We start from the raw sequence: 121,896 nt of genomic DNA on the forward strand, positions 1-121,896 counted from the left end.
AAAATAAAATTAAGGGCTGGAGATGTACCAGGTGGTAGAGCAACTGCCTAGCAATCTTCAGTACCACAAAAACAAAAAGACAAAAAACTCTAATAACAAAAGATCATAAAATGGTTACTGTTTTAAGCTACTAAGTTTTGGGGTGATTTACAACATAGCAATAGTGACTTTCTGGGGCTTTTTCTGATGTCCTATTCTGGGAAGAATTTGTTACCCTTCTTAGGGATACCATGACAACTTTGTTTTTACCACTAGTTCAGTAAAGCACTTTTCACAACTTTTATAGACATTAGCATTTCCTGCCCGACCAAAAAGTCCCATTTTGAAGCCCTAACCCTCAATGTGACTGTACCTGGAAGGAAGTAATGAAGGTTAAATGAGGTCAGGACCGGTGTCCACATAAAAGGCAGAGACACAGGAGGCGCATGTGCACAGACTGAAGGCCACAGTGAGAAGCTGGCCATCTGCAAGCTAGAAAAAAGGCCTTGACCAAACACACCAGCCGGGCATGGCGGTACAGGCCTCTCATCCTAGCACTTGGGAGGCTAGGGCAGGAGGACTGCTGTGAGCTCAAGGGCAGCCTGGGCTACACAGTGAGTAAAACAAAACAAAAAAGCAAAACCCCCAAACACATTAGCACCTTAATTTTGGATTATCAGCTCTGGAACCAAGAGAAAATAAATTTCTATTGTTGAAGTCATCAGTCTATGATTTTGTCCTGTCAGGCCAAGACAATTACTTCAGTAATGTATATACAGTATCAATTTCCTAGTAAATGAAGCAGAGACTTTGCTTTACCATATTTGAGTCCTCAGAAGCTAGAGTGAATCATGTAGCTGATGGGTATTTGTTGAATGAACATGCATAATGCCAGGGAGGGCAACTAATCTAATAAAGTGAGTGAAAAGAGCCCAAACTTGAAAGAGGTAAAAGCAGACACATCTTAACCAACACATGTGCTGATTAGCTAACATTTGAGTGCTTTCAAAGGCTGATGCCGTACTAGAGAACATGGCTTATTTCATTCAGTCTTCAGAATAACTTTACTCTATCTGACCCCTCTTGGTCCCAACATTTACACAAAATCGCAGGGTACTTGAGAGATTTGTTTGTTTTTTGTACCAGGGATCGAACTGGGGACCAAACTCAGGATGTTGCACTTGCGAGGCAGGTGTAGTGTCACTAAGCTAAATCCCTGGCCCTTGAGAGGTCTGCTTTTGCACAATGCCTTTTAAGTTAGGCATGAAAGGCAAGTGGAACCAAGACAGGGACTAAAGTTAATGTAACGGTAATAATTACATTCCTGGGAGGAGCACAAAGAAAGGAGGCACTGTGATTTGCCAGAACCTTAAATATGCAATGTCACCGAAGTCAGAGGAAGAAAAGCTTCAAGAAGGGCGTGTTAAACGCGTGGAAGGCTGCAGAGGGCAGATCGTGCAGACTAAAATAAAAGGCTGAATTTGAAAATCAGGAGTTTCGGCAGAGTGGTGGTCTCCAAACTAGATAGCGTTATGAAACTGAAACCAAAACATGAAGAAAGTCGGTAGATAAAGGCAGAGACCATTCATCTTCAGCAAGTTCAGAAGCAAGAGGAAGAATGCGTCAAAATGAGGAAGTTGAAGCATCTCTGCCAAATAACAGTCGCCGAGGGGCAGGGGCTGAAAGCTGGGGGTGGGAGGATCGAGCAGGAAGGTCACATGAAGGGGGTCACAAGAGGTTTTGCGCGCTGATCCCATAAGGATGAGGAGCCGGGCCCAAGGGAGTGGGCAAGCGCTCTGCTGAGTCCCTGCAGCAGGGTCGATAGCGCCTCGGCCCAGACGACCGGCGCCCCCCCCCACGCCCCCCGGGACTCCGGAACCCCGTGGGCCTGGACCTCCCAGCCGCCCAGCCGCCCAACCTGCAAAGCGGACCTCGGAGGCCTGGGACGCCCACACTGTCCGGGGAGGCCCAGAGATCCAGGCCCCCTGGGCACTCAACCCACGGCCACGCGGTGCCAGCGCTGGGCCGGCTGCATGATGAGTGTGTCCCAGGCGGCTGCCAGGCGGCCCTCGGGGAATAGAGGTCCCAGTGGCGCGGGTCCCAGCTGCAGCGAGCTCCAGAGCGAACGCAGCACCTAGCCTGGCAGCTCCGGCTCCAGCAGAAAGACCACCCCACGGCCAGCTCGAGGAAGCCCGAGCAGGCGGAGCCGCGCCACAGCGCCATGGGAACAGAGGCGCTGAACCTATAACTATCAATGTTAATGCCCTCAATTCACCAATCAAAAGAAATAGACTGACAGAATGGATTAAGAAGCAAAATCCAACAATATGCTGTATACAAGAAACACACCTAACTCAAAAAGAAATTCATACACTGAAAGTAAAAGATGGAAAACAGCTCTCCACGTGACAGGAACCCAGAAAAAAGCAGGGGTAGCAATCTTATTTGCAGACAAAGTAGATTTCAAACCAAAACTAATTAAGAGAGACAAAGATGGTCATTACATCCTTGTGAAGGGAACAATCCAAGAGGAAGAGATGACAATCCTAAATACATATGCACCAAATACGAATGCCCCCAACTATACAAAACAAATATTAATGGACATGAAAAACCAAATAAGCTCTAATACAATTGTAGTGGGGGATCTCAATACCCCATTATCACAGTTAGGCAGATCATCTAGACAAAAAATTAACAACGAAATTCTAGAATTGAACCAAGCTATTGAACAAATGGACTTAATAGATGTTTGCATAGTGTTCCACCCCACAAACTCAGAATACACATTCTTTTCAGCTGCACACGGGTCATTCTCCAAAATAGACCACATGCTAGCTCATAGGACATGTCTAAGTAAATGTAAAAGAATTGAAGTTACTCCCTGTACATTATCAGACCATAGTGCAATAAAATTGGAGATCAATAACATAAGAAACTGCAAAACAGGGGGCTAGGGATTTAGCTCAGTGGTTTTGCTGTCTGCTGTGCAAGCGCAAGGACCCAAGTTCGATCCCCAGTACCAAAAAAATAAAAAAGAAAGAAACTGCAAAACTCCTACAAACACATGGAAATTAAATAACACCCTCCTGAACAACCAATGGGTCACAGAGGAATTTAAAGAAGAAATTACGGCTGGGGATTTAGCTCAGTGGTTTCAACGCCTGCTACGCAAGCGCAAGGACCCGAGTTCAATCCCTGGTACCAAAAAAATATTAAAAATTAAAAATTAAAAAAAAATATATATATATATATATATCACTAAAGAAGAAATTAGACAGTTTCTACAAGTAAATGATAATGCCAGTACAACATACAGGAATCTATGGAACACAATGAAAGCAGTTCTACACGGGAAATTCATAGCAGTCAATGCCCATATTAGGAAAACAGAGAGAACTCAAATAACCTAATGCAGAACCTTCAGCTCCTAGAAAAAGAAGAGCATAACAAACCCAAAGCTCGTACAAGAGTGGAAATTATAAAGATCAGAGCAGAAATCAACGCAATGGAGACTAAGAGAACAATACAAAAAAATTAATGAATCAAAGAGTTGGTTTTCTGAAACAATAAATAAAATCAATAAACCTTTAGCCAACCTTATCAAAACAAGGAAAGAGGGCTGGGGATTTAGCTCAGTGGTTTCGCTGCCTGCTGCGCAAGCACAAGGACCCAAGTTTGATCCCTGGTACCAAAACAAAAGCAAAAACAAAACAAAACAGAATGAAAAGGGTGAAGTCAAAACGGATCCAGCAGAAATCCAAAGCATCATCAATACCTACTTCAAGAACCTGTACTCTAGGGCCTGGGATTTAGCTCAGTGGTTTTGCTGCCTGCTGTGCAAGCGCAAAGACCGGTGTTCGATCCCTGGTACAAAAAAAAAGGAATCTGTACTCTAATAAAATGGAAAACACAGAAGAAATGGGCAGATTCCTAGATACATATGCATTACCAAAGTTAAACAAAGAAGATACAGAAATTCTAAACACTCCAATTACAAGGAGTGAAATTAAAAATTAATAAAAAATTTACCAACAAAGAAAAGCCCAGGTCCTGATGGCTTCACTGCTGAATTCTACAAGACATTTAAAGAAGAACTATTGCCATTACTCTTTAAACTCATCAAGGAAATTGAAAGGGAAGCAAAGCTTCCAAACTCATTACTGAAAGCAAGTATTACTTTCATTCCAAAACCAGGGAAAGACCCAACCCAAAAAGAGAACTACAGGCCAATCTCCCTAATGAATACTGATGCAAAAATGTTCAACAAGATACTGGCAAACAGAACACAAAGAGTCATCAAGAAGATCATACACCCTGACCAAGTCAGATTTATCTCAGGGATGCAAGGATGGTTCAACATTCATAAATCAATAAATGTAATACACTATATTAACAGAGCCAAGGACAAAAACAATATGATCATCTCAATAGATGCAGAAAAGCCATTCGACAAAATCCAACACCCATTTATCATTAAAACCCTACAGAAAATTGGAATAGAAGGTCTTTATCTCAACTTGATTAAGGCTATCTATGAAAAACCAACAGCCAACATCATACTAAATGGTCAAAAACTGAAAACTTTCACGCTAAAATCAGGAACAAGACAAGGATGCCCATTATCACCACTCCTGTTTAATATTGTTCTCAAAACACTAGCCACAGCAATTAGAAAAGAGAAAGAAATAAAAGGAATAAAAATAGGAAAGGAAGGGCCGAGGATTTAGCTCAGTGGTTTCGTTGCCTGCTGAGCAAGTGCAAGGACCCAAGTTCAATCTCTGGTACCAAAAAAAAAAAAAAAATAGGGAAGGAAGAAGTTAAACTGTCATTATTTGCTGATGATATGATACTTTACATAGAAGACCCAAAATACTCTGCCAAAAGACTTCTAGACTTAATTGAAAGATTCAGTAGAGTAGCTGGAGATAAGGTCAACACTCAAAAAACAATAGCTCTTTTATATACAGATAATAGACTCACTGAGAGAGAAATTAGGGAAAAAATTCCTTTTACAATAACATCCAAATAAATAAAATATCTAGGAGTCAATCTAACAAATGAAGCAAAAGATCTCCACACTGAAAACTATAGCACTTTGAAAAAGGAGATTGAGGAGGATATAAGAAAATGGAAAGACATCCCTTGTTCCTGGAGAGGAAAAACCAATATAGTGAAAATGGCCATACTTCCAAAACTACTATATAGGTTTAATGCAATGCCAATTGAAATTCCAACAATATACTTCACAGAACTAGAGAAAACAATCCAAAAATTCATTTGGAACCAGAAGAGACCTAGAATAGCAAAAGAAATTTTAGACAACAGAGATATGGCTGGGGGTATCACAATCCCCAACTTGAAACTATAATACAAAGCTACTGTGATTAAAACAGCATGGTACTGGCAAAGAAACAGACCTGAGGATCAGTGGAATAGATTAGAAGATGTAGAAACAACTACAAATATGATCAGCCACCTCATCTTTGACAAAGGAGCCAACCATCCTCATTGGAGGAAAGATAGCCTATTTAATAAATGGTGTTGGAAAACTGGATTTCAACCTGCCAAAGATTAAAACTAGACCCATACCTATCACCATGCACTAAACTAAGATTGAAGTGGATTAAAGATTTAAATATTAAGACAGAAACACTAAATTTGCTGGAAGGTAAGTTAGATAGAACTCTTGAAGACATTGGTATAGGTAAAGACTTTATAAACAAAATGTCAGTGGCACGGGAACTTGCACAAAGAATCAACAACTGGGATCTCATCTTATTAAAAAGCTTCTGCACTACAAGAGAAACCACCAACAGAGCTAAGAGACAACCTACAATGTGGGAAAAAATTTTCAGCAACTGTACCTTAGACAAAGGACTATTATCTAGAATATATAAAGAAGTCGCACAGACATTTTTCAGACAAAGAAAAGCAGCAAATAAATATACGAAAAAATGTTCAACACCACTACTTATTCGAGAGATGCAGATGAAAATAACACTGAGATTCCACCTCACCCCAGAAAGAATGGCTGCTATTAAGAAATCAACCAATAACAAATGCTGGCCGGGGATTTAGCTCAGTGGTTTTGCCGCCTGCTGTGCAGGCTCAAGGACCTGAGTTCAATCCCCGGTACCAAAAAATAAAAAATAACAAATGCTGGTGGGGGTGTGGGGAGTGCAGACTGGTGCATCCACTGTGGAAATCAGTATGGAGATAGCTCAAAGAATTAAGCTTAGAGGTCCCATTCGACCCAGCTATCCCCCTGCTGGGTATCTTCCCAAAAGAATTAAAAGAACCATACCACAGCAATATATGTGCACCCATGTTTATAGTGGCACAGTTCGTAATAGCGAAAGCATGGAAACAACCCAAGTGCCCATCAACTGTAAACTGGATAAAGAAGATGTGGTTTTTTTAATAAAATGGAGTACTACTCAGCCATAAAGAATGAGAAACTAAAGACATTTATAGCTAAATGGATGCATATTGAGGCAATACTCATAAGTGAAATAAATAGGACACATGTGTAAATACCGAATAGTTTCTCTAGTGTGAGAAACTGAAAGTGTAATTAAGGGTACACACGGATGAAATGGCCTAATAACATATTTCTCGGATTGTATTTCCATCGCGTGTCATATGACTGTATCAAAATTTAAATTAGGGAGAAGTTTGGCTTATGTGGAGTCTGCTAGCTAACTGGAGTTTTTTTCCAGACCACTATTTGTTCAGTGTTGGTTTGGGGGATCTTTCTGAAACAAATCACATCCTCTGGTGTCTTGTTGGTGCTTGAGATGCTTTTTTAAGTTATATGGAAAAAATGTTTAAGTGCTTTTCAATTTTGTTTTGGTTGAGTTTTACTGTATTTGAGTATTACTGTAGTTTTTTTCACCTTGCACTGTTCTTCTTTGAATGGTTTTAATTTTTGTATGTGTGAGTGTTTGATAATAAAGTTTTTAAAAAATTTTTTTAAATATGCTTTGCTGGCCATGTAATCAAGCTATACAGGTGGCTGAGACAGAAGGATTGCAAGTTTAGGCCCAGCCTAGACAATTTAGAAAGACCCTATCCCAAAATAGAGGAAAAATTGTCACTTTAAACATTCTATTAACAGATAAAGTAAATGAAAACAGATTGTATATTTCACTCAAAAGATTAAAAATAATCATAAACTTAATTAACAAAATCAAAGTTGAACATTAATAACCCTAAAATTATAAAAACAGAATCTGTGCAAGCGCAAGGACCTGAGTTCAATCCCTGGTACCCCAAAAAACCAAAAACCAGAATCTAAAACTGATCAAATCAAAAGAATTTAAACCAGGGGCTGGGGATTTAGCTCAGTGGCTTTGCCACCTGCTGCTCAAGCACAAGGACCAGAGTTCGATTCCCCTGTACCAAAAAAAAAAAAAGAAGAATTTAAACCAATGGATAACTTGCAAAATAAGAATGAACAAATATACAAAACTAGTAATAGAAGAAGAACAGGAGCTGGGCAAGTCGTGCATGTCTGTAGTCTCAGCTGGTGGGAGGGGAAGGCAGGAGGATGGCTTGAGCCTAGGAGTTTGAGGCCAGGCTAGGCAACACAGCAAGACTACATCTCAAAATTAATTACTTAAAATAGAGACTGATTAATATTTTTGTTTTATTATATATTATATATGTTATATGCTATAGAATAGTTATTCTCCCTAAATTAATCTATAAATTCAATGCAATCCTAATAAATTTTGATGCTTAATTGACAAAATAATTCTGACATTCATATGGAATAATACCATAGGATAGTGTCGGGTGCGGTGGCACAGGCCTACAATCTCAGCACTTGGGAGGCTGAGGCAGGAGCATTGCCATGAGTCCAAGGCCAGCCTGGGCTACACAGTGAGTTCAAGTTCAGCCTGAACTATATAGTGAGACCTGATCTCAAAAAAAAAAGAAAACACACACACACAAAAACAAAAACCCATAGAGTAATAGCCAAGAAATTCCAGGGGGAAAAAAGCATATAAGAAGATGCTAAGGCCAGGGATTTAGCTCAGTGGCACTGCACCTGCCTTGCAAGCTCATGGTCCTGAGTTCGATCGCTGGTACCAAAAACCAAAACAACAACAACAAAGAGAAGATGCTAGATCTCTCAGACACTAAAATGTGCCGTCCAGCTTCAGCATAGATTCAGGACAGTCAGACAGACAGGCAAACACAAACACACGGAGGGTCTGGAGATGGATCCACACTGCTCACAGGATGGCAGGGTGGAGGAACAGTGAGTATCCACTGACTTCCCCAGGTTGCTGGGTCCACAGTAGAGTTAAGGCACCAGGCCCCTCAGTGCCCAGCCACCTGACGCAGGTGCACCTGTCCTGTGTGGGGTTGAGAAATCCTGGGCCAGTGTCTCTCTAAGGATACTGAGATCTTCCTGGAAGAAAATGTGGCCTAAAACTATACAGGAAAGAGACTTATAAGCCTGTTCAAAGGAGCCCAAGCCTTCAATTGATGCTGTAGCTGATGACACTGTCACTATAGCATTAGACTTGCAGGTAGACAGTGGTGATGGTGAGGAACTGGCGGAGGAAGGCTCAGAGGAACTGTTGTCAGGAAATTCAGCAACTTCTGGCTGACCAAGAGAATGGCAGCTGAGGAGCCTTTGAAGAGGAGGGGGAGTATCAACAATCAGTACAGCAAAGTTCTTCTTAAATTAAGGAAATCCTGAAAAACTGGACAGAGCTACTGCAAACATTTGTACAGAAAACCCACCCAGACAGAGAAAAGCCAATTGTTGAATTCGCTTGCTTAATGACAATGTCATGTCATATTATAGAATAATGTTAAAGAAAAGACAGAAACAGACAACTTTAGACCAGTTTTTATTTCTGAAAAGTTGAGACCTAGTGAGCCAGAAGCAGATCCTAGTGGGCTACAGACTCCCAAGGAGAGAAAGGACACCAGAAAGCCAGATTTCCAATGTTCTTATGGAAGGGGACTCTCCTTCCAAACAATAGCTACCTTCCATTTCATCCTCCCTTCCTACAAGCCAAAGATGTCAACTTGAATGGTGAGTACAGTGTGAAATTGTTGTGTCTGGTAAATGGACACATTTTATAACTTTTTGGTGAATACAGTAGGAAAATTATTGGTGTTTCTGGTTTTTATTGTGAAAAGGTTAGTTAAGGGGTGCTTTGGGAGGTTCAGAATGCATGCTAGGTATTTCCATTATTTCTTATGGGAAAAATAGTCATGACTTACAATCAACTTGAGTTACAACCAGCCTTCATAAGTCAAGGGTCCACTGAAGATCCTTGACTTCACCAATAATGAAGGAAACACCAAGTAATAACACAAAAGCTGGGTTGGGTGTGGTGGCACACACCTGTGATCCCACCTACTTGGAAGGCTGAGGCAGGAGGATTGCAAGTTTGAGGTCAGCCTGGACAACTTAGTGAGACTTTGTCTCAAAATAAAAAATAAAATGGGGGCCAAGGATTTAGCTCAATGGCACCACGCCTGCCTCGCAAGCACAAGGTCCTGAGTTCGAGCCCCGGTACCAAAAAATAAATAAATTAAATAAAATAAAATGGGCTGGAGATGTAGTTCAGCATAGTCTGGTTTTGATCCCTAGCACTAGAGGGGGAAAAGTAATATTGGGCATAAATGGTAAGTCCCAGAAGTCCACACATAGAATGATACTATTTTTATAACACTCAGGACAAGCCAAACCAAGGCATATGCTGTTCAGAGATATCTACATACATAGGGGGAAAAATCTATGAAACCAAAAGAAACACACAAATGAGGCTGGCAGGCACTTGTAGAGAGTTGGCTGAGCTGGTTGTACTCGGGTCATTCTTGGCTGAATAGTTAGTTCACAGGTATTCCTTAGTCAGGTAGATGTTAAGTAATACTGTACTCTGTGTATTGTCACATGTTACTGTAAATACTTAATAAAGAGAATAATTAATCACCTCATAGCTTTCTCATTTGGAGACAGGAGAGTGAAGAGGAAAGACCTTGATCAGGTGTTGGTTCCTAGGGTATATCCAAATGTGTGTGGTGGCCTAGTTCAGATCCTGTTCATCTCCAAGGTGAAAGGACCCCAAGGAGCACCAAAGGGTGAGCAGGAATGGCAAGATCTTCATCCCTGCCACTGCTCCCCACACCCCATTTGTGCTCCTCACCCCATATGTGTGCTCCTTGCCTCCCCACTGACCCTGCACTCTGTGCCCCTGTGCGCCCTCCTCCCCAGCCCAGAGGCAGAGGAAGAGTTTCGTGCAGCCTCCTGCCTTGGCCAGGACCCTGCCTGTCTAAGGCTGCCCCTCAGGCAAGGGCCTTGGAGACAGAGCCAACCAGGCCCAAATACAACCCCACTTCAACCCAGAAATTAGGTAGCAGCACCTACCGAGCGCCTATTGAATGCCAGGCCCCTTCAAGACATCTTCATTTACTGACAGTGAACAAGTACTTATGATTGCCTGCTTTGAGCTGGGTACTCTTCCAGGTGTTGAGGACATGGGGAGGTCCCATTCTTGGTAGAAATCAAATCCAAAGTGGTACAGATGAGGGGCCCCACACGCCAGGAAGAATTACAAAAAGGAGTGAGTGCCAGGTAGAAAGACACAGGGACAAAAAAGAAAAAAGAAAAAGAAAGACACAGTCAGTTAGCCTAGAGAAGGGCAGGAAAAAGGGAAGGCCCTGGGGTTTGGGGTAAAACTGTGACTGGAGGCTGAACCAGAGGAGCCCATAGGTTCAGCCTCATAGACAGATAGGTCCAGAGTGGAACTTTGCTGGAATGTGGGCAAGACAGTGTCACTGAGGAGCACAGCAAAGGGCATAGACAGGCTGACCTAGCACGTGGCCTCCTTTACTAGGATGACAGAAAAGTTCTATCTTCAGATCTGGTGGTCCTGACAGTGACCTTGACATGGAGACCTCAGGCCACCAGGCCAGGAAGGGAGCCCCAGTGGCTGGGCATGTCATTCTGATCTGGACCTCCACACTGCTCCCCAGCAGCCCTACACAGGCCCTCTTTTGTCCCCATGGTTAAAGAAAAACTGATTCAGGGCCAGGGATTTAGCTCAGTGGTTTCGCTGCCTGCTGCGCAAGCGCAAGGACCTGAGTTCGATCCCCGGTACCAAAAAAATTAAAAAATTTTTAAAAAAAAGAAAAACCGATTCAGTGGCTTGTTAAAGCATGGTAAGAAAGACTTTTTTCAGGACCATTGTGGCTGTACAGGAACCACAGCAATGGAATTTTGCCGTGGAGGAGGGAGATTGGGCTCAACTCTGAATACAGTGTGGATAAGTGGGAATTTACGGCCAAGAGACAGGGTGGGGATAAGTAGGTGAAAAATTACTAAGAGAAAAGAGGGCTAAGGGGAATTCCAGCTGAACTGAGTCCTTTGTAGGATTCTTGCTGAAGACAGGCCAGGTGATCAGACACCACCTGGAACATGGCAAGGAACCTGAGGAACCTGATCAGATACTGGGGGTGAGCAGAGTGGGGAGGAGGACTGTTCTTGCTAAACTGACTTAGCAGAGTCCAAATGAAATTTAGGGCTGGGGATTTAGCTCAGTGACGCTGCGCCTGCCTCACAAGCACAAGGTCATGAGTCTGATCCCTGGTATCTCAAAAAATAAAAAAATAAAATGAAATCTATAAGGAAGTATACAGATGGGCCTAGGAGAAGGTTCAGGAGTCTGAATAAAATCTGGCCAAGGAAAGGATCTTTGTCACCATCTGTGGTGAGAGAGTGAGGCATAAAGTGGGTGTAAGGGCCTCAACTGTCCAGTCAGGAACCCAGAACTGTCCCACATGGAACTGAGGCTGAGCCCTCACAGATGCAGGTGGGTCTGGCATCCCATCCCTGTCCAGGGCAGACTGGGGGACTGAGGCCCAACTCAGACTGGTCAGAGCCATCCTAGGCCAAACACTCCAGGGGGCAGGAGTGAGGTTGCTGACGCTAGAACCCGGTAAACAAAATCATTACCAAGTAAATGAACCCATTAGGAGGTCAGACAAGGTCATTACTGGGTGATGAATTGCACCCCTGCAGAGCCATCTGCCTCAGGACTATTCCTAGAGAACACCTGGGTAGATGGTACCATGAGGAGGCCAGAGCATGGTTCCAGGACTTTGGGCAGGGGTCTTTAGGGGCAAGTTGTGCCCTAGTTCACCCCACAGGAAGCTCCAGACCACGCAGTAGGATGTGGCATGGAGCAAGTCACTTCTCTCTGATCTCTTCTTTGAACTAGGGGCCACCTACAGCTCAAGGGTCTGGGAGGCAAGGTCTCCCAGAGTCCCCCAACCTGGCTGCTGCTGTGGCCATCCGCACCCTCCCAGCCTCTCATTTCTGCTTTCCTCATCATGTCTTGGCCAGTATAGACTCATCCTGGGCTGACAGGTAGGGAAACTGAGGTGGGGCAACAGGGGCCACCAGAGGTTTGTGTGAAGTTGCCAAACCCTGATGGTGACCAGGTCCCTCCCTCATGGCGTATCAGACACACACGGTCCTTCTTCCCCACTGGAGTTCTCCACCATCTTGGGGCTCCCTATCACTTTCTGAAAGTACTTCCCAGACCCTGTGGCCCACACTGTTCCTACAGGCCCTCAGACCTTGGCCTGGTGCACTCCCTCTCCACAGAGACCCTTGGAGCCAGCCCTGTCCTCAGCTAGCTTCAGGACCCTCTGCTTGCTCCTCACTTCTGGCTTCACCCAAACTGCTGGCCTGAACTTGTTGGTCAGACACCAAAAGACAAGGACAGAGCTCTACTTTACGGGGTCTGGAGGGATGACTGTACCTGGGAGTCTGTGTATTCCAGTTACTCCCCTGAGGACTGTGAAGCCAGTCACACCCACTGCTCCCCTCTCCCTCTCTGAAGATGCCCTCCCCTCAGAGGTCACCGGTGCCTCCTCCCCATAGTTGAATGCTCTCCAGGATCCCAGCTGCCCTTGGGGTTTGGGAAATAAATCTTCCTGTGCTGCTGGCTGCCAGGGTTCCAAAGCAACAGAGGGCAATAGAGAGGACAGTTGGTTCAAAGGGAGAGATTGCCCCATCCAGACCCAGCCCTAGAGCCCCAGGGCTTTCTCTCCTTCCCCTCCCCCTGAACTGTTAATGAGTTAATAAATGGCAAGGTCACTAATCCCCCACTACCACCTTTGAGGGAGGCCTCCCCACCCTCACAGTGCCTGGCCCTCCCCTGGTCCTTGTCAGCCCCTCCCTGCAGGGAGCTCTGGGGGCAGGGGCCGGGCAGGCTGTGAGAGCTTCCAGGAGTAACCAGAAAGCAGCCCTGCTCTCTCCCTTTTCTACCCCATAATGTCCCCTCCAGCTCTGCCCTGCTTGCTGACCCATCCCGTCCCCTCTGTCTAGCCTGGCTGTGGGCTAGCTGCTCTCCCCAAACCCTCTCCTCACCTCCAGAGCTCAGCATCCACAGCAGCTCAGCCACCACAGAGGAAGCCTGGGCCAGGGCCCCCACTACTCACTCCTTGGTCCTCACTGCCCTTGACCTCAGAGCTCAGGGTCTTGTGATCACACACCTGCCTGTCCAGCCCTCACCAACACCTGTGCAGCTCTCATCAGGACCTGAGCAGGTCCCTGGGACCTAACTCTTACTCTACCCTGGCTCCTGTCTGTACAATCCATGGCTTTGGGACCTCCTACCACAAGCAGGGGGCCCCATACCTGCAGCCCCAACAAGCCCCAATCTGAACTCATACAAAGGCTCAGCTTGTATCTAGCCTGTCCATAAAGTCCACCGTCAGAGACAACCTAACTGAACTGGCCACCTCTCGAATCCACACCTGCTGGTCTGCAAGCCCAGAGACCCTCCTGGCCTGTGTCTCAGACAGGGCAGAACCCCTGGGTCACACAGCCCGTCTCCAGCAAGGCTGTGGAAGGAATCTAGGGCTCTCTTGTCACAGTATTTTAATTACTGGGCATGGGGGTGGGGGTATGGTTAATGAGGCTCTAGGGATCCACCCAGCCCAGCCAGATGCTAGAGGTCCCAGAAGGTAGGTGACTCAGCAGGAAGGGGGGTGTGTCTGAGGGGTCAAAGAGTGCCAAATTCTCACCTCTCCCTGCACCTTCCAGAGAGATGGGCTACAGTGAATGAATAAGGGAACAAACGAGTGAACAGAAGGGATCCAGGTGGCTACCCCAAAATAGGATCTCACACACACACACACACACACACACACACACACACACACACACACACAGAGCTGTAGAGGCCAGTTTCTATGCACCCTGAGGATACATGCTCCAGCAGCTGTCTTGTCATTTCCCTTCCAGGCCAGGCTCCTTCCTTGCCAACCTTACCCAACCCTCAATTTGCTGGGGAAGGCCCTCGGGGCCCAGAGCACCCAGCGTACTAACTAGCCCCTGGGGTGCAGTAAGAACAACATGGGGTGGGGTGATGCTGCCCTCTAGAGCACTGAGAGCCCTCTGGGCCTGACACAGACAGCAGGCACAGGCAAAGGCATCAGGGTGCTTTGAAGAGGGTCTCCACTGAAGCCAAGAAGGCTGCAGGGGCAGCAAAACCAGCAGAGATAGCCACAAGGCCTCACATGCCAGGCTGAGGAGGGGGGTGGGCTGGCCAGGGCAGGTGGAGAGGCTGGCATGGCTCCTTCCCTCACCCTCTATTATGAAGTAGGGAGAGGAACCCAGCCCCAGCCAGTATTCATTTTCTCTTTTATCCAACAGTCAGCATGTTTAGCAACACAGAGAACCTGCTCTGGGCTAGACTCAGCCTAGAAACTGAAGCAGCCCTGGGCTCAGGAACTGGATGGAGTCATTTAAAATCAGTTGTGAGTCAGGTTCAATGACATGCACCCATAGTCCCAGCTACTGGGGAGGCTGAGACAGATGGGTCATTTGAGCCCAGGAATTAAGACCAGTCTGGATAACACAGCTACATAGAGATTCCTGTGGTTCAAACAAACAAACACCATTGTGAAAGGTCCTGAGGGGAATGGGTTTGAGTTACCTGATGCGGAACAGAGTGGTCAAGGATGGTTTCCCTGCTAAAGTGGGATAAGCTGAAACTGCCAGGCAAATGGGGGGTAGGGGGCTGTACAAGGATCAGGGGTTGCTGGGTTAGAAGAGGTTAAGAGGATGTGGCCCTAGTATGGTGAGATATGGGCTGGGAACCCCTGGGCCTCTGCAAGGACTGGGGCTCATCTGAGAGCAAAGGAAACCCTAAAGATTTGGGGGAGGGGGCATGGAGTTGGAGATGCCACTGAAGGATGCGATTCTGCAGTTGTGAGGACTGAGTCAGTGGGAGACCTGTGGGGTCACCAGGCTTCTGCCTATGATAAAGGCAGTAGCTTCCGCTAGAAGTGAAGTCTATGGGTGACTGACTCCAGTCTTGGGCCCCCTGGGCTTCTGCAGCCACTGCTCCACATCTTGTCAACTCTGCACAAAGTCAGCCCAAGTGCCAAACAGGTATTCACGGACAACAGAGTCCCCACAGGCAAGGCTGGTAAACCTATGCCTGCTGGCATTGACTCTCCAGGGTCCCCTGGAACCCTGGCCACCCTGGGCCCAGCCCTGCCGGGGTTCTCCCAGCCCCGGTGGATCCCCTGAGACCTTGGTCCTTCCCACAGGCATCCCACGGCACGTCGCTCGGGGCCCCGTGGTCGCTAGGCTGCAGGCTGGGGCTCCCAGGCAGGCTCGGCGCTGGTGGCAGTGGTGCCGACTGCAGCTCAGATGGCAGCGGAGACCGGGCGCTCTTGGGCTCAGGCGCGAAGTGCTTATGCAGCGAGTGAGGCGCTGCGGCGTGGCGCGGGACGCCGGCGGGACCCGGAATTGCAGCCCAACGGGCCGGTCCCGGAAGAACTCCGCGCCCCAGGCCGCCTGGCTCGCCTGCGGGGCCAGCTCCGCGCCGAGGCAGCCGCGAGGGCAGAGGCGCCGCGACTCCTGAAGCTTGTGGAGCGCACGGGGGCCGGAGCCGGTGTGGCGGCGGCGACCAGCGACAGGACCGACGCGAGCAGTGGCGGATCGGTGTGCTCCGTGTGCGGGGAGCCACGCAGCGGTGCCACTTATCCCGCGGGAGTCCTGGAAGAGAGCGAGCGGCGTCTACAGGAGGGCCTGGCGGCTGTGCGCGCCGAGCTGGGCGCAGGGTTAGAGGCGCTGCGCGCTGAACTGCGTGAGGAGCTGGACGCCCTGCGCGCGCTGCTGCCTCCTCCTGCGTTGCCACCACTCGCCCGCCGCGAGCCTCGTGCTGTCCCCCGCCCCTTGCCCCGAGGTCCAGCTCTGCTGCGGGCACTCAGCACTGTGAACGCCTTGGTTGGTCCATCGAAGCCCGCCGCGGACGCCCCTGATGACCCTGCCGATATCAGTGCGAACCGAGCCCCGGTCCGGAAGAACCACAAAAAAACTCCCCTGCCACCGGGGGCCCCGAAAGGAGATTGAGAGCAGCCACACCGAGGGCGGCTGAGGGTGAGGTACCGTGAAGTCACCGCTAGCCTGAGGGGTTTTGGTGTCCCTGACGGGGCGACTGGGAAGATTTACCCTCCTCATGGTTCGAAGCAAGAAAAGTCCCAGACTGTATTTGGAGAGACTGTCCAGGATCAGTCTGCACAAGGAGGATGCCTCTGCACTTGTGATCAGCACTGGAGACCTTGTTCTGGCTGGCGAGAATGGGAGGAACCTCTGGTCTTAAGAGTGGGTAAGAATCTGGGCCAGGGATGTCAGTCTCTAGGAAGGCGGCCAGCAGAATCCAGAGGTCTGCAGCCCACCTCCCCTACCTCTGGGGAGGTGAGTGCAAATTCGTTTTCTTTCAAGTCGCCAGGGGAAGGCAAGGCCTCCATGCACTGGAATAGTGTCACCCACACACTGTGCAACAGACTCCAGGGACACATGAATGGCTGAGACATTGGAACCTGGACACAGTGTCACTGAGGACAGTGCCACCCCAAAATACAATCACATTCCCCACATGGGTCACCTACACAGCAGCCTGACTGGCCAGCTTCACTCACAGGACAGTCTCATCCAGTGTCCCTTGGATCAGTTTTACTTTGAACAGTGACACCAAGGATACTTATGCTTTCACTTAGCCTTACCACAGACTCCTGGAAACCAACATCTCTCTAGAAAGTATCACTCTGGAATTAGACTCTACAGCTTCCACCTGTGTGTGGCTTCGCCAGGGCCAGGCAGCCCTTCAACAGCTGCCTGTGCCACCTGGACCCACCAGTCCAGCCCAGTCTACAACAGAGACTGGAACCAGCAACTTCTCACTCCCTGACCAGGGGAACTTCGGCTGGGGTCACCACACAAATGAACAGTGTCCTGGGTTGATCACTCAGCTTAGGTTTTAAATAAAATGTGTAATTGTGGGCTAAAGGTAACTTTTTTTTAATTTTTATTTTTTTTGTACCAGGGATCGAACTCAGGACCTTGTGCTTTTAAGGCAGGTGGCAGAACCACTGAGCTAAATCCCTGGCCCTAAAGGTGACATTTTTAAGACATGCAAGCCTTTCTCCTTCCATCTGACCAGGGCTTCAGACATTATGTGTAGTAGGCTAGGGATGGGGAGCCCTTCTCTCTCTGAGAAGGATCTGGGGATGGGTCTGGGGCTTCTGGAAGAGGATCCTAAAACTGGTGGTTTAGGGCAGAGTCACTCAGGGATCTGTTTCCCAGTTGTTTGGACAGGCACTTGAAGTGGGAGATAGCTCAACCTAGGCCCCACCCTACTCCAGCTGCATTAGGCCAAGGTCACCCTGTGCATCACATATTTATTTTTATTTTTATTTTGGAGACAGGCTCTCTCTTGCTGTGTAGTTCAGGCTGGCCTTGAGCTCACTATGTAGCCATCCTCCTGCCTCTGCCTCCCTAGTGCTGGGATCACAGGCATGTGCCAATATCCCTGGATGTGCATCATTTATTATGAGAGGAGAGTCACACCTGGATCCTAGGTCTCTGCCACAGCCACACGAAGAACCCCAGGCCCAGCAGAGTCTGATGTGCAACAGCCAAGGTGGGGGTGGGGGGCTGTGCCCTTCTGGAGGCTGCTGGGGGTAAAAATTATCCATGAGCAGTGTGAGACCAGCTCGAGGCAAGGTCTGGAACTGGGCCACCTGAGAGCATGGGCAAAGATGAATCAAGATGGGATGGGGAGGGTATGGGGGAAGGAAGGCTGAAGCTGCAGGAAGGAGGGTAGCCTGGCCCAGGGGCAGGGGTCCCACCTGCGCATGCCCAATGGGTACAGTGCTCTCAAAGATGGTCCAGAGAACCCTGGGTGCACAGCCTGGCGTGGTCAGCGACCCTGAGTAGGGACAGTAGCACAAGAGCCCAGAGGAGCCAGACAGCAGAGAAGCCAGCAGAAAGGTGGATGTCAGATCCACGAAGACCCCTGGGGTGGGGAGGAGATAAGAACTCACATCCCTGTGCCCTGCTGCCCTTCGTCCCCTGAAACCCCCAGCTTAGAAGCGACCCCCACTGCTCCTCACCAGGTGAAGAAGTATTCTTTGGGACTGACACAATAGCAGAGAAGTTGGAATTGTCTTGGCCCTGCTCCTGGGGAGTTCAATTCCAGGGAGAGGGACTCTAGAGTTGGGAGTCTCCAACAGTGGGACTCTGAGAGTAGGGGCCAGAGTCTAGTGGGAAGCTCCCAGGAGTGATAGGGATCTGGCAGATGGTTTGGGGGAGGATCACCCCCACTGACCCCCAAGATCCACCACTTCCCAAAGGCTCCATCCTCCCAGAGAATCCTTTAAATCCTACAGGAGCCCAAACCATGCCTCACTACCCTATAGATTCCAAAGGCCCACCCACCCCCTCCACACAGCACGAGAGCCCTTTCTGGAAGGCACAGGGATCACACAGCCCCTCTCTCACCGCCAACAGCACAGCCAGCACTGTGAGCCCATCAGGGTGATATTGTGCCCCCCCCATGCTCTGGTACTTTGTGCTCATGTGGACCACATACATCTGGGGAGGTACAGATGTTCGGAGTTACCTGCGGCCCCATCCCCCCACACTCCCTCATCTTTGTGGTGGACCCTCCCACACCTATCTCCATGGAGCTTTGCTGCCCATCCAGGCTGTGCTCCGAGCCTGTGCGTCCCGGGCTCCCCCAGTGGAAGTGCAGCTGCAGTGCTCGGTAGGCAGGTGATGGCAGCCCAGCCCCCTGGATTTCCAGGCAGCTCTGTGGACCAGCATCCACATGGAGTAGCACTGAGGGTGAGGGGACACATGACAGTCCCCCTCCCCTACTGATCCACCACATCCAGCATGGCAGGGAGAGGGCAGCCCTCTACTCTCCAGGCACCCTAATCCTGGGGCACCCTGACTTCTGGGTCTGTTTTGATTTTTTGTCCTTCCTCAGGGAACATAGCTGGTTACTGTCTGTAAGGAGGGTCCTGACTCCTATGGGTCGCATCTTGGCCACTGTGTGTGTAGGTTCTTCTGCTTTGTTTGTGAGGATTCTGACTCCTATTAAGGGGTGGGGGACCTCCCATTCTTGTATATAGCTTCTTGGCCCATGTGTGGGTGTTGTTTTTGTTTTTATAGTGCTGGGATGGAACGCAGGGCCTCACATATTCTCAGCAAGCACTCTAGCACTGAGCTACAGCCCCAGCCCTGTCGGCAACTCTTGACCTCTGTATGGTATTTCAGCTCCTGTGTGTGTGAGTCCTGATGCCCATATGCCTATAGGAGTTCTCATCCCCTGTGTGGGGTTCCTGCCCCTGTCTGTGGGGAGTCCTGACCCTAGGGTGCTGACCTGTATGGCCATAATTCTTGAGGTCCATGGGCCTAGAGGGGCTGAGTCATAGCCTTGAAAGATGAAGGGCCCAAGAGTGGAGTCCAGCTGGACCAGGTGGAGGGCGATGTTGATGGGAGACTGGGTTGGGCCCCACAGGCAGGTGCTAGCTCCTTTCAGTGAGTGGGCCCTGAGGGAACAAGGTCTGGGATCTCTGAGGAGGGGGTCAAGAAAGCAGCCTAGGGCTAGAGGACTCCACACACTCAAGAGAATAGCCTAGCCTCAGGAAACTACTCCATGCTCCCTCCACACAACAGGACAGGACACAGCCTTGCTCCCCTGCCCCCAGCACCTGACTTAGCCACCAAGTCTGAGGACAGGCTTCCCCATAGACAGACAAGGTAGATCTCTCTGGCCCAGGATCAAAGACCCACACTGGAGACCTCTACCACATGCATGCACTAACAGGCCCACAGACCCACAGACCCAGCTAGGAGCAGGACTGGGGACCCCAGCAGACCTGAACACAGATACAGAGGGACATTCATACCCATGCTGCCTGGTGCTCAGTCACTTGGGCACAAGAACTCAGGAGCCTGCAGAGACCACCAAGGAGCAGTGTGCGGTCTGCCTCTTGGCCATATTTGCACCATTCTAGTGGCTCCCGAACACAGGCCAATCCCATACAGCCTTGTTTGACACCGTGTCCTCACCACACATTGGGTCCTGGGAGTCATAGCACCAGCTGCCAGAAGATAGTGGGCAGGGGACTGAGCTGAGAGACCAGCCCTCTCCAAGTCCCCATCCCAGCCAGCATCCTGGAATGGGGAGCATGGCTTAGGTCAGGAGAGACCAGTGTAGAGCCTGTTCACCTGTCACCCCAACCACAGTATCTCCTCCTTCCAGGCTCCCACCTCCCCAGTGGTAGGACCAAAGAGGTGAGAGAAATTGAAAAGTAGGGGAATTGGGTCGATTCAAGAACAGAAAGGCAGAGTGCTGGGCTGGGGATTTAGCTTAGTGGTTCCAGCACCTGCCTTACAAGTGCAAGGTCCGAGTTCGATTCCCGGTAAACCCCCCCCCCCCAAAAGAAAGCCAGAGTCCTAGTGCTTACCCTCTGAGTCCACCTGCACCACCAGTTGCACTGCTAAGAGGAGTGGGCAGTCCAGGGGCCTCATGGCACAGCGGCCCAACTCTGGAGAACTAGGAAGTGGCTCAAGATCTAGGAGCGAGATTGCTGACAAGGCAGCTACATATTTATTAGTAGGGTGGGCCAGAGCTGTGACTAAACTCTCCAGCCTCTTGGACCAGGTCACCGCTGAGGGGCCTAGAGGGGGCAGTGCCTAGGGAGGGAGGGCTCCCAACTCACCAGTCCCCGCCCTTATCCCCCAGGGCTACCAGCACGATCTCTGGCAGAAATCCTGAGGGTGGCAGGTGTGTCCTAGTATTTATTATTCCCATTTACAGTCAGTCCATCACTGCCGCCGCCCCCCACCCCCAACCAGGATCAAACTCAGGACCTTGCCCTTGAGAAGCAGGCGCACTGACACAGCTAAATTCCTGGCCAAGGATGTTAGTTGTTTTTTTGTGGGGTTTTTTGGTACCAGGGATCAAACTCAGGTCCTTTCGCTTGCAAGGCAAGCGGCGGAACCACTGAGCTAAATCCCTGGTCCTTTTTGTTTTGTTTTTTCCCCCCAAGGATGTTAGTTTTAAGGGTAAAAACACCTTGGATCTCAGCTCCTCTGACTCGTGGGGCAGGACTGAAGGGCGTTCGAGGACATCTTTTGGGCCACTGCGGGTGTGGGATTCCCCTTCCTGACCCCAGAACACAGCCACTTTTCTACTGACATTCCTCTTTCCACGGACCACCCTACCAAAGTTCTGGGGATGTTGCTGCCTTTCCCCTCCGCCGCACCCAGCTCCGGTGGGAATTCAGGCTAATCCAATAGCTTCTGGGAAGCAGGCTCTGATTCCTCCTTTTCAGCGGGGCAGGAGAGATGATGCCGGTAAGGAGCTCAGCGGCCGGGCGCACAGCAGGTGGGTTCACTGTGCCTCTTGCCAGTCGCCCCAGGCTCTTGCCGTGGGGGGAGCTGTCCACGGTGCTAACGGACACTCAGGCGCCCAGAGGCTGGGTTAGGAAGTTTGGCTAGACTTCTTTCGGGCGCCGTCACCAGGGTGCCCTCGAGTCCCTTCAAAACAAGTTGGGAGTTTATTGTTTAGACAACTGTAGAACAGAAGGGGCAATAGTGCTTGGAGTCCTGGAGCCGACCCCTGGTTCCCACAGATGGTCCAACTCAAATCACCCTCCCACATCTCACTGCTTTCAAGGACTCAATTCGGCTACCACTCCTCGCCACCCTCACCCTTGCACTCGCGGAGTTCCCTCCACCCATGCAGGCTGGAGCGCTTCAGGATCCCACTCCTTCACTGTTGGGGGCGGAGTTGCTTTCTTGTCAAGACCCAGAGGGGTGCCCAGCCCAAGCCCACCAACCCTGCTCCAGTACTTAGGCCCTCAGGATGCACTTGAAAAGGTACCCAGGTTGCCAGCCCATTTTACAGGTAATAGTCCCCCAGAGAGGGCCTGAGCCCCCTTCACACCCAACACACACTCAGGAGGTAGGGGTTAAGTCCCAGCCCAGCCCTTTCTGGGTAAGGTATCGAGTAGCCTACTCCTCATTCCCTAGCTGGACTTCAGGACAGATCTCAAGAGGCCTGAGGGGCCCGGGATGCTTTACTTTTTACATTTTTTTTGGTACCTGGGATCGAACTCAGGACCTTGCACTTGCAAGGCAGGCAACAGCGCCACTGAGCTAAATTCCCGGTGGGCCAGGGCTCCTTTAGAAAACCAGGTGGACTTCTGGGTGTGTCTGCTTATATATACAGCTACCTGCATGGTCAGGGGAGAAAGGACCGAAGTTCCAGGCCCTCCTTTGTGCCCACCCCAGCTCTCCATGACTAGGGCGGCAGCTCTGCTGCCTATGTGGCCTCCATACAAGTCACCAGCACTCTCCAGGGCAGCAGCTGATGCCCAGAGATGCCAGCCCCTCACTGCACAGCTCAGCTCCCTCTGGTCCTCTGCCAAGGAGCACTGGGGCCTGGGAACTGCCCCCCGTAAGGGCTGTGCTGCAGGAAGGCAGGTGCCTCAGCCATTCTCATCCAAACCTGTGGCAGCTACAGGGGTTGGGCTACACCAAGAACTGACCATGCCTCTTCTAGAACACAAATTTATTTGGCATTTGGATGAAATGGTTCTCACAGCATCTTAAGAAATGGATTAGTGTTAATCCGACAAAAAACATACCCAAACTAAAACCCTTAGTGAAAGGAAAAGTAAAAACAGGCATTGAGACAATGTACAGTATCAAATTCCATCTCCACAAGGCAGGTCAGACGGCACCTGGTTTCAGAACAGTATCAAGGTAGTCCTGGGGGAGGGGGTCCTGCCCAGGAGCTTGGACTGTTCTTTTGGGTCCTATTTGTGGGGTGAGTGGGGTTATGTCTCTCACAGGAACACAGCTCAGCAAAGGCCAGCCTTGAGATTCTTCATCGGACCTCAGAGAACAATCAGATCTCGAGGTGGTGGCGGAGAACAGGTGAGAACAGATGGGCAGACCCCAGCTCTCCTTGCTTCCCTCACAACTGACCCCAGCAGAGCACAGCTCCTGGAGCCAGTGGTCTGAGCAGCCCTGTACACAGGCTTTCTGTCAGCCTCAGGATGGCAGTGGGCTAAGCATCCGATGTTTCCCCAACAGAAAAGAGCCACTGGCAACCCTGAGAGCGCCCTTGCCAGTCCTGAAGCAAGCACACCTCTGCAGTCCCCACAGCCCACTTTGGGTCACTCTCTTCCTCACTGCATCCCCTACCTGCCTTCCTGGCCCCAACAGTCCTTCAGTCCTCAGAGCAAGCTTCTCAGCCCCTCACACACTGTGCCAGCTGCCCTGCCCTGTATACTTCTGAGGCCTGGAAGGGCCCCTCAGTTACTGGAGGTAGGGGCTTTGCTGGAGTGGTCCTCAGGACTCTCATGGGTCTCCCAGAACCAGCATATAGAGGCCTGCTTGTCCTCTGGTGGGCATGAGGCCCTCGTGGCCATAATGTCATTCTAAGCAGCAGCCCTTTGGCAAGGGAAGCACAGACTGTAGCATCTGGTTCCTGTGGGCTAAGCCCAGGGATAGGTTGTTCAATGACAAAAACATACCTCCAGTCAACTCTGGGTCATAGCCCATGTCTGAGCAACTCGAGATCCCCCTTTTAAAAGTGCCTACAATTGGGCTGAGCTCCACAAAACCAAATGTATCAATCACTTCTGCCCACTGATGTTCCTTAGTGGCATAAGGCCCTCACATTCAAGGTCCATGGGTTAAGGGCAGGGTCTTAGGCACAGCTCCACCACAGGACAGCCCAAGACGATTATGTCAGACCCGGGGCAGCAGGGCCCTGCCCTACCCCGAATTCCTATGAACCACTGCCTGCAAACATTTGGCCATATACAGACACATACAGACACACACACAGAGAAAAGATCCAGACATTCAACGTAGAAAAGATATGGATGTGCTAAAAATCGCACAGAACCCGCTTAATCTCCAAACCTCAGAAATAGTAAAGGCCTGTGTCAGGAGACAAGACCACTGTCCTGATCAGGCCCCTGGGACCCTCAAGCAAAAGGCCCCCAAGCACCCAGCGCTGCTGAGGGAGGGAGGCGTGCATGCAGCCACCAAGTACTGGGCTCTAGTGGTGGCAGTGGTGCAAGAAGTGGACTTTTCAGGAGATGGACACAGCCTTGGATGTTAGGTTCCCTGAAGGAAACAACCCTTTATGACACAAAGGTAGGGTGGGGGCAGACCAGACCCAGGGGCCATTCAACAGGAAGGGGGGCCCAAGAGGTGGAGAAAGGTACCAGTTTAGTCCCACACCCTCAATGGAGGTCCAGAGCCTACTCCTGGGGGAGCCATGCACAACAATGTTTGGAAGAGATGGGAGGGATGGAGTTCAACCCCCTCAGGGCCTCGGACTTCAATGTTCACAGCTGGACCTGGAGGGGCCACTCCCAGAACAGCCAATGCAGCAGCCTCCAAGGCTGTGTCCCTGGAAGGAGGCCCACTCCCTCAACAATACTGACTGTTCAGATGGCCCCATCCCTACTCCCAGAGCCTTCTGTTCCCATAGTGCCTACTGTTCCTTCTTCCTGAAATGTGTGGTGTGGACACACACCATCATTCTTTTGCCATTAAAAAAGAGACACTGACCCAAAGCTATGCATATCTGTGAAGCCCTCAAGGAAACTTGGTGCGGGTGGTTGCCCCTTGGAGAGAGGCAGCTGGGGTCTCTCTATATACACGCACACCACCTGGTGGGTATGCGGCAGTGGATCAGGGTCCAGGCTGTGCCAGGACCCCTTCAAGTGTCCCACGGGGACTGGTGTCTTCTCGACAGCAAACAGGTACTTCCAGCCTATTGGAGCCATGTGCTGGGATGTCTATACCACAGTATTTAGGGAGCCGCGGCTAGGGCGGCCACCTCCTGGTGGTGCTTCTGCAGCTGGGGTGCTCCTGCTCTGGGTGGGGTCAGGAGGTACGAGCAGGGCACTGCTGCTGTCTGCAGAGTCTTCCAGGTCTGCCAGGGAGGCCCCCGCAGGGGGCAGAGGCTGTTCCAGGCACTGAGGCAATGCACCTTCACTGCTACCATCCCCTGGGGTCGGTGGGGTAGCCTCTGCAGGATCAAAGGCATCATCATCTGCAGGAGAAAGGGGTGTCAGATGTAAGTGAGGGCCAGGCACAGGGAATGCAGCAGGGCCGGGCACACTGGGGACACTTCTGTCTGAACACTCCTGCCCCTGGTGTGTGCTGAGCATGCCCTTGGACCTCAGATTCTGGAGGAGAGCCCTCCCCATGTGGGCTTTGCTATGCACACCACTTCCTGTGGCCTGCTAATCTCCAGGTTTGCATCTGGTATGTGCAAGATGAGGGCAGTCTGAATAAAGCAGACATGGGTCTGTCTAGCCACTACAGGGTGGTAAGGTGAGATGCAATGACAGAGTCACCAGAACAAAGAGAGGCTAAAGGGAAATCACTTGAGACTCAGCAAGAAGATAGCAGCATGTGATGCCAAGGAGTTACTGGGCCCTGGTGGATGGAAAGACATTCAGGGCTGCACAGGAAACATGGGCAGAGCACAGGAGACTGGGTTGTAGCAGGCAGCATGGGTGTGTGAAGAATGCTCTGAGAAGCCTAGAAGAGGCAGCTGCTTCCTTCATCCAGCGGGCTTATTACATGGGGCATCTTCTGCAAGGTGGCAAGAGCCCTCAGCAATGTCCCCCTCCCCTGACCAAGTTGTCACAGCCTCCCTGTCGTGCAGCCTGGGCCTGCAACAACCCTTGCAAGAAGCGTGTCCTACCTTGGTCCATCTGTGACAGGGCTCACATCAACTCTACTGCACCCTAAACCATACAGCAGGGCCAGGCTCAGTATACCCAGTCTGCTGAATGTGAACCTGTAAGAAGCTGGCTGCCTTAGGGTGGGCACTGCCCACAAGGCTACTGCAAAGGTGTGTCAGAGGGTATAAGGCACAGGAAAATGGGATGGGACACCTGTACTGCATACCTGGGACAGGGACTTGCAGTAGGGTGGGAAGACCTGATACTCCTTCTTAGCTGCAGTCCTGGGAGGAGCAACTTCCAGGGTCTGATGGGATGGGGCTCCAGCAACTGGTCCACAACACAAGAACCAGTGCTTTCTTCCTTCCACCCAGAGCTGCTTCCTGTCACGTCATGACACCGTTTCTCAACCCACCACTTGTGCACGTGTGTCTTTATAGGCAAGTGACTGGCTCCTGAGTCTGGGTCATGGTGTCCCAAAACCACCAATGACTGGTTTCCCATCCTTTCACAAAGACAAATTGACAGGGCCCCAAGGGCTGCTCAGGAAGGGAGGGAGAAAGGGATATAGGAGGAAGAGGATCTCAGACCTCCCCAGGGATCTTGGTGCGAACATGGACGAAGGAAGCAATCAGGATAGGTGACCAAGCCTTTCTGTAAGGGCAATCCTGGGAAGAACGTAAAGCAAAAGCCAAAGAGAAGGGCAGAAAGAAGTAGGGGCCCCTCAGGCCGGGGATTTAGCTTAGTGGCGCCGTGCCTGCCTTGCAAGTGCAAGGTCCTGAGTTCAATCCTTGTACCAAAAAAAAAAAAAAAAAAAGAGGACCCAAGCCTCCCAACCTGGGGAAGACCTGTGCTCTGATGACTCCATGTTCCCTTTCCCTGGGGTAGGCAGGCACCTGCAGGATCGTAGAACACACTGTCCGGGTTGATGGAGGCCTCATAGGGTGGTGGTGGGTCATCGGGCTGGTCGATATCTGGGTACTTGTAAGCTGTGTAGGGAGGCGGAGGGTCGTGGAAGTGGAAAGTCCCACCTTCCCCATCATCAGAAAGATGCAGTGGAGTGAGGCCTGTGCCGAACCTGTCTGGGCCATAGTCAAAGCCAGGGATTCTCCGGCCAAGGTTGAAGTGGTGCACTGGGCCGTCGAAAGTGAGAAACATAAGCACAGCCATGTCACTTGAAGGCAGCCTGGCTTTTGACCCCTGCTCCTGAAGTTGAGCCTGCCATCTCAAGGGTCACACACCTATAGCAGGCTGCCCACTGTTGGCCACATGCAGCAAGTGACACAAGAACTCTGACTAAGCTTGAATCTCTCACCCCCAGGTCCCTCTACCAGTGTCCCAACCTGATCCCATTGGCAACCTGTCCTGCCACTTGTACTGCCACTCTCCAGCTCTAATGTGGTTCTGTGTGTCTAACCCAGAAGGACCTTCAGGTTCTGCCCACTCTGGAGCTCAGTGAGCATTAAGGACAGTCAGGGGGAACACTTCCATTCATGGACAGAAAACCAGTGCCCTAGTCATGTCAGGCCTTCAAACCCAACCTTGTTGTCCTGGGAGCACCAGGGGCCCCTTATAGCAACTGGAAAGATTCCCCTCTCACTGCTACCACCTGCCCCTCCCTCCCACATGGGGACAGGCCTTCTAGCTGAGCTTGGTGCATTACTGATAAACTCAGGCTAAGGAGGGTAGGACATACTAAGCTGCCTAATGGCCATGATATCTGGGGCTCCTACTCTGGCAGGCCCATACTCACAGCTCAGGTCATCAAAAAGGTGATATCACTACCTGAATGAACAGTGCTGCCCTTAGAGGTGGGATGTTTGGAGGGTGGAAGACCTAACTTCAGGCTCTGGACAGCTCCTCTTCTTCCCCAGGCATGGGCTCAGCCTGGGAGCAGGTGTGTGGCTGGAGGGGCTGCTACTGCTCCCCCACATTTGGGAGAGAGCCCAATCCCTCCTCATCCCTAATTCTCACATAGGAACTGCTGGCACCTCACCTTACATTAGACTTTACCTTGAAGGGACACAACCGAGGACAGAGGAGAGAGATCTAGCGATCTGGGACAGGTGGGCACTGTGCCCCTCAGTGGGCACTTACAGTTTGCTCCAATCAGGGACTCGATGCGCTCCCGGCGTCTCTGGCGCAGACGGTGAACCATGAAAAGCAGCAGTGAGAGGATGAGGAAGGAAGAGATGCAGCTGACCACCAAGCGCATACCACTGGCCATAGAGTCAAACAGGTTGTTGCCATCTGTGAGGTGAGGAGAAAGGAAAGCCACTACTCAGAAAAGGAGCTTGTAAGGCAGGGGTGCAGCTCAGTGGTGGAGCACCTGCCAAGCATGAGTGAGGCCCTGGATTCCATTCCCAGTCAGAGGGGTGCTGCACTAGAGGACACCACTGTACTTAAGACAGAAGGCAAAATAAAACCACTCAAAATCAAGAAAGGGAGCATGGTTGTTCAGGAGGGCACTTCCAAATGACAGTCCATTGCGGGGTACCCTCCCCCTGCTCTGGGACGGTGCTGCCTCAAGCTGGCTCATGCTTACTGGGTAACAAGCACCCATTTGGGGAGCTTTTCTTTGAGACACTTTTCTTTGAGGAGCTGCAGGCCTTGATGGCTGCTGTGTGGAACTCCATTCAACTGTCACTGTCCAAGAAGTGGCAACTTCTGTCTCAGGACTAGCATTCTAGAAGGCTGAGCATGAGCAGCTCTGTGTGCCCAGGTGTAAGGCTGCACACAAGGTCATTGCCTTTGGCTGTGCTCAATAGGACACAATGTTGCCATCCTTGCCTACCTGACCTTATACATGTGTAAGAGTCAGGCAGGACCTAAAGTAAAATTCATAACCCAAATGTGAGTGGGTGGGCTCCCAGACCCCTCAAACCATTCTTGCAGGCCTAGCTTGCTCCATACTAACACAGAAGGCTAGCACTTGCTCTTGCCCTCTTTACAGGGGTTCAGAAAGCATCTCCAAAAGCTCTATTTGCTGGTGACACTTGTGCTATGGACATGTGAAAAAGACACATCCTTTCCCCAGTGAGCTGTTTTGCTGGATGTTTTTCAGATACCCATCCAAAAACATTTCATCCCTGTCAGTGGGAGGACATCCATTAGCCCAAGGAGCTGGTGACACCATCTGCTTATTGACAGCCAGCTCAGAATTCCCTGGGAACCACCTATGGAAGTAGCCCTCTGAAATGACTAAATCCTAATCAGTTCCAAAATAAACCCAAGGACATGGTCAAGGTCCCAGACCTGCCCTCCATGATGCAGACCTTGTGCTTCTGAGGCAGGCACGGCGCCACTGAGCTAAATCCCCAACCCAGTACCACACTGTTTTTTTGTTTTTGTTTTTTGGGTACTGGGGATCAAACTCGGGACCTTGTACTTGCAAGGCAGGTGGCAGAACACTGAGCTAAATCCCCGGCCTACCACATTGTTTTGATGGCTATAAGTTATAAATCAGGTATTGTGAATCCTCCAACTTTGTAAAAACTGTTTTAGCTATTCTAATTTTTTCCTTTTCCACATAAATTTTAGAATCAAAAAAAGTCTGCTGGAATACTGGTTGGGACTGTATTGCATCTATAGATAATTTGGGGAGAATTAATCTACTAATGATTAACTAATGAGTCTTCTGATATTGTTTCTATTCATGAGCATGGGTATAGCTTTCCTTTTACTTAAGCCTTTGATTTCTTTTCTCAGTGTTTTATGTTTAGAGCACACAGAATGCAGATTTTATAATTTACAACAAAGTATGTCATGTTTTTTAGTGCTATTAGAAATGATAGTTTTGCCAGGTGAGGTGGTGCACATCTGCAGTCCCAGCACTTGGGAGGCTGAGGCAAGAGGATTGCCATGAGTTTAAGGTCAGTCTGGGCTACATAGTGAGCTCAAGGCCAACTTGAACTACACAGTAAGACCCTGTCTCAAAACTAAACAAAACAAAACAAAAATGGTAGTTTTCTTTAAAATTTCAATTTTCAATGGTTACAGGCAGTATATATTAATACAATGGGTTTCAGTATTGTGACCATATCTGAAGACCTTACTAAACATACTTATTTGTTCTGATAATTTTCCTGTGGATTCTCTCTCTCTCTCTCTCTCTCTCTCTCTCTCTCTCTCTCTCTCTCTCTCTCTCTCTCTCTATATATATATATATATATTTTTTTTTTTTTTTTGGTACTGGACTCAGGACTTTGTGTCTGCCAGGTAGGTGCCATGCCACTGAGCTGCATCCCCAGCCCAAATGGATGCATCACACTCTTTTTTTTTTTTTTGAGATAGGGTCTCACTGTGCAGTTCAGGCTAGCCTTGAATTCACTATGTAGCCCAGGTTGCCCTCAAATTTACGGCGATTCTCCTGCCTCAGCCTCCCAAGTGCTGGGATTTAAGGCGTGCACCACCAGCCTGGCCTGTCTGGCCATCTTTATAAGGCCCAGACAGACTTGCAGGATAACACTGAGAGACTCCTATGGAACCAGGAGTCCAGATGACATGGCCTGCAATAAAAAATAAGAACTCGACCCCAAGGTAACTTAGCTGGAGATGTGGAGTCATTTGTCTAGGGGCACAAGAACTTGCTAAGTACTCAGTCAGTGCTTCTTATGATCTGGTAGGGATAAACTTTTTCCAAGTAGAAAACTGCTTTTCTGTGAGACAGTGATCAGTACCGTCTTCACTGATGTCAAGGTCCCTGTTACCTGGTGGTTGGCTGTAATCATGACCTCTGCAAATACTATAGTCAGCTGCACACATCTGATGGCACATGTGACATGTGTCAGAGTGCCCAATTTTGCCCAGCATCAGACACAGCCTCTGAAGGATGGCTCTACTCTCCCACCTAGCAGCCTCCTGGTGTGAGGAACCCTGACGACACTCCACTCAGGGACAGCTCTGTGTTGTGGCCTCACACTCCAGCAGAGATAGCCCTCCAAGCTTGCTATTCTGCAGGGTCCATATACCCAAGAGCTCCCACAAATCTCTACTTTGTGGCATCCAAGAAACAACTATACTTCTCATGAGACCTGAACTCAACAAGGAGTTGTGGCAGCACTTGTGTATGGTAATGAATCATTCCGTGCAGTGTTCAATGTGTCCTAATGAGCCTAGGGAGCAGGACACCTTGGGCTGCTCTCTTGTGGTAAGTAGAAGGTCATTTCAAACTAGACTATATCTGCCTTAAAGCACCACCTAATGGTGAGGAGTTTCACCTTAAAACTGAGGGTAATATTTACTCTTTCTTTTAAAGATTCTACCAGTAAAAACTGATGACGGTAAGCAAGGGCCTGCTGTAATAGAAAGAAGAAGAGCTCAAATGTTTACACATATTAGAAGTCTAGCTCTAGTCTTAAAAAGAAAGGAGAAAGGTTTGAAGGTGCCAAGTCCAGCTAATTTGTAAACAATGAGCCACGCTCAAATTCAAGTTCATTTGTGAATATCTGTTACTTGAGAGAAGGGAATGAGGCAATGTGAAGGGTGGCAGTTACAGGGGTCAGGATGCATAAGACACACTAGGTAGAAAAGTCAGCCATCCAAGTTTCTATGACAGCTCTGTGAACAAACACGGTCACCACTGCTGCACCACATGTTATGAGATCCAAATCCCCACAACTGAGGAAGCAAAAGGACATCTGGGCGGGGAATGGTGGCTTATAATCTTGTAATGCCTATAATCCCAGGTATTCAAGAGGCTGAGGCAGGAGGATGGCAAGTTCAGCCAGTTCAAATATGCAATACCCAGAATCAAAATAAAAAGGATGTAGCTCAGCACGGGAGGGCTTGCTGAGCATGCAATAGGCCCTGGGTTCAATCCCCAGTACCACATACACACAGGACACATCTAGCTTCTGATGTGAAAGGGAAACACTGCTCACCGTCCACTATCAAGAGTCTCACCTGGGTCCAGACACATGAATTTGCAGCACTCCTTAGGCTCCTTTCGGTACTGTTGACAGCCCTGGGGACCTTCGCAGAGGGCGGCCACACACATCTCAGGCTCTCCTCCATGGCAGGTGCAGCTCAAACATGGATCATCCCCTTTAGGGGTGAAGTAGAAGCCTTCATCCACCACATTGTCCTTGATGTCAACACACGTTTGACCTGCAACGAGCACATATGTGCACAGATGTATACATCCCCAGGAAAGGGAACCCTGGAACATGCCACTGGGCCTTAGGGACTAGAGCATGTAAAAAGTTGGGCAGATTATGTCTAGAGTCTTCCTTACGCTGCACACTGTGAATCCCCACAGCATAGGGGTGGCTGCCTAACAGCACTGGTGGTCTAAGAGGTATGTCTACAATACTGTTACAACAAACCATAGCCAGCCAGGGTAAATAGTTCATGGAACTCGGACAGCCAAAACAAAGAAGAATCCCAGACTCCAAGGTGAAGGTCCCTACAGAAGCTTTTGCTTTTAATTTAATTCCAAGATGCAGTACGGCACATGCCTGTAAGCACAGGACTCTAGGGGACTAAGGCAGGAAGTTTACAAATTCAAACCCAGCCTGGGCAACTCAGTGACTCAGCAAGATCCTATTTCAGAATAATAAGAAAAAAAAACAAGGGGCTGGGATGTAGCTCAATGCAAAGGCCCTAGGTTCAATCCTCAGTACCAGAAAAAAAAAAAAAGAAAAATGCAGCTTCTGCAGACATTAACTATTTTAAAATCAGAATGGGTCTCAAATGAGTCTCCAAAGAAGCTACTGGTTATACTTGAGATGGTTGGCTGGACCTGAGACATATGTGGAAAACTATGTGCAGGGCTAACCTAGGGCTACAGGAGGGCAAAGAACTATAGCAAGACTTTCATACTGGCAGAAAGACCTAACAGAGGCCCTGAGGAAGCAGGGAGGGGATGAGAGATTAGACAGGACACACCTTCAGTGAAAGGCAAAGGGGCATAAGAAGGACGTTTGTCCTGTCTCCAAATGGGGTGAGGATGTCTAGAAAAAGACTTCAGAATTTTCACAACAGGTCAGTGCCTCAGTTAAGACGGGTTAAATGTACAACCCTCACGTGGTCAGGGGCACTAGGAGAAGAAACATAAAATTATTCTCAGCTGAAACAGAAAGAAGAAAAACAAATGAAAAGCCCTCAGAGAAATGTAGAACCCCATTAAGCATGCCAACATATGTGAAATGGGAGTAATAAGAAGAGGGAGGGGAGGTAGACAGGGAGGGAGAGAGAAGCAAAAAAAACCCAAAACAAAACAAAACTGAAGAATGGCTGAAAACTACCCTAATTAATTAAAAACAAAAACCTATACATCTCAGAAGTATAATAAACTCCAAGTAAGATAAATGCAAAAGGCCTACAATCTGACACACAGTAAAAATGCTACAAGTCTAATAAAACAAGGTGAAAATCTTAAAAGGACCAAACAGAAAATGACTTGTTACTGATAAAGGACTCCAATAAGATGAACAACTGACTTAGCAGAAACAACAGAGGCCAGTAGATAATATATTCAAAAGGCTCAAAGGAAACATCTGTGATGGCACAGCTTGAAAGCAAATCAAATTTCCAAAACACACACACACATACACACACACACGCGCGCGCGCGCGCGCACAGAATTTGTTGCTTGCAGACCTGCTTCTCAAGAAATAACACAAGCAGTTCTAGTTCTTTTGGGTAAAAGCAAGTGACCCCTAGATAATAATTTGAATCCACATACAAAAAAAGACAAAGAGGGGCCAGGGATTTAGCTCAGTGGTTCCGGTGCCTGCCTCGCAAGTACAAGGTCCTGAGTTCGATCCTCAGTACCAAAAAAAAAAAAAACCACATGAAAAAATCTGTACATCTAGCTTTCCCCCACCAGGGGGCTCCTTGGCTGGTAGTAGCACACAGCTGCAAACCACGGCAAGTCTTTTGCTTTACTGATCAAAGAGGGCTAGGCAAGAAAAAGGCTCGAATTAAGACACCTCATCCTCTCTAAAACAATACTGGGATAAAAACAAATCCACATACGCATGCACAGACTAAAACTTTGCTTGCATGTTGACAGCTATTTCCTGAGCCCAGGCTGCACCCCAATTCTGGCTAGCTTCCAGACAGTTCTCTTAGGTGACTGGATTTGAAATCCGGATCACTCAAGCCAGACTAAATCAGACCATTAGTCACTTCTTGCTGCCAACAGGATAAAAATTTCAAGAGGGTCAGTGTGGACCTGAAAACTGGCATACAGTGGCTTGCTGACTTGCCTGGTTAAAAACAAAACAAAACAACAACAAAAAACCCACAACAAAACAAAACACCTCTCTCACCCAAGTGTGAACATGTGATAACCCTGGGACACCCTGAATGCCTTTTATCTTTCAAAGGAAACTATATCAAGAACCTTTTTCTACATTCAAGAAATGGACATATACGTGACCTTAGCTTGTGTAATTCAACTCAACCAAAATGGGCAGTCTGCAGTCTCTTCCAACCACCAGCTCTAAATGAAGTCTAATCTTCATGTATTGATGCTCAACAACAATCTGACAAGTGGCTCAGAAGCCTGCCTATGCCTTCAAATTCTGTCCCAACTTAGTAATAATAAAAAAACCAAATCACCTCTACTTCTCTCCAGATAAGGCAGCTAAAATAATAGGGATAAATGGCAATTTTACTGCTTGTTGGACTTTTTCTTATAATAGGATAACATGATAAATAAAACATATTTCAGAAATATGTACATGTTACATCCCAAGAAAGGACCCTGGTTTTCTTGTAAAAAAAACAAGGTGAAATCATACTTGAGGAAAAAAAACCAAACCTACAAACAAAATGAGAAAAAACAAATAATAGAGTGATAAAATCACAAATGCACAACTAACTACAGCTCTGTACCTACACTGTTAGCCATGTTTAACATGGGTCCCTTCTCCCCCAAAACTGAATGAAAAACCAAGTTAGCATTTTTAAGCCAGTGGCCACATAGTAAAAATTGTACATTGCTGTCCATTCATTTAAAAAGCAAAGTCACTAGGACGGTATAAAAGTGATAATAGGTTTTAACTTTCTGATGAACATTTTTTCTCAAAACCTTGAGAATTGCCAGGGATTTAGCTCAGTGGCACCATGCCTGCCTTATAAGCACAAGGTCCTGAGTTCGATCCCTGGTACTAAAAAAAAAAAAAAAAGCTTGAAAATTATCTATACTCTCTCTGCATAACAAGATGCACAGGAACAAGATACAGAAGACAGCAAGGAGGTAGGGCTGTGTTGCACCATGGGAGCCAGCACTGTCGACTTTGTCATTGGCACTCTTCCCAGTGTGGTCAGTGGCACTATACTCACACCTACTTCCGTTTCCTTCTCCACTACTTTCATCACTGATATCAAAGAAGCCCAGGGCCGGGGATTTAGCTCAGTGGTTCCACCACCTGCCTCGCAAGTGCAAGGTCCCGAGTTTGATCCCCAGTACCAAAAAAAAAGTTCATGTCATTCCCATCATAAGCATTCTTCAGTTTACTAGTCATAACCTGAAGAACCATGATTTGACAAAGGATCAGTATATCTGATTTGTCAGTGTTGACCTGGAGCTCAGGGTTATTGCCCTGGTTGGCTAATCCATTTCCTGTTACTACAAATAGGTACCTGCTCTTGCCCTACCCATTCCAGCAGTCATCCTCATTGCCATTTCCTGCAGCCATCCTCTTGCTGTTGCAAACATTGCTAGGGAGCAAGAACCAGAACTTCTTGGCCTGGTTCAGTTTCTCCTTGACATCAGTAACCAGTTGGTCCAAGCTCATGCCAGCCACTGTGGTTGGGCAATGCATCCAGCTGGGAGAGGCTCAGGGGGCCATATCCCTGGAAAGCCTTCTGGGCGACTTGCACACTGTTCTCTTGCATATTCATAATCATATCGGAAATCTTCACGTCGATGGGATCCATGACAGACTCAATGCTGAAAGGACCCTCTAACCTCTCTGCCACCATCAGCATGGCAAGTATGAAATTGTTCCACTAGAAATCGAGATCCCCCTTGTTGGCTAAACAGCTTCTCATGATGTTGGAGCAGTAGTTATAACATAGCTTCACTGTCATGAGACCCCGGCAGTGGAAACAGTAGATCATCTTCAACAAGGCATGGGTACCCTGGGCTGTGGGGTTTACCACAGAGACTTTGCTCATTACATCTCTTGCAATGGTCAAGTTTTGAGCGAAAGTATGGGCTGCTAAGAAGATGCAAGTAACCTGCAGCTTCAGTTTCCAAGGGATGTCTCCGAAAGGCTTCAGCTGCTCGGTATACTTACACATTCCAGATACTCATCTGTAAAGTGGTACTGGGAGTTCACCAGGTGGAACATCCACTCCAGAAGGCAAGCCCAGAAGTCATTAAGCATTTCTTCCAGGTTCACATTTCCCACCACATAGGTGCCCTTCAACTCTACAAAGAGATCTTTAAACAGCTCTGAATTTTGCATGTATAAGAGGCCATGTTTTCATGAACATATCATTCAGGGATTTCTCTGCATTCTCTAATAGTTTTTTGAAGAATTCATCAAACTTAAGTAACAGGAAGTGAAGACGGCTTGCAAATGATTGCACTGTTCAGTGACCACACTTTTGAAATCATCATTTCTTTGCAGGCTATACTTCTCCTCCATCTCTTATAACCCTAGGGACAGATCTTCAAATGATCACAAGTTAAAGGAAGAGAGATTCATTTTGGCTCACAATTTGTAGAGGTTTCAGCATATAGTCAGTTGGCTCCAAGGCAGGGGTGGCATGGCAGAGGAAAAATAGTTCATGGGATGGCAGGCAGGAAGCAGAGGACCAAAATGTTCTACTGTATAAAAAAGTTAAGCCAGGCCGGGTGCCACATGCCTGAAATCTCAGCACTCTGGGAGGCTGAGGTAAAATATTTGCTGTTCAGAACATTAAGGCTATAAGCAAAGAGTACATAACTTGTCTACAAAAGAAAGATACATGTCGCCGTGGTGGTGCACACCAGTTAAGGGGAGGCTAAGGCAGAAGGATATCCTCGAGTTGAGGGCAGCCTGGGCTACATAATGAGTTCAGGGCTAGCCTGAACTATATAGTGAGATCCTGTCTCCAAAAAATAATTTTAAAATCCTATTGAAAGATACAGACAAAATGAACCAGAAAGTTGAAGAACACCTCCCATGGGTTCATAAGTACACCTGACACAGTTATAGAAAGAATTAGTAAACCTGAAGACAGGACAATAGAAATTACTCAAAGTGAAGGACAGGACTGGGGATTTAGCTCAGTGCTGCCGCCGCCTGCCTCACAAGTGCAAGGTCCTGAGTTGGATGCCCGGTACCAAAAAAAAAGAGGACTTCAAAGTGAAGGACAAAAAGCAGACTACAGAGACATGGCAACTAGATATACTGCAAGAGTCTGGACTGATCCTAGGTTGGGAAAAAATAGGCTATAAAAGGTCATTATTGAAACCACTGACAAAACTGAATGATGGGTTGTGAATTACTGGAAGGTATTATATTCATGGTATGTGTCCTGATTTTTATCAATAAGAGGGTACTTTTTTTTTTTTTTTTTTCAGGAAATTCACATTGAAGTACTTAGGGTTAAGGGTACACAGTATCTCTACTTTACTCTCAAGTGGTTTAGAAAAAGATATGCAGAGAATAAATGGTAAAGCAAATATAACAAAATGCAAATACCTAATGAGTCTGTACAGAAGGTACATGAGAAGGAATTTCCTGCAAGTCTGAAATTATATCTAACTACCAAATTACTCAAGTTTCCCCACACTGCCCCAGATAGTCCTAGAAGGTTAATCTACTAAGCACTTAAGGACAGTTATCTCCAACTTATACAAACAGATTTAGAGAATGGTAGAATGTGTCCCAACCTACTTCATAAAACTAACAGAAACATGATGTGAAAATAAGTCAAGTGAGTATAGAAAAGGAATGTACAGTACCAGGGCAAACTCACTTCTTACTGAGTTCTTTAACTCTGAATAAAGTATCAGCAAACCAAATCCTGAATATAATATATATAAAAACCATAAGGTTCTTCCTGTAAAGGACGAGAGGTGACTTGTGAAAATGGTTCACTACTCTCTCAACCCAGAAAATGCCACAAAATCATGCAAATCAAGAGGCTCAAATCTTCACGTTCACTTTAAGAACACCCATGAAACTGCCCAGGCCATCAAGGGTATGCATACCCAAAAGGCCACCAAGTATCTGAAGGATGTCACATTAAAGAAGCAATGTGTGCCATTCAGAGGTTACAATGGTGGAGTTGGTAGATGTGCCTAGGCCATACAGTGGGGCTGAACACAGGGCTGGTGGCCCAAAAAGAGTGCTAAATTTTTGCTGCACATGCTTAAAAATGCACAGAGTAATGCTGAGCTTAAGGGTTTAGATGTAGATTCTCTGGTCATTGAACATATTCAGGTGAACAAAGCACCCAAGATGCGCTGCTGGACTTACAGAGCTCATGGCCGGAATAACCCTTACATGAGCTCCCGCTGCCACAATGAGATGATCCTTATTGAAAAGGAACAAATTGTTCCTAAAGCAGAAGAGGAAGTTGGACAGAAAAAAAGATATCCCAGAAGAAACTGAAGAAACAAAAACTTATGGCATGGGGGCAGAGAAGCTCAGCCAGTCCAAGAACCCAGAAGGAAGCTCCCCCGCTGCCATCCCAGGCTCCTAGGGCAGAGAAGGTGAGCCGGTCCCAGCACCCGGAAGGAGGCTCCCTCACTGCCATCCCAAGCTCCTTCAGCAGAGAAGCTGAGCCAGTCCCAGAACCTGGAAGGAAGCTCCCCCACTGCCATCCCAGGCTCCTAGGGCAGAGAAGGTGGGCCTTGTGGGTGCCAGAAGCAGCCCTCCTGCCGTGGAAATGAGAAGACACATAAACAAGCCTCAAAAACAGACTTCTGGATCACCTACAGCAACCCCAAAGGGAAACGAGATGGAACACTCTGATACTCAACCACCTAGACTCTCTGAACTGGCACCAAAAGAGGATCTGGGAAAAATGAAATCAGAAATAATTACTCAGATAACAGCAAAGATTTTGCTCATGGAGCAAGACATGATTAATAAATCTAGAGAGGACACAGATAAAAAAATAGAGCATCTGAGGAACATGATGGAATCCCAACATAGGAAACCAATGGAATCCATAAAACAGATGCAAACAGATTTCCAAGAGATTAAAAACTCCATCGAGAGTCTGCGCAGCAGAATGAACCAATGTGAGGATAGAATTTCACATATAGAAGATAAGATTGCAACTAGTGAGGAGGAAAAGAAAAATTGCTTTAAAATTGTAAAGGAACACGAGAAATCAATCCAGCAGCTGCTAGACGATGCAAAGAAGAATAACATAAGACTGATTGGAGTCAATGAAGAAAGAGGAGAGAGTGCAGATGACATAAAAAACTGTGCACAGAAGTGATGGCAGAAAACTTCCCAAGCAGGGGAAAAGAATTTGACATACAGATAAGCGAGGCCTATAGGACTCCAGCTAGCCTTAATCAAAAAAAATCTACACATACGCATATAATAGTTAGGATTCCAGAAATTCAACAGAAGAACAAAATTCTACAAGCAGTGAGAGAAAAGAAACAAATCACATACAAAGGAAAGCCCATCAGAATCACAGCAGACTTCTCAATGCAAACCCTCAAGGCAAGAAGAGCTTGGAGTGATGTATTTCAAGCCCTAAAGGAAAACAGCCTCCAACCCATATTGATGTACCCTGCAAAACTATCTTTCAAAATTGATAGAGAAATAAGATACTTTCATGATAAAGAGCACCTCAGGAACTTCATGAATACCAAACTGGCACTCCAAAAAATTTTAGACAATACCCTAGGAAAAGACAATGAGGATCAGAACCCCAGGAAACCCAGCAGAATGAATCCACTGGGCGTGAAAAATTAAACGCAAAGAGGGAGAATTCAACAAAAAGAAAAAGTCATGACAAGGCTTTTAAAACTTTTAAATTCATCTCCCTAATGAGTGTATAATTCAATCTTATTATTGTACTGATTAGTATTTTTCTGATTCTAGAGTTGCATACCATTCTTTGTGCTATACTGGCTATTTATCATCTTCTTATGTCTACATTTTAATTGGGTTGTCTATTAATGAGCTCTAAGAATTCTTTATATATTCTGCTCATAGGTTATATGCATTGTAAATATGGTCTGTTTAAGGACTACTTTTCATTTTAATGATGTCATTTAAAGTTCTAAATTTTGATGGAATCTCATTTATCAATTTTTTTCTTCTATACATCATGTTTTTTGTATGCTAGGTAGTTCTTGCCTACCCTGAATTCATAAATATTTTCCCTTATAATTTCTTCTTACAGTTTTATACTTTTAGGCTTTCTTACTTAGGTTCATAGATCCCTTCAAGTTATTTTCATGTATGGAAAAAAACGGTTGAGGTTAATTTTTTATATACGGATATTAGGTGTTCTAGTGCCATTCGCTGAAAACACTATCTCTTCCTTGGCTCTTAAATCGAGTTTATATTCCATAAAATGCTAATGTCAAATAATCTTTCAAAACTCAGTGGACCATATATGTGTGGTTCTATTTCTAGATTCTCTGTTTTATTCCAATGATCTATATGTCTTTCCTTACACCAACACTGCCTTGATTACTGTAGCTTTAGAAGATGTCTTAAAATTAGGTACTAAATGTCTTCCAACGCTGTTTTTGTTTTTAATTTTTTAGGTCCTTTGTAGTCCTACATAACTTTTAAATTTCAATATCCAGTTCTTCATTTATAACAAGTATACACAGACCTGAATTTTTATATATACCTTGTGTTTTCTAATCCTGCTAAATTCAAGTACAAGTTCTAGGGGCTCCTAGAGATTTCTTAGTATTTTCTCTGTAGATGATGATTTCATCTACATATAAAGATTTTGCTTCTACCTTGCCAATCCTATCCTAGTTTTGTCATTTTATTGCCAGACTATTTTGGTGGGGACTAGGTTTCAAAGTTTAATGAACAGATGAAGAGTAAGCATATCTGCCCTTGTTACCCACCTTAAGGAGAAAATATTGTATCTTCTCCATTTATATAAGGCGTTCTCACTGGAAGTATAGAGTACATGTCTTTAATCTGTTGAGAAGGTTCTGTTCTACTTCTAGTCTCCTGATAGCTTTTACCATGAACAGCTGTAGAATTTAGTCCAATACTTTTTCTCCAACTAGTGACAAGGATCATAGGCTTTTTCCTTTCCTCTGTTTAAATGATGACTTTTGGGGGTGGATCTTCCAATGCTGAACCAACACTGCCATCCCTATAACAAAACCACTTTCGACATCCTGCCAGATCTGACTTCCAATAGTTTGTTTTGTTAAACAAATTTCTATCTATGTTCATATTTTTTTCTTCTATTATCTTTATCCAGTTTTAGGATTACCACAATGTTGAGTTCCTAAAATGAGGGGAGAAGTGTTCCTTCTTTTTTCTGCTTTAATTGTTTTATATTATTTATCAGTTAAAATGTTTATGAGCCTGCTGTTGTCATATAGGTAGGTTTTCAAGCTAGGAATATACTTTTTTTTTTTTTGGTACCAGGGATCGAACTCGGGACCTTTCACTTGCAAGGCAGGTGCCAGAACCATTGAGCTAAATCCCCGGCCCAGGAATATACTTTCTTTAATAGGTGCTATTCAAATTTTGTATTTCCTCCAGAGTTAGTTTCATTAATTTGTCTTCCAAGGTATGTCTTAGAAGTTGTCAAATTTATTTCAGAAAAGATTTTTGTAATATGCTTTCTATATCCTTTCAAATTCTATAAAATCTGTAGTAATGTCTCCTAGATCTTAATATTGTAATTTAAAAAATGTATAACTGATATTGTGTAACAGGAAGAAAAGTCTAAAAGAGCAGGGGAATTGGGAAGGGTAGGGGAAGGGAAAAAAGGGAAAGGAAAAAATATGAGAAGAAGAAAAGAAATGGAAACAAGGTCTTTGCAAATAGGGAAGGGTGGAGGGGGTGAAGGGAGGGCAAGGGAAGGGGAAAAAAAAGAAAAAAAACCTTATGGCACGGGAATAAATTAGGCATAAAATAAATGCAAATAAAAGTAATGCTGCTTGTCAACAGAAAAAAAAACAACGTGAGGGTTGAGGTGTAGTGGTAGAGCACTTGCACAAGGCCCTGTGTTCCATCTCCAGTACCAGCAAAAGATTAAACTAATTAATAATTTTTAAAAAATGGATCTTAAAGATTTGGAGTAGTGGTACCGAGAGTCTGAACCCAAGGCCTTCACACTGAGCTACATCTCCACACATTTTAAATTTTTTTATTTTGAGACCGGCTCTCAGATAACCAGGCTGGGACTGAATCTGTAATCCTCCTGCCTCAGCCTCCTAGAGTGCTGAGATTACAGGCAAGCACCATCATCCCCTGGCTTCAAGGATGGTTTAACATCAGAAAATCTATTAATGTAAAATAATAAATTAACTGATTATAGAAACTGTGTAACTGCAACAAACACAAAACATATAGCCCCTAATAAAAATATAGCCAGAGGGCTGGGGATTTAGTTCAGTGGTTCCGCCACCTGCCCTGCAAGCTCGAGGACCTGAGTTTGATCACTGGTACTAAAAAAAAAACAAACAATACAGCCAGCGGGGCCCAGGATTTAGTTCAGTGGTACTGTGCCTGCCTTTTGAGCACAAGGTCCTGAGTTCGATCCTTGGTACTGCAAAAAAAAGAAAAAATACAGCCAGCGTAGTGGCACATGCTTATAATCCCAGCACTTGGGAGGCTGAGGCAGGAGGATTGCTGTGAGTTCAAGGCCAACCTGAACTACACAGTGAGACCCTGTTTAAAAAAAAAAAAGTAATGTAAATTAGCACAGAAGGGTAAATTACTTAACTTCATAAAGATATATTCTAAAATCCTACAGAAAGGATTAATTTAATGCTAACAGATGAAGATCACTGTCTTAAGTTGAGAAAGTAAGAATGCTCACCATCACACTTCTGATCAATACTGTACTGGAGACTTTGGCAAAAGTTAACAGCACTAAAAAATAAATGTCAAAGATCTGAAAGAAGAAACAAGAGGGGAGTGATGGTACATTCCTATAATCCTAGCACTATGGGAGGCAGAGGTCAGAGGAACACAAGAGTTCAGTCCTAGCCTGGGCAACCTAGTGTGACTCTGTCTCAAAAAAAAAAGGTGAACTGTGCATCTGGGCTTCTTCAGAGGGTCTCCTGTGGATGTAGGAACATGGTGCCCTGCTCTCACAGCAATCTCTTCTGTTGGCAAGTAGCAGCCGAATGGAATGAACCAGACTGTGAGGAATGCAGGGATGTTGGGAGTGCTGCTTGGATGCTTATTTCTGCCAGGGGTGGAGGGTAGGATACAAAGCCCAGGAAGATTCGTCAATGGTTACCATGACATCTCCTTGGAAGCCACACCTCAAATCCTGTTGTGAAGGCAAAGGCAGCCCAGGACTCGGGGTGTTCCATCTTCTGAGACACCCTGTCCAGGAGAGCTCACATAACTTACTGGAACCTGACAGGGTTTTTTGCACCAAGCACCCATCAGGACTTGCTGCCAGCGTGTAATAGTGCAGCCCGATGGGGGCCTGTTACCTGGCATGCCAGAGGTTTCTGCTCTTTCTTGCATTATGTAAAGTCAATTTTCATCTGGTTGGTGATTAATTCACTGAATTCAGGCAGAGACATCTGACAACTCGAAAAATAAGGAGACAGGTACTAAATGTAAATATGCATAATTCGCTAAAATACTTTCAAAGAAACATCTATCTTTGGTCTCAATGAAAACTGCTTTTTCTGATTTTCTACTGGCATAAGTTTTCATTCAGAAGAAGCCATCACAGACACTGAAGTTCACTCATCCACAGTCAAATTCCACTTACTTCTTTTCATAGTAGCTAAAAGGTCTAGACTTTTATCCAGCCTTTTTTTTTTTTTTTTTTTTGAGACAGGGACTTGCTATGTATTTCAGGCTGGCCTTGAACTCACTAAGTAGCTCAGGCTGATCTTGAACCCAAAGCAATCCTCCTGTCTCAGCCTCCCTGTGTGCCACCACTCCTGGCTTATCCAGCTATTGATATTTAGCCTTCACAGAAGATCTGCACAGTAGTGGGACGAAGTAAGTCCTTATGGATCTGGCAATGACTATTAGACGAAGCAGGTGAAGTTCAGATCTTCATGGGCCTCAGTTGATGAGCATAGGCGGCCGAGAACCTCCCAGGACAGGTCCTCACCCTTGTGTCCTCACCCTTTTAGTCCCCAAGCTGAAGAGGGCACAGACCTCCAGGCTGAAGGTGTCGATTTCCCTTTGTCTGTGTCAGAGGCCTTTGGATCTTGTTAAGCTGACAACCTGCCCACCATGGTCCTCTCAGGGACTGAGTGTCTTGGCCTAGGGATAGCTGCATTGTCAAGGACAGAGTGTGGTGTGCACAGCTGCGAGAGATTATGGCCTTCTGTGCAGTGCTATAGTCAATGAGGTTGTGACAGAAGGTGGACTTGCAGTTTAGGGCAGGAAGAGCATTGTGGTTTTCTTTTCAAATTATATTATCAAAGGGCCGGGGATTTAGCTCAGTGACGCCTTGCCTACCTCAAAAGTGCAAGGTTTTGAGTTCAATTCCCAGTACCAAAAAAAAAAAAGCAAACCAAATTATGTTGTCAAAATATATTAGCTAGTTTTTCTTCCTCTTCCTCCACTCTCCATAACCTACCACTGAAACAAAGCCAGAACCTTCTAGGAAGCCTCTGGTTAAGCTTCTGCCTTTGCTTTTATAATAATTTTTCAAAGATGTTGAATTTCTTGGTTCCGGGTTTTCAAAGCCTTGGTATACATTACCAGTTTTTTTCTCTTGGCAAGAACCTTCTTAATGTCAGCTCCAAATTTTCCCAACATATTCTGTATTTAACCCTCACCCCATGTCTTATGGTTATTTCTGCAGGAGTACATACTTTTCTTCCCATGCTTATCAATTACTGAAGTCTTTCTTTTGAGTATATCATCCTCTGAACTGCTCAATCTTTATCTTCTTTTTCAAAGTCACATGCTTTTATAAGCTGTGTTCTATGGATGGTTTCACAGATTTCTCAGAAGGCTTTCTACCAGAGGGCAACATACTTAGATATTCACTGACAGGTCTACTTTTCTGACGCTATGACTTCCCTATTCTTTATTTTTTGACATTATCTGGATTTTACATAAGAGATTGTGTCAAATGTGTGTGCTGTACTTATGTCCTGTTGGATTGAAAGGCTGATTGGACCCTCCAGCAGACATTTTTTCTGGTCCTCTGTTTGCTCTATGACTCAGGACCCTAGCCAAAGCAACTTGGCTTCACCTAGTCACCTAATCATATGTGAACTAGTGTTTGTCCTATTAAATTTTTATTTTTAAAATAGACTGCATGATTGAATATTTGCCTGCTGCCTTTGATATCCTGCTTTTGTTTTGTTTTTCCTTGAATGTCTTTTTTTGGGGGGGGGGGTACTGGGGATCAAACTCAGGACCTTGTGCTTGCAAGGCAGGAGAAGGAACCACTGAGCTAAATCCCCTGCCTATTCCTTGAATGTCTTTAGCCAGCCAGCTCTTGACTTTTTCTGACCAACTCCCATTTTGTTGCCTAAGAAGTGAGTTTGGTGATCTGGTCTGGGATTTTATAAAATAAATGTGTCCTTTGAATAAAATTTGTTTGCTGGAGCCAAAACAAAATTAAAAAAAAAAAAACAACATTAAAAAAATGAAAAGTCTGAGGCAATGGAAAGGCTATGGGTTCAATCCCCTGTATTCCCCCAAAAAAGAAAAGACAGAAAGAAAACTATCTAAATAAAAAATCTAGGACAATCTACAACTAATCAACTAATAAGGAAGTTCAGAAATATCATAAAATTGATATGGAAGAGAAAAATGCTAAGAACAGACAACACAGTATCAAGATCAAGGAATAGGGCCGGGGACTTAGCTCAGTGGTTCCGCCACCTGCCTCGCAAGTGTAAAGCCCCAAGTTCAATCCCCAGTACAAAAAAAAAAAAAGGACAAGGAATAGATAAGTCACAATAGCAGCTATCAAGATATATCACAAAGCTACTGAGACAGGATTGACAGAGTCAGAATGTGTGAAACCGGGGTCTGTGATGTATTGGTGGGAAGGGAGGGATTGATCCCCAAGAACAAACTGAGATCATTACCTGAACTGGACTTACACTAGTGGCTCTCTGTAGTTGCCAAGGCTGAATACATCCTTCACTTCATCACAGAAGACAGGGAAGAGGCAGGGCATCCTGTCCTTTGTTGGGCAGGGTCCCAAAATTCAGAGACCTCAATTTGGCATTTGGGTGTGTTGGTAGAGGGACAGAGAAAGACCCATAACACCAAAGACTGGGCAAGAGGAACTGTCTAGTAATGCAGAAAAGGCAAGGAGAAAGAAGGACCCACAAAGAGCCAGACAGGCTACAGTGTGGCAAGTTCTTGGGTCACTACTGCCATTTAACTCCCTAATACCAACAAAGCAGGTAGCGCAGGAATTATGGTCTTTACCACAGGAAAGAGAACCAGCAGCTCAGAGGCCAGCTGTAGGCCCTGATGGTAGCCAAGATGCAGACTGCAGGGGACCTACTTCTTTTACACAGAAATGAGGACTTCTCATAGCAGCTCTCGGCGTGCCAGCTGTGGAGGTCATGGTGCCGCAGCGTCGGGAAGTGGAAGCACTGCAGCTGGGCGCAGAACACATTGTCGTTCTCAGACATGGCCGATGCAAAGATGGGGTCTGGGGGCAGTAACACCTTCGAGGAGCCTGTTGGAGGAGACAGAAGTTGAGGATGGTCAGATGCCCATGCATAGTGCTCAAGGGACCATGGTGTCAATAAGACCATCAACCAAAGAGCTTACAGCCTGTGAGTACTGGAGTCAGCTCCAGGCATCAGGCCTGTCAGGGCCCTGACAAACACATGAACAAATATCACCCAAAGAAGATAGTGCTGCATGGTGATTCACCGGACATCCTTAAAGTTAGAACAGCATGAGTAATGAAGCAATGGATGGTAACACACTGGAATAAAACATAGAAACTCATACTGATATATCAAATGAATAAACAAATGGGGAAATGTGTAGGGGAAGTTCTCTTCAACAGAAAACCCGGTAAGCAAAAGAGCACTCAGAAAAAGTCTCTGCACTGCACCTGTAAGCCACATGCTATTCTGGGGATTGTCAGCTTCAGTCCCACACTGGCATCCCTGGCACCTGGACACAGTGTACACCTGGAAAGCACTGGTTCTCTGGAGCCCTCAACCAGCTCAGGGGAAACTGCCACTCTCCCAGCTGCTTCCCTCCAAACTGAGAAAAGGCAATCAAAAACCATAATACTCTCCCTGCTAAGGATGGGAACTTGAAACGTGTTAGGGGAGGGGCTATTAACCTCCAACTTCTCTCCTGTCCCAGGAAGAAGGTGGTACAGCCAGTCTCCAGGGCCCATCCTATTTTGTACACAACCCTCCAAGGACGGGTCACCACCAAGAAATTCCTTTGCCAATATGGATCACTGAAAAAACAAAAGCAATCTTTCCTGAAAGCATAATACCAGCACCTCAAGCTCTAGTTCCCTAGGATAGTAATATACTATGCCCCTTTCACACGACACCAGGCATTCCCACCCATACTTTCTAGAAGTGTTTCCTCCCAGCACTAATATGAATATTGGTTTGAAAAAGCACACCTCAAGGCAGCCTTGTGCTCTGGCACATGGACATGTGCCTCCCTGGCAAGGGTGGGAGGTCTGGCTTTCAGGAAGCACTGAAATAGCTGCATTGCCTTTTTAGGGACAGCCAGGCTCCAGTGTCCTGCCTGCTGCAAATGTGTGCAACAGACTGGCAGGAGGGCAGGGGACTACCCCAGCTCCCTAAAGATATCCTTATACATCATCTGGAGGGTTCATTCCCACTGCTTAGAGTAGGAGCTGCCACCAGCACAATGTACCCTGCCACAGACCCTTCTTCCAGCCTCCCTGCTTCCTGAAGAGGCTCCTGCTGCACTTGGGGAGCTCCTCTCCTTTAAAACACTGTCTTTCTTCCTTATTTGGTCTTTTTTAAATTTGTTGTTCGAGGTTAATGCTGTTCTTTTAATTTTTTTTTTGTACCAGGGATCAAACTCAGGATCTTGAGCTTGTGAGGCAGGAGCTAGAACCACTCAGCTAAATTCCCAGCCCCTGTTCTTTTAATTTTTATTAGTACATGTTTGCAGTACGTAGTGATCACATTCATGGCAGGTGGTCGGTAGGTGTACATAACACACCTGAGCTCTCTTTTGTTTTTTTTTGGTACCGATCGAACTCGGGACCTTGTGCAAGGCAGGTGCTGGAACCACTGAGCTAAATCCCCGGCCCACCTGAGCTCTCTTTATGTCCCCTTTGTGTCTCAGTCCCCTTCCCTTTGATTCTGGAAGGTTAATGTTTCTAGAGGAAGAGCAAACCCATGGGCCAAAATGATGGTGGGAAGTGAGTGTCCCCTTGGGAAGTGTGAACTTCTTGCAGGATCTCATTTCTATGGCAAGGAAAATTTGGTATATTCATTTTTCTTTTTTTTGTACCAGGGATAGAACTCAGGACCTTCTGCTTGCAAGGCAGGTGTGGTGCCACTGAGATAAATCCAAAGACCTAGTGTATTCAGAGATTGGTCTCTTATCTCATGGGTTGAAAAATGAACAAGCTCCTCCTCACCTTTCAAAAGCAAGTCCTCAAGGCTGAGTCTGGTTGCCAGCCCCAGAGCTCCTGGGCACAACTGTGATACACAACACCAGTGCTCAAACCAAGGGCACAAATGGCCCTCACGGCAGAGTCCTATGACCTGGGCCCACCACCAAAAACTGCCTGGATGGAGGCAGAGGCAAATGGTAGGGTGGCTCAGGCTATCAACCAAGCTAGGTTTCAGCAAGACTCCAGGCCAAGGCCCCACTGAGTCACCAGCAGATGCTGTGTCCTGCCAGCCAAAAGCCGTGCCAACATGTGTACAGTACATATGCCCATGGAAGCTGAAGATTAGTCCATGGTGCTGACTGTGGGCTGGTCATAGGCACCTCCTGTCCACCCCAAGTGCTGGATGGCAGAGAGAAGCAGATGTTCATGCCAAGGTTTGCGCAACTGAGGTAGGTACTAATGAGTTGCTCCCAGGTTTCCAGACAACAGCCAATGCCTGAGCTGGGGGCAAGCCCCAAGACCCTGGGAAGAAGCACCCCAGCAAGGGCTCACAGTAGAAGCAAAGACCGATTTGGGTCAATTATGGGGCTGGAGTAGAGGGCACAGTGGTGGGGGTTGCAGGCAGAGAGGGAAGGGGCTGCTGCTGGCTTTAGTGAGAACTGTGACTGTAAGAAACAAAACCATGAGGAGCATGAGCCCAGGAGAAAAGGGCCCTCTGGTAGATGTGTAAAGGAGAGACAGTGGGAGAAGGTGGACTGGCCAGAGGTCACTGTGGTAATTAGGTGAGTGAAAATCAAGGTATCAGGTCTGGGCGAGGGCTTTAAGACTGGTAAGAAATGATGAGATCCTGATGTACCTGAAAGGATATGAGAGGAGCCAAGGACTCCTGAGCTCCACTAGAAATAACTCCCACACATTTTCCCTCCAGGGCCTGCTTCCTGGATGTACACCAACCACCCTACTCTTCCTGAAGGACCCTGATCTGCTTGGAGAAAGGATCCCAAGCAAAGCACTCCTTGAGCTGAAACTGGGAGCCACTGTAGCAATGATCCACCCTTCCAACCTTCCCTCCAGGACCACCCTACTACTACCCACTCCCACAATAGGAGATTCAGCCTTTGGCACTCCAAGGTGGTGGCAATTTCTAGACTGCCCCCATGCTGTCTGCATGTGAGGTGTGCAGTTCTTCAGGCCAGCATACAAGGCCCTCTAAATGCTCCCTAACTGCTTCTGCTGCCAAGCCTCCACTGTTCCTGCTGCAAAGGGTTCTTCACTTGCTATTCTCATGGTGAATGCCTCTCCAAGAACTTTCCCTTCCTGTCTTACTACCTCAGCACCCACAGAACCATCCTGCACAGACCCAAAGGGCTGTCTGGGCCCCCATAGAGGCCTCAGGATGGAGGCAGCTGCCCCACTGGGCAGTCTGTGGTCACCTTGTCCAGAAAGCAGGGTCTCTGCACTGTGCCTTCCAGCAGCTGCTAGATCGGTCTTGTCCCTCCCTCCCTGCTGACCAAGGATTCTAGATACAGGTCCACGACCAACTCTCTGTCTGCTGACCTCACTGTCAGGACCTTACAACAGTCACACCCTTTCCTATATAGCCCCAGGACAGAGAAGAAGACCACAAAGGACCAGTCACATCTTAAAAGATGGCTGAAAGAGAATGAGGCTCCTTCTAAGTTAAGCACCTCTTGATCTCAGTCCATCTGTGAAATGACTGAGCCCCAGGATATGTGCAGGTTTGGAGATACGGTGGGGTACACCTGGGGCAAAAGCACCAACAATCTTAAATTCACAAAATATGTGGACACATTACACAATGTTTCCACTTCAATGCCTTAAAAATTAACATCAAGTGGTCTGGGGATTTAGCTCAGTGGTTCTGCCGCCTGCCTCGAAAGCACAAGGTCCCGCGTTCGATCCCCAGTACAAAAAAAAAAAATTAACATCAAGTATGAACAACCAGAAACTGAAGTGCACTGCTAGGGATATGGATGGGGGCCCTAGTGCTGGCGTGGGAAAACGTGGGGGATTCTAACAGGGATCCACATTTTTTCACACTTTCCATAGAAGTTAGCCCCATATCTGCTGGTAGCACAGCTTTCAATCTCCAGGGCACACCAAAGCCTGGTGTGCCAAACCTATAGTGCCTCAGCAGCCCTGAACAGGTGCATGGGCTTATGGAGACATGAGCTGGAAGCAGCAGAGCCAGCCTCCTGGGGAGTTGTTGGGGAATTCACCACCCAAGGCCTTCAGGAGTCTAAGGGGAATGAATGAGCTCCAAACCTAAATGTACAAGGGGGTACAATATAGACCTATTGTAAACATGCATGTGTATAATACGCATGCACCACTGTGCCATTATAGAACACGCTACCAAAAACACAAATTGTACAAGATGTAGATGAAATAAACATTTTAAAACATCTTATTGTAAGGCCTTCCCATCATAATATTCTTAGGCACAGTACATTCTTGGAGAGGGGTTCATCATTAAAAACAAAATTTAAGTATACTGTGTCCTGAATATGACAGACCCCAAAACCCTCCTCTGCTTTGCATCATGGCAAAGAGCTCCTTTGAGGACCAGGAAGGGGCTCTATGCCCGTTTGTTTGTATTTTTAGTCTTCTTTTCACTCTACAGTTTCTTAGCAGAAAACTTAAAATGATGTGGAAATTTAAAAAATATACAAAAGTAGAAAGAAGATGCAACCCTGTGTAGCTTCAATGCTGAGCTGCATCCTGCTGTTTGGTTTATCCCCCACTGTGTGCACTCCTCCCCGAGCACACTGTGGCATCTGACACTTGAAAATCAGGACATGTCCCCTAAAATAACACAACCACAATGCTACTACACAACTAAGAAAATGAACAGTCAATATCCATTCTAAGTCTACACTTTCCTTAATTTTAGCTGCCTGAGAGTTTTTATAATTACCTCTTGTAACTCTTGTAATTCAGAGAACCATTAAAAAGAAAAAAACAAACAAACTAACTTGCTTTTGGTTTTATGATTAATTCCTTAGACTTCAGAACAACTCATGATATTGAGCTATGTCAAGTGGGCCACTTCACTGGGTAGCAGAAGAATCTTTTTTTAACCATGTGTACGTTTTGTGACCACCACTACTTAAATCCACTAACAAAATCTCCAAATCCACAGACAACAGAGCACAGCTCCCATGCAGAGCTGCTGAATGCTCAGGGCACCCTGCAGGAGCATTCCTTCTTGCCCAGGGGCTTTTGCTAAATTGTAGATTCACTCTTCTCATGTCCCACAGTGCCACTAAAACAAGCATGGTCAGTAGAGCCCACCTGGGCCCAATGAAGACATCTCATGCAAGAGTTGAGGGTCTGAGCCCACAGCTCAGATACGCTGTCATGCCACACAGATGGATGTCTCTTCTCTTTCTTTCTCTCATCCTCTATCTCCTCTCTCTTTCTCCAGAGGTACTGGGGATTAAAACCTAGGCCTTCCTACTGAGCTAAATCCCCAGCCCATTTATTTTTTATAAGGTCCCCCTAAACTGCCTAGGCTGAGCTTGAACTTGCAATCCTCCTGCCTTAGGGCCCCCAGAGTGCTGGGATTACAGGCATGCCTCAGCATGCCTCGCTTGGATGTCTCCTTTTTAACTATCAGTATCCAGAAGACAACCATACTCATAAGTGTTGACACTGTTCTAAGCTAGCCTGGACTATAGAGTTGCAAAGATTCACACCCAACAATGTGTGATGACAGCAAGTGAAAAACAATCCTTTATAAGACACATTGTGACAGTGGGGCCCAGAGAATCAAAAACCATCTATTTGACAGCTAATCCTGAGGGAAATCTATACAACATACATACAAAGTCTGAGAATGCAAATGTAGGTGGCAATTTCAGTAAGGAACTGAGAGGGTAAAGAACAGTGGCTCAGTGGCACCGTGCACGCCTGGCAAGCACAAGGTCCCTAGTTTAATTTCCGGTACTGGAAAAGAAAAAAAAAGAATGGAGCTGGATGTGATGGCACTTGCTTATAATCCCAGCAGTCAGGAGGCTAAGGCAGGAGGATTACTGTGAATTTGAGGCCAGCCTGGGCTACACAGTGAGTTCAAGGTCAGCCTGGACTACACAGTGAGACCCTGTCTCAAACAAACAAAAAGAATAGAATGATCCTCTCTGTAGGAGTGGGGACTGGTGGGCATGGCCTTCTCTGCTGGGCTCTACAGAACCCACCTCTGCTCACTCCCCGGCCCAGCTGCTAGGTGTGGCCCTGCTTCTATAGAGCCCTGGCTCTCTCCAGGAAGCTGGTTGCCTATTGTCCTAAACTCTCTAAACCTGTTCCCAGGCCCAAAACTCCGACTGGTCTTTATCAGAGACACTGAAGATATTAGTTGTGTGGCTAGGATGTGTTTAGGGAATGGGGACCCAGATCTAAGCTCAAACCAGAGGTCCAAGGAGCAGCCCAAATAGCGAGGCCTGATGATGGAAAGGGTGGGACAATGTGGCAAGCAGAGTGCACAGTAGGGGCACCTGGGCCAAAGTTGCTATTATCAGGGTATTAGGACAGGAGGGAAGGGACAGGCCAGGACCTTAGCTGCCCACAAAAGCTGTTTCCTTTCCATTTCTCAGTATTTCCAAGCAACTCAGCATAAAATCTTTGAATCAACACACACGCACAATCTGCCTGTTCCTTCAACTTTTGGACAGTAACCCTAAACTTCCCTGCCCTAGAAAGTTTCTCCTTCCTTCTCTGGCCCACGCTGTGTGTTCATTTGTATGCCCCCACAGTCTTTACCTTTAAATATAATCTTTACTCTTTTTATCAGGAGCTGGACATCAAACTCCAGATCTTTACTTTCTAAGCAAGTGCTCTATCATTGAGCTATGCTCCAAATGTCTCCCTTTTTAAAAACAATTACTTTTTAAACTGATACATAAAACTGTACATATCTGTGATGTTTTAATATATGTATACAAAGTGTTATATTTAAATCAATCTCTTTAAACATTTATCATTTCTTGGCGAAGACAAAATTCTTCTCTGTTGGAAATGTATGGCACAGTACATACTGTTTATAGAGCCACTCACTGTGCCATAGCACACCAGAGCTCTTTACTCCTATTTTTTGTTTTGTTTCGTTTTTGCAGTACTGGGGATCGAACTCAGGACCTGGTGCTTTCAAGGCAGGCATGGCACCACTGAGCTAAATCCCGGCCCTCTTACTCTTATTTAACTATAACTTAGTACCCACTTATCAATCTTCCCCCAACACTCCTTCCCTCACTCTCCCTAGGTAGAGTCGCTAACTTTAAAGGGAAGATGGGGAGTCTAGAAATCTGGCCACATCAAGAACAGTGAGTTCCAGAGAAGGCCCCTCCACAAGGGACTGAATGTTGTGTACGATGGCTGTGCACTTGGCGCCACCTCCTCTCTATATTCCCTGTATCAGGTGGCCCTAGAAGCCAAGCTCCACTGGAAGAGGGGAGGGGAGACCCCAGAAATATTCTGAGTCATGACAACTTCTCCCAATTTGAAATTTAACAACCAGAGAAACTTACCTTTGAATGCCACCTCCCAGTGACCCTCTAAGGAACGATTCCGGCCAGTGACAACATACTGATAGCCAACCCACAGCCTGCAGGGGTCAGAAACAGAGATCATGTCACCAGAAGGAAGCAACCATCAATGACTTTGCAGGTGTATATATGTATGTATGTATGTATTTATGCAATGCTGAGGATTGAATCCAGGGCCTTGTGCATGCTAGGCAAATGCACTACCACTGACCATTTGTTTTAATAATAATACTGACTTCTAAAACACGGAACTACAACATAAGCGATTTATGTTTTAATACTTAATTTTAACAAAATGCATTAAAGTTCTAAAAATAAATTTGTAGGTCATAAAAGGTGACCCCTCATGGGGCTCCAACCAAGCTCATTCTTACCAGCTGATCCAATAAAGCTTTCACATTTGAAGCCAGATTAATCTTATTCCTGGTGGAAATAAAGCTCCAGAAATACACACTGTGGGTATTAAATCCATAAACCAATATGTTCTGAAGTATTATGGCATGTGAGTTACATCTCAATAAAGAAACACAGCCCTGCGAACATATGTACTGTGAAACTGGATACAGACATGTGCACAGCTTCCCTCAGAGCCTGTCTTGCCTAAGGTGTGTACCCAGGGGCACCTAGTCCAGCACCAAAGAGACCTTCCACAGAGACCTAGCCAACTGCTACAAGCAACTGCCAAATTTGTGCCCCCTGCCTCAGATCCCCAGCCCCAGTACTAGAGATGTCCATCAGCTCATGCATCTGCCATGGCGGTAGCCTTAGAGCTTGCTGCTCTCCTGAGGTGGGGCTGAGGTGTACGCATATTGCTGCCCGGGGAGATGCTTTCCCCACCCTCCAGCTGATGCCCTTTTCTCTTTTGCTGGGCTCCCAGGCATTTCCTTTGTGGGGGTAGTAAGAGTGAAGTTATTTCTTGTCTCTACAAAAAGGACAGCTTAGTCTTATGATTTGCCAGTGTCATATGGAACATAATTATGGAGCTGAAACCCACCTCCAGTATTAAAATGAAAGCCCTGTGTCCACCTATATCAGGTCATCATGCCCTGATGGCGGCATGGCACCTGTGCCATCATGAAGAGCAGATGACCCACATGGAGCACCAGCCATCTTTGGGACTCTATGTTCCCCTCCAGAAAAGGCTGCCCTTTTTTTGTTGAGACAAGGTCTCACTGTGTAGTTCAGGTTGAACTTAAACTCACTATGTAGCCCAGGCTACTCATGGCAATCCTCCTGTTTCAGCCTCCCAAGTGCTGGGATTATAGGCTTGCGCCACTATGCCCAGCCAAGACTGCCATTTTCTATTTCATACCCCTAACAGTGTGGATTGGATAGTGTGATATAACCAGAGGCAGCACATCACAGGTCTCTGCACATACCTGTTCCCAAACAAAAACTCCTCAGATATAGGGCCTAAGAAATATGTGATCAGTTGCCATTTATACACTTCTTTGACACGCAGAGCCAGCAGGTCAGTAGGCAAATTTGGGGCAGGCTGCCCAGGCCAAATCCTAGTATGTGCCTAGTGGTGTATATTCATAGTCACTTGTGTCCGGCACACAAGTTTTAGGAGGACTGGGTGAGCAGGCTCACAGAAAGCACTGAGCATGGAGCTGGCAGGGTCTCTTTCTCACAAGGAATCCCTGTCTAGCTGTGCACCCCTCACACCAGGCCCATGAAGCCCCACAACAAGCAGCTCCTGGGGACACAGGCTAGCACATCCTGGCTACACTCATCAACTGCCATGTGCCCACAGTGGGGAGCAATTTCCGAAGTCCCACAAGGCAGCGACAGGGCCCACCTGCTCCTTCCCCCATCACAAGCTCCCAGCTCCATCTCAATGCACATAGTAAGTCCCTGGCTCTCCTTCTGCTTCTAGTAGGGCAAGGATCTGCTTTACCCAATGCTGGCTGGCACCTATGCCTTGCTTAGGGGTGGCCATGGCCTCAGCAGTCATCAGACCCTTACCCCCACAACTCACTTGCGCTGGTCCTTCCAACCAAATGGGACCACTTCGGGCTGATCCCATTCCTGGGCCAGGACAAAGCGCAGCTCCTCCTCGGTAGAGAAAGTGGCGAGGGAGCCGTTCACACGCTGGCAGGTCTGTGCAGCGTCCCAGTAGTTCTCCCCACTCAGGTACACCCGGTAGCAGCTGGCTGTGCCTTCATAGTGGTGCCATCCTGTCGGGCACTTCCCTAGGAAACATAAAGGATGGAAGGGGAGATGTCCCCCAAGTTAGGATCTGAACTCCAAAACCAAAATTCTATGTGCTGCATAGGGCACAGGCATACCTCAGAAATCACCAGGGTGCTGGGCATTGTAGTACTTTTTTGTTGTTGTTGTTTGGTACCAGGGATCAAACTCGGGTCCTTGTGCTTGCACAGCAGGCGGCAAAACCACTGAGCTAAATCCCTGGCCCAATTGTAGTACTTTTAAGCTGAGGTAGGAGGATCACAAGTTTGAGATCAGCCTGGGCTACATAGTGAGACCCTGTCTCAAAGAAACCAAAACAGAAATCATCTCAGAGACACAAAAACTGAAACTCAAAAGAACATGCACCTGGGCCAGGGATTTAGCACAGTGGCACTGCACCTGCCTTGCAGGTACAAGGTCCTGAGTTTAATCCCTGGTACCATTTTTAAAAAAAAGAACAAGCTCCTGCTTCTCAGATCACACACACTTTGTACAATTAAGTTTTCTCTAAAATCCAAATTTAATCTATGATATAAGTATATTTAGTGATTTCTCCCATCTCTAAAAGGCCTTTTAATTTTTGCAGTTGTCAAGAGTAGCTTAGCTGCTGAATGAATTTCTGTAGGACAGATCTCATTCTCTGATTCTAGTCTGTTAATAAGATAATGGGCTGTGAGACTCTGGTGGAGGCGAACAAGGAGAATCTCTGATGCCTAGTTGTCCCAGCTTCTGCTGCCAGCAAAGCCACTGGTTCCTGAGCCAAGTCCCGGTCCGTCTTTTGTTTACATGGATGCTGCCCAGCTCTCCTCTAAAAAAGCAGCTCCATAGAGCACACCTCAGAGGACTAACTATGAAGTTGTGGGACCAAGTTTGGCCTTCCGCAGATAAGAAAAGGATGCCTAGGCACTGCCACAGCTCATAAACCCAAGAAACCGGTCAAGAGTCCTGCCTCCCTGAAACCAACCAGTATCTTCTTACTTCATCAACCTGTCAATCTGCCCCTCAAGCATGGAAAGGCCTGGCACTTTAAAACTTACTCAAAATGCTTTATAGAATCTATAATCTTCAAATGTTAAACAGTTTTGTTTGTTTTTTGGTTTTTTTCTTGGTACGGGGGATCAAACTCGGGACCTTGTGCTTGTGAGACAGGCACTGGAACCACTGAGCTAAATCCCCAGCCCTAAAGAGTATTTTTTACCAGTACAATGAAGTGTAGCAATTTCGAAAACTCCATTGTAAAATTACATTTATGATGGAATTCTTCTCTTTTGGTTCTGAATTCATGTCTTGCATGGGTTAAGCAGGTGCTCTAGCCATCAAGCTACACTTCCAGCCCAAGAGTAACAATTTTTATTGAAGCTAAATATTATAGGAAGGAAGTGATATGTTTCGCCTCTAACCCACTGAGACATGGCAACAGCACTGTTTGCAAGGGCAGAAAGCTGGACAGCATGACCTCCCCATTGTTGGGGTCTGGGTTAGTATATCTTAGAGCAAAGGAACAAACAAGGAGCCTGAGCACACTCCCAGCAAGCAGCTCCACTATCTCCACGTCACAGGCCAGGACACCAAGGCATGGAGATGTGGAGAAGCTCAGGAGCCAGGAGCAGAAGGACCAGCCAGGCTTCCCTCCCAGAGATGGGGTCAAGAGCACACTCTGAGGAGGAAAAACAACTGGCTAGGGCAATGGAGGGAGGAAGGGTTCCTTTTTTAGAAAAGACTCATCTTTCTTATATACTGAATTTTGCAGAATTATAGGAAGTCACTGAAAATTACAGTGAATATTTAAATTTTTAAAAATTTATTACAGCAAAAGACACATTGCCATTAATCCTCAAGATACTCCCCCTTGCCACCACTTATTCTATCTTGCCACTTTCTGAAGCAGTTCTAGAAGTCTTCTTTCATGAATGTCTTTACAAGGTGTGATAAAAAGATACAGTGAATGCAGCTGTCAAGTGCCATCCAACGAAAAGACTGACTTGTAAAAACATCATGGGCCAGGGATTTAGCTCAGTGGTTCCACCGCCTGCCTTGCAAGTGCAATGCATGGTACCAAAAAAACCCACCAAAAACCAAAAACCAAACAAACATTATGATGTGTCTTCATCCACCTTACTCACCTGATCTGGGACCATTCAACTTCTAGCTCTTCCTCAAAGTCAAAATGACCACGAAAAATAAACATTTTGAATTGATCCAGGACATCAAAATAGCCACAATAGCTCAATTAAAGATAAAAAAAAAGAACTAGAACTTCTAAAAATGGCAAGATCAAAAGGATAAGTATAGGGCCAGGGATTCAGTGGTGCCGCTGCGTGCCTCACAAGTGCAAGGTCCTCAGTTCGATCCCCCAATACCCCCCCCAAAAGGGGGGGTAAGTATAGTCAAAGTGAGAGTCACCAGGAGGGTCACGCCTTATTACCTAGGGGGAAGTACTACCTGCTCAAAAGAAAGTCTAAGGACTAGAAGAGCATGAAGCTAAGCAAGAGGATCCCATGGGGCTGCATCCTGGAAGTTCCCCTTCAGCTGTGTGACCCTGAACAAGCTGACCCTTCAGAATCTCCATTTGCTCTCATGCCAAGTGTGTGTAACACCTGTGAACCATAAGAATCCCTGAGGGGTTCACTGCTACTGTGTGAATAAACTGGGGAGAGTGTTAGGGCTTAGAGGATGGCTGGTCCACTGCTTCCTCAGTCCTCATCAGAGAACTTCATCAGAGACTTCAGCCACATGTGAGGCTCTGAAAGTCACTGGAGGCCCTGCAGGACAGGTGACCTCCCAAGGTTTCCTCATCACCAACAGTGGGCTTGGGCAAAGCCAGTGCAGTTCGGGGTCACAGCCCCTGTCTCAGGTCTGTTGGCAGTCATCACAGACTGGTACTGTGAGGTGTCACTAAAGCACTCCCTAGTGCTGAGTGTGAACAGCAAACAGACCCTATGCTCTGCAGCAGGCACATCAAGTGTTACTTCTTCCTGCCCTGGCTGCAGCTGCTCATCATACCTAATGCAAAATCACCTGAGCATGTCTATGGGACAGGGTCCTTCAGCTATGGCTTTCCTTGTCCCAACCTTCCTTCACATTACGTTTAAGTACATGATGTTATGGGTATGTATATGTATGTGTGTGTACGTATGTGTGTGTTTGTGTATGTATATGTATATATATATATATGTCATACTACTCAGGGTAGAAGGGCCAGACACAGGACATGGCAGCAGAGTCCATGTAGAGCTTTTCCTTGGAATTCCAGAATAAACATTGCCATACATTTCAAACAGGTCAAGTGTGCTTGCTAGAATTACATCTTGGCAGTCTTCGTTCTTATATTGCTATTATGAAAAGGGGCTTCAAATGCCCATCAACTAGTGAGTGATTAGATAAAGATGTGGGGTTTTTATAATTAAAATGGAGTACTACTCAGCCATAAAGAAAGGTAAACTATGGTGGGCCAGGGATTTAGCTAAGTGGTTTTGCCGCCTGCTGCGCAAGCGTAAGGCCCCGAGTTCGATCCCCAGTACCAAAAAAAAAAAAAAAAAAAGAAAGGTAAACTAGAGATGTTTACTCTTTTTATTCATTAAGTTTATTGGTACATTTTAGGTATGCGATATGATGACATTCAGCATTGGGAATTTGTACCTTTACATGATATATCTTTTTTTTTTTTTTGGTATTGGAGATCAAACTTGGGACCTTGTGCTTATGAGGCAGGCAGCAGAACCCACTGAGCTAAATCCCTGGGCCTATGTGATATATCTTGATTCTTATTTTTTCCCCATTCCCCTGCCCTACCTTCAACCCCTCCACCCCGCTATTTATAAAGACTTTGTTTCTGGTTTTTCCTTTTCTCATATTTATTCCTTTCCCCTACCCCTCCCACTTTCCCTTCTCCTTTGGACCTTTTCTTCCTATTTCACATGATCTATTATACAATTTGATCCTTATTTACATTTTTAGTTTCTCACACCAGAGAAACTTCGGTATTTACACGTGTCCTATTTATTTCACTTAAGAGTATGGCTTCAATGTGCATCCATTTAGCTCTAAATGTCTCTGGGCCGGGGATTTAGCTCAGTGGTTTCGCAACTTGCTGTGCAAGCGCAAAGACCGGAGTTCCATCCCCGGTACCAAAAAAAAAAGATAGTTAATTTTTCATTAAGCCAATGCTTTTGGGCTGGGGATTTAGCTCAGTGGTTCTGTCGCCTGCCTTGAAAGCGCAAGGACCCGAGTTCGATCCCTAGTGCCAAAAAAAAAAAAATATATATATATATATAAATGTCTCTAGTTTCTCGTTCTTTATGGCTGAGTAGTACTCCATTTTATAAAAAAACACATCTTCATCCAGTTTCCAGTTGATGGGCAAGTGGGCTGTTTCCAAGTTTTAGCTATTACAAACTGTGCCACTATAAACATGGGTGTGCATATATCACTGCAGTATGATTCTTTTAGTTCTTTGGGGAAGATACCCAGCAGGGGAATAGCTGGGTCAATTGGAACCTCTAGTTCTAGTTCTTTGAGTTATCTCCATACTGATTTCCACAGTGGTTGCACCAGTCTGCACTCCCACCGACAATGGAGAAGGGTCCCTTAAAAAACCACATTTTCTTTTTTTTTTTTTGGTACCGGGGATCGAACTCAGGTCCTTGCGCTTGCGCAGCAGGCGGCAAAACCACTGAGCTAAATCCCCGGCCCAAAACCACATTTTCTTTATCCAGTCACCAGTTGATGGGCAACTGGGCTGTGGGAAAAAATTTTTACCAGCTGTTCCTCAGACAAAAGTCTACTATCTAGAATATATAAAGAACTCAAAATCAGACCTCCCAAATTTAAAGACTCAATCCAAAAATGGACATCTGAAATGAACAGACATTTCTCAAAGAAGTAGAAATAGCAAATAAACATATGAAAAGATGAGACACAGATAAAAACACTGAAATTCCACCTCACTCCAGAAAGAATGACTGCTATCAAGAAATCAACCAATACGGCTAGGGATTTAGTTCAGTAGTTTCGCCGCCTGCTGGGCAAGCGCAAGGACCCCCTCTACCAAAAAAAAAAAAAAAAAAGAAATCAACCAATAACAAATCCTGGTGGGGTTGTGGGGAAAAAGGAACCCTTCTCCACTGTTGTTGGGATTGTAGACTGGTGCAACTACGGTAGAAATCAGTATGGAGAGACCTCAAAAAACTAGGATTAGAGGTTCCATTTGACCCAGCTATTCCCCTGCTGGGTATCTTCTCAAAAGAATTGAGGAAGGCCCAGGGATTTAGCTCAGTGGTTTCACCACCTGCTGCACAAGTGCAAGGACACACGTTCAATCCCCAGTACCAAAAAAAAAAAAAAAAAAAACTAAGGGAATCATACTACAGTGATATATGTGCACCCATGTTTATAGCGGCACAGTCTGTAATATAGGCCATACTCTTAAGTGAAATAAATAGGACACACATGTGTAAATACCAAATAGTTTCTTAGTGTGAGAAATTGAAAGTATAAATCAGGACCAAAATGTATAACAGATAGGGCCGGGGATTTAGCTCAGTGGTTCTGCTGCCTGCCTTGCAAGCGCAAGGACCCGAATTTGATCCCTGCTACCAAAAATAAATAAATAAATAAATAAATAAATAAATAAATAAATTTTTAGAGGCTGGGGACTTAGCTCAGTGGTTTCATCACCTGCTGCGCAAGCGCAAGGACCAGAGTTTGATCTCCGGTACCAAAAAAAAGAAAAAAAAGGTTTCCAAAATGTATAATAGATATTGTGAAATAGGAAGAAAATGTTCAAAGAGTAAGGGGAACTAGGGAGGGGGGATGGGGAAAAGAAAGAAGGGAAAGAAAAAAAGGAAAAAAGGAAAAAAACGGAAACAAAAGCTTATGTAAATAGAGAGGGGTGGAGGGGCTGAAGGGAGGGAAGCGGAATGGGGAAAAAATAAGAACCAAGATATATCACAGGTACAAATTCCCCATGATGAATGTGATCACAATGTATACCTAAAATGTGCCAATAAACTAAAGAAAGAAAAGAAAAGTAAAGCAAGCAAGCAAGCTGGGTAAATCCCTCTGCAGTGCCAGCCCCGTGTGTGTGTGAGTGTGTGTGTGTGTACCAGGCCTGATCATATCACTGTGTCTGACTTAAAAAAAATTGTAGTGGTGTATATGTGTATGTGTACATGTGTGTGTGTTTTATAGTGGTAATGGAGTTTAAACATGGCCTTACAGTGAGCTACATCCCCAGCCCTTTTCTTTCAGTTGTTTTAGTTTATTTTGTTTTTAGCTTGAAACAGGGTCTTCCTAAATCGCCAGGCTGGGCTTGAATTTATGATCCTCCTGCCTCAGCCTTCCAAGCTGCTGGGATTACAAGCATAAGCCACTATGCCCAGCCTCCCTTTATTTATTTATTTATTTTTTAAACTGTTTTGGTCTTGCTATGTTCCCCAGGCTGGCCTTGAACTCCTGGACTCAAGCAATCCTTCTGCCTCAGCCTCCTGAGTAGCTAAAACTGTAGGTATGTGCCACAAAGCCTCACCAAACTAACCAATGGCTTTTTTTTTTTTTTTGAGACAGGGTCTCACTCTGTAGCACAGGCTAGCCTCAAACTCAGTGTGTAGCTGGGTTGGCCTTGAACTCAGCCTAAGTGCTGGGATTATAGGCATGCAACCACCACACCTGGCATACCAATTGCTTTTAAAAACTAAAAGGTAAAGGCTTCCCCAGCCACCAGCTGTACTTAAATTCTCAGAGCCTGCTTTTCCTATCTATAAAAGAGAACCATTCAACTATGGGATTTCCCAGGGCCAGTGCTTTAAATTCAAGCAGCCTGGGGCAGGGGATTTAGCTCAGTTGTTTCACCACCTGCTGCGCAAGTGCAAGGACCGGAGTTCGATCCCCGGTACCAAAAAAAAAATTTTTTTCTAAATTCAAGCAGCCTGGCTCTGGAGCCTAGGTGTGAATCTCACTTCACTTTCAGCAGCCAGATGACCAGAGGAGAGTACCATCCAGCCTTATTCAGGGCCCTTGACCATCTTCAAGAGCTCCTTTAGGAAATAAGCTCTCCCAATCCATAGCAGAGAAGTACTGGGAAAGCTGGGAGCTAAGTCTTAGACGGCAAGCTCAAGATCAAGATGAGTGGGCTTCATTCTGGTGGGGGTCCCAGTCAGGGTAGGTCTGCAACTTACTGCTGAACCGGACAGGCTGTGCCACATTCACCGCGTGGAAGTGTGTAGGGTCGCCTCCTCTGACTCGCCCCTGCCGTAGGTCCACAGACTCCTTCCCATGGTAAGGCCGAGACTCCCCAGTTACTTCTGAAAGCAAAAGGAGAAGAGTATTGTGAGCCTGACCAGTGCAGTAGTGACAAAGCAGCCATGGGACTTCTCCAGCCATTGCCAAGCTGAATGTCAGCATGAGTCACACTACTCAGGGTAGAAGGGTCGGGTCACACACAGGACATGGCAACAGAGTCCACTTATACCCTAGAATTTTACCTTAGAACTCTAGAATGAACATTGCCATATATTTCAAATGGGTCACATATGCCTGTTAGAATTACACCTTGGAGGGCCAGGGATTTAGCTCAGTGGTTTCAACGCCTGCTACGCAAGCGCAAGGACCCGAGTTCGATCCCCGGTACCAAAAAAAAAGAATTACACCTTGGCAGTCTTCACTACTGTACTGCTATTATGAAAAGAGGCCTTCACTGCATTTTCTAATGAGTACTGCTAGCATTACAAAGTCAGTCCTTCCTTCTTAAAATCCTTCTGCAGAGCCAGCCCCACAGGGATCCTAGCCAAGGAGGCTCTTTCCGGATCCCAGGCTGCCTTTCCACTCATCCTCACTGGTCTGGGAGTTCCCATGTTAGGGTGAAGGGGAGACCAGCGTGTACACTGGTTCCCCTCATCACCTGTCACTGGAAGTGAGCTGCCTATCTGTCCATCTTTAGCCAGCCTTGAGCTGGTCCATCAAGGGTATTAAGAGTCTCCAAGCCAGGACTTAGGATGCTTGCATCTGGCTCCCTGATGTCTGGCACAGGCCATAGGTTGCAGCAGGCCCCACTGCATGGTCAGAAGGTGTAGACAGGAAGCTGAGCAAGGGGGAAGCATTCCAGTTTTATGTAGCACAATCTAATAATTCACAAGTTGGTCCTTCCACACACTTTCTTGGAGCCCTCCAATCCCCTTGTAATTGCCAAGAACCATTCTCCTCTCATGTCGCAGGGTGAAGAGCAGACTCAGAGAAGTAAAGTGATTTTCCCAAGGGCACAGAGCAGAAAGTCAGAGGCAACGTCTCTCCTGGACCCACCCACCTCCCATCCCACCTGCACAGATGTACCCTGATGCAGGACGAAGGGCACCTGGGGCAAAGTCAGGTCACATGGGCAACAAACATAGTCTGCATGGCTGCACACAGTCAAAAAGACAAGCTACTTGCCAGCAGGCACACTCTAGCTGCAGACAGCTTCTCTTGGGCCAGCTGTATAGAAGTGGAAAGGGTTGATCTCTTGCAAACCTACCTGTCCTGACTTCAGAGCTGGCAATCAGCCCACTTGGCAAAATTTCTTCCCATTGGGTTCTGCTAGGAGCACAGACACTAATACTGTTTTTAATTTAATAATCTTCTTTCCTTCATTATAAAATAACAAATGTAAAATATTTGAATACTATTAAAGTTAGAAAAGATAAAATGCATAAACTGTTACATTAGGGCCCATTCCTCTAGCCTCTTTTTTTCTTACACAAATTCTTAGAAATATTGGGATCAGGACTGAGTTGAGCTCAGTAGCAGAGCACTTGCCTGGCATGCTCGAGTCCCTGGGTTCCATTCCCAGGACTCCCCCCAAAGGAAAAAAAAAAAAGGAAAAGGAATCACACCAAACATTGTTTTGTTTTGGTTGGTTTTGCAGTACTGAGATGAAACCCAGGGTCTTGCACATACTAGGCAAGCACTCTACCTCTGAGCTACATCATCAACCTCACACAATTTTTTTTTCTTTCTGGTACCGGGGATCGAACTCAGGACCTTGCACTTGCCAGGCAGGCAAGATGCCACTGAGATAAACCCCTGGGCCCTCACACACACTATTTTAAGACTTGCTTTTTAAACTTACAACTATAAACAGCTTCCACATTCCTAAACAGGCTTAAGGACACTGCTTTTCATGGCTGCGCCTACTCCATCAATACAGTACTTACCACTGTATTTTGTGCACTGTTTTACAAAAAGCTTCATAGGGTGCATTGAACAATGTGTACAAAAATCACCATGTATTCCTGTTTTCCCTTGGAGACCCTGTACAAGTCACAGAAGTTTTGTTTCCTTTGCTAGCTAAATATTCATTTTGCAAGAGCAGTTCTATGGCTCCTCTATGCATGTGATCAGGTTTAGCTATTGATTATTGTTGGGTTTTGGGGGAGGGGCTACCAGGAATCAAACTCAGGGCCTTGTGATTGTCAGGCAGGTGCTGTGCCACTGAGTTACATCCCTGGCCCTTGTTTACTGATTAGAAATCACTGTAAAATACACAATGTGCTACCAGTGTCCGAGATAATTTTAGTACAAAGTGAAGATCTCAAAGGAGAACGCATCTTCAAGCCCTAGGTAAAGGGCAAAGGTAGGCATGTGTGAGACAACCTTGGGATCAAACATAAGTGGAAGCCTGGGGATTTAGCTCAGTGGCGCCTCAGTGGCGACGCCGCACCTGCCACCGCGCCTGCCTGCACAAGGTTCTGAGTTCAATTCCTGGAACGAGACAGGTGGGGGGGAGTTTTGACAAGCATTAAGTGTGGCTGAAACATACTTCACTGCACTTAAATTTCACAGCTCCTTTCTGTCTCTTCAAACAAGCAAGACCTGTGATTCCTTTGTATCCAACTATACCCAGTACCAGGTAAACTGCTCAGAAAAAGAACTGAGGGAGGGAGGGGAAGGAAAAGGTCAGAGATTGCTGTTCAGTCCTGTAATACTGAAGATCGGTTGTGTGGATGTAGACTCAGTGAAACCATCTGTAGCCTGGAGGTGAAGATGGAGTGAAATATTTAAGATAAGTAACCAGAAAGCCAAATGGTGACAAAGGAAACTCTTTGTGCTGAGCAGGCTTCTCTGAGGTTCAGGGAGCATATTGAGAGCCTCTCTTTTCACACCCAAATACTCATATTCACCTCACTCACTTGGTTTTTTGGTACCGGGGATTGAACTCGGGACCTTGAGCTTTCGAGGCAGGTGGTGGAACCACTGAGCTAAATCCCCGGCCCTACTCACTTGGTTTTATAAAAACCCCACCAAGGAAACCCACCAGCTCTTGACACAGGTCTTTGCCTGCAAGAAGGTGGTCATGCTGCTGACGGTTAAATAAAGGACTCACCCTTCCTGGGGAAAGCCGGGGAATGGGTAGAGGACAAGATTAGCAATCTTCCAGGCCTCTTAGGTCCGCCTGTGACAACACTTCCCTCTTCCCTAAGAGCCAGCTCACAGGTGTGCAGCTGGACACCAAACCTGGTTTTCACTGATTAGCTGACTTGCATGAGGCCGGCCCTAGAGCACTGGCCTCAGGACAAATACCCCAAAGCAACTCTCCTCTTCCTTTTCCCTCTAATTGCCTGGTACTGTCTGAGGCACAGGAAGTGCACTAGTGAACAAAGAGCAGATAAACCTGTGCCCTGTGTCATGCCTCTTTGACTCTCCTTCTCTTCCAGTCAGCAACTGGACAGGGTGCCTGTGACTGGGGTGGGATGGATTCCTATTCATAGCTCAACCTCAAGGCTGCCCCTGACATCCTGAAAAGAAACAGCAGGACTGGCTCCTGAGGTCCCATGGGAAGAGTATTCTGATGCTTTCAAAAATAGCTTTTCTCTCTTTACATGTCCTCATCAAGACTATAGAGCAGCCAGGGTACCAAAGATGGAAAGGGGGTCTGCAGAGGGACACCTGAAGCAACACATGGCTGACCTGGTACCGAAAATGTGAAGGGGCGTGCCTCACAGGCAGAAGGAGCAAGCTTAGTGGTGTCAGGATCCACGCTCCAGAGTAGGTGTGGGGCTTAAGACCAGCAGGCTCAAGGGCCTGGGCCTCCCCGCCTAACAGCCTGGACTGACCTGGTCCTAGCCCAGTCCATCTTTGGCCCCTGTGACTTCCCCACCCACCTCCAGCACCACTGGAAGCCCCAAAAAGCTGGGCTGCCTCTTTCCCCAATAGAGAACCTTAGAGTGGGAACCAGGGTGCCACCTCAAGTCCAGCTAGAAAACCGAGGCAGTACAGTTTGTGGCATGTCATTTCCAAATGACATACAGCAAGAAAGGAAGATTATTGCAAATGAGAGACAAAATGTGAATGATTCTAGTTTGTGTTGCTAAAACTTAAAAACCTGTCCACATAGGATCCAGAAGACCATATCATCTCCCCAAATACAAAGAGGGGGCAAGATAAGCCTCTAGCACTCCAAGTTGTCAGAATGACTTTCCTCTACTTACATCAAAGCAAGTCTGGAATTGTGTAAAAAAATCAAATGTTAAGTCAAACAATACTTGGTTACCAAAACAGAATTTCTAAAATCAAAAAGGCAGAAAACATAAAATTCCTAGTGATATTGTTATGACATCATTTAAGTTCTACAAAGTGATTCTTGTCCTGTTCAACCAAGACCAAGGCTGCCTTACTTGGGGAGACCTGCCAGAGGGCATGTCCCAGTGGCGGCCACCTGTCTCTGTGCTACCAGAAATTTGAAGCTATGCTTTAAAAAAAAAGTCACTATGAGCACTTCTGTTTTCTATTTTATACCCATATGGATGATACATAACCCAACAGAAAACAACTGCAAAAGCACAACCTTTTGAGTTCTAAGTCCAAATCCACATCCCTGCAGCTGTTCCTGGGTTCATGAAGAGACTATCTGTGGCACAAGGGAGAGAGTGCCTTACCTGCTGCTATAGGCCAATGGCGGGGGCAATTTTTTTTTCTGGTACCAGGGATCTAACTCAGGACCTTGAGCTTGTGAAGCAGGCCCAGGGGCATATATTATACACAGTAACAAACTTTTTTTGTTTTAGGAGGTACTGGGGATCAAACCCAGGGTCTCCTCCAAGTTATATAAACACCCTTTTTCTAAGCTACACCTCATCCTGTAACATGCTTTTTTATGTGGTAGAATGAGCAAAGAAAAAGAAATTTAAATATATAAATATATATACGGGGCTGGGGATTTAGCTCAGTGGTTCCGGCACCTGCCTCCCAAGGTCCCAAGTTCAATCCCCGGGACCAAAAAAAAAACCAAACAAACAAACTTCTAGCTTATCCCTATGTATACATATATTCACAAGTGGGTGTATGCCTGTGTGTGTGTGTGTGTGTGTGTGTGTGTGTGTGTGTGTGTTTTGGTACTGGGATTGAACTCAGAACCTTGTGCTTGAGAGGCAGGCAGCAGAACCACTGAGCTAAATCCCCAGCCTGATAAGCTAGAAGTTAATAAAATTAGTTAACGTTTTTTTGGTATCAGGGATCAAAGTCAAGACCTTGCGATTGCCAGGCAGGTGTGGTGCCACTGAGCTAAATCCCCAGCCCTAAAATTAGCTATCTTTAGGATAAGAGTGGGACCAGTGTAAAAGGATAGAAAAGGAACAGAAATTCTATAAATATGTTTTTATAAAATTATGACTTTTAAATCTTGTTTTATAAATTCCAAAAATAAATTAAATTAGTTACACAATATTTTGAATATACTAAAAATCATGTAGCCATATAAGGGTGAATTTTATGGTAAATGAATTATATTTCAATAAAAAATTTAAATTAAATCAACAAAATGAGTCAAAAGTCCTGAGACTAAATAAAAATATACTCAAATGTTATCATCATAACACAGAAGAAAAGGATGAATGTGTCCCAGGGATTTCTGACTCTCAGCAGGAAACAGTCTTAACAACATAACTGCAGGGCCGGGGATTTAGCTCAGTGGTTTCACTACCTGCTGCTAAAGTGCAAGGACCCAAGTTCAACTCCTGGTACCAAAAATAAATAAATAAACAACATAACTCCAAAGAAACCCTCAGACACAGACTTAGAAGATCTATTTATGAATATGGTATTGGCATCAATATGAACTTACGATTTTTTTAAAAAGGTATCTTGCTCCATTCACTGACAGCACCACAGACACCCCAGTAACAATGGGGTCAGTCCACACCCAGATGGTGACTCAACACCACCCTCCTAAGGGGAACAGACCTCCTTGGAGAAAGGGCTGCTCCCAGGGCTGGGGCAGGACAAGTGCAAAATGATCTTGAAGCAGCCTGCAGTGCCAGAAAATAAGAAAGAGGAAATAGGAAAGCCCTTCATGAAAGAAGGGCAATTCTTAAATGTAGTACATATAATAATTATAAAAACTGCCATTTTAATCATCACTATTACAATTGATTCAGACAAAAATGATCAATACAGGGCTGGGGATTTAGCTCAGTGGTTCCACCGCCTGCCTGGAAAGTGCAAGGTCCTGAGTTTGATCCTCAGTACCAAAAAAAATCCCCCAAAAACAAAAATGATCAATCCAAGCTAAAACATCTGGGCAGAAGGGTGTTGGAGGACTCCTTAAACACCATTCCACAAATTAATTTACTCAATATTTATTCATAAATTACATTTCATTCCAAAGGGTAGAAAAATATTCACTATAGGGACATGTAACAGACATTACTTTAACCAACTGATCAAACTCAACATTACTGATAATGGAATAAACTCATATGCCTTATGATGTGACCTACACAGTATTACTGGTTAAAAAAAAAAAGTCAGGCATGTTGGAGCAAGCCTGTGATCTCAGTACTGTGGTAGCCTGAGGCAACAGGATCACAAGTTCGAGCCTAGCTTGGGCAACATAGTGTGCTTCTGTCTCAAAATTAAAAAGGGCTGGGGACAGAAAGTCCTAGGTTCAGAGAATAAAAAAGTCTTGCTCAAAAATAATCATTAACTGGGCATAGTGCCGCATGCCTATAATCCTAGCACTTGGAAGACTAAGGCAGGAAGATTGCCGTGAGTTTGGGCCAGCCTGGGCTACCAAATCAGTTCTAGGCTAGCCTGCACCACAAAGTGAGACCCTATCTCAAAAAACAAAACAAAAAATCATGAGAAAAGAGACAAGTTCAAACTGCAGGACATTCTACAAAACAGCTGGTCTGGACTTCTCAACTATCAACCATGAATGGTCACCATTAACACCAAGAAAAGAGGAGGGGAATAGGGGTATGGGGAACACTTTTTTTTTTGTATCGGGGATGGAACTTAGGACCTTGCACTTTCGAGGCAGGTGGTGGAACCACTGAGCTTAATCCTCGGCCCAAGGGAACACTTCTAAAGAACAAAGCAGACAACCAATAAAATATAACAATCCTTGAATAGATCCTAGATTTAAAGCAGAAAAAAACCTATTAAAGATATTTTGGGAATGAATAAAAATTTTGAATATGAACTGATTATAAGTTATAGTAAATTTCTTGCATGTGAAAAATGTATTGTCCTTTTGTTCTTAGAGCACAGCATTTAGCAGTAAAATTCTGTAATATTCAAAGGATTCAGGAAAAAAAAATCCAGAGAGCCAGCTGTAGCACAATACCGGTTGGTAGATACATTTAAAGGTGTTTATTGTACTGTTCTTATTTTTCAGGATGTCTGAAATTGCTTATATTAAAGGGGGGGAGGGGAGAAGGCAGCTGGATATACCCAGATCCCTCCCCGTATCAGTGGTGACTTACTTGCAAGAAGGCAAATGGGAGGTGTCCAGACTGGGGAATGCTAGTTGAACTCAAAGTCAGTGTGCTTTACTCAGGGAAAGGAGAGCAGATTTCAACTGCTCTTCCTCCACCAAGTTCCCAGAAGCCCAGGCAGACAGGGACACTCTTCCATGAAAAAAATCTAACCAGTTTAAGAAAAAAGTCCCCAAAGGAGGCAACTCGCAATAACATTCCAGGTGGTTCACCCTCTGGGGAGGCCCACATACATATAGCTTTAAGTCCCTCTGCCATACAAAGCAAGCAGGCAGGAACCACTATATTTCTTAGGAGAGCCTTAGAAAGAGCCTTAGAAAGGCAGCTACCAAAAGTATAGAGGAAATACATGCATAGAGAGATATGTTATACAAAACAAAAAGCGTACCATAAACATCCTCAAAGTGAGACTCTACTGTATCCTTGAAACAATAAAAGGATCCTACTAACAAAGAACATATCAACAGCACTAACCCCTCTTCTCTCTGTGGAAAAGTTCATGTAGAAATGGAACGTGATAGCAAAAAATGAAAACATTAAAAGATATGGCAGAAGTTGTAGAAAACGACTAAAAGTAAAAAAGTAAGACAAAGAGATTTTTTTAAATGGAGAAAAATGATCAAGGACCAATCCACAAGCTTCAATTTCAGGGAGTTCCAGAAATAAGAGTTATGTTAAGAGAAAAAAAAAAAATCTACAAATTACTTTCCCTAAGTCAAAAGGTATAAATTTCTGAGACTAAAAGACCCAGTACAGTAAGTAGCCAGGACAACAGACTACTCAAGACTTCCAAAAGAAAGGAAACAAGTTATGTTCAAAAAATCAGGAATTACTAGGGTACCAAAAACATCAAAAGCTTATAAAACTGGAGTAACGGGCTAGGGATTTAGCTCAGTGGTTCTGCTGCCTGCCTCACAAGCACAAGGTCTTGAGTTTCGATGCCCGGTACAAAAAATAAATAAATAAATAAATAAAAATTTTAAAATTTTAAAAATAAAACTGTGGAGTAAGACCTTCAAAATTATAGAAGAAAATTATTTCCAGCTTATTTTTCTACAACTAGACAAACTTAACATCTACAAAGGAAAAATAAAAACATTCTAGACATTTATACAAAGAAACAAAAACTTTTGTCTTTCATATTCTTTTTTTTTGGTACCAGGGATCAAACTCAGGTCCTTGCACTTGCACAGCAGGTGGCGAAACCACTGAGCTATTAAATCCCCTGCCCTCTCATATTCTTTTGTTGTGGAAATTATCAACCAGGAAAGATGAAAACCTGAAAGCAGAAAATCTAAGACAAGAACAAGATGAAGGAGAAACCTAGCATCTCCCCTGTGCTGATGATGAAGGAAGGCCCCAAGATGACAGCTGGGAAGGAGGGCAGCAGGACATCCAGCACTAGGCAGGCTAGGGTGGTCGGTGGATCCAGGGGGAAACAGTCCAAGAGGACTCTGGTAGAACACTGGATATATCTGTAATAAGGAGACATCAGGAAAAGAGGAAATGCCAAGTAGGCTTAAAAAAAAATACATATATATATATATAGATAGTTAGAGAGAGAGAGAGGGAGAGAGACAGAGAGAGAGACAGACAGACAGACAGAGGGCCCAAGCGAGACCATGTAATAAACAATTTGGCTATTTCTTTTCAAAATTAAACATAAGGAGGCTGGGAACTTAGCTCAGTGGCGCCACAGGCGCAAGGTCCTGAGTTCAATCCCTGGTACCAGTAAAAATAAATTTAAAAAATAAACATAAGGGCCAGGGATTTAGCTCAGTGGTCCCATGCCTGCCTGGCAAGCACAAGGTCCTAAGTTTGATTTCCCATACCAAAAAAAAAATTTAACATAAATTTATCACATGTGATGGGTGTGGGTACAGAGGATTGAACTCACAACCTTGCGCTTAAGAGGCAGGCACAGTGCCACTGAGCTAAATCCCCAGCCCTATCACGTGATCTTTAACTGTGATACATAAGTAAGAACTGCTCTGGGTGTGTCTGTGGATGACTGATACATAGGCTATAAACTGAGGAGGGAAGATTGACCCCAGATGTGGGTGATATCAACCAATAGGCTTGTAGCCTGCAGGAATAAAAAGGGAAAAGAAAAAAAAGTCTTCCCTCGTCCTCGGAGGAGCTCTAGTCTTCACCACTGCTTTTGGACTTTTATCTCCAGTTCCTTCAGGGTTCCAACACAGACTCACAAGGGACTCTGCAGTGACCTCCAGGCCTTCAAGCTTCAACTGGATCCTCTTGCTCTCCAGTGTGCAGATGACCAATTTACATTCTTCCACCCTTGATTCCACAGGTGTCCCTTGTAAGCCTACCTAGTAAATCTTTCATATAATATACACAGTGATACTTTGGTTTACAAACTTAATTTGTTTTACAATTGTGGGGAAGATGGCTGTGTTTGTGTCTGTGTGGGAAAGACAGCCATGGTCCTGTTTGTCACCCAATGCAGAGTGCACAAACAGAAGCAAAATTTTGCTGAATGCTTTTATTGGTGAAACAAATTGTTTATAAACAGAAGCGTTCATGAAGCAAGACATTACTGTGCATATTCTGTTCCTCCACTGAATCCTAATGCTCTACCATGAGACCCAGAAATTTCACTATGTATTTGCCCAAAGAAATGAAAGTATTTTGTCCATGCAAAAATTTCTACACTAACGATCACAGCAGCATTACTTATAATTGTTTAGGTTGCAGAAGCAACCCAAATCTGTTCACTATTTGAACAAATGTTTAAAATGTGAGACTATCCATGCAACAGAGTGATGATGAAAAGGAATGAATGGATCTCCATGATAATACAGATGAACCTCAAAAACAAGCTAAGTGAAAGAAATTAGTTACAAAAGATAGCATGTAGCATGACCCAATTTACATAACAGCTCAAGAAAATGTAATTCCACAAGAGACAGGAAACATCCATTTTCTGTCTCAAAAAGGGGAGTAAACAGGAAGTAACTGCAAATGAGCATGAGGGGACCTTTTGGAAATGGTAGAAATGTTCTAAAATAGTGATTTCATAAAAATCACTGAGTTGTACACTTAAAACCAATAAGACTTTATGGGATATAAATTACATCTTTAAAAACTTACATCTCAATAAAGCTGTTAAAACATTAAAAGACCACCATGATGTAAGCGTACAAAAAAATTAAACCAAAAAGAAAATGACACAGATGAACATTGATTTTAAGGATTTTTTGTACTTCTATTTTTTCCATTTCATTGATCTCTCCTCTAATCTTTTTTTTTTTTTTTTTTTTTTTTTGGTACCGGAGATCGAACTTGGGACCTTGCGCAAGGCAGGCAGTGGAACCACTGAGCTAAATCCCCGGCCCTCCTCTAATCTTTATTTTCTTCATTCTGCTGGCTTTGAATTTAGTATGTCTTTTTCAGTTCCCTAAGGTATAAAGTTAGGTTGTTTGAGATCTTTCTTTTTCTAAACTTAAGCATTTATAGTTATATATTTCCTTCTTAGCATTGCTTTTGCTACATCCTGTAAGTTTTGGTATGTTGTGTTTTTATTTTCATGTGTCTCAAGATATTTTTAAATTTCTCTTGTGATTTCTTCTTTGACCCAAGACTTGACACAGGAGTGCACTGCTTAATATTCATATATATCTGAATTTTCCAGTTACCCTCTACTGATTTCTAGTTTTATTGTTTTAATCAGAAAAGATACTTCATGTAATTTTAATTTTTTTATACTGATTAAGACTTGATTTGTAGAGCCAGGGATTTAGCTCAGTGGTTCCACTGCCTGCCTCACAAATGCAAGGACCAGAGTTCAATCCCCGGTACCAAAAACAAAACAAAACGAAAGACTTGATTTGTGGCCTAACACATGTTCTATCCTTGGGAGTATTTGAGATGTAGTTAAGAAAGCAATGGGTATTCTACTGCTAAAGTTCCTCAGACAGTTTACCTCTCTTTGTTCTTTTTTCTTTTTGCTCCACATGGCAGTAATTTCACGTATCCTGTTTTCAAGTTCACTTAGTGCTTTGCTTCCTGTGCATATTCAAATCTCCCTGATTTTTTTTTTCAATTTAGTTATTGTATTTTTCAGGTCCAAAGTTTCTGTCTGGTTCCTTTTATCATTTCCCTTTGTTAATATTCTCATTTTGTCCACTCTTTGTGTTTTCCTTTAGCTCCCAAGTTGAGCACCTGTAAGATGCTGTTTTAAAGTCCTTCTCTTTATAACTCATATCTGTGTTTCTCCAGGAATAATTTTGGTCACTTTATTTTCTTCCTTTAATTGGACCACATTTTCCCCTTTCTTTGTATAAATCAGCCACCTCTCCCAGTCTTTGGTGTAGAAGACCTTCACTAATCAGCAGGACTTGGTCTCTTGTGACCAGCCCATGGTAAAGATCTTAAGGTCTTCTCAGGTCTTTTCCACATGTGCATTTTGTCTAAGCCTCTGTGAGCTTTTCTGGATTCCCAAAATTATACAGCTGCTTTAAAACATCGGAATTTCCCAAAGCATCCTCCTCAAACTCTTAAAAGACTCTATTGTATTCCTTACCTGCAGCGTCTAGCCCAGGTACCTGCAGGTCTGTAGCTCCCTGCCTTGTAGATAAGCACTGCAAGTACTTTCCACAGCTTTTCCCAGACTGAGATCAAGTTCTGCCATTTTTCTCCATCTATGCTCCAAGTCAGGCAAAACTGAGATCAGTGGTGTCTATAGCTCTCAGACAGGGAGGGAGGGAATTGGGAATTGAGCTGTTGCTTCCCTCAGACCAAGCTGAGTCATGCGAGGGAGTGGTTTGGGGCAACAGCAAGTAAACACTACAAAATTTCCTACTTTGAATCAGGCTTTTTTCTTGATTAGGTGTTTGACAGGTTGGTGTAAATCTCTGACTATTCGCCAAAGCTTCTATAAAATTATTTTACCAAGGGCCGGGGATTTAGCTCAGTGGTTCTGCCACCTGCCTTGCAAGTGCAAGGTCCCGAGTTTAATCCCCAGTATCCCCCCAAAAAATTATTTTACCAAGTTTCTAGTTACCTTTTTATTTTTTTCAGTACTAGGGACTGAACCCAAGCCTCATACATGCTAGGCAAGCACTATATCCATAGCCAGCCTTTTCCGTTTTTTTTTTTTTTTGGTACCGGGGATCGAACTCAGGACCTTGCGCTTTCGAAGCAGGTGGCAGAACCACTGAACTAAATTCCTGGCCCATAGCCAGCCTTTTCAAACAATTTTGAGACACTAATTTGCCCAGGCTGCCTTCCAACTTGAGATCCTCCTACCTCAGCCTCCTGAGTAGTTAAGATTAAAAGCCAGATGACTCAGCACTCAGCTTTTAGGTGCTTTTTAACATTTCTGTTAATGAAACATTAAATGAGGAATAAGAACTTGAAGATTCATAGACCATCAACTTGGTGATTACAGACTGAAACTTCTATGAACTGTAAGCCAAATAAATCTCTTCCCTTCTAACTTTGGGTGATGGGTATTTTGTCTCAGCAATGAGAGAAAAGTAACTAACTTAGGCTATTTACAAGATTTAGCTATTACAATCTGTGCCACTATAAACATGGGTACACATATATCACTGTGGCAGGATTCTTTTAATTCTTTCAAGAAGATACCAAGAAAGGGAATAGCTGGGTCAAATGGAACCTCGTTTTAGTTTTTTTGAGAATCTCCACACTGATTTCCACAGTGGTTGCACCAGTCTACACACCCACCAACAGTGGAGAAGGGTTCCTTTTTCCTCACAGCCTCACCAGTATTTGTTATTGGTTCATTTCTTAGTAGAAGCCATTCTTTCTGGAGATGGAATCTCAGTGTTGTTTTAATTTGCATTTCAGGAATGACCAGTTATGTTGAACATTTTTTCATATATTTATTTGCCATTTCTACATCTTTCTCTGAGAAGTGTCTTTTTATTTCAGATGCCTATTTTTGGATTGGTCTTTAAATTTGGGGGGGTCTGATGTTTTTTGAGTTCTTTATATATTCTAGATAATAGTCCTTTATCTGATCAATAGCTGGTAAAAAAATTTTTCCCATGCTGTGGGTTGTCTCTTCACTTTGTTAGTAGTTTCTTTTGCTGTGCAAAAGCTTTTTTGGTTTTTTTTTTTTGGTTTGTTTTTGTACCGGGGATCGAACTTGGGTCCTTGGGCTTGCAAGGCAGGTGGTGGAACCACTGAGCTAAGTTCCCGGCCCACAGAAGCTTTTTAATAAGATGAAATCCCAGTTGTTTTTTTTCCAGTTGTTGATTCTTTTGTAGTATTTCCTGTGTAGTCTAGGTTTCGTTCATGAAGTCTTTGCCTACTCCTATGTCCTCAAGCTTAAACTTTTCCTCCCTAAATTAATAACTAACTGCTAATATATGTTGAGGGATTACTGTGTACCATGTTTTTTCTTCACACTTGATATATATATATATATATTTAATTTTCATAACATCCCTAAGTGATATAGGCATATTCTTTTCCTCATTTTATAGAATCAACTTACCCAAAAGACCACAGCCAGTAAGTAGTGTAGGCAGGGGGCCAGCCCCAGCAGCCTTCTTCCAAACTCCCACATCATTTTTACATATAGAAGAATTGACTATCTCAGCCCATTCTGTCCTGCCCCTGTATTCTAGGATATGCTGTGTGAAGTATTATCTGCAAAAGATTCATAATGGATTTTTTTTCCAGAGCCTGAAAAGCCGTCTTCCATGTTTAAGAGGAAAATGGTCTAGATAGCTCAGGCTCTGTGAGCACCCACGGGCCAGGTCTCAGTCATGGTTCAAGTGAGCCTCATGGTGGACCTTGCAAGAAAGAGAGTGTTTTAGTCAGAATCTTCTGTTATGGTCATTCCCCTTCTAACTCTATGAAACACAGTATCTCCAGGAAAAGACTCCTGCATCCCCTGCCTGGGACACAGATATGGCTGCTGGCATGTGGAGAGCAGGGCAGAAGACAGGGCCGAGGGTCCCTGTCACTACAGCGAATTTCTCTCAATTCTTTTTTCAACCTTCACAACTCCCCACTGTGGTGCTTGGTATCTCCTATTTTACAGACATTGAGTGTTATCTAATAGAAATATAATACAAACCACATTTCAATAAGCAAAAGAAATATATTATTTTTAGTACTCTAAACCAAATATATTCAAACACATAATCAGAATAAGCCAGTATTTACAAGATGTTTTACATTGTTTCTGTTTTAATTCTTTGCTACTTGTCATGTATTTTATACTTGCAGCACATCTTCATTTCAGTTGTACTTCAGGTGCTTGACAGCCACATGGGACTCATAGCTATCAATGGACAGCTAAGGTCTAGAAAATAGCCTTAAGCCAGGTGTGGTAGCTCACATCTGTAAACCCAGCCACTTGGGAAGCTGAGGTAAGATGATCACAAATTCAAAGTCAGCCTGAATAAGTCAGCAATACCCTACCTCAAGACATATTTAAAATGGGAAGCTAGGGCCGGGGATTTAGCTCAGTGGTTCCACCACCTGCCCTGCAAGCACGAGGACCTGAGTTCGATCCCTGGTACCTAAATAAATAAATAAAATGGGAAGTTGGAAAATAAAATAAAATAAAACGGGAAGCTGGGCATGGTGGCACACAACTGTAATCCCAGCACTTAGGAGGCTGAGACAGGAGGAATGCTGTGAGTTCAAGGTCACCCTAGGCTACATAATAAGTTCAAGGCCAGCCCGAATTACTGAACAGATCCTGTCTCAAAAAACAAAAACAAAATACTGAAAATGGGGATAGGGATATAGTTCAGTGGTAGATTACCTTTGGGTCTACTGAAGAGAAGAGGAGGAGAGGAAAAAAGAAGGGAAGGGAGGCAGGGAGAAAGATAAAAACAAAATATCTCAAACATTCCAAAGAATGTAGGAAAGAGATACATAAGATATAAGCCTCACAATAAAGTACAGTTGTCAACTGCCTCCCCACACTCTATTTAGGAATTTAAACATTATCTGTAGTGTTAAACTCACGTTTGCTTCTTCTAGTCTCATCCCTGTATTTCCCCACCAGGGAGGAATGAGGAGCCAAAACTTTATTTATCATTGTTGTGCTTTATTTTTTCTTTTAGTTTACACATCATGTGTTAAGTAACAGAATGACAGATTTGGCTTATCATTATTGTGGTGTCTGTGGTTTCTGCAACCTTTGTCATCTGACACTCTGTTTTGAAGATACATCCATGTTGCTGCACAAACCTAACATTCATTCACTGTCATTAGTGCACAATACTCCATCTCATGTGAGTACAGATGTGGGCTGTTTCCATGACAGTTGTTAGTATAAGCAATGCTACAAGAATTTCTCCATTTTCCCAGGTATGAATCCTGGATCACAGAATATAAGAATGTTCAGTTTAACTGCTTTCCAAAGTTAGTATATCCATTTATCCTCTCCCTGGTACAAAAGAAGATTTCTAAGCCATTCACATACTCTCCAACACTTCCTTTTGGCAGATACCTTAATTTTTGCCAATCTAAGCATCTCTAAAATGGTATTTTACCCTAGTCCTAGAATACGAATGACACTGAATATCCTTCCGTACATCTAATCACCATTCTTACTAATTTCCCTAAGAAATGGCTATTTATATCTTCTGTCTACTTTTAAGAGTTCCCTATATATGCTGAATTATAATCTTTTAGTATACGTGCTACCGAAGCGAGTACTATGCTAAATTATAATCTTTTAAAGACAGTAAATGTTGCAAATATTTTCTCCCTACTCTGTGATTAGTCTTTTCACAATCTTTACTTTGATAAAGGAGATGTAAATTTTAATCTAGTAAAATTGGTTTATGTTTTAGAAATAATTTTTGTTAATTTTTAAAAAACACTGTACTGCCTTTCAAAGTCATAATCTTTTCTTTCAAAAGTGAAAACTTTTTTCTATATGCTATGAGTTAGGAATCCAATTTCACTCTTTTCCAACTGTCACAGTACTGTGTGTGAGGAATATCCTGTGCTCAGTGACATCTAATTCTACCTCTCCCATCTATCTAGTTTCCAGGATCTTTTTCTGACAGCTTTTCTTTCATGAGCCAGTTGGTTGTCTCTAACCAACTTTAAAGTTACCGTTGATCCTGGAAAGGCAAATGCTTTCTACTCTTTTCAAAGTACCAAATATATTATGACTTTATTCTTCCCTACACTTTAGAATCTCTTTGTCACATTTCCCATAAAACCATCTTGGGAGATGTACTGAATCCACAAATTAATATAAAAAAGAAACTTTAGCATATTGAGTCATTCTAGCCAGTAACATTCCCTCTTTATTTTAGTTTTCCTTAATGTCTCTTAAGATTGTAAATTTTTCTCCTTTAAAAACTTTAGGCTAGGGACTGGAGTTGTACCTAAGGGGTACAGTAACTGCCTATCACAAACAAGGTCCTGGGTCCAACACACACACACACGCGCACACACACACACACACACACACACACATATTAGGCTGGGGGGGTGAAGCTCAATGGTAGAGCTATGCTTAGCATGCCTGAGGCCCTGGGTTCAATCCTCAGCACCAAACAACAAATTTATAGATATTAATTCTTATTTGTATCAGAAAAACAGAAACCATGCTACTGGGTATTTCAAACACAAAGGGGTTTACTACAAGGAATTAGATGCTTTCAAAATAGGTGGAAAGACTAGAGTGGGCCACCTCTAACCTTCCACTGCACTCCCACAGTTGGTAGTCAGGATTCAGAAAGCTACTATTGCCATCTGTAGGTTAGGAAAGTGCAGAAAACTACTGCCAATATCACAGGTGCTCAGCAGCCCTGAGACAGCAGACCACTGGGACAATGTCAAAGCCACTGCAAAAACTTACCCTGATCTTATTATATAGACAGCTAAGTTAGGTAGAAATACTATAGGCAATCAGACAGGGCTAGGTCCTTGAGGGGAACAGTGTAAAAGATGAGAACACATTATAACCGTGGCTGGATGCGCATCTATCGAAGGCTAGGCCTCAAGATACAGATGAAATGAGGAGGCCTGCATGCTTCCCTGAGGGATAAACAATTAATTTAAGGTGATAACTGGTATCAGTTGGTCCAATAAAGTCTAGATAGGAATCAGTCACCCAGGTTACTCATTCCTTCCTAAAAATGCTTTTGTTCTTTCCATGTACCCTGGCTACAAGACCGGCTTCCAAGACTGGATCAATATTACCTAAGCAGCTATACTTAGAATCTTATTGGTTGATCACAGTTTGACCCACATGGTACCTACTTTGTGATTTTGCTCTATAAAACATCCTCAGAGAAGTGGGGCTCTATGGTAACCCACTTTCAAGTTCCCTCCTATCTCTCAGGAGCTCTCTCTCAATACATTTTTCCTACTGTTAATCTCCGCTGTTCCTTAGAATTCATTCTTCAATTTCAGGGGACACAAACTCGGCACATCTGATATCTAGCAGGTTAGGAGGGACATTTTCCCTAAGCCCATGTTCCCACATCACTGCCAAGAGAAGAAAGCTTTCTACCCCTTTTCCTCTTTCCACATTTCCTGAGCTGCATCTCATAGGCTCAGAGATATCAATAAGCCCCCTAGCTCGGTCTAAGTGCTATGGCTGTACCCTTCCAGCCTCTGACATCCGAAAAGATCCTGGAAGGGAATGAGGAAGTACTGAGGGTCCCAACTTTATGCAGCACAACACCCATTTCCCATCTTCCAAAAACATGCTGAAGCAACTTATCTCTTGTTACTGAAATGACTCATCTTTTCTCATTTTCTTTGTCCCTGTGGTTTTATATCTTCATATACTTTTAGCAGGGCAGTAAAATAACCTCCTGTGGTCACTCAGAAAGTCCCAGAGCCTCTATTAAAAAAACAACTAGATTGAGGCTGGCTAGGGCTTTCCACAGGGTTAAACTTTCCCCATATATAGAAACCCATAGCTTTTAGAGCAGAAGTGGTTATCCACTAGCCTCCCACTACCTTCCACACACGAACTTTCTTTTTTTCAGTGGGATAGAGGAGTTTTTGAGGTCTTGACTTCAAATCCGTAACGTACTTTTAAAATTTTTTCTTAAATATACTTGAAAACAACAGGCATGGTGGTGCACTTCTATAATTCAGAAGGCTGAGGCATAGGATTACTATGAGTTCCAGACCAGCCTGAACTACATGGCAAGTTCCAGGCCAGCCTGGAAAAAACAAAAAAAAAAGAAAAGAAAAGAAAAAACTCTGCAGTTATTAATTCAGGGAAGTAAGAAAACAAGTATTGTATTATTCTTTGTGTATTTTTATAACTTAAATTTGTCAGAATCCCAGCATGAAGAACCATGAGAAATCAATCTACTATACACAAGCTCAGACACAGGAACACAAGGCAGGGGGAAGCCAGGTGAGATCTGAAATGGTCGTGGTCTTCTCAGCTGCCCTGTCATCCTCAATGAGTCTGTCCATACTGGCTGGTCCTAGGTGTCATGTCTTCAATGCTTGGATCCTAGAGCAGACTACCCACTCAAAACTCTTGGCTTCCATGTGATACATTTTATTTTTCAATCTGGGGGGAAAATGCAGCAAGCTATGTAACTTCAGGCCTACTCAAGAGCTGAGGCTTCCTCTCTGCCAACCTATGTGGTCTGAAGGAGAAATCAGACCTAGCCCTACCCTTCAAAAAGTCCATGGTGCATGGAAAAGAGGACAAACACAAGTGTGGCTGACTCAGTGTCCGCAGCAGTATCTGTCATTACCCACAACCTGAAACCTGAGGCCAAATGCCACTTACAGAAAAGCAAAAATGCTATGTTCCCATTTGATAGCCAAGAACCATTTAGTTCTTTCTTCAGAAAATTCTCCAAGCGGCTGGGTATTAGTTCTCACTCTGTGAGCAGTCCAGGAAAGGTTCCCACTCATGACCACGTAGTACTGACGATGATGACCAACCACAGAGCACCTGTGTTCCAAGTGCTGGCAAGTACTGTACATTCTCTGGACTTTGGCCCAATGAACATCTAGGTGGGCTGCAGACACAAGCTGGTCCCAGAAGATCCTGAAGAGGCTTCCATCATTCAAACTTCCCTATAGAAAGGTCAACACTTCTACACCCGATATGCATGATCCCATGAAGAATGGCTCAAGGGATGATCAGGAGCAGTCCCCTCTAAACTGCATTCAATATAATCCAACAAGATCATCTCTGCTTTTCTTTTCTTCTTTTTTTTTGAGACAAGACTTGCCATGCTGCCCAGGCTTACCTCAAATTCCTGGGCTCAAGTGATTCTCCTGCCTCAACCTCCCCAGTAGTTGAGACTACAGGTATGTGCTACTGCACCTGCCCCTGCTTATTTTGGAACCTGGTAAAATAACTGTGAACACTCAACTGTTACCTTCTGCTGGATGTGGCCCCCTAAAGCTCCTGGTTGGAGTGAATCCATTTTCCTTCAACACTTGGCCTCTATGAATTACAGCACACCTTTCATGTCAGAGGCCAGGTTCCACTAAGAACAAGGAAAGGCCTCCTGCACTAGGGAGCTCATGGTCTGAAGAGAGAAATCAAGCATAGGCCCCAGGAATGTTGAGAATTACCAGTGGTTCTAGATGCTGTAAGGGAAAAACAGACAAGGTGCTGGTAGAGGGAGAAAGACCCATCTAAGCCAAGCTTTCAAAGATGGCAGAGTTTGTCCAAACAGTAGCAGAACAAGGGAATTCCAGAAAAATAGAAAGAAATAAAGCAAGCATGCAGCTAGGAAATTAATGGAGCGCGCACAGTAAACAGTTCAGCTGAGCCACTGGAGGGAAAATAGCAGTAAAATCAGGCTAACAAAAAAGAACTGAGCCAGACAGCTGGGCATGGTGGCACATGGCTGTGATCCGAGCACCTGGGAGGCTGAGGCAGGAGGATCACTGCAAGTTTGAGGCCAGCCTGGGCTACATAGTGAGTTCAAGGCCACTCTACACTACGCAGCAGGGAGACCCTGTCTCAAAACATCCCCCCACAAAAAGAATTATGCCAGACACTGAAGGAATTTGTTTTTGTTTTACACTACTAGGGACTGAAGCCAAAGCCTTCACACTGAGCTACATCCCCAGCCCTTTCTATTTTTTTGAGACAAGGTCGTACTAAGTCGTCTAGGATAGGTTTGAGATCCTCCTGCTTCAGCCTCTGGAGTAGCTGGGATTACAGGCCTGTACCACCATGCCCAGCTAGAAGTAGTTTGAATATTAGGCCAAAAAGTTCAGGTCTTTGGTTCTGGAGCTGAAGTAAAATATACTTTCCTTTTAGGAGCTTTGTCAGAACCACATCAATCGCACACATGTCCACACATCCATATGTACACACAAGATGCTATTTCTTCCACCCAACCCAAGCTGAGAGCAGCTGGCCGAATGACCACTGCCACTAATGGGGTGCCTTACACTCCTCAAGGGTACTAGGAAAAAAATCAGGTGCAGGACCAACAATTTAAACTTTTTGCATCCTCTCCATATACCTCTAGGCACCTACACATCACCTGAAGAAAACCCTGAATGCCAGAGCACCAGCAAGTAAGTGGCAAGACGGGTACATGACGCAAAGTAACACACTTGTCAGGACTCTGGCCAAGTCTCAAGAGGCACCTACATCCAGAGCCACACTGAGGTGATGCCAGAGAGGTAGTGAGAGCTCTCCCTCAGGAGTCACACAAGTCCAGGGCCAGCAGCACCTCACTTGCCTCCTCACAACTCCTGCCCTGCCATCTCCAAAGTTCTGGGTTCTGTCAATGTCAGGAACTTTCTTTTTTTTCCTCCCAGTACTGGGATTGAACTCAAAGCCTTTGCACTGAGCTACCTTCCCAGCCCTTATTTATTTTTATTTTGAGACAGGGTTAAGTCACTAAGTTGCCCAGGTTGGATCCAAACTTGTGATCTTCCTGCTTCAGTCTCCCAGAGTGTTGGGATTACAGCTGTGCATCACCATGGCTGGCTTAAGCATGCCCATTAAGCCTGGGTCTCCCTATGTAGTTCAGGCTGTCCTTGAACTCACTATGTATCCCAGGCTGCCTATGAACTCATGACAATCCTTCGGCTTCAGCCTCCTGAGGGTTAGGATTACAGTTGTACACCACCATGCCTGGCTAAGCACTTGTTTTTTAGAAAGACAGAGAAAGCCAGGCAAGAAGTCAGATCACTCTATCTTTCAAATGTATGGAGACAGCAGAGATCACCAGGCTAAACCTTTCCACCCCTCATGGGAGGCATGCTTAACCAACTACCAGGAGGCGGGTTGTGTACACCCACCTGCTCAACACACTCCCTCACCTGGACAGTTGACTTCATCACTCTCATCCTCACAAGTCGCCCAGCCGTCACACTGCCAAGAGAGGGGGATGCACTGGATGGCACCACTGCGACAGGCAAACTGCCCAGGGTTACACCGAAGCTCTGTGGAAGCAAAGGCAAGAATTCGTTGAGGCAGCAGCAAGAGTGGAGACCTGGACTGGCAAAGCCCCGCCACCAATGAGCCCACAGACAAGGCAACTACACACAGCCTGCCTCTTTCAGAAGGCCTAGAAAACATATTCCCAAAGGAGTAACCAGGAACTGTTACAATGCTGCAGCAGTGGATATAGTAATACTTATTCCAAGACAATAAATTCTGCATCACTTCAAACACATACTGTGAGTTTGGCTCTTGCTATCATTTGTATGTTGAGTGACCCCCAAGGGCCAGGTGCTGAAGGCTCCATCCCAAGGATGGCCTTACCAAGAGGTGCTTTGGAGGTAGGGGCTCATGGAAGGTCCTTGGGTCACTGGGGCATGCCCTCGAAAGAGACTGCTGGCCCCACCAGACCCTCTTCCAAGCATCCTGACTCATGATGTGAGCACTCACTGTAGACATGCCCACCATGATGTGCTACCCTCTCCAGAGGCTCAAATCAGTCAAGTAACCTGATCTTGGACTTGAACCTCCAGAACCATGACCGAAAATAAATCTCTCTTTATCTCTTGAGTGGCCTTAGTCAGATATTTCACCGTAGTGATGTGAAGCTGGCTAACACATGATACAGCTCTGTGCCAGACTACAGAGACAGAGATGAGAGAGGACTCACTGCTCACCTCTTAAGGGATTCTGGGTAAATAAGACAGACATATGTACACACAGACACAGAGGTTTCTGACAGCAAATGGAGGCAGCCACCACTAGAGCTGTTCAAACAGCATGACAAAACAGTGAAAGGAGGGCAACACTTTCTCAACCAACAGGCCCTAGAATACTTCTTAAAGAAGGTGGAATTTTCCAGGTGTGGTGGCATACACCTGTACTCCAAGCAATCAGAAGGCTGAGGCAGGAGGATCACTCCAAGTTTGAGGTCAGCCTGGGCTACATGGTGAAAAGAAAAGAAAAAGATGAGATTTGAACCAAGTTGTTTCAGAAGGACATGTGATGCAACAGGAACAACACTCCAGGAAAAGCAGGGCTCAAGGAAATATCAGGGAATGGAGGGCAGGTTGAGTAGACCATGTAGGGGCTGCCAGATGGGGAATCCCTGCAGTTAAGATCAAAAATACAAAAAGGGGGGCCGGGATTTAGCTCAGTGGTTCTGATGCCTGCCTCGAAATCACAAGAACCCGAGTTCAATCCCTGGTACCAAAAAAAAAAACAAAACACAAAACACAAAAAGGGGATGGGGATTTAGCTCAGTGGTTCTGCCTACCTCACAAGCACAAAGATCCAAGTTCGATCCCCGGTACAAAAGAAAAACAAACAAAAAAAACCCCCAAGAAGGATCAGGTTGTGGAAGCTTTGAGGATAAGGGAATTCTGACCTTATCTGGTAGGTTGCAGGGAGCCAGTACTTACTAAGCTAGTAACATGAGATGTATGTTTAAACAAGGTAAAGCTGGCAAAGGTTTCTAGGGAGCAATTACAATACAGGGATGAGAAGAAAATACTAAACATTCAGCAAAGTACAGGCTTGAACTGAGGCAGGAGTCGGTAAGCTACAGCCCACGGGTTAGCTTTTTTTTTTTTTGCAGTGCTAGGGATGGAACCCAGGGCCTCACACATGTTAGGCATGGGCTCTACCATGGCTACATCCCCAGCCCTTAAACAGTTTTTAAATATAGTTTTATGAGAAAAATGTATTGCTTGTGGATGCTTTCAAGCTACAAAAGCAGTGCTAATTGAACACAAGAGAAACTATATGGCCTAACTAATAGTTACTCTCTAGCTCTTTAAGAAACAGTCCACAGACTCGACCCGAGGTGCCTTCTAATAAAGAGGTAACTTCAGAACCAATGGACAGAGTGTGAGGAATACACCCTGTACACCAGTGTGATGACAAAAGAACTAGAAACCAGCTATATAGCGTGCTACTGTGTTTGCTCCCTCGACTATCCTCCTTCCAGAATCATTCCACTTAACGTGAGGGGGGAAGGGAACTATTTTTCCAACTGAGTCCTATTTCATCACTACTCTAAGTAATTAAGCCCAATCGTTAATTTATCAAGGAAATGGAACTCACCTAAGCAAGTAGGAAGCACAACCTGCAGCTGAGCCCCACACTCCAAATACCAGCCCCTTAAGAGCAGACTCCCAGGGCAATGTGAGCCTTGTGTAGAAGAGTGCCTGTGAGCAGGGTCAGGTGGAAGGCACAGCCCCAACAGCATGCCCTTCTCCTTGCAAGGTCCTCCAGTCTAAGAAAGGAAGACTTTCCAGATGAACAAGGGAGCAAAAGCCACAGGAGAACTGTTTCTTTCATGTTCCTTCCCTCCACCACTTCTAATGTTACAGGAAATGAAATCAATAGAACCTGAAGACAAACTTTGTATAGCACTGGGCGGGGCGGGGCAGGGGTTGGTGGGAAAGCACAGACTTTGCAGGCACAAGGCCTAGGTTTAATCCCCAGCACTTCAAAAAACTTTCTACATGTATGTATATAAAACCTTGACTAGTCACACTGCTATTTTATAAAGGCCTTTGGCCAAGAAGGAGTTATAGGGGCTGGATTTAACTGCTTGGTTAGAGCACCTGAGAAGGGGAGGGGAGATTAAAAAGTAGTGAGAAATGGGCTGGGGATTTAGCTCAGTGGTTTTGCCGCCTGCTACGCAAGCTCAAGGACCTGAGTTTGATCCCTGTACCAAAAAAAAAAATTAATGAGAAAAATCAATCAATTGACCAGAAATGGTACAAATGATAGAACAGACATTAAACGTTGTTACAACTATATTGTAAATGTTCAAGAAATTAAAGGAAAAGTCAAACACATTAAGCAGAGATATGAAGATAGAAAAAGAAACAAACCTACTACCTAGAGATGAAGACTGCCTGAGATGAAAACGTCACTGCAGAAGATTCACAGATTTCATTTTGTAAAAGAAAAGATCAGTGGGCCTGGGATTTAGCTCAGTGGTTCCATCGCCTGCCTCACAAGCGCAAGGACCCGAGTTCGATCCCTGGTACCAAAAAAAAAAAGAAAAGATTATAGTGACTGGAAGATGTAACAGAAACTTCCCAAATTCAAACACAGAAAGTAAAAGGGCTACAAAGAGTGAGCAGAGCACCAGTAATTCACAGGACAACTTGACACTCCCTAACATAATGGGATTAGAAAGGGGAACAGGCGGAGGATTTAGCTCAGTGGTTTCAACGCCTGCTGCGCAAGCACAAGGACCTGAGCTTGATCCCAGGTACCAAAAAAAAAAAAAAAAAGAAAGGGAACAGACAGAATATTTGAAAGAAATCCTTGCAAACTTGATGAAAAACTATAAAAAACCCACAAATCCAAGGAGCTCAATGAGCCCTAAATGTCAGAAATAAAATGACTCCAAGTTATATTGGAGTCAAATTGCTTAAAACTAGCGATAAAGAGAAAATCTTGTTCCCAGATACTCAGGAGAGGCTGAAGTAGGTGGCTCACAAGTTCAAGGCCAACCTGGGGGAGGGGGAAGGGAGAGAGGAAAAGAAGGGAGTAAAAGAGAGAGAAGAGAGAGGGGATCAAATCCACCCTTTTAAAACTGGCTCCTGGGCTGGGGATTTAGCTCAGTGGTTCCACCGCCTGCCTCGAAAGTGCAAGGTCCCGAGTTCGAACCCTGATACCAAAAAAATTAAAAAATAAAACTGGCTCCTTTGATCATTAACCTACTCCTGCAATTACTGCCTTAATTCATGCCCTCAGGACCTAATCTCTTAAATGGACCACCATCCAACCCTATGCACTGGGGACTAAATTTCCAACACAGGAGTCTGAGAGATACATTCAAACCACAGTACAGTGGACCCTCAAGTTACAACCAGCCTGACATACGAACAACTTGGATTAATTAGGTTAATGGAAGATTCATCTGTCTCGTTACTTATAGCATGTACCTAGGTAAACATCCAGATCTCAGATGTACTGACTTACAACCAACTTGAGATGCAACCAGCCTGCAGAAACCAATCAAGTTCATAAGTCAAGGCTCCACTGTACTTATCCAAAAGAAAACTGAGTGGCTATAGTAATATCATACAAAGTAAGACTTCAGAGCAAATATTACTAGGAATAACGAAGGACAACTGGGAGCTGGTTGTGGTGGTACACATCTAGAATCCCAGCATTCCCAGCACTCCAGAGGTTAAGTAAGGCATGAGGATCACTGCGAGCTGCAGGTCAGTCTGGGGTACACTGAGTTCAAGGCCAGTGTGGAATACATGGCAAGACCCTGTCTCAAAAAAAAATCAAAAAACAGTGCCAGAGATTTGGCACAGTGGCCCCTCACCTGCCTCGAAAGTGCAAAGTCCTGAGTTCAATCTCCGGTACCAAAAAAATAAAAAAATTGCCAGGCATGGTGATGCACACCTGTAATCCCAGCACTCAGGAGGCTGAGGCAGGAGGATCACAAGTTCAAGGCCAGCCTGGGGTACATAGTGAGTTTAAAGCCAACCTGAACTACATAGTGAGGCCCTATTTCAAAAAACAAAATGAAAAAAATTTGAATGTTAAAAAAAAAAAATGATAAACTGTTTGATTCATGAAATGAATAGACACTTCTCAGAAGTACAAATGGTTGGGGCTGGGGATTTAGCTCAGTGGTTCCACTGCCTGTCTCGCAAGTGCAAGGTCCTGAGTTCAATCCCCGGTACGAAAAAAAAGTACAAATGGCCAATAAATACATGAAAAAAAAAAAAGTTCAACATTTCTGGCCATTACAGAAACGCAAAAAACAGTGAGAGTCCATCATACTCCAAAAAGAATGGCTATTATCCAGAAATCAAATAACAACAAATGCTGGCAGGGTTGTGGAAGAGGTGAATCTTCTCCATTGTTGGTGGGAGTGTAAACTGGTAAAACCTCTATGGAAATCAGCATGGAGATCCCTCAAAAACTAAAAATAGAAATTTCATTCAGGGTCGGGATTTAGCTCAATGGTTCCTGCGCCTGCCTCACAAGCATGAGGTCCGGAGTTTGATCCCCCGTACTGGAAAAAAAAAAAAAAAAAATTCCTCACAATCCAGAAATTCCATTCAACCTAGCTATTCCTCTTCCAGGTATCTTCCTGAAAGAGTTACGGATATCATATTACAATGATACAGGCATACCCATGGTTACAGCAGCACAATTCACAACAGCTAAATCTTGGAAGCAGCTTCTATGTCCATCAACAGATAAAGAATGGAGATGAATGGAAGAAAATATGGTATTTATACACAATGGAGTAATGGTCTCCCATAAAGGATAAACTTGAGTCATTTGTAGGAAAATGAATATACTTTGAAACCCCCAATGTTAAGTGAAATAAATCAGATATTCAAGCTTAAATGTTACATGTTTTCTCTGGGGTTTTTTTTGGTTTTTTGAGACAAGCTCTTGCTATGTAGTTCAGAGTGGCCTTAAACTCACTGTGTAGCCTAGGCTGGCCTAGAACTCAGCGATCCTCCTACCTCAAACTCCTAAATGCTAGGATTACAGGCATGATTTTTCTTATATGAGAAACACAAAATATAAACATAGAACAAAATAAAGGATAATAGGCAACAGGGCAAAAGATCTTTTCCAAATGGAAAAGGGACCAAGAGATGGCAGGAGGAAAAGGAGATTAAAAAAAAAAAAAAAAAAAATTGAGATGTTTTGTGTGCCTGTACCAATTCCCCCTGAGGAACGCGATCATTATGTACTGCAAACACGTACTAATAAAAAAAAATTGAAATCAAATAAAATTTATTTAAAAATAAAAGTAGGGGGCCGGGGATTTAGCTCAGCAGTTTCACCGCCTGCTGCGCAAGCGCAAGGACCCGAGTTTGATCCCCGGTACCAATAAATAAATAAATAAATAAATAAATAAATAAATAAATAAATAAATAAATTTTTAAAAAATAAAAGTAGGGCCGGGGATTTAGCTCAGTTGTGCAGCCATCTGCCTCGCAAGCGCAAGACCCTGAATTCAATCTCCGGTACATAAATAAATAAATTCACCTTATCTTCATTTTTAAACAATTGGAAAAAAGAAAAGAATAAAAGTATAATCCTTTAAATTGCATGAAAGAAAAACTACTGTAACTGCTAACAAGTCCACAAGTACAATCAGAGATTTCAATACCTCTCTTGATAGAAAAAGCAGACCAGGGCTGAGGATTTAGCTCGGTGGTTCTGGCGCCTGCCGCGCAAGCCCAAGGTCCCAAGTTAGATCCCCGGTACCAAAAAAAAAAAAAAGAAAAAGCAGACCAAAAACCAGCAACCCACATGTTCAGTTGGTCCCAGAATAGCCATGCTCTCCATGTGTATCAAGAAGGAAGAGCCTTCTTCCTGCTCCAGTTGTATAATCAGTTAGCAAGTGGTACTCATAAAAAGGAAGAGTCTTCCATATTGGAGAAGTTTGACATCTTGTCATCCACTTGCAGAATATAGAAGAGCTTTGAGCAGGGCATTTCCTCAGACATTTACTGAATGCCTCCTTGCTCTGGATGTAAGTGTAGGATGTGGTGTGTGAAGCAGACATAAAGATAAGTCTCTGTTCTTACACTCTAGAGCAGTGATGGTGAATCTTTTAGAGACCAAGTGCCCAAACTGCAACCCCAAACTTACTCATTCATTACAAAATGTCAACATTGTAATTAAACCTGAATACTGAGGTTTTAGTTTAGAAAAAACAGAGGCTGGGAATTTAGCTTGGTGGTTCCACCACCTGCCTCAAAAGTACAAGGTCCGGAGTTCAATCCTTGGTTTAAAAAAAAAAAAAGAAACCAGTTTAGAAAAAACAACACATACATTGACATCTTCTGTCTTAAAACACACACACACACACACACACACACACACACACACACAATAACAGAGTTTTCAATGACACTAACAGCTTTTTATTGAAAGGTCAAAGTTTCCATTTGGTGTGCTTCTGCACAATTAATGTGATCTTTGCTGTTGTATGGATACTGATAATTTGTCAAAACTTGGCTCATACTTCATTAGTTTGGGAGAAACACATGCAGCACTGAGGTCATCTGTTAGTCTGTTTCTTTTATCAGATTTGATATAATTCAAAAAGCTGAAAACAGCTGCTCACAAGCATAAGATGACCCAAACAAAGGTAAGCAATCCCAAGTGTTTCACTGACTTAAAATTATTTGGCAAAGAATTCCATACTTTAAGGATTTAATTTTTAGAACTACCAACTGTACTGTCCTTTGTCATCCATTCATACTATCGTCTCTAACTTCTCAAGTGTTGCACACAGGTATAGAATTTATTTTTCCAAATAGAGCTTTCTCGAAATTCCAACAAATCCATTTCCAGATTTCCAAAATCTAACCAGTGTAGGAAGAAAAGATCAAGCTCTTCAAATATGGCTTTATCTGAAGAAGTAAGAAAACACAGGGTTGGGCTGGGGATTTAGCTCAGTGGTTCCAGTGCCTGTCTCACAAGCACAAGGTCCCGAGTTCGATCCCTAGTACCAAAAAAAAAAAAAAAAAAAAAAAAACCCACAGGGTTGCCTCCATCTTACAGAACTGTAAAAATCTGTTACTAAAATTCTCCTTTGCAGCTACTACAATGCCAAAAAATGCCTTGTAGATTTCCTGATGGCTTGTAGGATTGTACATGTTGTACAATTTTCTAAATGCATTTTTAGATTTGGAAAATATTTCAGCTGCCCACTTTCAAGGTCTGGGGAAACTTGACTCGAGTGCCAAAAGAGAAGGCTCTCTGCCTGCCCACTGCAGCACATGTACCATAGTTTTCCCAACAGTGTTTTAGGAACAAACTGCACCTGCAGCTGGCCACTTTTTATTTTACGTAAAGCTTTACTGAAATACAACCATGTCCCTGTAGTTACGTATTATCAATGGCTGCTTTTCCTCTACACCAGCAAAGTCAAGTAGATGTAACTAAAATGGTATGGCCTGCACAGATGGAAATACTATCTGATCCTTGAAGAAAAACTGTGCTGAGGCCTGCTTGAGGAGACAAGTATACAAATAACAGAAAAAAAGGAAAGATCAGAAGAGTGGTGTTTATCAAAATAGGGCTAGACCAAGTACTGTAGTTAGGCCGAGTCTGTGGGGTTTGAGGAAGAGTTCCTGGAAAGGAAGTGTCTTGAAACCCAGGGACAGGGGACCCCCAGTGATGGAAAGGCTAGGTGTGTTTAGGATGTAGCAAGATGAATATTGGGCTGACAGTTTCCCTCTTTTTGACAGCTATTTAAAATTATCTTTTTTCAATACCAGCCTGGGCTACATAATGAGCTCAAGGCCAGCCTGAACTACACAGCAAAACCATGTCTCAAAAAAATAAAACAAAATAAAAATATTAATAATAAAATTATCTTTGAAGGGTTGTGGTAGCAAGATCTGACTGACTACAAGAAATAGCTATAGGAGAAATTTAGACAGAGGCCTATTCCTCCAGGCTCATCACCTTTGGTCTTGCCTCTTTATACCTCGAGCTGCACAGAACTTGAAGTGGCTGTCCCAGCCTGGCTATCTGCACCTTCCCACTCTAGCATCAGCTCTCATTACCTTACAGAGTCTCTGACTGGCCCAGCCTGGGACAGGTGGCTATCCTGGGTCTAGTCAGGTATGTTGCACTCATGGAGCAGTGACCTGGGCAGTTCTCAAAGAGGGAGGCTATTTGGGCATCAGGACCTTTTCTTGGATTTGTGTGGACTAGAGTTCACAGAAACTGCAGGTGTTCTTAGAAGGTGTTTGAGTGCCTTGGGTAGACAGTAAGGATGCTATTCGGGGACTGAGAATACAGGATGCAATAGTACAGACATGGTTGTGCCCTCAGGTAAGTAAACATAACCTATATGCTTAAGTCTGGCTTGGGCCACTTATTGAGACCCTATCACAAAACAAAAAAAGAAAATAGGTCCGGGAATGCAGTTCAATGCCAGAATACTTGCCTAGCATGAGTATATGAGGCCCTGGGTATAATGCCCAGCACTGCAATAATAAAATTATAATAAAATTTAAATATAAAAAAATTTTAAAGGGTTAGGGAATGTAGCTCAGTATTCCCCATGTTTAGTCCCCAGAACCTGCCCCCCCCCACAAACACATAAGCCTTCTTCCCACTACTAGTGTTGCCAACACCCTGTCCCAGGCCTTCTTGTGACGACTGTCTCTGTACTATACATGAGAGAAGTTGGGCCAGCTTTTCCTAGCCAATGGATTGTTACTACCATGAAATAATCCATCCCCTCCTCATACAAGTGCAAGGTCATGCTACCAAAATAAGTTCCACTACCCCAGCAGTTCTCCAACTTCTTCATACCAAGACCCTTTAATTTAATCCAATGTCCATTTATACACTAAAATTACTGAGACTCTAAAGAGCATGTGTTATGTGGGTTATATCTATCTATCAGAAATTAAAACTTGAGAAAAATTTTATACACAGAATCTCAAAAATTACAGTTGTAGGGCCAGGGATTTAGCTCAGTGGTTTCACCACCTGCTGCACAAGCACAAGGACCCAAGTTTGATCCCCGGTACCCAAAAAAAAAAATTACAGTTGTGGCAGTACTGTTATGCCAGCTCTTGGGAGCTGATGCAGGAGGATCACTGCAAGTTTGAGGCCAGCTTGGATTACACAGCAAGACCCTGTCTCGAAAAAGAGAGTGAAAGATGGGAGAGAAGGAGAGAAAAAGAAAAAAAGAATCCCAAGCACATGCCAAAAGATTAGAAATAAGACTTGGCCGGGGATTTAGCTCAGTGGTGCTGCGCCTGCCTTGCAAGCACAAGGTCCTGAGTTTGATCCCCCTATGGCGGGGGGGGGGGAACGGACGGTCAGGGCCGGGGATTTAACTCAGTGGTGCTGCCACCTGCCTCCCAAGCGCAAGATCCCAAGTTCGATCCCTGGTACCAAAAAAACCAAACCAAAACAAAAAAGAAATATAATTTAATATAGCCTAGCAATTCCACTTAGAGGTGTTTACCCGAAATATAAAAGCAGGGACTTGGGGCTGGGGATTTAGCTCAGTGGTTTCACCTCCTGCCTTGCAAGCAGAAGGACCCGAGTTTGATCCCTGGTACCAAAAAAAAAAAAAAAGCAGGGACGGAGATACTTGTACAGCAATGTTCACAGAGCATCATTCACAATAGCCAAGAGGTAGAAACAATCCAAACTACCATAACAGATGAATAGATAACAAAACATGGGGGCCTGGGGATTTAGCTCAGTGGTTCCTCTTGCCTGCCTCAAAAGCGCAAGGTCCTGAGTTCGATCCCCAATACAGGAAAAAAAAAAAAAACATGGGTATCCATCCAAAGAAATACTATTCAGCCATTAACGGGAAAGGTATATAATACCCCATAGGCAACCAAGTAATGGTAGAACACTTTCCTAGCATACACAACACCTTGGATTGGATCCTCAGCATTGAGGGAAAAAAAAAGGTTAAAATGGTAAATTGTATCTTATGTGTATTTTAACCACAATTTTTAAAAAATACTTTCAAAAAGAAAGAGCTAGCCAGGCGTGGCAACGCATCCCTGTAATCCCAGCACTTGGGAGTCTGAGGCAGGAGAATCACTGAGTTTGAGGCCAGCCTGGGCTACATAGTGAGTTCAAAATGAGCCTGAAACACATAGTAAGACATTTCAAAAACATTTTTTAAAATAAAAGAGCCACGTGCAGTGGTGCACCCTTATCTATAATCCCAACTACTTGGGGGACTGAGGCAGGAGTATTACAAGTTCAAGCCCAGCCTGGGCAACTTAGAGAGACCACCTGAAAAATAATTATTTTAATGATCTAGGGAGTAATTCAGTATTCCCTGGGCTCAGTCCCTTGTACCACAAAAATAATAATAATCTCAAAATAATAATAATAATCATCTCAAGGATATATTCCATTAGCTGTCAGAGCAATGATGTCACATGTCATGTAGTCTATAGAAATGCCACTGTATGCTTAGAAGAGAAAGAAAAAGGCAAATGACATCTTGGTTTCATTATGAAAATAGTAATTTTCGGGCCGGGGATTTAGCTCAGTGGTTTCGTCGCCTGTTGCGCAAGCGCAAGGACCCAAGTTGGATCCCCGGTACCAAAAAAAAAAAAAAAAGTAGAAAATAGTAATTTTCTGGGCCAGGGATTTAGCTTTGCGGCACCGCGCTTGCCTCCCAAGTACAAGGTCCTGAGTTCAATCCCTGGTACCAAAAAAAAAAAAAAGAAAATAGTAATTTTCCTCATGGATCCCCTGAAAGTTTAAGGCTATCCAGAGTCCCCTGGGCACAGTTGGTCAGCTACCATAGCTCTACACCATGCAATACGTGGGAACTGGAGGATTTGTGCCCTGCACAAATTCAGAAGTCTCTGTGTAACAGATACTTTGTCCATAGTCAATTTCTTCTTTGTCAGCAGGCCTTGGCCTCATTTTAAATTATGTAAACTGAGCTGTCTCAAATGACTGTGTGAAATTTAGTATGCTGTCTAAATTGTTTGGAACTGATTTCTCCTCAGCATTTGCCAACAAGCAAGAGAAAGAGCACCAACAGAAGCACGAGTCTGTTTTCACAGAGGAAATAAAAAATGTCCAGCAAGGCCAGGGATTTAGCTCAGTGGTTTCTCTGCCTGCTGAGCAAGTGCAAGGACCCGAGTTTGATCCCCGGTACCAGAAAAAAAAAAATGTCCAACAAGACAACGTAGGAAAAAGTCCTAGTGTACCTCCTCCCACCGACAGCCCACTCACACAGCTTGCTACCTGAATGGATTAAGGCAGCTCAGACACAGCCTTCCACACCTGGAGGAGTGGTCATCCACACCTTGCAGGTACCCCCAGGACCAGGTAAGTCACTTCCCAGTTAGGTAACAGGGCCTCCATCAACTAAACACTCTGACTCAGATGGAGGCAGAAGCTACTTCCCAGAGGGCTTTCCTACAGACTTTCAATCTTTCCTCTACACAAGATGCTTTCAGCAAAGGATACTTGTCCAGCACCACTCTCCAAACCAGGGGCAGAGGAGAGATGATCTGAAAGCAGGGCTGAAAGCATAATTCTAGGACAGTGGTTCCTGTGGCACACCAGAGGGGACAGAGAACACGGTCAATAAAGATCACTAAAATACAAAATTGGTATCCTAAGAGGTCTTCTGAATAAAGCTGTAACCTCTGTCCTGAGGTCAGAGTGAAGAAGGGCTAGAATGAAACCGGAGATATGAGCGGCAACCAAATCCATGAGATCTGGGTAGGCCTATGCCAAGGGTACAGCCTGAACAAGGGCCACCAGCAGAAAGGGTGAGTGCACATCCTGGATGAAGCACTCTACTCAGTGGGACCCAGAGGAACTTTGGGAGCAGATGGCTTCATAGGCTGCATTATAGCTCCAGAACAATAGAGAATGGCATAGCAGCAGCCCAGTGAATACAGCTATGAGAGCAGAACTAGGAAGTTCTCTGAGATGACCAGGCCTTCAAAGCGGTGCACAGGAGACCGTTCTAGAATCGACTCTAACCATACTCCAAACACCCTGCCTTCTCAACATAGCATTACACCACTTCAGCCTTGCCCCAAGATTCCTCTCCCATATTCTTGGTCCACTGGCTCAGTAGTTGCCCTGGCCCCTTCCTAGTCACTGCCCCTTCTTGGCACCAGCAGCTTACCTGTAACCTCCTAGTCCCTGCAACTTCCTGGAATGATTCCTGGGGAATCATCTTAGAAAGAGACCCTAGAGACCCATCATAAGACAAACAACAGGAGCTGGGGGAGGTGGTGCACACCTGTAATCCTACCATTCTGGAAGGCTGAGGCAGAAGGACTGCATTGCACATTTGCGACAAGGCTGGAAAAATTAGAAAGGACCTGTCTCAAAATTAAGTTTTTAAAACAGACTGGGAATGTAGCTCAGTACAAAGGCCCTGGGTTCAATCTCTGGAATCACATTTTTTAAAAAAAGGACAAACAACAGGCCTTAGCCCCCAGATTCCATGATTTCTATTTAGCCTTAATGAGCTCCATTCCTTCATCTGTAAAACATAGAATGAATCACTTTACCCTGTATTTCCCTCCTAAGAGTCCTGAGATCAAAAGATTAAAAAAAAAAAAAATCACTACAAACTATTCCACGAAGTTCCCTAAAGAGGCAAATGCTCTGAGAAGGTCCCACACAAAAAAGGGCAGGTAGGAGACAAGAAGCCAGGTCCAACACACATTTAAATACCACACTGTTTCTCTGATGTGAGAAACTGAATGTGGAAATAAGGACTGAGATGTATAACGGATGTTGGAAAATGGGAAGAAAGTGTTCAAATGGGAAGGGGAATGAGGCAGGAGGGGAGGAGAAAGAAAGGGACAAGAAAAAAGTGAAAATAGAAGGAAAAAATGGAAACCACTTTTGTACACAGGGAGAGGGATTGAGGGGGAGATGGGATAAAATAAAAATGTATTAATTAAAAATAAAAAATACAAAGAAAGAAAGAAAGAAAGAAGCCAGGTCCAGGGGCTCTGCACAGCTTGGCCTGCTGCTGGGCCTCCACAGCGAAGCCTGGCTGCAGCTGCTGCTACCTGGAGGGAGGGACATCCCCTGCTCTGTTGGCTGCCAGGCTGCAACCCTGAGGATGCCAGAATCTGAGTAAGGACCTCAGAGGGTAGCGGCCTGAGTTCACAGGAGAGAGATGTACATGGCTCATGGAAAATGAAGAGATTGGCCATTTCAATAGCAGAACTCTACCTATCCAAACACCTGTCCAGTCCAGCCGGGCTGGCTTGCTCAGTGTCCTACATAAAGCTGGCAGCAGGAGAAATGGCAACAGAGGCTCTTTCACCCAAATCCCTGTCCTCAAAGCCAGCAGTGTTCTGACCAGGATGCCCTGAATTCTGATTCCCCCTCAGAGGGCTGGGTCCAAATTTTCCAGTTCTGACCTGTTTTCTTTGTTTAAATAGAGGATATATGAAATGTACAGCCACCATGAAGGATAAGCTCAAGGGGACCATGAGACACAACGGCCTGACTGCCAGTTTGGGGCCACAGAGCCAGTGATGTACCAAAATACTGTAAACACAAAAATATTCCCATCTTAGCTTTGAAATATACCTGCAACATCTCTGCCATGACTCTCTAAACAGTAGCTCCCCAGTCACTGTGACCACTATACCCATGTCCAAACAGCCCCCAGGCTAAGTAATGTCTTGAGTGCTGGCTCTAACCTAAGTTACTCCTCTACAAGGATGACAGAGCTCCCTGCCCCTGTCACCAGAGCAAGGACAAGCAGGTGGCCACCTCTGCTATGACAGTAAACTGCCAATCACAGGAGACCCTGTGGCCACAGAAGAGGACCAGCCAGTCTCCTACAGAGCAACGGGTAACAAGGCTGGGTTTGGAGAATGCCACACCTAAACAAAGTGATAAAGACAAATGCCAATATTTATTTATCATAAATAAGAAACATCTTCTATATCCAAGAGATGAAGTCTCCATCATCTGCTATCACCCATAAAGACAATGTTCAATAAGGACACTGGCTTGCCAACCCTGCCCTGCCCTGCCCTGCCCTGCAGCTCTTTCTGGAGGCAGATGTTTTAAGGCTCTGCTTAAAATAAGGTATTCTCTTTCTTGAACTTGCCTTAAGAAAAAGGATGTGACCACAGGGGAGGAAAGAGAGAAAAGGCAGGTTCACCAAGTGTATCTGTTAAATGAATGACACTTTGAAGAAAACAACAGCAACCTGCAATCTGTCTGTATTGGGGCAGGGGGAGATACAGTTAGGAAAAGGCCAGAGCAAGAGCATAAGGCAGAACTGGAGGAAGGGCTATCTTGCATGTAATATAACATCTACCCTCAATTTCTCTTTTTTTGTTGTTTTGTTGTTTCTTGAGACAGGGTCTCGCTTTGTAGTGCAGGCTGGCCTTGAACTCACTATATAGCCCAGGCTGGCCCTGAACACAGCATCTACCACACCTGGCTATCAACAGCTTCATCCAACACTGTCACCACAGTGTGATCACAGCCACAGTATACTACAGCCCATTCATTCATCTCAAGAGAAACAACAGCCACAGTAGAACCAGATTCCTGAAAGTTCATTTTACATGTGCCAGACAGTGTATCCATGCTTGGGAAACATTATTGTAAAATCCTTACGTTCCTTCAATAACCACTACTTTGTATCTCATAGGAGCTGACACTATGCTGAACAAAGTGAAAAACAGAAATGCTATACTAGAGCTCAGATTCTATGAGGGAGACAAATCTTTGTTATCCTGGAGAAGGCAAACATTTCTAAAACAAAAACAGTAAGCATAATAGAGAGATCCCAAGGTCTTTGTATTGAACTATATCCCCAGTCCTTTTTAATTTATTTTGAGACAGGGTCTCACTACATCACTGAGTTGCTCAGGCAGGGCTCAAACTTGTGATACTCCTGCCTCAGCCTCCTAGAGTGCGGAGATTACAGGCACACACCACCACACCCCACTTAAAGTTTTAAATAATTTTAGATTTACAGCAATGTTCCCACATATCTGTCACTCAATGTCCCCCCTTGTGAATACCTTACACCACACAGCACACTTCTCAACAACTAAGAAACACTGGCACACTTCTAGCTAACTAAATTCCACGAATCTCCTTTTTTCTGTACTAGGATAAAATAACCCACTGCAGTTAGTACTGCAAAGTAACCTCTAATACAATCCCATCAAAAAATTTTAAGGTTAAAAAAATTAAAATTTAATTAATAGCATTTATTGATGCTAAAATTTAAACAATATCATCATTTTTATAAACCTTACTTGGTATTTCTACTGACACAAAGTGATCATTTAACCAACATACATAATGCTTTTCATACTACAAAATGAAAATGGAAAAAATATTTTATTCAAATAGCAATACATATATTAAGAATTAACACGTTAAAACTATAAACGCTCCTAAAAGTGATTTTTAAAATTTTCCCAGGAAAATAATGCAACCTATTTGAAAATGAGATGTTTCCTTACCTATCAGTGTGATGAGCAGTATGTTACAGCTTGTTACAACAGCTTGTTACAGTATTAAGATTATAATATAACTCTCAATATTACTTAATAAAAAGGGTTTCATATCAATAGTTTTGAATCTAAATGTATAACAAACACATAGAAGAGAAGAGAGAATCCAAGTAGCTTTTGAAGCCAATACTCAGTACATACCACCAGTTGAAAGACAAAAAGACTTGGAAAAAAAATTTACTTCTACTTAGTAGGTTTGCTGTTGTACTGGTATGGGAGGTGTACTGGTATAGCACTTTGGAAATGAGTGTGCTGTAGGATTAGGCAAATGAGTCAATCCACTGATGTTACTGGGAGCCAGGGTTCAGACAGAAAAAGGGAGATACAACTATGGAACAGGGAAAGCAAGCAAAACTATATGATGCTATGTTGAAACTAAAAGAAACAACATGAGCTCCCATAGGTACAGATCGACACAGAGGTGTTGTGTGTACATGAACACACAAACACCCTTCCTGGTTGGGTGGAAGTGATCTACCAGCAACAACATCCTAGATACCCTTTGCCCAAGCCTAGAGGAGCAGTCACATCCTCCCACTGGCTTCTCAGGGGCCCTCTCTCTGGAAGCCCTCCCCACCCCAGGATGAGTAGCCAGTGAACTATTCAGGGAGGATCCAGCTTGGTTGTTGCTGGGAGATCCCTTCGTGGATTTCCCTGCCAAGCCCCACCATGTCAGCACTGACAGGACACACAGCCCAGCCAGGAGTGGCAGGATGAGCTGTACACATGCACACCTCTCAGTCTGCCAAAGTTCACAGTTTCTTTTAGTTCCAACACGGCATCACAGGGGCTTGTGCTTCCTTTCCCTGTTCCCTATTTGTACTTCCCTTTTTCTCCCTTTCTCACCTCTCAACCCAGCTAACATCTGAGAAATAAACTTCCCTCAGCATGAGGCCCAGGCCAGCTGGCTTTGCTCCACCCCTCCTCTGTATTCTCAGTCCCTCTCCCCCTGTCCTCCAAAGGCAGTCCTGCAGCATCAGCACAAGGTCCTCATCCTCCTCCCCACCCCCACCAGGGCAGCTGCAAGGCCGGCTGGCAAAAAAAGCTGTTACTCTTTATTTCAAAATATAAGTAGCCATTTGTGCATTTCTTCAATAACTGATTTCTGAGTGCTCACTCTGTGCCTCACCAGGCCCAAGGGACACAGCAGGAATGTGACAAGGAGCAAAACATCTCAGTGTTAACAATCCTGGCCCTGTGCAAAACATGGCGGCTGTTTTGGGGCCTCTCTGTTAAGCCACACATGCTCCTCTGATACCAAGATCCAACTTAAAACCACCAAGCTCTGCTGTCTTTGGGAGAAAGCCCTGTTCTGGGAGATAACACTCATGACCCTCTGTACAGATTCAGGCCTTTCCTGAAGTCCTTTCACACAGAAGAGTTAGTTTGCATGGCACTATGGAGGCTGAGACAGGAAGATGGAGAATTCAAGGCCAGCCTGGGCTACATGGCAAGTTCAAAGTCAGCCTGGACTATATAGGAGGAGCCAATCTAAGCAAACAAAACAAAACAAAAAACCCTTGAGTTATATAGCATTTTTAGAAATTTACACTTACCAATTTTAATCCCAACATTTCCACAAAACCCTATTATGATGCCATGTTCCAGGTGAGGAAACTGAGAAACAGAGAAATCACCGAGGAAGCCACAGAAAAGATTTCACCTCAAGAAGCAAGACTACGAGGTTGCTGCTCTGAAACTGTCCAAGCTGTCTGCAGGTTACCTGGATCAGAAGCCTCATATAACCTTTTACGGACAGCTCATGATGTATAACCGCACATGGGCTTTCCTACCTCCAAAGACAGTCCTCACTAACTCCAGGACATCTGGCCCCACAGGCCACTGCACTCCAACCACAGAACCCCAATCCATTCTCCTCCAGCCTGCACTTGCCCTGCCAAGGCCCACCATGTCCACACTGACTCCATGTCCACAAAGCCCTGGTGGAGGTGGCAGGATGAGCTGTGACTGGCTTTCACTAAACTCCCAAGACAACTGGTTAATCATGCCAGAGACAAAAGCACAGTGTCATATACCTAACCATACCCAAAGTTCATGCATCCCTGCTCAGGGAACCATGAGCTGAAAACTGGGCTCTCAGGATTGCCGACGTGCTCTGCAGACCAGCAGGGGAACCAACAGTAACCAAATTCTCAGCACCCAGACATAAAAGCACATCTGATGAGGGAACAATCCTGCAGTGGACCAAGGAAGACATTTAATCTATTACAGGCTCTCTACTGGGTTCTAAATATTTTCCCTGATACATATCACTGAAAGTCTAAAACCTGATAATGGTTTCTTAAAGCCAAAGACAAAGGGAGCCAAAGGAACTCCCCAATGGTGAAAGTCTCAGGGCCAGCAAGGAAAGGTCAATGTCTAGATCACTGCCTTCACAACCAAGAGGACACACATACACAGCTAGAATAACTGCCATCGTTACTAGAAGGACACACATGCAGCTAGATAACTGACATACTGCTAAGAGGACATACACACAGTTAAGATCATGGCCATCACTGCAAAGAGGACACACGGACACACACAAATACACACACACCAAATGGACATCACTGCTAAGAGAACATGAGTACTGCTAAATCAGTTCCCATCCTTGCTGGAGGAGGAGAGGTATATATCCAGATCACCTCCCACCACTGCTAAGACATAATCATTCAATACTTCTAGAAGTGTGCAAGGGAGGAAATGGTGAGGAAAATGCCCATGAGCTAGGACTGGGAAGCATACCAGGCACAAGGCAGGAGAGGCACAGCATCATAAAAGCACAAACGTTCAACAGCAGCAGTCCAAATATATCAGCTATTACACAGAACAGGAGGAAGAGGTGAGTCCTACTTAGCCTCACCCACTGTCCTCACTAACCCCTGCTCTGTACCTACCACTGACTCATGTTCCCAGTGGGGGAAGGCCTCCAGAGCACAGGAAGGCTGTGGTTAAAGCTTAGGCTGGCCCAGGAGGAGATAGAGAGGCATCAATGCATGTTAAGGTTATTTCCATTCGTGGTTCTGGTCTTAGGAATGAAGGCTGCTATAATGGACAATGTGTTCAAGAGGAAAGGGCCACGAGATGCCTTTTTTTTTTTTTTTTTTTTTTGGTACCGGGGATCAAACTAGGGTCCTTGAGCTTACACAGCAGGCAGCAAAACCACTGAGCTAAATCCCTGGCCCCATGATATGCTTTTTACCTACTCTCTAGGGTTTCATCAAAAACTGCTATGTGGGGGCTGGGGATTTAGCCCAGTGGTGCCACCGCCTGCCTCGAAAGTGCAAGGTCCTGAGTTCAATCCCCAGTACCAAAAAACAAAAACAAACTGCTGTGTAGGGCCAGGGATTCAGCTCGGTGGTTTTGCTGCCTGCCTCACAAGCACCACCTGCCTTGCAGGTGCAAGATCCAGAGCTCGATCCCCAGTACCAAAAAAAACAAAACAAAACTGTTCTGTTTCAGTACATGTCTACAAGGTATTGACTGAAAAATGCAGTGAACGTTTAAAAATTTATTTTAAAAAAATTTACTACAGTAAAAGACACATTGCCATTCATCCACCTCAAAATGTTTTGAACCTTGTTTTGAACACTTATCCCATAATTCTTGTCGCTTTCTAAAGCAGTTCTGAAGTACTCTTTTGTGTCTATTTGCATTGACATCACTGTCTAGATGTCCTGAATCAATTCAAAACTTTTATCTTTTGTGGTCATTTTGATGTTGGGTAAGACCCAGAAGTTACACTGGGCCAGTGCCAGACTTAGTGAATGAGGAGGATAAGGACACACCATGTTTTTATGAGCCTGCCTTTCTGTTAATGGTACTCAATAGCAGCACTCACCATATTTTTTATCACACTTTGTAAAGATACTTAAGAAAGAGGACTTCCAGAATTGTTTCCCAAAGTGGCAAGGACAGAAAGTTGAGAATGGAAGAAGAGTAAGACATCTGAGCAGGACATCAGTCATCAGTCTCTCTCTGCTCTTCTTGCCTTGCTCTCATGGCTGCTGTGACATGCTCACCACCCCAATATCTTCCACCAAGGGCACCTTAGCTCTTAACAAAGGCATCAAGCAGGTGTACACGTCCTGCCTCAGGGCGACAAAGTCCAAGCCATGTGTATCTGGATTGACAGTACTGAAAAAGAACTAGGCTGTGTAACCCATACCCTTTTAGCTCAAGTATGTAGAAGAATTGCCTGAGTGCAATTTTGATTACCCAGCACAGTGATGGCAAACCTTTTAGAGCTTTCAATGGTAACAAACAGCCTGCTAGGCATGCATGCCATAGGTTCGCCACCACTGCAAGCCTAGCACTTTCCAGTCTAAAGGCTCCAACAGCAACATGTACCTTATCCCTGTTGTCATGTTCAGGATCCTATCTGCAAAGACCCTAATAAACTGTTGTTCTGTGAAGTTTTCAAGTATAACTGAAGTGTACAGAGACCAATTTAAAATACAATTGTATTTAGCTCAGTGGCACTGTTGCCTGCCTTGCAAGCACAAGGTCCTGAGTTCGATCCCTGGTACCGCCAAAAAACCCCATAATGAACATGGTATGTAAGCAGCACCCCTGGTTCAGAATGGACCAGGAATATATTCTCATGGGGACAGAAGGCCAACCCTCTGGTTGGTCTTCCAATGGCTTCGCTGGGCCCCAAGGTCCATATTACTGTGGTATAGGCGCAGACAAAGCCTATGGCAGGGATATTGTACAGGTTCATTATCAGGCCTGCCAGAGCTGTACAGCAACAAATGCTAAAGTCATGCCTCCCCAGCAGGAATTCCAAATAGGACCCTGTGAAGGAATCTCTATGGAAGACCATCTGTGGATAGCCCAATTCATCTTGCATCATGTATGTGAAGTCTCTGGAGTGACAGCAACCTTTCATCCTAAGCACAATTCCTGGGAACTAGAATGGTGCTATACCAACTACACCACAAAGGTCACACAGGAGAACAGTCTGAAGTACACTGACGAGGCCACGGAGAAACTAAGCAAGTGGCACCAGTACCACATTTGCAACTATGATCCGGAGGGGGGCCTGGACAATGCCCGGAGCCTAACTGGATTCCATAAAACCTCTAGTATCAATAATTTTTCTGCTGATGTACTCAACTGTAGCACCAGCATCTCCATTCCCCAGAATGTTGGCCAGAAGAAGGGTTATTTTGAAGACCCTCGCCCTTTTGCCAATTGTGTGACCCCTTTGCTGTGAAAAAAGCCCTCACCTGCACATGTCTTCTCAATGAGACTGGCGATGAGTGCTTCCAGTACAACAACTAAGTGGACTAGGCTTCCAACCATCAAGCCCCTCCTAGTTCTTCACTTTTCTCCAGCTCTTTCCAGTCTCCCAGTCATCCTATTTGTCCCCATCATAACTCAAAGGCTGTAATACCAAGGTCTCTCATTCCTCATGCTCAGTTAATCTTGCTTTCTTCAGCCAGGAAAAGAGGAGACAAATTCTTAATCCTAGTGGGAGGGGAAGGGGAAAGGAAAGAAGGAAAAGGAAAAATTATGAGAAAAGGAAAAAATGGAAATGAAGTCTTTGTAAATAGGGAAGGGTGGAGGGGGTGAAGTGAGGGCAGGGGAATGGGGAAAAAATAAGAACCAAGAGGGCCAAGGATTTAGCTCAGTGCTTTCGCCACCTGCTACGCGAGCACAAGGACCCAAGTTCAATCCCCGGTACCAAAAAAAAAAGAACCAAGATACATCATGTACAGGCACAAGTACCCAATGATAAATGTAAACATATTGTATACCTAAAATGTACCAATAAAAGAATTTAAGCACACAAAAAAATGTCTTAATCCTTTCAGACCCACTCACCCCTTCTTTTCCTATCACGGACATTTTTCTAATGCATTAGTGGGGACACCAGAAGGGGAACTAACCACTGCCCCTTCATTATGTGTGCTTGTCCAGTAGGTGTAGCTATCTGGACAGAGCAGATATGTTCATGAAGGAGCCAGGGAAGGAGGGGATTTTTTTCTTCAAGGTAGCTGAAAGGGGAAAGGCCTGACTTGGGCTAAGGACCTCTCTCTGTGGGAAACTATTTTCTAAGGTGTAAGTAGAAATTAGAGAAAGGAGTGGTTGGGAAGCAGGGAGGAATCCCCTTCCTTGGTCTCTTGCTATGATAATTCCCTACTTGGGGCTCCATCCCCTCTCATGAACACAAAGCTGAGTAAACTCATGAATATCCCTACCTTCAAAGAAGAAAAAGTTCTTACCACTTGTTCCTCCATTTGAAACACAAAGCAGAATAGTATTTTCATATTTAAATGTAAAAACAAAAAATTTATCTATGAATATGTATATATGTGGTTTTTTCCTAAAAGGAGAAAATCATCCTGGTCATTGGGTGCCAAATTGGGTTAAGAAGGATCTCCTTTTGGGTAGGGTTGGGCAATGCAACTCCTGTTCCTTCATTAAAACACAAGGGTTCCCGAGTTCGATCCCCAGTACAGAAAAAAACTCAAAAAACACATAAGGGTGTCCCTGCCCTGCCCACCCTTCTGCAGGTTGAGGACACTGGACAGTTAGGAGTGGATGTGCACCACTAGAAGTCACCTGAGCTTCGTGGCTGGGTTTAAAGACACACACATACTGGTCCACACCTGGGTTTAGAAGTGTGAGTTGGTCAACTTAAGCACATCACTGACAGGGTACTGGGGTTGTTATCCAGTGGGGCTAACATGTCACTAAACCAAGGCTTTTGATACATTAATTTTTTCAAAGCGAAGGAAGTTTACATTTTAAGCAAATTTTTAGGGTTAAGAGTAATTTTACAGAATTGTCTGTTTGCTTCAGCTGTCTCCTTCCACTCTGCTCTTGGAGTTGGGGACAGAGCCAGAGTTATAACACTTGTAATTTTTTATCCTAATGTCTTCCCTTCCAGTGCAGACTATTCCCTTTCCTAAGTTTCCTAAGAGTTATTTCTTTTATAATAAGACCCACCTCCATTCCTACCAAAAGAAAGAAAAAAGAAAGTGGCAAGGACAATGGGGTACATGCATTCAAAGAAAAGAGGAAAGGAGTATTTTGAGAGGGATTAATGGCAATGTCTTTTACTGAAATAAACTTTTTTTGGGGGAGGGTTATTTTTGTTGTTGCTGTTGTTGTTTTTGGTACTGGGGATCAAACTCGGGACCTTGCACTTGCTAGGCAGGTGCCAGAATCACTGAGCTAAATCCCCAGCGTGGTTGTTTGTTTTTGAGACAGGGTCTCACCATATAGTTCAGACTGGTCTCAAGCTCACAGCAATCCCCCTGTCCCCCAGTCCAAAACCCTCAGCCTCCCAAGTGCTGGGATTACAGGCATCCACCATAACGCCCAGCTAAACTTTTTTAAATTTAAACATTCATTGTATATTTTGATCACTCCTTCTATGCACACACATAAAGGCAAACACATGGCAAATGCTAACAACAGCAGTCTAAGTTAAGGATATGCAAGTGTTTTTGCACAAATTTTATTCTTGCCACTCTTCTATAAGTTTGAGAGTATTTCCAAATGCAAGTTTTTGGTTGTTTTTTTTTTTTTTTTTAATAAAAGACAATTCACTAGCTAGTGAAGTTAAAAAACATGTTACACCACTTTCCAACCAATAAGAATGAAATTATTGGGCCGGGGATTTAGCTCAGTGGTTCCACTGCCTGCCTTGCAAGTGCAAGGTCCTGAGTTCAATCCCCGGTACCAAAAAAAAAAATGAAATTATTAACTTAAAAGTCAAATCTGTCTAGCAGGACAAATTCTACAACGTGTTGTTGTGAGACAGTGGGCTTTACAGGAATGCACTCAAAACACATGAGGTGGCTGGAAGTGTGGCACATGCCTATAATCCCAGAACTCTGCGAGACTGAGGCAGGATTATGAGTTCAAGGCCAGCGTGGAATACAGCAAGTCCCTGTCTCTGTGCAGACAGAAGGGTAGCTATGAAAGGGGGTTAGAGTTAAAATGACCTAGATGTGATATGTATATGTGTAATTCCCTAAGATGAATGTAATTGTTACGTAGCTCAAACATGTTCTTAAAAAAATAAATAGAAGGATTGTAAACCAAATGTGCTTCAGGAGACATTTCTCTCTGAATGGTGGGGGCAGAGCAGAGCCAGGATAGGGCTAGGCAAGTGGAAGAGGGTGCTGAAAAGCAGATCCACGCTGAACACCCCAAGGAAGGTTGAAGAGCAAGTGTGGCCCAATTCACACACAAAAAAGAGGCGTTTAGCAAGGCCAGTGCATCCTCAATTTTCCAAACTACTTCAGAGCTTCAGCTTTTTCCACTGAAAATATCCACAGTTTTCCAATTTAATTCCTGTGCTACTCCACACAAAAGAAAAGTCTGGATTCCAGAGACAAAAGAACTCTTACTAGGAACCAGCTGGTTCCTGGTCTTAAACCCCAGCTATGCTACTTACTAGCTGTGTGATCTTAAGTAAGTCACTTGGCAATCCCAACTAGGTTTGCCAGCAGCCATCCTGCTACCACCCCAGGAAGCATGGCCAAGCACAAGCTAGCAACGGGCAGGGGGAGATCAGGGTCCTTGGACTGCAGCCTTGCTCAGAAGGCAAGTGTTCTCAGGTACATGTGGTAAGATCACCCAGGAGCGAGCTGTGTCTGAAAACTCAGAAAAAATTTTAGAATAAACAACTGATGCTGCATTCCTGCACAAGTGGGAAAAGGCCCAATGAGATAGTATCATAGCGACTCCCAAAGGCTTGCTCAGATCACAGCTGCATTTAGTTCAGCAGAGGCACATACTTTCTCCCACACCCTGAGAGACCATAACACACATCATCAGTAGTCACTACGGCCAACCAAATAAAGGGGGAGGGATTGTGGCCCTCAGACCTGAGCATTCAGATGGAAAAGATTCAGAACCCAATCTGGAGGACCTGTAGGAACCCTCAGGGGAGGCAGGCAGCCTGGAGCTCCACAGCTGGGGTTAAGGAAACTGTTCAGCTCAGCATGGTGGCTAGAAAGCACCTGCAATCCCAGCTGCTCAAAAGCCTGATGGTAGGAAGATTCCCAAACTCAAAGCCAATTTAGCAAGACTGTCTCAAAATTTTCTTAAAAGGCCTTGAAATGGAGCTCAGCACTCCCTGGGTTCAATCCCTAGTAAGACAAAAAAAAAAGTTCAAAGCACTACGTGAGGTTCTCCTGAGGCCTGGACATACACAGCTAAAATGGACAGGGACTCAACTAAGGGTTCATAATGACAAGACAAACCAGGTTCCTAGAATAAAAATCTTACTTGAGCCACTCACCTTTTTGAATGCTCTGTATTTAAGTTCCTCTGTCTAAAATGGGGCTAAAAGTCATACACCAGGCACCACCTTAAGTAAGTTATACACAACTTCATGCCAAGCATGGTGGCATAAACCTATAATCCTAGCTCTCAGGAGGCTGAGGGAGGAAGTTCAAGACCAGCCTAAACTACATAATGAGTTCAAGGCCAGCCTGAACTTCACAGCAATACTTTATCTCAAAAGACAGAAAGAGAGGAAGAGAGGAAGAGGAGAAAGAAAAGAGCCAAGCAGAGCCTGGGCAACCCATTCTGGGCCCCTCCTGTCTCTCAAGAGCTATTCTGTCTCATTCTTATTCGCCATTCCTACTCCTCAATAAATTTTCCTACTTAAAAAAAAAAAAGTGCCTGACAGATAAAACACAACCTCAATCAACAAAGATCAAACGTGCACTTTAAAAGAAACTGATGAACCTGGGAATGGTGATGCACACCTGTAATCCCAGCACTCTGGAAGGCTGAGCAAGAGGGTTGCAAATTCAAGCCTAGCCTAAGCAACTTAGTGAAATCTTGTCTCATATATTCAATAAATAAGTAAATAGAAATCATTGGGGCTATAGCTCAGTGTGAAGCCCCAGGGTTCAATCCCCATTACCATTTAAAAAAAAAAGGATGAAAAGTCACATACACATGCTGTCCCACCCCTAATTCTGTAAAAGGCCCTGCCCTGCATCAGAAGAACCAAAGTGGCTTGGCCCTATCCTCAGGGGTAAAACTGCCTCCCTCCCAAAAGTTGGATTCTATCTGGTGCCCTCCTCATATCCAAGTATGGTTCAAAGTCAGGACCTGAACAGAAAGAATACAGCCCAAGACCAGAGAAGCCCCTACCTCTGGCAAGCAACAGCCAAAAATGCCTGTTCCTGGAACTCTCAGGATGCTCTCAGAGTGAGGTACGCAAACACACACAGAGCAGCACACAAGTTAAACTGACCCGGAGTGAGATGTACCTTTGGTGGCCGACCAAAGTCAGGGAGCTAAAGGGAGCCCTCTAGATTTTGTGGGAGAACTCAAGACACCAATAGGGATGCTGCTAAGTTCTGATCTGCAGAGCCATGGAATTAAAAGAATAACTCTATTCCTTTTTCCGGAGCCACCCCCACTCCAACTCAGACCAAAGCATGAGGTCTGTGAGGCCCTCCCCTGCTTCACAGGTACACATGGCCACCTCTGCTGCCTGCCTCTGGGCTCCCACACTCAGGAGTACTCAACATATAGAAATGTTCTGACTAACCCAACTTCTGCTTCCACATCTGACACTCTTGACTAGGATGGGTGTGTTCTGTACACCTGAATATCCCTAGTGATGGGCAACCAGCAGGAGCACTGGCATATACTTTCTGAACTGTTCTAGCCAGCTGCCAAGATACGCAAACACACTGGCAAGGAAAAAGTATTTAGGAAATCAGTGATCTCTGTGAAGACAGGCATGATGTGTGGCTAAGCCCAGCGACCTCATCTGCAAAACTGAGACCCAGGAACTAGAAAAGGATGACATTTCATCTGTCTACAGGTACATGCATGTTCACAATGGATTTGATCCATAAAAACCAAAAAACCCATTGACTCTGATGCCCAAGAGCCTATATGATATCCTCTTCACAGGTGACCCTTTTTCTGCTCCAACCAAAGCCACTCCACAACTAGTCCCGTGCTGCATAGAGAAGTCATAAGCTTCAAGCAACCAGCTACACTCAGGGAGCCCAGGGAACCATCAGAGTCTGTCCAAGTTCAATGTGGTTGCCGGTCCTAGACCTCCCAGGTAGACATTAGGGAGCAATCAGATGGCAAAGGCACAAAGCAGAGACGGGCAGAATGTCCAAGGCAGGAGCCTGACTAGGGCACCCTAGATGGGTGAATACCTCTGTGCTGCCACACCCAGCCTTGATGTCACTCAAAGATAGTCCTGGGCACTTCCACTTTCTTTTTTTTTTTTTTGGTACCGGGGATCGAACTCGGGTCCTTGCACTTGCAGGGCACGCGGTGGCATCACTGAGCTAAACCCCGGCCCATGCTTCTACTTTCATAGGAAGCTTCATTCGTCATAAAATATTAAAAGTCATACGTCCCATTGCATTGGCTTAAAATGACCATATTAACATTCATACATTTTCTTTCACCTCAGTTCATTTTTTTTCTGATTATAAAAACTTTGGCAGACCCTAAAAGTATAGTTGCCTGCAACTGATGGATGAAACAGCCCTAACTTTGTTACATGTTCTCGGTGCAGTTTAGGGTTAGCCGAAATAGGTAGAAAAGGGCCTTCTGGTTGCTATGGTTCTGATTCCTTACCACCGACATATACACACAATCTCCAAAGGAAGTTTCAAAAACATTTAATCACATCACCACTGCGATGTCTACACCCCGCACACGGTGCTTTGGGGACTTCTAGTACCTCCTCTGGGCCGGGCTCTGAACTGAGCCTAACAGAGCGACAAGTTGCCACCCAGCCACTGTTGTCCAGGGCCGTAAGGCTGGCACGAGGCCGCAGTCAGGCGGCGCCTGTGAATCCAGGTGTCTCCACGAGCTGCTCCTGGCCCAAAACACACCATTCCCTCCCCGAGACCCGACCCGAAGAACGAGGGCCCGAGGCACAGCTCCTGGCCGAGGCTCTCAGAGAACACAGAGCTGACGCCGCAAGTGAGTCCAGAGGCTACTCCCTCGAAGGCAAACTGGCGCGACGGGCGAGGGGCTCTGAGCCCAGGTACGCGCCTGCTCGCGCCCGGTCAGGGGATGTTCGATGATTCCCCAAGCCAGGCCTCATCCACCCCTTCGGGGGTCGCAGCCCCAGTAGAGATCTCACCTGGCGGAAGAAGGTCCCGGGGTGACCCAGGCCTGACTCGCAGCCGCGGCTCCGCCCCCGCCCGGTGGCCCCGCCCCCGGCCGCGCCCGCGCCCCCCACAACGCCCCACCGAGCAGCGCCGCGCACCTGGCCGCAGCGGCTCGGTGACGGTGAGCACGAGCAGAAAGAGCAGCAAGAAGACACCGCTGTCTGCCTTAGGCACCATTTATCCTCCGTTCATCGTCCTCGGGGCGGCCGCGCGTGACCCCGTGGCGAGGCCTGACCGGGCCGGGCTGAGGCCAGGCGCAGGGAGGCGGTGGACCAGGGCTCTCGCGGGGGCGCGGCGAGGATCAACCGTAGAAGAGCAGGAGTACGAGCTCCCGCGCACTGTTAGCAGCCTCAGAGTCCGACTCCGGCTCTGCGCAAGATGGCCGCCGTCCTTCTTGGGCCCCCGCAGCCCCGCCCACCGCCCGCGACGCCATGGCAGACCAATGAGCGCTGAAGCAAGGGCGGAGCCAGCCTGCTCCCCTCGGCGTGGGGACCATCTGTTAAACTGGGGGTGGAGTCTGAATGGCAGGGTGCGAAAGGGGCGAGGCCTAAGGTAGGAAAGGCCAAGGGGGGGCCTGAGGGGCGGCCAGAAGAGGAAGGCGGGACGATAAACAATGGCGCGTGCCATTGGTTGAGCAGGGGGTGGGGCTCTGCGACCGAGCCAGAGCAGCAGACCCGCCGAAGAGCCTGGGGTCCGGCAGTGTGAGGCGAGGGCCTTAGGGGAGCATCAGAGGGCTTGGGCCCACCAGGACGGACTTCGGGGGCGGGGAGAAGTGGGGGTGAGGGAGTCAGGAATCCGAGGTGTGAAGCGGGATCCTGGAACTCCAGATCTCTTCCTGGGACCACGCTCAAAGGTGTTTTTTGTTTCGTTTTGAGACAGGGTCTCGCTATGTACTTCAAGATGATCTTGAACTCAACTCACTATGTAGCCGAGGCTGGCCTCGAACTTGCCGCGATCCTCCTGCCTCAGCCTACCTAGTGCTGCAATCACCGGCGTGCGCCACTATGCCCAACACGGGGGTCTTTTAAAGACCGAACCTCAGCCTGGAGGAGTGGTGCACTCCTGTAGTGCCAGCACTCCCAGCACTCTGGAGGCTGAGGCAGGAGGATCACTTCGAGTTGGAGGCCAGTCTCAACTCCATAGTGAGTTCAAGCCCAGCCTGAACTACATAACGAGACCCTGACTCAAAAAGGGGGGTGGGGATTTAGCTCAGTGGTACCGTGCCTGCCTCGAAAGCACAAGACCCTGAGTTCAATCCCCGTGGGAATGGAGGGGGGGGGGCGCGGGTCGCTGTCGAGGACAAGCTGGAAGGCCCAATGTTCTCAGGATGGGGAAGGAGGGTCCACCCTGTTAGGAAAAGGCAGGTGTGGCTTTACAGACACACAAATCTGAAATTGTTTCAACAGATGAGGAAATGACCTAAAGGAGTGTCATACAGGGAGTAAAGGGAAGATTTCTTAGGAGCAGCTGGCTTCCTCTGGAAGAAGGATCTGCCTGCGCACTGGGGGAAGAGGGGAGCCCACATCTGCATGGAGGAAAGCCTTGGGCAGAAATGAGGCTAAGCTCTCTGGGAACAAAGCTCTAAGTGCTGAGCTCACACCCTTCATCATGACCGGATGACCAGGGAGGAGAGACATAGATGGCGATGGTGCGTGCTCAGCAGCAGAGAGAAGCAAGCTGTCCAGAAGCCCACCAGCCATGCACATGGGCAAGATGGTGGGTGGTCAGGGCTGGGAAGAAGGTGAAAATGAGCCCTGCTTGACCCACCCCCATCACTCTAACTCACTCAGAGTATCCTCCTTAGTTTTAGGATTTCAGTGTGTAACACTTGGGGTCATAAGGGAAGGGAGGGTAGTCCCCAGGGTGAAAGAGGGCCGTTCACACTCTCTAAACAGATATGCCAAGATTAAGCCCAAATTTAAGCCAGACCTTCAGGGGCTCCTACTCTCCCCTGAGCAGGTGCTGGACAAAAGACTTGTCATCAAACATGGACCCAGTGGCCTGCGGGATAAAAAAGGTCCCTGTCCAGTGCTGTCCTGGCTGCTTGTGCTGTTCTTACAGAGCATTCCCAGGAACAGCTGCCAGTTCTCAGCGTGGAATCTGGCCCAGCCTTCTGCCCACAGCCCCAGTTTGCCCTGAAGGTGAACCTGGGCCTACAGGTTGGGCAGATCCCTAGGAGGGAACTCAGAGCCAGGAGCAGAATTCCTGCCAGTTGTCCCCCTACAGACCCACAGTAAGACAAGCAGGCCAGCAAAGGTTGAGATGGGGAGAGAAAAGTACACGGAGGAAAAAGGCCCAGCCTAACCATGGGACAAGAGGGCATCGTCCTGGCTTCCCACGCTGCAGCGATGGCTGCACCAGGAGTCTCTGCCCCTCTGACCCACCTATCTATTCCCTTCTCAACCCTGCTTGAGGACTCTGCAGGCTGCCTGTTTGGACAGTGGCAAGAGCTATAGGAAGAGAAAAGAGGTCAGGGACAACATCTTCCCTGGCACTGGCTGGTGGGGTTCCTGTAACCTGGCTTCATCCTTCCATCCAAGGTTACCACCTCTCTCCTGGTGGTCCTCTCTACTGCTCCTCCCATTTCCCCCCTCTTCCAAGCAAGTCAGGGGTCTGTTTCTACCTTACCGTCCCTAGACTATCCTTGGGATTCCCTATTCTGCTCTCACCTTTGTAAATTGCCCATGTATTAAGCCCTTCTCAAATTATCCTAAATCCACTGTGCCTTCTGTTTCCTGCTGGGACCCTAACTGGTAGGGCCACCTGTCCTGGATTCCCTGGGATTCCCTGGTTTGCAACCATCAACACACCACTCTACATGCATTCCTAACTCCAGCTGTGAGAATAGCGACAGGCCTTCATGTCTGCTGTGCCCCCCCCCCACCTGCCTCAGATCCCAGCCAAAGCACAAGGCCTCTCTGCTGACTTTCAGTTGCTCCAGCCTGCTGACGGAGCTTTCAGGGTTCCAAGACCAAGTGGCTCCAGCCAGAGTCTCCTTCCTCTGGGGTGCTGCACCTTTGTGACTTCACCCACTGAAGTCACCTGGAAGACATTGCTGAATGTTCCTTCATCTTAAGAGGCAGGCACATCAGTCAGGCCCAGCCACCCAGAGGACTCTGTCCATTTGTAATTGAGGTTGCTGGTGGCTTAAGTCCTAACACTATGGATGCTGCTGCTGACAAGGATACATCATGGGGACAAATTTGCTTGTTCTGAATCCCTAGAACGTAATGTGGCAGTCAAAATCATCAACCTCAAGAAAGCCCCTACAAAATTCATACAGAAATTCCTTTGACGGGAAGTTGAGCTTCAGACAAGGTTAAACCACCCTTCCATTGTCAACACCTAAGAGATCTTTGAGACATCCCTGGGCAAGATCTATGTTGTTATGGAGCTTGGGGTTGAGGGGAACCTCCTCAATCTAGGGAGCCCTACCAAAAAATGACTCTCAAAAGAAGTTCTACCTGCTCTCCTCAGCATCAAGTACTAATGCCATGACCTCACAGTTGTCCATTGAGACCTCAAGTGCAAAAACATTTTGCTCAACAAGAATTTAAACATCAAATGTCTGATTTTAGCTTCTCCAAACATGCCCTGCAGGACAACAGCAGTTGACTGACACTGAGCAATACCTTCTGTGGGTCTGTGGCGTACTCCCAACATGATGCAGCACTTCCCCTACAGTGTCTGAGATTTGAGCCTGGGCACGAGCTTTTCCATCTTTTACATCATGGACTGTGACTTCATGCCCTATGACCACCACAACATCATGAAAAGGAGCACCATGTCAACTTCTAAGCACCTGACCAGGGTGTGCAAGGACCGCATCTACTGCAGCCCCATGTCAACCAGCACTTGCACCACCATGAGATCTGCAGCCACTGCTAGGTGCAGCCCAAGGCACAGAGTCTGTCCTCCATAGCCACCAATAAGGGGCAGAATTCTCAGGACACAGAAGCCTCCTAAACTCCAGAATCTGGCTCTGATAAGAAGTCCATCACCAGCTAGGTACTCTGGAGGCTGAGGCAGGAGGATCGTGGTGAGTTCAGGACCAGCCTGGGCTGCATAGTGAGTTCAAAGCCAGCCTGAACTACATAATGAGACTCTGTCTCAAAACAACAAAAACAGAGCCAGGTGTGGTGGCGCACACCTGTGATCCCAGTACTCAGGAGACTGAGGTAGGAGGATCACTGTGAGTTTGAGGCCAGCCTGGGCTACCTAGTGAGCTCAAGGCCAGCCTGTACTACATATTGAGATCCTATCTCAAGAAAAAAAAAAAGAAGTCTGCAGCCAAGCTGGCACCTCTGAAAGAGATGTGGCCCAAACCACAGCCCAGACTAAACCTAGGGAATAAATGGTATAAGTGGCCAGGCAGAGACCTAGGGCTTCAACACTGAGTAGCTGCCCACGGAAACAGAGGAGCCCCCCACATATATACAGCATCCTCTAGAAAACCACATCCAGTGAGCCAGGGGGCCAGCAGAGAATGGAGAAGAACTCATAGCTTGAAGCCTGAGCTGCTATTTTTCTCACCTTTTTCTCCTTCCCTTTGGACTCCATAACTGACATGGCTAAAGAACTAATAAATCAGCCAAGTGTGGTAGCTCATGACTATAATCACAGCACTCTGGGAGACTGAGGCAGGAGGATCAGAAGTTTGAGCCTAGCCTGTGCAGCTTGGCAACATAGCAAAATCCTATCTCAAACTAAAAAAAAAAAAGTTTAGCCAGGCTTGGTGGCACACACCTATAATCCCAGCACTCAAGAGGCTGAGGGAGGAGAATTGCTGCAAGTTTGAGGCCAGCCTGGCCTACATAAGTGAGTTCAAGGCCAGCCCAAACTACAGTGAGACCCTGTCTCAAAAAAATGTTAGGGGGTGCTGGGGATTTAGCTCAGTGGTTCCGCTGCCTGCCTTGCAAGCTCAAGGACCCGAGTCCAATCCCCAATACGAAAAAAAAAATGTTGGGGGTATAGCTCAGTGTAAAGGGTAGAGGTCCTGGGATCAATCTTCAGTACTATAAAAAAAGACATAAATCATAAAGCCCAGGGTATGATAGTTAACTGATTGTGTCTTTTGTTGTTGTTGTTCTTTTGTTTGTTTTTGAGACAGGGTCTCACTATGTAGTTCAGGCTGGCCTTGAACCTACTATGTACTCTAGCCCAGACTGGCCTCAAACTTGCAGTGATCCTCATCCCTCACCCTGAGTGCTCTGCTGGTATCAATTTGAGTAAGAAACATTTGGATCAGCATAGTTCTGGGTGTGGCTGAAGGGATTTACTGAAGACAGAAGACCCACCCTGGGTGTGAGTGACACTAACCAGGCTTGTCACCTGAATGGAAGAAAAGGGAAACAAAAAGGAAGTTTGGCTTCTGTTTCTTTGGAGGAGCTCCAGTCTTTACCTTCACCTTGGACATCGAAGACCCTTTGGCCTCCTGATATGGACTCTCACAGGACACTACAATGAGCTCAAGGGCTTTGGCTGGATCCTTCTGATCTCATCCCACAGACAGCCCTTTTGTACTTTCCCACACCTGATTCTGCGGGCAGCCATTGTAAGCTAATCTTGTAAATTATTATATATTTGTATATCTTGCATTAAATGTTTCTCTGCTAAGCACTGACTGATACACAAGGTGAATGTCTTTGCCCAGCTGACTGTAGTCCTGGACTCCCTCTGGCTTCCTCCGTGTATTGCAAATCCTCACTCTTGAGAAAAAACAGCCCAGGGGGCCCAGCTCAGACTGTGAGCTCAGGTACTGGCTGAAGCATCTGCACCAGTCAAAGGCTGGGACAGGGTTTGGGGGAGATCTGGAAGGGTGGGGGCCAGAGCAGAGAGTTGAGTAATGAGGCAGAGAGCAGAGTGAGGATGACATTTCCAAAGGGAGGCCCGCCAGTGCAGAGCAGGGGTGGGGGAGGGAAAGGGGAGTGAGTGCCTGCGGTGGAGTTGCCTTTGGCAGCATTTGGATCTGAGGCTCTAGGCAGCCATACCATCATCACCCTCAGGCATCCAGCTGCCGTGCAGGGCTGCCAGTAAGGGTTGGGGGAAACTGCAGAGGGCAGGCAGACCAGCCTGTCAGTTCTCCTTGAGCTCCCCAACCTGCAGGGGGATTTTTTTTCCTGCTCTGTCCATCATGGGTTCCCTCCATGACCAGCCAACACCCAGTTCTCACCAGTGCCCTGAGTCATACCTCCTGTAGTCATTCTGTAGTCCAGAAGTGAGAGCTCTGCTGGATGGCCCAGCATGTCCCACAGTCCTGTGTGGCCTTGACCATATGCCATTCCCCTCTAGTACCAGCCTATCTTCAGGGGGACGTCCCTGTTGGAGCTGAAAAGCTGAACTGGCAAGTAGGATGGGCATCTTCACAAAGCACGTCTGGATCCTGTGGGCAGATAAGGCAGCCACTAGTGTCCCATGGTGGGTGTAGCCTGCATTTGGTACCATTGGCTGCCATGTGCTCCCTGCCCTCTCTGCACTATCTTCCAGAGTCCTCACTTTGCCATTGTGGCCCCTTTCTCTTTACCTCTCTGGTCAACCTCATGGGAACCTGAGGGGTTAATAGACACCAAAACAAGCAATCCAACTCCCCCTCCCCAACCTGAGTCTCCATCTTGGGAAGATGCTAGCCCTCAGACCTGTTGGGAAAGGTAGGGTCCAGCAGCCCTACACATGCCTTCCCTGCTGTCCTCCCCACATACAGGCCACCCCTCTCACCCCCATCTCTCTTCCCTTCCTGTCACTTCCCACAGTGACTAGACACCCCTCCTACACCCAGCCTGGCCCCACCGCCACAGAAAGACCCCCAGTGACTGGCCCCTGAGGACTTCCCAGGCCTGGTGTCTTCCTGTTCATCATCCTTCTTCTGCTGACCTCACTTTATATCCTCATCCCACACATGTGCCATAATCCTACTTGTGGGCTACCCCCTGCAGATGCCACCTATCTTTCCAGGCTCAGTCAAGGGGCTGTGGCCTCTACAGCACCTTCTGGGGTCCTGAACACTTCAACTTGCTCCTGGGAACTCTCCCAAGGAAGGGCTGTGAGTGCCCAGGGCACAAGCACAGGACAAGCCATGCTTAAACTACAGGTGCTCCCACTTTCCCATGAAAAAACTCATGGTGGACATGGGGCTGGCTAGGCAGGGAGGAGCTCAGAGGCTCCCAAGCTGCTTCCCCTCTCTCCCCACAGTTCTGCCATGGTCCTCTGGGTAAAGGATGACAAGGAGATTAGAGGCAACTGGCTGCAGCCCAGCCAGCAGTCAGCCTGGACAGGAAGACTACAGCAGGAGCACCTGCTGGGTGCTTTACAGATGGAAACAGCTCAGAGAGGGAGGATGACCCATTGGAAATAGGACCCAAGGCATCAAGCCCAGGTGACTGAAGCCCACTCCTCCACAGATGCTCCCACCTTGTTGGGCAATTCCTTTCAACCTTGGTTCAGTCACCTTCAGTAACCTTCAGAGGCACTAGAGCAGGATCTCAAGGTGTCCCCTGTGGTCTGTTCCCACCAAGCTATGATACTCAGGCCGTCATGGGTGTTACCCATTCTCATCCTCCACATGGCTGCTTCCTCAGACCGCAGCTTTCCTCAACCTCCCTTAGCTCAGTCCCTGTTCTCTGTCCTCATAGCTCCATGATCCTGGATCCCAGCACACCCCTCATCTTGCACTCGCACTGGGTGTTATGACTCTGAGCCTCACTGCCCTCTGGGCTCCAGGAAAGCATGGAATTGTTGACACTAACTCATAGTGCCCTTCAGCACCTAGAAGAGATCCTCAAGTACTTGTGAAATAAATGGGTTGATGGGACCCACTTTTAAGAGGAAAGCAAAGCTCAGAGGACAGTGGATTTCCCAGATTGTTTAGACCCCAGTCCCACGGGACTGCAACACTGGGAGGAACCCTAGAGGACCCGTTCCATTTAATACTCCTCCCTCAAACATCTTGGGTGTCCCAGCCCTGTATGCCAGCCACTGCATGCCCCAGCAGATCTGCCTGTGCCAAGCTGACACCTGCCTCCTCCAGCATATCCCCAGTGAACCAGAGACCACACTGTCCTGGGCAAAGTCAGGATGTAAGGGAGCAGAATCCACAAAAGAGAGAGGATGAGTTGGTAGGAGTCACATGAGAAGGCTGTTACAGGAATGCTCCAG

General features: G+C 45.6%; 4 protein-coding genes and 2 pseudogenes across 11 annotated transcripts; 3 read left to right on the forward strand and 3 right to left on the reverse strand.

Moving 5' to 3' along the window:
* Positions 1 to 2,059, forward strand: part of LOC101710112 (la-related protein 1B pseudogene) — a 5,827-nt pseudogene extending 3,768 nt beyond the window's left edge.
* Positions 2,060 to 12,310: 10,251 nt separating this feature from the next.
* Positions 12,311 to 23,902, reverse strand: LOC101709769 (carbonic anhydrase 15-like). The gene is given in 10 exon segments (XM_087202781.1): positions 12,311 to 18,332; positions 18,430 to 18,496; positions 18,818 to 18,910; positions 18,990 to 19,156; positions 19,704 to 19,724; positions 19,727 to 19,837; positions 19,840 to 19,855; positions 20,370 to 20,427; positions 21,049 to 21,100; positions 23,875 to 23,902. Coding segments are annotated over 10 exon segments (1,218 nt in total). The 3' UTR covers positions 12,311 to 17,727.
* LOC147820917 (protein FAM246A-like) lies at positions 15,683 to 16,387 on the forward strand. The gene has a single exon (XM_087203021.1). It carries the CDS (start codon positions 15,683 to 15,685, stop codon positions 16,385 to 16,387), a length of 705 nt encoding a protein of 234 aa, XP_087059147.1.
* On the reverse strand, positions 22,890 to 114,156 carry Dgcr2 (DiGeorge syndrome critical region gene 2). 7 transcript variants are annotated; one of them, XM_087203017.1, is made up of 11 exons: positions 113,844 to 114,128; positions 106,843 to 107,083; positions 85,463 to 85,585; positions 63,642 to 63,769; positions 56,257 to 56,477; positions 54,258 to 54,334; positions 46,642 to 46,818; positions 31,957 to 32,160; positions 28,150 to 28,302; positions 26,949 to 27,185; positions 22,890 to 25,412 (listed from the first exon to the last, which is right to left on the reverse strand). In XM_087203017.1, the coding sequence occupies exons 2-11, from the start codon at positions 106,916 to 106,918 to the stop codon at positions 25,156 to 25,158; spliced, it is 1,653 nt and encodes a 550-aa protein (XP_087059143.1). In that variant the 5' UTR covers positions 106,919 to 107,083; positions 113,844 to 114,128; the 3' UTR covers positions 22,890 to 25,155. The 7 variants fall into 7 exon arrangements, with proteins under 7 accessions (XP_087059143.1, XP_087059144.1, XP_004874924.1 ...); XM_087203018.1 differs by having other exon boundaries at positions 56,257 to 56,470; positions 63,644 to 63,769; positions 113,844 to 114,127; XM_004874867.4 differs by lacking the exon at positions 106,843 to 107,083 and having other exon boundaries at positions 56,257 to 56,470; positions 63,644 to 63,769; positions 113,844 to 114,156.
* On the reverse strand, positions 32,167 to 46,635 carry LOC147820918 (glypican-4 pseudogene; annotated as a pseudogene). Its single transcript, XR_015447967.1, has one exon. The product of XR_015447967.1 is annotated as a glypican-4 pseudogene (transcript).
* A 54-nt stretch (positions 114,157 to 114,210) lies between the features above and the next one.
* Positions 114,211 to 119,361, forward strand: Tssk2 (testis specific serine kinase 2). The gene is given in 6 exon segments (XM_021252259.2): positions 114,211 to 117,168; positions 117,170 to 117,219; positions 117,222 to 117,308; positions 117,311 to 117,398; positions 117,400 to 117,575; positions 117,578 to 119,361. Coding segments are annotated over 6 exon segments (792 nt in total). The 5' UTR covers positions 114,211 to 116,911; the 3' UTR covers positions 117,712 to 119,361.
* Positions 119,362 to 121,896: the final 2,535 nt, after the last annotated feature.

The sequence above is a fragment of the Heterocephalus glaber genome, unplaced genomic scaffold (assembly GCF_053883595.1).
Source record: "Heterocephalus glaber isolate CG9 unplaced genomic scaffold, H.glaber_assembly_v1.0 deba00001781, whole genome shotgun sequence".
In the NCBI taxonomy this organism is placed as follows: domain Eukaryota; kingdom Metazoa; phylum Chordata; class Mammalia; order Rodentia; family Bathyergidae; genus Heterocephalus; species Heterocephalus glaber.

What these genes read in the sequence shown, in the direction of transcription:
- LOC147820917 (XM_087203021.1), top strand. Translation starts at nt 15,683, where the DNA reads ATGGCAGCGGAGACCGGGCGCTCTTGGGCTCAGGCGCGAAGTGCTTAT.
- Dgcr2 (XM_087203016.1), bottom strand. Translation starts at nt 113,922, where the DNA reads ATGGTGCCTAAGGCAGACAGCGGTGTCTTCTTGCTGCTCTTTCTGCTC. An exon ending in CTCATTTCTGTGTAAAAGAA is followed by an intron (nt 32,161 to 46,641) that starts GTAGGTCCCCTG and finishes TGCTCGTTGCAG; the next exon opens with GTCAAACGTGTGTTGACATC. An exon ending in ATTCATGTGTCTGGACCCAG is followed by an intron (nt 28,303 to 31,956) that starts GTGAGACTCTTG and finishes CTCACCTCACAG; the next exon opens with ATGGCAACAACCTGTTTGAC.